This window comes from Hevea brasiliensis, chromosome 5 (assembly GCF_030052815.1).
Source record: "Hevea brasiliensis isolate MT/VB/25A 57/8 chromosome 5, ASM3005281v1, whole genome shotgun sequence".
NCBI classification, from domain to species: Eukaryota; Viridiplantae; Streptophyta; class Magnoliopsida; order Malpighiales; family Euphorbiaceae; genus Hevea; species Hevea brasiliensis.
In genome coordinates, this window is record NC_079497.1 from 112958535 (window position 1) to 113102030 (window position 143496).

At 34.6% G+C, this 143496-nt stretch overlaps 11 protein-coding genes and 1 long non-coding RNA gene across 21 annotated transcripts in view; 5 read left to right on the forward strand and 7 right to left on the reverse strand.

The window, feature by feature from the left end:
- Positions 1 to 4807: 4807 nt before the first annotated feature.
- LOC131179982 (uncharacterized) lies at positions 4808 to 13812 on the reverse strand. The gene is made up of 3 exons (XR_009148993.1): positions 13215 to 13812; positions 12415 to 12471; positions 4808 to 4914 (listed from the first exon to the last, which is right to left on the reverse strand). It is a non-coding gene; the product is annotated as an uncharacterized LOC131179982 (long non-coding RNA).
- Positions 13813 to 28182: 14370 nt separating this feature from the next.
- LOC110662676 (uncharacterized) lies at positions 28183 to 34100 on the forward strand. Of its 2 annotated transcripts, XM_058147458.1 has the most exons (9): positions 28183 to 28395; positions 28486 to 28686; positions 28791 to 28913; positions 29248 to 29285; positions 29389 to 29557; positions 29775 to 32966; positions 33162 to 33250; positions 33338 to 33367; positions 33458 to 34100. In XM_058147458.1, the coding sequence occupies exons 1-9, from the start codon at positions 28315 to 28317 to the stop codon at positions 33534 to 33536; spliced, it is 4002 nt and encodes a 1333-aa protein (XP_058003441.1). In that variant the 5' UTR covers positions 28183 to 28314; the 3' UTR covers positions 33537 to 34100. The 2 variants fall into 2 exon arrangements, with proteins under 2 accessions (XP_058003441.1, XP_058003442.1); XM_058147459.1 differs by lacking the exon at positions 33338 to 33367 and having other exon boundaries at positions 28184 to 28395.
- Positions 34101 to 38960: 4860 nt separating this feature from the next.
- LOC110662674 (uncharacterized) lies at positions 38961 to 51927 on the forward strand. 3 transcript variants are annotated; one of them, XM_058147462.1, is made up of 23 exons: positions 38961 to 39157; positions 39251 to 40080; positions 40199 to 40276; positions 40386 to 40590; positions 40697 to 40805; positions 46841 to 46933; positions 47189 to 47281; positions 47497 to 47589; positions 47798 to 47890; positions 48032 to 48113; positions 48193 to 48252; positions 48328 to 48380; positions 48471 to 48637; positions 49319 to 49348; positions 49427 to 49529; positions 49709 to 49766; positions 50006 to 50062; positions 50169 to 50414; positions 50893 to 50954; positions 51059 to 51115; positions 51196 to 51289; positions 51479 to 51619; positions 51702 to 51927. In XM_058147462.1, the coding sequence occupies exons 2-23, from the start codon at positions 39268 to 39270 to the stop codon at positions 51822 to 51824; spliced, it is 2910 nt and encodes a 969-aa protein (XP_058003445.1). In that variant the 5' UTR covers positions 38961 to 39157; positions 39251 to 39267; the 3' UTR covers positions 51825 to 51927. The 3 variants fall into 3 exon arrangements, with proteins under 3 accessions (XP_058003445.1, XP_058003444.1, XP_058003443.1); XM_058147461.1 differs by having other exon boundaries at positions 49319 to 49529; XM_058147460.1 differs by having other exon boundaries at positions 39285 to 40080; positions 49319 to 49529.
- Positions 51928 to 52662: 735 nt separating this feature from the next.
- LOC110662672 (probable pectinesterase 15) lies at positions 52663 to 56362 on the forward strand. 2 transcript variants are annotated; one of them, XM_021821730.2, is made up of 5 exons: positions 52663 to 53692; positions 53844 to 54015; positions 54115 to 54321; positions 54859 to 55109; positions 55244 to 56362. In XM_021821730.2, the coding sequence occupies exons 1-5, from the start codon at positions 53244 to 53246 to the stop codon at positions 55455 to 55457; spliced, it is 1293 nt and encodes a 430-aa protein (XP_021677422.2). In that variant the 5' UTR covers positions 52663 to 53243; the 3' UTR covers positions 55458 to 56362. The 2 variants fall into 2 exon arrangements, with proteins under 2 accessions (XP_021677422.2, XP_021677423.2); XM_021821731.2 differs by having other exon boundaries at positions 54859 to 55116; positions 55244 to 55445.
- Positions 56363 to 58466: 2104 nt separating this feature from the next.
- LOC110657888 (nicotinate N-methyltransferase 1) lies at positions 58467 to 66540 on the reverse strand. 4 transcript variants are annotated; one of them, XM_058147465.1, is made up of 5 exons: positions 66378 to 66540; positions 64467 to 64854; positions 64026 to 64386; positions 59397 to 59461; positions 58467 to 58897 (listed from the first exon to the last, which is right to left on the reverse strand). In XM_058147465.1, the coding sequence occupies exons 2-5, from the start codon at positions 64830 to 64832 to the stop codon at positions 58598 to 58600; spliced, it is 1092 nt and encodes a 363-aa protein (XP_058003448.1). In that variant the 5' UTR covers positions 64833 to 64854; positions 66378 to 66540; the 3' UTR covers positions 58467 to 58597. The 4 variants fall into 4 exon arrangements, with proteins under 4 accessions (XP_058003448.1, XP_058003446.1, XP_058003447.1 ...); XM_058147463.1 differs by having other exon boundaries at positions 64467 to 64874; positions 66378 to 66535; XM_058147464.1 differs by having other exon boundaries at positions 64026 to 64362; positions 64467 to 64874; positions 66378 to 66526.
- Positions 66541 to 67268: 728 nt separating this feature from the next.
- Positions 67269 to 77117, reverse strand: LOC110662670 (carotene epsilon-monooxygenase, chloroplastic). 2 transcript variants are annotated; one of them, XM_021821726.2, is made up of 10 exons: positions 76503 to 77117; positions 76053 to 76349; positions 75770 to 75967; positions 74781 to 74882; positions 73852 to 73992; positions 73620 to 73727; positions 68479 to 68561; positions 68104 to 68266; positions 67673 to 67712; positions 67269 to 67558 (listed from the first exon to the last, which is right to left on the reverse strand). In XM_021821726.2, exons 1-10 carry the CDS (start codon positions 76995 to 76997, stop codon positions 67521 to 67523), a joined length of 1665 nt encoding a protein of 554 aa, XP_021677418.2. In that variant the 5' UTR covers positions 76998 to 77117; the 3' UTR covers positions 67269 to 67520. The 2 variants fall into 2 exon arrangements, with proteins under 2 accessions (XP_021677418.2, XP_021677417.2); XM_021821725.2 differs by having other exon boundaries at positions 67664 to 67712.
- Positions 77118 to 79260: 2143 nt separating this feature from the next.
- On the reverse strand, positions 79261 to 81964 carry LOC110662645 (probable 2-oxoglutarate-dependent dioxygenase SLC1). Its single transcript, XM_021821688.2, has 5 exons — positions 81802 to 81964; positions 81246 to 81536; positions 80733 to 80980; positions 80066 to 80423; positions 79261 to 79763 (listed from the first exon to the last, which is right to left on the reverse strand). The coding sequence occupies exons 2-5, from the start codon at positions 81528 to 81530 to the stop codon at positions 79494 to 79496; spliced, it is 1161 nt and encodes a 386-aa protein (XP_021677380.2). The 5' UTR covers positions 81531 to 81536; positions 81802 to 81964; the 3' UTR covers positions 79261 to 79493.
- A 5960-nt stretch (positions 81965 to 87924) lies between these two features.
- LOC110662644 (RING-H2 finger protein ATL80-like) lies at positions 87925 to 89132 on the forward strand. Its single transcript, XM_021821687.2, has one exon. It carries the CDS (start codon positions 88134 to 88136, stop codon positions 89037 to 89039), a length of 906 nt encoding a protein of 301 aa, XP_021677379.2. The 5' UTR covers positions 87925 to 88133; the 3' UTR covers positions 89040 to 89132.
- Positions 89133 to 98136: 9004 nt separating this feature from the next.
- On the reverse strand, positions 98137 to 100023 carry LOC110662669 (protein RGF1 INDUCIBLE TRANSCRIPTION FACTOR 1). Its single transcript, XM_021821722.2, has 4 exons — positions 99816 to 100023; positions 99533 to 99712; positions 99202 to 99417; positions 98137 to 98861 (listed from the first exon to the last, which is right to left on the reverse strand). The coding sequence occupies exons 1-4, from the start codon at positions 99816 to 99818 to the stop codon at positions 98631 to 98633; spliced, it is 630 nt and encodes a 209-aa protein (XP_021677414.2). The 5' UTR covers positions 99819 to 100023; the 3' UTR covers positions 98137 to 98630.
- Positions 100024 to 110582: 10559 nt separating this feature from the next.
- On the forward strand, positions 110583 to 114045 carry LOC110662668 (vacuolar protein-sorting-associated protein 37 homolog 1). The gene is made up of 7 exons (XM_021821721.2): positions 110583 to 110808; positions 111220 to 111441; positions 112335 to 112422; positions 113255 to 113294; positions 113406 to 113452; positions 113551 to 113671; positions 113756 to 114045. The coding sequence occupies exons 1-7, from the start codon at positions 110795 to 110797 to the stop codon at positions 113914 to 113916; spliced, it is 693 nt and encodes a 230-aa protein (XP_021677413.1). The 5' UTR covers positions 110583 to 110794; the 3' UTR covers positions 113917 to 114045.
- An 880-nt stretch (positions 114046 to 114925) lies between these two features.
- On the reverse strand, positions 114926 to 117446 carry LOC110662667 (uncharacterized). 2 transcript variants are annotated; one of them, XM_058147467.1, is made up of 3 exons: positions 117102 to 117446; positions 115428 to 115802; positions 114926 to 115117 (listed from the first exon to the last, which is right to left on the reverse strand). In XM_058147467.1, the coding sequence occupies exons 1-2, from the start codon at positions 117350 to 117352 to the stop codon at positions 115460 to 115462; spliced, it is 594 nt and encodes a 197-aa protein (XP_058003450.1). In that variant the 5' UTR covers positions 117353 to 117446; the 3' UTR covers positions 114926 to 115117; positions 115428 to 115459. The 2 variants fall into 2 exon arrangements, with proteins under 2 accessions (XP_058003450.1, XP_021677411.2); XM_021821719.2 differs by having other exon boundaries at positions 115472 to 115802; positions 117102 to 117445.
- Positions 117447 to 138130: 20684 nt separating this feature from the next.
- The window catches only part of LOC110662666 (DEAD-box ATP-dependent RNA helicase 38), a 5905-nt gene continuing 539 nt past the window's right edge, over positions 138131 to 143496 (reverse strand). Inside the window, exons 2-8 of the mRNA XM_021821717.2 lie at positions 142836 to 143129; positions 142169 to 142396; positions 141686 to 141751; positions 141105 to 141509; positions 140898 to 141009; positions 138728 to 138813; positions 138131 to 138422 (exon numbers count right to left, since the gene is read on the reverse strand). Coding sequence (XP_021677409.2) covers positions 138360 to 138422; positions 138728 to 138813; positions 140898 to 141009; positions 141105 to 141509; positions 141686 to 141751; positions 142169 to 142396; positions 142836 to 143129 — 1254 coding nt within the window. The 3' untranslated portion in view covers positions 138131 to 138359. The remainder of the gene's footprint in view (positions 138423 to 138727; positions 138814 to 140897; positions 141010 to 141104; positions 141510 to 141685; positions 141752 to 142168; positions 142397 to 142835; positions 143130 to 143496) is intronic.

Here is a 143496-nt window from a genome sequence, read left to right on the forward strand (position 1 = left end):
TACAGTATGTGACTTTCTGGATGTGTTTCCTGATGAATTGCCAGGATTACCTCCAGAAAGAGAAGTGCAGTTTGAGATTGATGTTATGCCTGGTGTGGATCCAATTTCCATAATACCATATAGAATGGCACCAGCAGAATTGAAAGAATTGAAAGTGCAGTTGCAAGAGCTACTCAACAAGGGCTTCATCTGCCCTAGTGTGTCACCTTGGGGAGCGCCAGTGTTGTTTGTTAAGAAGAAGGATGGCACTCTCCGCTTATGTATCGACTATCGGCAGTTGAATAAGGTGACAATAAAGAACAGATATCCATTGCCCCGCATTGATGACTTGTTTGATCAGTTGAGGGGTGCAGCTGTGTTCTCCAAAATTGACCTGAGATCTGGTTATTATCAGTTGAAAGTATAAGAGCAGAGTATTCTTAAAACTGCCTTTAGAATCTGCTATGGCTATTATGAGTTCTTAGTCATGCCATTCGGATTAACTAATGCTCCAACTGCTTTTATGGATCTGAAGAACACTATCTTCAGACCATACCTCGACCAGTTTGTTGTGGTATTTATAGATGATATATTGGTCTACTCAAGAAGTGCAGAAGAGCATGATAGACATCTGCGGATTGTACTGCAGACTTTGAGGGAAAAACAATTATACGCTAAATTGTCGAAGTGTGAATTTTGGCTGAAGGAAATATCCTTCTTGGGGCACATAGTATCGGCAGAGGGCATTAAGGTAGATCATAGTAAGATAGAAGCTGTACTTAATTGGAAACCACCCAGAAATATCACGGAGATTCATAGTTTTCTGGGTTTAGCTAGATACTACCGTCAATTTGTGAAGGGATTCTCCGTGTCGGCATCTCTATTAACCAAATTACTTTGAAAAGATGTGAAATTTCAGTGGACGGACAAATGCCAACAGAGTTTTGATGAATTAAAGAGGTGTTTGACTGAGGCTCCAGTCCTGACTTTACCTACTCCAGGTAAAGAATACACAGTTTACAGTGATGCTTCTCACAATGGGTTAGGCTGTGTATTGATGCAAGATCGAAATGTCATTGCCTATGCATCACGCCAGCTGAAACCGCATGAGAGGAATTATCCAACACATGATTTAAAGCTTGCAGCTACTGTATTTGCTCTCAAGATCTGGAGACATTATTTGTATGGGGAGAAGTGCTACATCTATACAGATCATAAGAGTTTGAAGTATCTAGGCACTCAGAAGGAGTTGAATTTGAGATAGAGGAGATGGTTAGAGTTGATAAAAGACTATGATTGTCTGATAGACTATCAGCCAGGGAAAGCTAATGTGGTGGCTGACGCCTTAATTCGCAAGGCTATGGCAAGTCTCATAGTTTCTCCTTTGTCTATGGTACATGAGTTGAGATCATTACATGCCAGCTTAGAGATTAATGATGAGGGGCAGACAATAGTTGCATGGCATGTACAGCCAGTGTTGATTGATCAGATCAGAATGGCTGCTCAAAATGATCAGAAGTATCAGAAGCTATTAGAAGAAGTTAGAATGGGCAAGAAACCAGAATTCTCAGTAAGAGATGACATTCTACTGCTTCAACAGGGCAGAATGTGCGTTCCTAATGACATTGACTTAAGACAGATCATTTTGAAGGAAGCACACGAGTCTCCTTTTGCTATGCACCCTGGTGGCACAAAAATGTATAGAGGGCTAAAGGAGCATTACTGGTAGATGGGTATGAAAAGAGATTTGGCAGAATTTGTTTCCAAATGCCTAACTTGTCAGCAAGTGAAGGCAAAGCATCAAGTACCAGCTAGTTTGTTACATCCACTACCAGTACCAGAATGGAAATGGGAGAGAATAACTATGAACTTTGTGATGGGACTTCTGAAGACACAGAAGAGTCATGATGCAGTATGGGTTATAGTTGACAGACTAACCAAGTCTGCTCATTTTCTGCCTGTCCGAATGGACTATAGCCTGGAAAGATTGGCCAAGTTGTACATTGATGAGATAGTAAGACTGCATGGAGTACCAGTATCCATCGTATCGGACAGAGATCTTAGGTTCACTTTTAGATTCTGGGGTAGTCTTCAAAGAGCCCTAGGAACTAGATTGAACTTTAGCACGGCATTCCACCCACAGACAGATGGCCAGTCTGAGAGGGTAATTCAGATCTTGGAGGACATGCTATGGGCTTATGTAATTGAATTTGAGGGCAGTTGGGACACATACTTGCCTTTGATTGAGTTTACTTACAACAACAGCTACCAATCAAGCATTGGGATGCATCCATATGAAGCTTTGTATGACAGAAAGTGCAGAACACCCCTATGTTGGGAAGAAGTAGGTGAAAGAAAGTTGATTGGGCCAGAAATTATTGAGCAAACTGAAGAGAAAATCATATTGATCAGAGATCGACTTAAGACTGCATCAGACCGTTAGAAGTCTATATTAATTTGAAGAGAAGAGATATTGAATATGCCGTGGGTGAGAAAGTATTCCTCAAGGTTTCCCTTTAGAAGAGAATTATGAGATTCGGCAGCAAGGGGAAACTGAGTCCTCGTTCCATCGGGCCATATGAGGTTCTGGAAAGAGTGGGTCCTTTGCCATATCATTTGGCACTACCTCCAGAGTTGGAGAAGATATATAATGTTTTCCATGTATCTATGTTGAGGAGGTATAGATCAGACCCATCTCATGTACTACCAGTGGAAAAAATTGAAGTGAATTCAGGCCTCACATATGAGGAAGAACCCATAGAGATTCTGACTTATGAGGTGAAGCAGCTACAAAACAAGCAGATACCGTTAGTGAAAGTGTTGTGGAACCATCATTCGGGCCAAGAAGCTACTTGGGAACGAGAGGAGGATATGAGGAGACAGCACCCACAGCTGTTCAGAAATTGATACCAGGTAAAATTTCTAGACGAAATTTACTTTAAGGGGGGGGGGGGGAATTGTAACACCTCTATTTGTATAACCTGGTATATTTCACTGTTCTAGTGACCGGTGTCGGTCCGGATAATTAAGGGGATTAGAACCACATCTAAGATAACTAGATAAGTCCTGAAAACAAATAATTAGTAATTGTCAAATAGTTAAGTATAAATAAGAAAAACAGAACACAAGAAGTTAAATGAGCCAAGAGTTAAAGCAATGGGTGACCTTCTCGGGAAGGACTGCGATGTCAATTTAAACTCAAATTTAGAACCGTAAAATGTGACACCACAGTCCTTAGGACTATTGTGAACACAGTGGAAAAGAGAAAATCATGAAAAAGAATTGTTAAGCAGGTCAAATAATTAGGTTAGGGATCCAGAAGAAACATTAAATTATTTGCAAACCGGATCGAACAGGCGAGGGGTAATTTGGTCAATTTACCCCTAGAGCTGACTCCTGACCTAATTGTCCAATAAAATCAGAGAAAAGAAAATTTCGGGATCAAAAATTAAATTAAAGAACTAAAGAAAAATAAATTAAAAAAAAAAAAAGAAAAAGTTGATAAAGTTTATTACATCATGCATGATGCAATAAACCTAATAATTAAACAAATTGAAAATTATAGGATAATTGTGTATTAATTAATAATTAAAAACACATAAAATAACAAAATAAAAGAAACTAAAATTTGGTCTTCTTCTCCATATTTGCCGTCTCTCCCTTTCTCTCTCATCTCTCTCCTTTCTTTCATCTTCCTCCATTGAAGCTCATTTAAAAGCTTCTTAAACCCCAAAATTTAGCAATAAAATTTATAGATTTCTTAGCTATAACTTATAATTGAGTCTTGTTAAGAACATTGAAAAGAGAAAATTTGAAGAAAACTTGAAGAATCAAGAAGTTAGAAAGCTCCATTTGAGGTAAGCTCTCTTCCTTAACTTTAATTGAATTATAAGTATAGAATTAAGATTAAAGTAGTTAGAATTACATGAAAACATGAAAAATCATGCCTATCTAGAACCCTATAAAATTCGGCCAACAGTAGGTTAGGATTTGAGAATGAATGATTTTGATGCAAATGAAAAAGTAGTTAAGTGCAAATGAGTGTGTAGGTATTAATTATACATTTAGATTTTATCAAATAAGCTAAGTATGAAAATTAGGGTTTGGCACCTAGGGTTTTGGGAGGAAAAATATGAGAATTAGCTAAATGATGTGTTTGACCTTACTTAAGTTGAAAAATGGTCATGTATAACTGATGTACCAAAATATGTCCAAGAGGGGGGTGAATCGGACTCTAAAAATAATTTTTCGGTTCTTGCTCAAAACCTTTGAAAAATTGCAGCTTGGTTTAACTTAATTGTCTAATGTGAAATATGAACAATACAGCTCTATTGATAAGTTGATTCAAAGTTAGGTTATATGCAATCAGTATACTGATCTAACAGATTATATTGGCATTCAGTAGAAATTTCAGTAATCTGGATAAGTTTACAACACAGCAAATAGAGCAGTACACCAGATATATTAATTGATAGCAAATCAAATAATAAACATGTCACGACCCAACCTATGGGCCGGACCGGCACTAGGACCTGGGCCAGCCTAAAGCCCCCGAGGCCCGTAGTAAGCCTTACTATTCCTCAAATCCATAACCAGACCCACAATTTAGGCCCAATATGCAAATAAAATAATTTAAATTAAACTGTTATAATTATATTTCGGGCCAACTTAGCCCAGAAATTATCAGAAACAAAAATTTGGGGAGCCCAGCTCAACCCTGTTACCTCATTCATAACCATTTAAAACTCATAAAATTATTCATTTCATTTATTAATACAAAAAGTTTAATTCATACAAATGATGCACTTAATGCTACTACTAGCACATGCGGAGTCCTAAACTACAAATTTAGAGAATAATAATACAATTAAATAATCGACGTTAAACCTGCGAGAAAGAAAACAGGTCGCTCTGTAAAATAACTCCTCCTGTGGCCTGGAAAAATATTGAACAGGAGTGAGCGTTCGACTCAGAGAGTAAAATATCAATTTTAACCATAATCTCTATAACTATCTAAAACTAATGCACCTTGTAGAGTGAAATGCAACATCCACATCACTTTCACATCATAACATCAAAAAGGTAATTTGGAGCACTCACGCACCCTGTAACATCAATCATAATATATGGGAGCTGATCCCCTATACAGCTCTCTTAAATCCAACTCAGTGCCAAGAACTCATTTCGGACTTCCACTTAAATACTAAATCGGGTCCCAAATAAGAACTCAAGCCGTGTCTACCCCAAGGACCAGGGTCCCAAATAAGAACTCAAGCCGTGTCTACCCGTCCTATCCATAGTCCACACCACATCACACGCACGCCAACGCACGCACACTGCTCCAAATTACCACAACAACATACATGGCACTTTAACATTTATCAATGCATCATAAATCGTGCCTAGAGTTTAACTACATAAATATATGCATATAAGTGATGCATGGGCATGCTGAACATATAATAATATCGAAATTACAATTAAAATTAATATTTTACTCACGATAATCGATGACTATTGTGGTCTTGGATGCGTAAAAATAGCCTACCTCGATCACCTAATAATTAAATTATAAATTTATTAGTACTAAGTTAAGATAAAACTCTAAAGAGGCAATAGACAGCCTAATTCATGCCGGAAATCCGGCAGAGTTTCTCCTATACCTGGGACCTATCCAACCTGCAAAGAGGCTCAAATAACACTTCTAAATTCTCAATTTCCATAATCACATCTCATTAATATCACATGGCCCCTCCTGGGCCCTCCAAATCAGACTATACTCAAAATTTTAAAAATTACGTTTTAGTCCATATAATTGACATTTTTCAAAAATCCACTCAAACAAGCTCTAAAAATTCTAAAATTTTGCCCCGCGGTCCTTAATAATATTATAAGGCTATTGCAAAATGAATTGTAATTTTCTAATCACCCATGAATATTTTATTCAAGAATTTTACTCGATTCCATAAGTTTCCAAACTAACATATTCCTAATTCAACCCAATTAAATATTCACATATTTAAACCTCCCTCCTCAAGCATCAAATAATTATATAAAATTTAATTATCTTAATTTCAATTAATCTTATATGCCCACATGCTAAAAATATAACTAAAATCCATCCATATTTCTCAAAAATATTCTACGATCACCCAAAAATTCAACTAACACCATAGAATATCTCCAAATAATTTTACTTTCATCATATATTTTTCTTAGAATTTTTCTCCAATTTTTCCTGCTTAAGAAACATCAGATTTATGCTTTACGCATGAGAAATAATAAAAATTGTCTTACCCGGTTTATCTCGTGTCTCAAAAATTCCAAAAATTTATGAGAAAGCCTCCGAAGTTGAACCATCTCCATAGCTCACTGCCATCACGGCACCACCGCCAAGACGGTGGCGGCGACATTTGTCGAATCTGATCATACCACCATGTTCCTCTCCTCTTCCTCGTCCATATGTGGTCTCGGTTCGTCGATCAAATGGTAGGATCGTCGTAGATCCGAAAAAAGCTTGAAAACCCAAACTTCTCTCCTCCATATCTCACTCATCCGACCTCCATTTGCTTCAAAATTGGTATCAAAAGAAAGCTCGAGCAAGCTTTCCAACGCCACCGGAATCGCCTCGATCGGACGTCGGATGAAGCCGGAATCGCGCCGGAAAACCGCTGCCCATCAGGCGCGCTTTTCTCTCTCCTCTTCCTCTCTTGCCGCTTCGTGGTCCCGACGTCACCGGAGGGTCGCCGGCCGGTGGGGAGCTGCTTGGGACGTCGCCGGCCGGTCACCGGAGAAAGGAAGAAGAAGAAGAAAGGGAAGGAGAGGGAAAGAAGAGAAATGGGGGGGGTTTTCCTCCTCCCGTTTTTGAAATTTTTTTTTTTTTTTTTTTTTTTTTATAAATGAGCCGTGGATGATGGGAAAAACCACTGTCACACGCCAATTCCCATCAATCAATTTTTTTTTTTTTTTTTTCTCCTGGATGTTACATTCTTCCCCCCTTAAGAAAAATTCGTCCTCGAATTTTCGAATAAACAAAGAAATGAGGGAAAAGAAGATTATTAGAACAAGTGCAATCATTACTTCTTCAGCTATACAGAGATTGATAAAACATCTATTCTTCAAACTCTTCGTATATTATATATGACATTCTACCGCTCTCTGATTCTACCATAGTGTCCTATTTGTAATCATCTCTTTCTAGAGGGATTTTATCTTGTAACTATTTATTGACCATTTTTCTATCATCTCAGGTATTCATTATAACTCAATTACTCTCGACTTGATATCTGATAACTTTAATTAACTTTGGCGCTGACCTCACTTTTATTACGCCCTAACGTGTCTCTTGGTGATTTCAGTCCTCATCCCTTTATTTCAATAATCTCTGTTTTCCCCAATGACATAACTTATGTTCCTTGTTCCATGGTATCCTATGAGTAGCTTTCCTGTAGCACCTAATCTAGGCATCTTGTTCGAGATCTTCACTCTTCTTATGATCTCAGTGGTCAACACCTATAAATCTTCTCACTCCCATGCTACTTCAAATTCTTAATCTCTTTTGTGTCATTACTAAGGTACTTAGACCAATCCCTATCCATCTTATATAACTAGTCAGGTAGAGTCTCCTCCAAGGGCCAAGTGTATCATTTATCAACATTAGAAAGTAAACTGGGTTTCTTCTCTTATATGACAAAAGTGTTTATATTCCCTGACAACTCAATCCAATGCGACTTTATCAATTCTCACCCCTTCTCTGGAATGGAAATATCTAAACTTCTTCCTATAGCTTCTTAGTATGTGGCCTACTTCTGACACATTGGCACTCAGATCGAGGTTCTACTACTCCTTTAATCTATCATCTCATAATAACTTGTTTTAAACATCTCTTAGTGTGTTCCTAGCATACCTATTCCTCCTTATCCTCATTATTATAACTAGCTCTACCGTGCTTTCTTCCTATCCTTTGGATCTTATCCACTTCCTTTTCCTATTTCTGCTATTGTTGATATCTTTTCAACCTATTGCACTTATTCCTTAATCTTAATCCTATTTCACCCTTACACCTTTTCCTTTAAGAATGTCCAATCCCATCGTCAACTTTAACTTTCATTTTATTTCTTAGTCTTATCTTGATTACTAGTTCTATTACTTCGGGAATTCTAACCTTACGATTTACTCCTACCAACACATTTTTCACCTTTTGTAACACTTATAATTAACCATAAAAAATTCTTTTTGTATCCCCTTTCCCAACTTAACTATCAGAACACTATCATTCCCTACCAGCCTTAGTAGGAAATTGCTCATCCTGGATGGATAGGAGCCCCAGAAACTATAAGTTCCCTCTGAACTAACACGGTTGTGGAAAATGTGTGTCATGCCTTAATTCTAAACAAAATACTTCATGTGTTCATTCTCCTTAATATAATCACATATACCGTCTATAGCTTTCCAAACTTCAGTCTCAACTTTTCCCATTAGAAACAATTTCATCTATTGAAACTCATCCATAAATAGTACTTCCTCTAGCTCATAGTTTAAAACTGTTGCAAGCCTTGGTAGCTAATCTCCATTTGACTCCTGTCACTATTCTGATTGTCCTTTCATACTTAACACTAGGTACGGACTTACTGTCATTCTCATTTCAGGAAATTATGTATGAATTGGTGCCTACCAAACTCTCAAATAACTAGGTCTCCTTGACTCAGTCTCTGTTCCTTATATAACCTTCTAGAACCAAAAGCACAAGCTAAACTTGAAAAGAAAGAAAAATACTCTTATATTCAACTACGCTCGATTGTCTATATAATAATGTTTAACATATGTTTCTTGGTTTTTCTCTCCAAATTTCATTATCTCCTAGCACAATTGTGCTCTACCTATAAGGTATCATCTGCATAAACCCTTTACCGTACCATTTTCCTTCTTGACATAATACTTTATAATTTATTAACTTTACTTATACTCGACCAATGATTCATATCTATCATTGTTGATATTGTGCCCTTAACTTTGGTTGAATTCTGAAAAATTTCTCTTACTAATGGATTCTTCCAACACTAATTCCACCCTTATCTATGGTCATTAATTTGATCTTTGAACTTTTTAGTGATTTATAACCACCCAGACTTGTCACTTTTCATTCTACCCCTACTGTTGTCCTGTCGTTATTGCTTCACTACAAAGTGATTCTGTTGATCACACTAAAAATGTTTGCCTAACATTCATAACGAACCTCTAACTACCTTCTCACTATCTCAAAGGTCTAACCTAAAGCCTATGTGTCATTATCTATCATTCTTTCCATTCATCATACATATTTGATCCCTTAGACTGACTTTTATTCAACTTACTGCTTACTAACTTCTCTTTCTCTACCTAATTAGGTAGTCCGCAATACCATCGCACACCTTCTAGCATTTACTCATTATTATTGTATTCCATACCTCCATCACTGTTCTCACTAATGTGGTCCCATTTTGGGTTTTCCATCATTGTCATTCTCCTTGCCAAGAATAACACTTAGCCTATCCTATATCTTAACTTTGTTCCTTTTATTAAGCGCTCTTTAGGTTGTCCTTTCATTTATTTCCTTTGTCTTACCCAAAATAGAACTTGACTATTCTATCCCTGGTTCCATTCTTCTTCCTAACATAATAGCTGTACTTGCTAACTATATCTTTCAGAGTCTCTATCGCGTTATCATATGTCTGTGCTACTCAGATTTGGTCCTTTGACCACTCTAGCTAGTACTTCCACTAGCATTTAGATTATATTGCATCTGTAATGAATTGTCCAAACTTTCGTTCTGTACTTTTTCTATCCATTGGCCTTCTATAATTTATCTTTGCTAATTTATTTCTCTTAACACTATTATAATTAGATTATACTATTATTTTGATCAATATGAAGTTAGAAAAGAACTCAGGAAATTGCAGTCATACCTTTATCGTATGATTTCTATTCTTATCCTTTAGCTTACATAATACCTTTACTACCTCGAGAACTGATTCTGCAGTAATTTTATTTATTTGTTATTATTATTATTATTATTATTATTATTATTATTATTATTATTATTATTATTATTATTATTATTATTATTATTATTATTATTATTATTATTACTTTCCATGTTTACTCAATTTGCCAAAACTTAAGATTCTGGGTACCCAAACCCGTCATCCAATTCAAAGGATTTACATCCATCGTGATCTGATTATATATGATTCCTATAATGAAACTTGTATCCTCTGCGGGATACCCGAGCCAACTACTCTCTACCACACTCTACAGTCCCATCTGGGGCACTATTTGGTTGGTCACCATCATTAGTAATAACTTTCGATCCCTTCTGAAAAGATAGGACTACACCCTAACTTGCTGCAACAAAGGTACTACATTTACCACCTTGCCCAAACCATGTCAAATTAATGACTCTCCTATCATTTAATATCTCTGTGAATCATCAATTCATAGTTTTGACCGTCCCTAGGTAGTAGGGTTGCACTTTACACCTTGCTAATACACACAAGGTATCCTATTCTCACTAAGTTCTAAGAAAAACGTCTATCGTTCTGCAAAAACCATCCAAAATTTCATACCGAAGACTAGACGGTCTCACTCTATAGGTGTCACCTTTACTTTGCAACTAGTCCGAAACCTCTGGTCTGATGGCAACTTTTACTGTAACTCTAGCTCATGTCAGTAATCGAGTCACTGACTCTAGTTATCACCCAACTGTGACCTTTCGATATTCTAGCTCTAGACTCTTAACCAGGAATTCCCAACTCCTCTGCAGATATAAAACTCTGTTCTGGCATAACTGTACCAAAACAAAAGCCATCCGCAAACACCCTCACTACGGAGCACCACGGGGATGCACGCAGCTCTACACAATAATCTCATGTTTGCATCAGAATCTGCAGCTTACAGAGCAGACATCGAGAACATTGTATAGTTACTACGATACGTCCTGACCGACTAGGTCTCCTAATTTCTTATCTCTCTTGAATCTTCTATTATCATAAACTTGTTCTGGGTCACCCATCGATGATCGCCAGCTGTATCCTCATCTTTATCTAGGCAACAGATTTTCAAGACTCACTTTTATGTACTCGTGACTTGCACGAAATGGGCATACCATTTAAACCCATACTGACAAAAATTTAACTTTTCTTGGAGTACGTATCCTCATGATAGACCTCACATGTCTACTTAATCTTTTTCACATTTCTGTGTACTCCAAGAAAATCAAGACACTAACCGAGGTAATCTTATATTTCCGAGGTATAACGTAGAATCTAGAAACAAAGAATTACAGAAAAGACGAAATGTAATCCTATACTCCGCATGTGACTCCTAGTAGACTCTTCCCAACACTTAGATAATTTTTCCCTATGAATGGAGCCTAAGCTCGATACCAACTTTGTCACGACCCAACCTATGGGCCTGACCAAGACTAGGACTGGCCAGCCTAAAGCCCCCGAGGCCCGTAGTAAGCCTTACTATTCCTCAAATCCATAACCAGACCCACAATTTAGGCCCAATATGCAAATAAAATAATTTAAATTAAACTGTTATAATTATATTTCGGGCCAACTTAGCCTGTAAATTATCGTAAACAAAATTTGGGGAGCCCACCAACTCATACCTCATTCATAACCATTTAAAACTCATAAAATTTTTTCTTTTCATTTATTAATACGCAAACTTGAATTCATACAATCTCGATGCACTTAATGCTACTACTAGCACATGATGAGTCCTAAATTACAAATTTAGAGAATAATAATACAATTAAATAATCGACGTTAAACCTGCGAGAAAGAAAACAGGTCGCTGTGTAAAATAACTTCTCCTGTGGCCTGGAAAAATATTGAACAGGAGTGAGCGTTGGACTCAGAGAGTAAAATATCAATTTTAACCATAATCTCTATAACTATCTAAAACTAATGCACCTTGTAGAGTGAAATGCAACATCCACATCACTTTCACATCATAACATCAAAAAGGTAATTTGGAGCACTCACGCACCCTGTAACATCAATCATAATATATGGGAGCTGATCACCTATACATCTCTCTTAAATCCAACTCAGTGCCGTGAAGAACTCATTTCGGACTTCCACTTAAATACCAAATCGGGTCCCAAATAAGAACTCAAGCGATGTCTACCCCAAGGACCGGTCCCAAATAAGAACTCTAGCCGTGTCTACCCGTCCTATCCATAGTCCACACCACATCACACGCACGCCAACGCACGCACACTGCTCCAAATTACCACAACAACATACATGGCACTTTAACATTTATCAATGCATCATAAATCGTGCCTAGAGTTTAACTACATAAATATATGCATATAAGTGATGCATGGGCATGCTGAACATATAATAATATTGAAATTACAATTAAAATTAATATTTTACTCACAGTACACCGATGACTATTGTGGCTGCTGGATGCAGAAAAATAGCTGACCTCGATCACCTAATAATTAAATTATAAATTTATTAGTACTAAGTTAAGATAAAACTCTAAAGAGGCAATAGACAGCCTAATTCATGCCGGAAATCCGGCAGAGTTTCTCCTATACCTGGGACCTATCCAACCTGCAAAGAGGCTCAAATAACACTTCTAAATTCTCAATTTCCATAATCACATCTCATTAATATCACATGGCCCCTCCTGGGCCCTCCAAATCAGACTATACTCAAAATTTTAAAAATTACGTTTTAGTCCATATAATTGACATTTTTCAAAAATCCACTCAAACAAGCTCTAAAAATTCTAAAATTTTGCCCCGCGGTCCTTAATAATATTATAAGGCTATTGCAAAATGAATTGTAATTTTCTAATCACCCATGAATATTTTATTCAAGAATTTTACTCGATTCCATAAGTTTCCAACAGCTAACATATTCCTAATTCAACCCAATTAAATATTCACATATTTAAACCTCCATCCTCAAGCTTCAACTAATTATATAAAATTTAATTATCTTAATTTCAATTAATCTTATATGCCCACATGCTAAAAATATAACTAAAATCCATCCATATTTCTCAAAAATATTCTACGATCACCCAAAAATTCAACTAACACCATAGAATATCTCCAAATAATTTTACTTTCATCATATATTTTTCTTAGAATTTTTCTCCAATTTTTCCTGTTTAAGAAACACTGTATTTATGCTCTACAGACAGAGAAATAATAAAAATTGTCTTACCCGAAGTTTATCTGTGTCTCAAAAATTCCAAAAATTTATGAGAAAGCCTCTGGAAGTTGAACCATCTCCATAGCTCACCTGGCCACCGCCGGCACCACCGCGCACGGTGGCCGGCCACTGGTCGCCGGCGACATTTGTCGAATCTGATCATACCACCATGTTCCTCTCCTCTTCCTCAGTCCATATGTGGTCTCGGATCGTCGATCCAACGGTCGGATCGTCGTAGATCTGACGAAAAAGCTTTAAAAACCCGAAACTTCTCTCCTCCATATCTCACTCATCCGACCTCCATTTGCTTCAAAATTGGTATCAAAAGAAAGCTCTCGGAACAAGCTTTCCAACGCCACCAGAATCGCCTCGATCGGATGTCGGATGAAGCCGGAATCGCGCCGGAAAGCCGCTGCCCACTGTGCGCGCGTTTTCTCTCTCCTCTTCCTCTCTTGCCGCCGTTTCTGGTGGTCCTGGACGTCGCCGGAGGGTCGCCGGCCGGTGGGGAGCTGCTTGGGACGTCGCCGGCCGGTCACCGGAGAAAGGAAGAAGAAGAAGAAGAAAGGGAAGGAGAGGGAAAGAAGAGAAATGGGGGGGTTTTCCTCCTCCCGTTTTTGAAATTTTTTTTTTTTTTTTTTTTTTTATAAAAATGGCTGCTGTGACAGTGGGAAAACCCACTGTCACACGCCAATTCCCATCAATCAATTTTTTTTTTTTTTTTTTTTTTTATCCTGGATGTTACAAAACAGATTATATCAGATGTCAGCAAATTCAGCAGTAAACCAATTTTCTCAGTTTATAGCAAGGTTAACAATAAACAGTATCAACTTTTATATCAGCAAAAGCACATCAATTAGAAAGTTAAAATGCATAAATGTAAAGAGTAAGGGTTGAGAAAATTGAACACTGAAATTTTATAGTGGTTCGGCTCAACTAGCCTATATCCACTCTCTTAAAGATCCCACTTTGAATCTTCACTTCACTATTCTTCTCTTTTAAAGGCAAGAGACAAAAGCTCTTTACAAATCTTCTCACCAAAGCTTTTACAAATAGCTTCACACTTCTATCAAGTGTTATCTCAAACACTTTTTCACAATCAAGCTTCAATAGGTGCTTGAATGACCTCTCATAAATGATAATAAGGTGTTTAAAACTCACTCTCACTCAATACAATAGAATCTATAAAGAAGAGATGAGTAGATAAGCTAATGATGAGTAATAAAAACACTTTGAGCACTTTGAATGAAAGCTTTTATGATTTTGAACAGTAGAGAGACTTTCATTAAGTGCAAAATGACCAAGGGTAGGTGTATTTATAGCTTTGGAATGTTTTTGACCGTTTGAGAACTCATTTGAATGTTTACAATTTCGAATTTCAAGAAAATAGTCGTTATTTTATCTTTTTCTGCAATGTTATGTAGAGATGAAACAGTTAGCATACTGGAAAAAGTAGCAAACCAGTTAGCATACCAGGAAAACTTTTTTGCATAACTTTGAAAACTTTAAAACTTTACACCAAATCATAATCAAATGCTTTTAGGCCATTAATGATATTTAAAAGAAAATCTTTTGAGGGATTGAAAATAAGTATCATTGACTTCTACTCCTCAATTCTTTTCACAAGTATTCCTAAAAGTTAAAACTAACTTCTATACTATATGTACCTTCAAATTTGATCTTCAATGCAGCTTTGGAAGGTAACCTTTTCTTCTTTTATCTACTTTGATTCGTCCTGTGTTATCTTAAAATGTCATCCTTTCTTCAAAAGCATGAATCCATCATGAAATCTTTGAGTCTTTTTCTTTATTCTTTGAGAAGCACAACACTTAAAATAATGTTAGTTTGATTCTAGTTGAGTTTTGGTATCATCAAAATCTATGCTCCTTTGAGCTTGTGGGGTCAACAATGACCAAATGTGATATGTAAGAAGTGTTAGAACCAAATTGAAATTCGGATTGGATATGTCATTCTATAGGCAGCATGACCAAGGTCCCTTTAAGGGACCAAAACTAAAAATTTACAAACCCAATTGGTATGAGGCCAATTGGAAATGAAACTAGACACAAAATGACACATTTTTCATTTACGAATCATGCTCAAAAAGTGACCATAACTTAGTAAACAAATTGGCCAAATTCGGATTAGGCAAACTGACTTGTACAAAAATGACTAAATTCATTTGGCCATAACTTGGGCTAGGCAGGTCCAAATGACTTGAAATTTTACCAGTAGAAAGCTGAGATATAGCCCTACAACTTTCATGAGGAATACAAACCCAAATTATGCCCTTAACTAAGTCATTTAGCCATCCAAATTTAGTGACCTAAAACTACCAGAACCAAATTAGTGCCCAGAAAATCTGGGTTAGACTAATCCGGCTAGCCATGTTCAAATGGCTATAACTTGAGCTAAAAAACTTCAAATGGAGTGATTCAAAAAGAGATATAAAGTTAAGACAATAAGGAACAACTTCTATGAAGAAAACTTAGCCAAATTCTAACAGCAACATGACCAATGGAATAGTACAAAACAGGACACTAAAACTGAAAATTTGAAATTTGTGCCTAAAAGACTTAAGATTTGATAAAAACAACCAAAACCAATAAATTAGGTAACTAAAATGTGATATGTGGGTGAAATTAGAATTCTCATACCTATTAAGTATTAGAAAGTCAACAAATTGACTTGAATAGTATTGTGAATAGTAACCCAAAAATACAAATTTTAAAGAACATCAAGTTTAGCATATTTAAGCTTGGTATAAGTAGATTTATATTTATTTTTGGATTTATGATAAATTATGATACTGAAACACTGTGAAATTGTGTGTTTCAGTTGAAAAGAATACTGGAAAAGAACCCGAGACATCGAGTCAAGGCTAAGTGGCGACTCACTTAAGGTTTGTGCACAACATAGAATTCCTGTAAATTTTCTTCTGTAAATTGTTTTGAATGAATTGTGATATTAAATTATGACTTAATTGTATTGAAATATTTATTATGCTTTTGACTTAAATTGTTGAAAATTTACTTGTATGAGTTTGAAGTGGCAATAAATGTTTGATAAATTATTAAGATAGTTTTGAAACCACAGCTTCATGACCATATATTTGAATACCTCACTAGCATGACTAGTAGGGGATATTAGTTTCGAATTTTGATTCCTTCTCTGGTTGAAGTGTTGAGGTGTGTGCCAGTAGAAGAAGAAATTGAATGGATATCCATATATTTGAGCTAGCTAGTATTGTGATGTGACTTCTCATAAGCCACTGGCTATTAAGATGATTATTGTTTCGAATGGCATGATATAACTGTGTGTTTTTATGAAATTTGTTTTGAGACTTTCGAAATGAAATTGTTTGGATTAAAAACTTATAAATCATGTTTTGTATTTATTTTTCATATTCAGTTCAGTTTTTGAATAAGTATGATTTAAATTCTGCATAAAGTTTATTTTAGTATGTTGTGCACCATTGAGTCATAGTACTCAGCGATGGCTGTTATTGCTGTCGTAGATATAGAGACTAGAGGAGCAGCAGAGTCAGCTGCTGAGGATCTTGGAGCCACATCCCTGAAGTTCTATCGGGTATATTTTATACCCTGATTGTAATAATTATTTTGATGTATGTAAATGTATGTGCATGTAGAACTGGTCATGAGTAGTTGTATAAAGTTTATAATAATATTAGTTTGGATTTTTCTAATGTAAATTCTGGTTGGATGAATGTAGTTTGTTTTAACTTTAATGAAAAATGAATGAAAGTATTTTATTTTAATTTGAATGAAATTACTTAGTATTATTTTGGATAATATTTGAATTGAAAATTTTTTATTTGAATTTTGAAATTTGAGAAATGATGTTGAAATTTGTTGTGGTGGATGTTGAAGTTGTTGAGTTGATGAGATAAATCATTAGAAGTATTTTTTTCAGGTATTTGAAGAACTATTTTATCAAAATACAGATGGCACTCTGCCAAAATTTTTCTAAAATTTACGGACAAATAAAAAGGGACAAAAATTTTAGCTAGTTTACAAACTCTAATTAAATCTTTTAATACCTATTAGAAAATGCTCACCACTTCGAAAAAGTAAGAAAATGATTTTAAAATCCCTTGTAGGGTACTTAATGAGTTATCGGTAGGTGAAGTTTGGTAGTTCATTAGGTATTCTACGGGATCATGTTATACCTTATAGAGGGGTAAGGTGTGAGAATTTGAGTTATGACATTTTGATTATATAGAGGGTGAGCTGAGCTCCCTAATTTATTATATATTGTGTTTACAGGTCGAGCGAGTCAAAAACTCTCTGTTGAATGGTCTATTTTATGGCCGGACTCTGTCTGGTTGAATTCTTGAAATTGAGCCCAAATGGGCCTTAGAGTTGGGTTGAGGAAGAGTTAGGCTTACTACGGGCCTCGGGGGCTTTAGTTTGGCCCAGGTCCTAGTGTCGGTCCGGCCCATAGGTTGGGTCATAACAAATGTGGTATCAGAGCTTAGGCTTTAGATTCATAGGGAATATATGTCTAAAGTATTGGGAAGAGTCTAATAGGAGTCACATGCGGAGAATAGGGTCCACATTCGTCCTTGCATTGTCATCTTTGCTTCTAGTTTCTGCTTTGTATAATTGTGTGTAAATATGAGTCTATAGATCTGTGTAATATGCTGTTTTGAATTTTTTTGGGCTAATGTTGCTGAATTTCAGGAAAATGCATAGATGCAAGAGAGCTGCCACTGCCCCAGAATAGGATGTGCTAGATGAGGTGTCAGCACAAGATAAGGCACCTGCCACGAGGAGGCGGGGTAGGAGGCCTAGAGCTGCTCAAGTAGAAGAGCAGCTGCCACCAGTTCAGGAACATTCTTTTATGGCCTAAGGTCCCATGGACCCAATGGCAGCTACCTTAGCCGGATTGCAGAGAACCATCGATATCATGGCACAGTATATGGTCCACCCTTCCCAACAGCAACAGTCCACCACACCACGAGGGAAACCTTACAAACAAATAATTAATTTCAAGAAGTTGGTGCCTGGTACTTATGATGTGTTAGACGATGCCTATCGATTTTTGGATTCCTACAAACAGGCAGAAATGGAGTTGCAGTTGATTGATAGGAGACTTATAGAGTGTGTGCAGCATGTATTGGAGCTAGTGCCAAGATAGTGGATGACAGACTACGTACTACCTCATATTGAGGGATTATCTTGGACCCAATTTGTGGAATTGTTCATCAACAGGTTTGTGCCAGAAAGCTTCAGAGATTAAAAGCAGTGGGCCTTTAAGGCCTTAAGGCAGAATGGCAGATCTATAGATGAATATGCTATAGAATTTTTGAAACTGCGTAGGTATGCCCCTACAGCAGTGGCTACAAAAAGTATGAATGTAAATAGGTTCCTAAAGGGGCTGGACAGGAGGTATGCAAACTTGGCTATGATGTCTGATCAGTCTTTTGATATGGTTATTGATCGAGCCTGACAGATTGAGATTAGTTATACAGGAGATGACAATGGAAGAGCAAAGAAAAATAAAGCAGAGGGTTCTTCGAGTGTTCCCTGCACGGGTACCACGGATAGTGGCGGCCAAAGTCATTATAGAGGAAGAGGTAGAAGCAACAAGAAGGGTGGTTTTAAAGACAAATCTCCAGGATTCAAACTAGGGTACAGATCCAGCAGTGGTCACAGTTCGAGTTACAATAATTCTGGGTTTGGTTGAGGATCCTTTTTAGCACCTTGCACGCAGTGTGGAAGAGGACATTCAGGACCTTGTGTGATGGGTTCAATAGTATGTTTTCGATGTGGCCAGCATGGTCACTTTGCTAGATAATGTCCAGTGTTCAGCGAGCCACAGTCACAGGGTCTGTTGTAAATGTTCCTTGTAAATTGTATCCTGGTGCTTCCAGCATGGCAGGCAGTCAGTTCAGTGGCCAACAGGGACGAGGACAAGGAGGACGTGGATTTGGGGGCAGATCAGGAGGTAGAAGTCAATATTAGGGTTCTGCAACGCAGGGTAGGGGTCAAGCTCGGGTTTTTACCTTGATCCACCAGGATGCTAAGGCTTCCAATGCAGTTATGGTAGGTATTCTTCTAGTCTGTTCCTATGAGGCTCGTGTTTTGATAGATCCGGGTGCTACGCACTCATTTGTCTCCCCTATTTTTTCCACGAGATTGGGTAGGAATCCTACAACTTTAGAATGCCCTTTATTTGTAGCTACCCCACTTAGTGACAATATAGATGTGGATATGGTTTTTTCGGGTAGCCCAGTAGTAGTGGATGGAAGGATCCTCCTCGCAGACTTGGTTCCTCTACCAGTAATGGATTTTGATGTAATTTTGGGAATGGATTGGTTGACAACTCATTATGCTACTTTAGACTGCAAGAATAAAAAGGTGTATTTTCACATACCTGGTGTGGAAGAGTTTAGCTTTGATGGTGACAGGAGCGTAGCTCCATATAATTTGGTGTCAGCAATTAATGCTAGAAAAATGTTCAGGTGTGGATGTCAAGGGTATTTGACATTGGTGAGAGATACATCTGTAGAAGGTGTTAACATGGAAAATGTTTCTGTTGTAAGAGAATTCATAGATGTCTTCCCTGAGGAGCTTCCAGGGTTGCCACCAGGAAGGGAAATAGAGTTCTGCATTGATGTTGTACCGGGTACAAACCTCCTAACAATGCCACCTTACAGGATGGCACCAGCAGAATTGAAAGAGCTAAAGGACCAACTACAGGAGCTTTTAAACAATGGTTTCATACATCCGACCACTTCACCTTGGGGCGCTCCTGTTCTATTTGTGAGAAAGAAAGATGGGTCTTTGAGGTTGTGTATTGATTATAGACAGTTGAACAAAGTGACTGTAAAGAACAAGTATCCACTTCCTCGGATCGATGATCTGTTTGATCAGCTCTAAGGGGCTAGATTCTTTTCCAAAATAGACCTACGATCAGGCTACCATCAGTTGAGAATCAGGGATGAGGATGTGTCCAAGATGGCATTCAGGACAAGATATGGTCATTATGAGTTCTTAGTAATATCTTTTGGACTCACTAATGCACTAGTGGCCTTCATGGACTTGAAAAACAGGGTGTTCAGGCCATTCCTGGATCGTTTTGTCATCGTATTCATAGATGACATTTTGGTATACTCTCGGACTGAGGAAGAACATGTCTAACATTTGAGGATGGTGTTGTAGACTTTGAGGGAGCACCAGCTATATGCCAAATTTTCAAAATGTGAATTTTGGCAAGAAAGCATCTCATTCTTGGGACACGTGGTTTCTAATGAAGGCATTTAAGTGGATTTCAAGAAAATTAAGGCTGTAATTGATTGGCTTAGGCCTACAACAGTCACTGAGGTGCGAAGTTTTTTAGGCCTCGCTGGCTACTATAGACGCTTTGTACAGGATTTCTCCAGGATAGTAGCTCCCCTAACTAAGTTAACTCGAAAAAATGTTTCATTCATTTAGACAGATGATTGTGAGGAGAGCTTCCAGAAGCTTAAGGAGTGTCTAACTACTGCCCCTGTGTTGACATTACCGATGAGTGGTGAAGGATATACCGTGTACTGTGATGCCTCCAGAGTTGGCTTAGGGTGTGTTTTGATGCAGAATGGAAAAGTAGTGGCTTATGGTTCAAGGCAGTTAAAGAGGCATGAGCAGAACTACCCCACCCATGATTTGGAAATGGCGGTTGTAGTTTTTACACTAAAGATCTAGAGACATTACCTGTATGGTGAAGTATGCGAGATATACACCGACCACAAGAGTTTGAAGTACATCTTCCAACAGAGAGATTTAAATTTGAGACAGAGGAGATGGATGGAGCTTTTGAAGGACTATGATTATACTATCCATTACCACCTTGGGAAGGCCAATGTAGTAGTAGATGCTTTGAGCAGAAAATCTTTTGACAGCTTGGCACACATATCAGCGGAGAAGAGACCGTTGATTCAAGAAGTACATAAGTTGATGAATCAAGGTCTGATCTTAGATCTTTTAGATGAGGGGGTATTGTTGGCCCATTTTTCAGCGAAGCCAGACCTGCGAGACAGAGTCAGAGTTTCCCAGCACAAAGACCAACAATTGATAAAGATCATAGAAAGAGTACAACAGGGTGAAAGTGGTGAGTTTGGATTTGCCAATGATGGCACCCTTATGCAAGGTTCCAGGATATGTGTACTCGACACGGACAATCTCATAAAGGAAATTATGAGAGAGGCACACTATACATTGTACAATGTTCACCCAGGCTCCACCAATATGTACCATGATGTGAAAGATAGCTACTGGTGAAATGGCATGAAGAAAGACATAGCAAACTTTGTGTCCAAGTGCTTGACTTGTCAGAAGGTGAAGTTTGAACATCAGAGGCCGTCAGGGAAGCTGCAAGAGCTCCCTATCCCAGAATGGAAGTGGGAAATGATCACTATGGATTTTGTAACTGGGTTGCCTCATACCACGCAGGGATATGATTTGATAAGGGTAATTATAGATCGTCTGACCAAATCAGCTCATTTTTTGCCTGTGAAAACCACATATTCTGTTGCATAGTTTGCCCGGCTCTACGTTCGAGAAATAGTCAGATTGCATGGAGTTTCTGCTTCCATAATATCTGACAGAGGGCCCCAGTTCACTTATAGGTTTTGGAGAAAGCTGTAAGAGGCACTTGGCACGCAATTAAACTTTAGTACTGCCTTCCACTCTCAGATAGACAGGCAGTCCGAAAGGACAATCCAAACATTAGAAGATATGCTTCGCATGTGTGTTTTAGATTTTGGAGATCAATGGGATGATAAGCTACCCTTGGTGGAGTTTGCCTACAATAACAGTTATCATTCCAGCATAGGGATGGCACCCTATGAGGCTCTATATGGCAGAAAGTGTAGGTCTTCTTTGTATTGGACAGAAATGGGAGAAGCAAAGGTGCATGATGTAGACCTAGTGCAGTACACTTAAGAGATGGTTCCTTTAATCAGGGAACGATTGAAAACAGCTTTTAGTAGGCAAAAAAGTTATGCAGATCCCAGACGGAGGGATGTGGAGTTTGCAGTAGGCGATTACGTATTCCTGAAGGTTTCTCTTATGAAGGGAGTCATGAGATTTGGGAAGAATGGCAAGTTGGCACCTCGATATATTAGACCTTTTGAGGTTACTAATAGAGTTGGAGCAGTTGCCTATCGGTTGGAGTTATCACCCAATCTTTCTCATGTTCATCCTGTATTTCACATCTCCATGCTCAGGAAATACATACCTGATCCTTCTCATGTGCTACAACCGGATATAGTAGAGCTGAAGGAAGACTTGACGTTTGAGGAGCAACCTGTAGCCATAGTGGACTACCAAGTGAGGCAGCTAATATCAAGACAGATCCCTATGGTTAAGGTTTTGTGGAGGAGCCAGTCAGTGGAAGAGTGCACCTGGGAGTCAGAGCGGGATATGCGTAGCAAGTATCCTTATTTATTTAATGTGTAATTCTGATCTTTTATTCTGCCTTGTATAAAATTCGAGAACGAATTTTCTATAAGGGGGGAGAATATAACACCCCTAATTTTTAAATTTATTATTTTATGGGTAATTATTTATATTTTCTTTTATTTAAGTTTTGGAAAATTATTTGAAATTTTTTGAATTTTAGAAATCGGGTTCGATTTTTCGAAAACATAAAACTTTGATAATTTTTAAAAATTAATTTAAAGACCACGTGGCAAAACTAAAAATATATTTAGACTCTATGAATTTTTCTGAGTTTTTTAGATTTTTTTTGAATTTTTGGGTCTCATTTTCAATCCCAAAATAGAGTAAAAATTTAAATTTTTGTATCTTAAATCAAACCGATCGAATCGAAACAGATCGGGTCCGACCGGTCGAATCGGACCGGCCCTGCCTTTTTTCTTTTCTTCTCCCACGTCGCGCGACCCTCTCCCCTTCTCTCTTCATTTTCTCTCTCCTCCCTCCTCCCCTCAGTGGCCAGCTGCCACCCAACCCTACCCCACACTCCGGCGCACCCCCCCCCCCGCCCCTCCCGTGCCGCCGGTAAGCCCTCAGGTCGCCGAAAAAGTCGCGCGAAACCCACCCAATGCGCGCGCATCTTTTCACCTTCCTGGCCAAAATTCGGCCGATCCGGTCACCGATTGAATCGGGTCTTATGCCAAAACCCATCTACACCTCAAGAGCTTTCTATAGACACCAAGAATACCAAAATTCATAAAGCAGATTGCCCAATTTTTGCCCGAAAAGTTTTAGCCAGTTTCAATTTTTGGGCTAAATTTCTCGCAAATCGTGAACCTCATGAGAAAACTGAGAGTACCGGAGTGCTTCACTCGTCGAGAGCTTCACGGCAATACCAATTTCAAAATTTTTCTACACCATTTTTTGGTGGGTCCCGTGAAATTTTATAGTATTTTTCTGAGCACTAAATAAGCTTATAAAATTCCGTAAAAATTATGTACGAACCCCCATGTTGTGGGCTTTGTGTAGGTACCTTTAATTCACGAAAATTTAATGGTTGTTCAAGTCTGTAAATTTCAGGCCAGGCAGACAGGCTACTGAAAAAGTCTCGGAATTGGGTCAAGATTTTGGCTACCCCACCGTTGTCAGATGTCCCAAACGCGTTCCTAGGGTCAAAATCGGCATAGGTAAACCTAAACCTTACTTTTTCTTAATTTTCTAGTGCTTGAATTCGATTAAAAATCTATAAAATATTCGTGATAGTTTAGAAAATTATAATTCCTCTTACATTAGCTTAGTAATATTGCTAAGGACCGCAGGGCAAAGTTTTAGAATTTTTAGAGCTCATATGGGTAGTTTTTGCAAAAAGGGTTAATTATAAGGACTAAACTATAATTTTTCACATTGTGATTGTTGATTGTTTGGATGGTTCCAGGAGGGGCCATGTGATGTGATTGAGTTGTGGATGTATGATTTGTAGATATAGAAGTGTATTTTGAACCCTTTTGCAGGTTGGACAAGTCCTAGATATAGGGAAGACTCTGCCGGATTTTCGGCACGACCTAGGGTGTCTTTGGTTTTTCTAAGCTTGTATCGAGTCAAATATATAAAATAATTGCTATGAAATTATCAAGTGAGCCGAGACAGCCTTCCTCCTCCGCCCAGCCACCGCAGTGATTTCGGTTAAGTCTGTGAGTAAAATATTAATTTTAATTGTAATTTCAATATTATTATATGTTCAAGCATGTCCATGCATCACTTATAAATATGGATCTAGATAGTTAAATACTAGGTACATTTTATATTGCATTCATAATTGTTGAAGTGCCATGGATGTTGTTTGTGATAATTTTGAGCAGTGTGTGTGCGTGGCGTGTGTGGTGTATGGTATTGGATATAGATAGGATGGGTAGACACGGCTTGAGAGACACTTGCTGGGACCCGATCCTTCAGGGTAGACACAGCTTGAGAGACTCACTGGAATCCCGCATTTAGTTTATTAAGGGAAAGTTTGGCTTGAGAGATACTCGCTGGCAGAGGTTGGATCAAGAGGGCTATATAGGGAATTAGCTCCCACATATATATTTCTTGACAGTGTTGGGTGTGTGAGTGCTCCAAATTGCCTTTTTGCTGTTATGATATGAATTGTATGAAAATTATGAGGATGTTGCATATCACTCCACATGGTGCATTAGCTTTAGATAGCTATAGAGATTATGATTAAAATTGATATTTTACTATCTGAGTCGAACGCTCACTCCTGTTCATCTATTTTTTCAGGCTACAGGAAGATTATTTATTGTGGCTAACATGCTCTTCTTCTTCACAGGCCTATTAATAGTATTTAATGTATTTTGTATAATTGAGTTAAATTTTAGACTACGCATGTGTTAGAAGCACTTATTTTTATTTTGGGCCTGTATTATAAAAGTTATGTTGGACTTGTAAAATTATTAACTGTATGCATGATGGAATTGGATGAGGAAGCTGAGCTCCCATTTGAGTTATGACATTTTGATTATATAGAGGGTGAGCTGAGCTCTCTAATTTATTATATATTGTGTTTACATGTTGAAAACTCTCTTCTGTCTGGTTGAATTCTTGAAATTGGGCCCAATTAGGCCTTAGAGTTAGGTTGAGGAATAATTAAGCTTACTACGAGCCTCGGAGGCTTTAAGCTGGCCAAGGTCCTGGTGCCGATCCGGCCCATAGGTTGGGTTGTGATAATCTATCCTGTCCATCATGACCAAGATCTTGACAAGAATTTCCCTTTTATTTGATGGACTAATGTTTCTTAAAACTATTTTTTTTTAAATATCATTTTAAATTTTTTTAGCAATACCATTTTAAATGTTAAAATATAATTTAAAAAGGTTTTTTTTTAATATTTTAAAATTCTTATCACTATAAATTATATTAAAGTCAAATTTTAAAGATCTCTAATAAATATTTATGAAATATTATTTTTTTAAACAACTCAAATAATATTATTAAACAAACTTAAATAAATGTAATTATTTCTATAAATTCTTGCTGTGTATCATAAATTCTTTCTAATAAATTTCCTTCCTTAGGTACATTTGAAATAAATTCCCTTGTAATAATGTGCGAGAATTTTCTTGAAAAGAGATTTAATTTCAACCCGTAGAAATTTTAGAAACCAGGAGATGTTCTTAAGATTAAAGGTCAAATTAATAATTTGAAATTTTAATAAAATTCAACATTAAAGAAGATTAAAGATGTATAGTGCTGACAAAAAAAAATATAAAACATGCAAATCAACTTATGCACATATGAATATGAATAGTAATGGACAGGATATCCGCAAAAATCACCTTACTTGAATTTAACTCATTTAATATTTTTAAAATCTGAACCCGTCTCAAACTTGATTAAAGTTTATTCTCAAATATTTAAACCTATCTAAACCTAATTATTATTACTTGAAAAATAATTGAATTCATTTAATTTTAAATATTTTTAATTAATAATTTACATAAAAATTATTTTTATTAATAATTTATATTTTAAAAATTTAATAATTTCATAAAATATTTAAATTCTATTTTATTTAAAATAAAAATATATAAGTATTATTATAAAAAATATATATTTTATATTTAATTAAATATTTATATAAATTAGTTCAAGTAAGAGACACTCAACATACAAAATCTAAATCAAATCTGAATCGTTTACAATATTATTTCTTAAATTCAAATTCAATTATATACTATTTAAATCTGTTCTATTAAGGTCTGATTAGATTGAATACTCATAAAAATTTAACCCATTGCCATATCTACATACACCCGTATATACGTTAAAATAAAAACACAAGAAGAGTGAATACAAACTATTTAATTAATTAAATTATATGTATACAAGCAATCTTGTGTGAGAATTTTCTTGATTTCAATGAAATTCAAGGGCAGAAAGAATTAACAAAATTTTTTAAATTAGTTCTACTCAAAATTGGACAATCAACTCGATATATAATACTATATTAAATTCTAAATCTTTTATTTTTTTTTTAAGCAATAAAGAATTTTTTTTTTTTTATAAATTTGAATCAATAAGAAGATTTATTATTCTAATAGTAATAATCAATTGAGATTATTGTAGTACAGCATGACTTAGAAGCATTACACATTTCTGAGGATTTAACCCAAAATCGTTCAGAGTGGAAAAAGCGAATCCATATAGCCGACCCCAAATTTTTGGGATAAAGGCTTAGTTGAGTTGAGTTGAGTTGAGTTAATAATCAATTGAGATTGGGCCAATTTCGCTAATTTGCAATAGGCCACCAACTAATGATTACCGATTATCTAAAGTCCCATGATAAAATCCTTAGCCCAAATGATATTTTTTTTCATCTTACCCCAAATGAAATTAAAAGAAAAAACAATTTCCCAACTAAATATTTTTGTTAATATTCATGTCAATTTAATTCAACTTCCATATTTAATTGAAATAAGGAAATTGTGCTAAATATAATAACTTTAATAACTCCTCTCTAAGTTAACTTTTTAGGTTGAATTAGATACAGTCTATTTTCATTCTATGGTATTAGAACTAACCCTTATTTTAATGTTGAGCCACTAACAACCTAGTTATGTCTACAAATCTTGGGTGTCCAAATATTAAATGTGAGAGGTGTGTTATTCCATTGATTTGAGACTTCCTTACACCTAAACCCAACTAGATAATTAACTAACCATTAAATATTTATTATTATTATTATTATTATTATTATTATTATTATTATTATTATTATATTAAAACTAAAAATGGGACTCATCGGCAAAATTGAGAAAAAAATCATGGGAAATATCTATGAATCGATGGAGGCAATGCACCCTGAAATAATTAAATAATTTAAAAAAAAAGATGCCATTTATCTGGTTTAAATTGGAGAGTTGTCTTATACTTTATGAATTTTTTAATATATTGTTTTGAGGTATAATTTTAATATCCTATGGTCACTGAAACAACTTAAGTGTAAAATAAAATATTTTATATATGGCATAATTTTAAGATATCCTATTTATGGTAAGAAATTCTATTGTGGCATGCAGTAGGACCAATAAACCACAAAATTTAGAGAATGGCTTTATTTTAATTTATTTAATATTAATTGAGAATCGAATTTGAGACTTTACGATACTAGAAAATGGAGAAAAAGATATTACTACTGATTGGTGGTGAAAGATATTTTAGAAAGGAAAGCACTACAACTACATCATTGTTATAATTAATCTATACTTAGTGATAAATTAATTAAGTTAATAAAAAACAAAAAGTCTGCCTGGGGTGTTGGGTTTGATCAGATATGGCGATAGGAAGATAGTTTGCTGTGAGCGTAAGACTCGGATGCTGTTGCCGTTTTGCTGTTGATGCAGCAGCGTATGAGAAGAGGACAGTCATATAATATCCCATGCATCTCTCTCTATCTTTTCTACAACAAACGTAACGCCAAAGTTGGTAGGACATAAAATATCACCCATTTTCTACAATGACCCCCTATCTAATCTTCTGTCTCTCTCTTTTTTCTGTCGCTTACTGTCAATGTTCTTGTTAATTTTCATTGAATTTGTCAGCAGAGTAGTATTTTAACAAGAACAAGAAAAGGGTACAAATTAAACCCACGAAAAAAAAAAAAGAGCAGGATAGAAATGTTCAGGTTGCACAAGACTAGGCCTGCAAAATCAGGGGAGAGATTTGATTTCAAGTTTTATCAGTTTAAAGCACTTCAGGTAATTTGCTTATGTAAGTTAATAGTTTTATAAGTTGATTTCTTTTGGGTATATTTTAACAAAGAATGGCATAATGTGTGTATTTAACAGGTGCCAAAAGGATGGGACAAGTTATTTGTATCCATAATCTCAGTAGAGACTGGAAAAACTATTGCGAAATCCAGTAAAGCAGCTGTGAGAAATGGCACTTGCCAATGGACAGAAACTGTGTCAGAGTCTATTTGGGTTTCACAAGATGGCCAGCCTTCAAACGAGCTTGAAGATTGCCCCTACAAGCTTGTGGTTGCCATGGTACTATCACTAAAAATGAATGCAGATAAATTAAATGCCTTGGGAAATGGATTAGGAAAGTGAGACAACTAATGGGTAAAATCTTATTTCCATTTTCTTTGCAGGGATCGGCTAGATCTGGCATTCTTGGGGAGACAGTTGTGAACATGGCAACATATATGAGTTCAAGTGATTCTGTTCAGCTTTCATTCCCATTGAAAAAGTGCAATCATGGAACCGTTTTGCAAGTGAGTTCATAGTTGTATACTAGCTACCATTTATTTCTGTATGAGCACTTATTAATTAGTTCTTGGAAAATGAGATCAGTCCTGCTATGTCACAATCTAATTAATGCTAATAATCTTTCTTTTATAGCTGCAAGATAACAGTTCTATAGCACTTAGCTTTTCTGAATTCTCTATAGTACTAAAGATGAACTGGTATTTAATAATTTCTTTTTAAACAATTGAAAGAGGAATGTGACTCGTCATATAGACATTTGACTCCAAATTGTATATCTACTTGTTACAAGGGTGAAAATTAACCTTTTCCTTTGATACTATTTTGCTTAATGATTTGCAGCTCAAGATTCAATGCCTGACACCAAGGATAAATCTTAGGTTAGTACATATATGGTGGAACTTATTCAGTATCCCTTTTTCCTTTTCTCTTCCTTCTCCTTCTGCTAGTTCATTGAAGATTTTACTAGACAAAAATTTTCAGGGATGATGAATCAAAAGAAACAAATTCCAATAAAGAAGATCGTACTGCAGAATCTCAGGATGCAGAAATCAAGTCAGAGGAGTCTGATAATACATTTGCAAAGAGTGCAAGATCTTGCTCTAGCAGAGATTTGGGCTCCATCACACATCAAGAAGATCACGAAATAAAGGTATATATGATCAAATTTCTTTTCCCTTTCATTTTTGCTGCATATTTGCTTGTTTGAAATGGAAACAAGGCCTTAATGTCAAGCATGTTTCCTGCAGAAAGCATTTTTTTCACTTGTTACACAATGAAAATGAAATCAATCTTCTTCTCTTAATCCGAGGAATTTATGATGCACATACCAGTTTCTCACCTTTTTATTTTTAAATTATTTGTTAAAGGGAGGAGGAGGAGGAGGACTCCAGGATACTAGTTTGTCTAGTTCAGGATCGCATCACAGCTATAACTCAGCAGAGAGTTCTATGGGAAGAGGCGGTTTTTCCCCTTCAAACAACATGAGTGTTGATGAGCACAACCTCATTGCAAGGCAGGACTCAACTAGCTCCCAAAATAGTGTACCTCCAGGCAGTTCTAATGCTGATAATGCCTCTCAGTCAGATAATTCTTCATTTAACTCACGGATTACGCATTCAGAAAACCTTTCTCAGGATGACCTTCAAGAGTTGGTTGCACCATCTATGAAAATTTCAGGTTCATCTAAAAGCCTACTGGAAGCTGCAGAAGATACGATCGAAAACCTTCACACTGAAGCAAAGATGTGGGAGAGGAATGCCAGGAAGCTGATGCTTGATTTAGAGATATTGAGGAAAGAATACTCAGAACAGTCCAGTAACCAAGTAAATTTGGAGATAGAGCTGTCAGCAGCGTGTACAGAACGTGAGGGGTTGCAAAAGGAAGTTGAAAAGCTAAAACTATTGTTGGAGAAGTCAACAGTGAAATCAGCAGCCTTGGAGGATTCAACACTTCAAGATAGAGGGGCAACCCATGTTTTAAAGGAGTTAGAAAATGAGATTAAGTTTCAGAAAGAATCTAATGCCAATCTCACTTTGCAGTTGAATAGGAGTCAAGAGTCAAATGTTGAGCTTGTTTCAGTGCTTCAGGAGCTGGAAGAGACTATAGAAAAGCAGAAAGCTGAAATAGAGAAGCTGTCAACTATACAATCAAAATTCAGTGATATGGAGAATTCTATTCAGGTGAATGTGCAGAAGAACCAGGACTTGGTTTTCCAGGTACAACAATTGCAGGAATCAGAGAAGAATTTGCAAGATAAGGTGCAGGAACTGGAAATGGCACTGGAGGGAAAAACACAAAATTCAGATAATGGGAGTTCAAATCATCTAACCCTTCTGGATATTGAGACAGAATATAAATCCAAGCTATCTGCTAAAGAAAAAGAAATAATCAGTTTGAAGGCAAAGTTATCTGAATCTCTGAAACAAAGGCATCATTCGGCAGAAATGGAACCCACTGAAGGAGGTGATGGAATTCTTATCAGAGAGATTGAATCACTGAAAGTTAAACTGCAGGAGCTAGAAAGCGATTGCCAGGAGCTAACAGATGAAAACTTTGAGCTATTGCTCAAGCTTAAGGAAATGAAGAACTGCTGCACAGAAGAAGGTGCATCTTTTACCACTTCCAGGTTCGAAGTGAGTAATCATGAATCCCAAATTCATGATCTTGAAGAGAAGATGAAGAAGAAAATTCTCAAGGAGATTGAAATTGATTACAATCTTTCAATTCAAGAACTTGAGAATGTCAAATTCAAGCTGGAAGATCAAGTTAATGAACTGAGTAAGGAAATGGCTGAAAAAAGAGAGGTGATAGAAAGACTTGAAAATGGTTTGCTTTTGAAAGAAGAAGAGATTGGGAACCTTCAAATACATCAAAGAGAATTGGAAGACAAGCTTTCTGTTCTTCAAGAAGAAAAGGACCAACTAGAGGAAAAAGTAGAAATTGTTAGTAGAGAAAGTGATATTGCTACGAAATGCCTAAATGAATTGCGAAAGGATGTAACGGTGCTCAGCAAAAGTGTAGATACTCATGTTTCTGCCAACAAAATTCTACGGAGGAAATCTTCAGAGCTAGAAAGTGGCAAGCATGAATTGGAGATTCATCTATCAGAGCTACAGCAGGAAAATGGAGAGTTGTCAACTTGCATATCAGGCTTGGAAGCTCAAAAAAGGAACTTGACAGATGAGAGGGAGTCAATGGAACAAGAGCTAGAGAGTTCCAAATCCAATGCTGTCAATCTTCAAGATGAGATCACGCGATTGAGAAATGATATGGAGACTCAAAAGATGGATGTGAAACAAAAGCTAGAAGAGATGGACAGTCAATGGTCAGAAGCTCAAGAAGAGCTCGAACATCTGAGAAATGCTAATCCAAAGTTACAAGCTACTGCTGAGAGTCTTATGGAAGAATGCAGGTCATTTCAGAATTCTAACGAAGAGTTGCAAGTGCAGAAACTAGAGCTGCAAGGGCATTGTAACCATCTGGAGATGAAATTGAGGGAATCACAAAGAAATTTTGCTGATTGCTCCAAAAGAGTGAATGTTTTGCAAGAAAATATTCATTCATTGCTGGAAGATAGTGCCTCAAAAGAAAGAAGCCTAACTTCAGAACTGGATGCACTGCTTAAGGAAAATGACAAACAGAATAAGAAAGTTGGTGTACTAAATCAGATGTATTTGGAGAAGATGGTTCAAGTTGAGAATCTTCAACAAGAGATTGGAGACCTTACCAAGAAACTTTCTGCAACTCAAGATGAAAGAGAGAGGATTTCTTCTGATGCTGAGCATGAAGCATCTGGTTTACGTGCAATTATAGCTAAGCTAGAATCAGAACTCAGTACCACACAGATAGAATCCAAGCAGAAGATTGAAGGCTTGATGGACAAGCTTGCTTCCTCCAATCAAAACCAAGAAATGCTGAAGACTGATAATGGAAAAATGGTGAAGTTGTTGGAAAATTACAAATCATGTGATGACAAATTTAAGACTACTCTTAATGGTCTAGAACTAAAGCTTACAGTTTCTGAGTATGAGAGGCAACAACTCATGGAAGAATCTACAAATTTGAAGACTGAGTTGCTGAAATTTGGAACTCTTCAGGATGAAGTTTTGGCGCTAAAGAATGAATTGAATGCAATCAAGTCTGAGAAAGAGAAACTAGAAACTTTGATGAGTCCAAAATCTGAAGAATGCAAAGAGTTGAAGAAAGAGAAAAAATTTTTCATTGAGAAGATCACTGACTTGCAGAAGGCTGTTTCTGAATTAGAAGAATGCAAACAAGATAGATTTGACTTAGAACAAAAGCTTCAACAAGTGGAGAGTGACCTAATTGCAAAAGAGGCTTTATGTGAACAGGATGCAGAACTTAAAAATGAGCTCAGCCATATCAAGAGAACAAACAAGCAACTTCAACAGCAGATACAACAACTTGAGGAAGAGAAAGAAAAGTGCACAAGAAGAGCTCAATCCCTTGAAGAAGAGTTGATATTGATGAAGGAAAAACAACGTAGTTTGAGGGAGTCGAGAAGTATAAATTCTTCCAGTAATCAACATCAAAAAGAAGTACGCATTCTTTTCTGTTTTCCTCTATAAGTAAGATCTTGCCATAGAAATTAGAAAGTTACCTTCTTTAAGTTTTCACCTACAGCTTTGTTGATTCCCACAAAAGTACCAACTCTTTTCTTCTTGTTTTTTCTTTTGAGCAATGATTTCATGTAACTCTTTGAAGCAACTAATGCTGTTCCTTTCTGAAAATAGGGTGATAATCCCTCCAAAATTCAGTTGCTTGAGGATGAACAGTCCAAGGCTATAGAAGCAAACAAGGCATATAAAGTTCAGGTTAAAAGGTGAGTATTAAAGGAAAATAGTGTCTTGAAAACATATATTCCCTGTCCAATTTAACTAACCAAGCAACATTTAATGTGATTTTTCAGATCATTCATTAAGGTGGTCATCTATGCAGGGTATCCCATATAGTTTTTTATGTGGCTAATTACATGGAACCACTACTTCCATTTTCACATAATTTTTTTGGTGAATTGGCTTGGATGCAGGTCGACCTCTGAGGGATGGAAAAGTCACACAGGAACTCCAAGAAAATCAAAAGCAGAAGGTGAATTTGTGCCAAAATAAAAATTTGAGCGTACAAAATCATCATTAGAGACAGAGCTAAGAGATCTTCGGGAGCGCTACTTCCACGTGAGCCTCAAATATGCTGAGGTTGAAGGTCAAAGGGAAGAGCTTGTGATGAAGCTCAAGGCAGCTAATAATGGAAAGAGATGGTTCTAAACTTCTAATGAAACCATGATATTTCCAGCCTGATAAGCACTATCCTCTTTCCACACCTTCCAATTTTCAAGAATCCAATTTCAGAGGTTAGCTGACAGATTTCAAATGCAAGAATCATATGAAATAAAAAAATCTGATTGAAGTCTAGCCAATTTGAGTTGCTAAAATCAAAATTCTATGTTCTGTTAACAATCAAATGCTTCTGTTTCCATTTCTCTAATTAGTGTGTTCAAGAGTGTAGTGATGCATATAATACAATTGTTCAAATGCTGTCTAGTGCTAGGCAGTGTAGTTGTGATTAGACCAGGAAGAGGAATACACAATCAATAAGCACGTGGAGGGTAGCACACTTTGTGTGATTTTTGGTATCAAATAATATTCTTATACACTTTTCAAGATACCCATAAAATGTCACTAATTTTCTCCTTTTCCTTTTTCAAATTCACTCCTTCATCTCCTTGACTAATGTTTAGATGTGATCTTTAGAAATCTTTTACTCATTTCTTTTTCCTTCTCTTTATGTAATGTGTTTTTATTTTGGTCTCATTATTTACTTAGGAAACTTAACAAGGAATTGAGAACTTTAGCTACAAATTTGCATATCCTTCTTCAAAATAAAAGCATGTTAGCCCTTAATTGGACGCATGATTCATCAAAGGGGCAAACCCTCCTTCTAAGGCATTGCGCAATCAAAAAGGGTATCAACTATTCTGTTTGAGAGAACAAAAGAATTATGCTGCTGGTGTCACCAAGAATATGAAATCTCACTCAGATTGTAAAAGAGTAAACAATATAAAATAAAAGCCGTCCCTTACATTGAATAATAGGTGACCTTTTTTTGTGGTATTGCTTCCACGCACATGGCACTAGAATATGTTTCTTGAACAGAATAACACAATATCACTCCACAATTGCCGATCAAACCTACATATATTTTGAAGGGACTTCCACCAGCCACCACACTTTTCTCTAGCCCCCTATAGTGACAATAAGTATGACTCCAACTCTCAATCTTTTAGATTACTTCTAATTAAGTCACTTTCACTTAATTAAATACTATGAATAGCCTAGCCTGACTTGTCTAGTGGTTAAATATATATCACTCACCTGGCAGAGTTAGATTTGAGCCCCCACTCCCCGACTAAAAAAAATACTACAAATAATTATCAGTCTTTTTGTTTTCTTTGATAATTAGATGAGTTAATTTTGTTCTTGAGATTTAAATCTTGATGCCCTATCCGAGAATAATGATCACTTTGACATGAAAATGCTTACTTTATATATATATATATATAGTTTGAGGCTAATATTGATTAAAACACAACAAGCATATTCACCAATAGATTATGCTATGTATTGTATTATGCTATTACGCTGAGTGAATGACTCTGAAATAAATCTCTTCCCATATAAGATATAAGAAATTCCAAGTAGGGAATATAAAATTCTAATTTGAATTGGAAAAATATTTCTCAATAGGATTGATATATATTTCTATATAGAGCAAAACTCTTATTTTAGTGTTAGTCCTAAATTAAGTAGGATTCATAATGAAATTAGAATTAAGAGAATTAACACTATAAATAGGAGAATGATGAAAAGATTATTTGGCTTCGCTTGGCTTTGCCCATTGAAGAGAGTGACTTTGCCCATGGAGAGAGGTTGTCATCCATTGCAGCGAGGAACTTTGTCAATTGTTAAAGATTTAGCTCTGCCCATCAATGGACACTTGTCCATTGTAGTGGAGAGATGCTTTGGTGTAAGGTGGATAAACGACATAAAATTAAAGAGACATAAAATTAAAGAGGAAGGGATTCTTGTCCATTAACGAAGACACCCTTTGTGGTGGTGAAGACACCCTTTGTGGTGGTGTAGCGGTCAAAGTAGTAAATATATTGGTTTATGTCTAAAAGAGACTGAGATGACTAACTAATGTATTTACACAGTTATGTAGTTACTTTGTAGTGTGGATTATCTCATGTGTAATTGGGTTAATAGATAATATAATTTGAACTTATAATTGATTATTATAGCATGTCCGTAAACGCAACCTGATGTGAAGGATGAATCACATAAGTAAATATTGGTGTTCTGTGTGTTTGCTTTATACACTTTTGCAGTGCATAACAAAATCAATAGTCTTAAAAGGAAAATTTGATGGAGAAAAGAGTTAATGGAAAGGAGCAGATGTTCTCATTAGAAGTAGAGGAAATGAGGTGGCAATGGCATATCCTATGGAAGATGCTGAAACATGAAACCTCCATTGCACTCTCCCTACTTTTTCTTTTATTTTTTGCTTTCCTTTTTAACCAAAAGTGACCACACACTACTACTTAAGTCATCTCAATCTTTATTGCCCTCCTGACCCAGACAGAGAAATTAAAACCTATAACAACCAGCACAAGCTTCATGTTCAAACCCTCTTAGCACCGGCACTAACACCTTCCCATTATGTGACTCTTTCACTCTCCGGACGGCCACCCCTCTTATACTTGCTCAAGAATAAATAAACAGATATGAGGTGGTCGTCAAGAAAGTTGTGGTTCGTGTAGTGTAAAAATTTATCAAGAATTGTGGAAGTAATGGGAGGTGTTTGAAGAAATGAACCTGAATCGCCTTCTCAAGGGCGGTTTCTCTCTTATAGGGCAACTTCGATCCTTTGGCATTTTCTGTTCCTCTGGAAAATCTCTCTTGGCTAGCTTCAAGCGAGTTGGGCTTGGAGGAAACTTTTACAAGGGCGAGTCAGACTATATCATATCTATCTATTTTTCTTTGGCTTTTGTGATGGTGTACATATGATTAGTGCCTGCTGCTGCTGCTCCAAGCTGGGCATCTGTCATATGCATATGTGTGTTTAGGCCTCTGGCCAAGGTTTATTATTATAATTAGATTGCTACTGAAATCTACTGGTGTATGTTTTAATTTTGCTTCTTTCTTTATTTATTGCTTTCTAGTGTGTTCATGGAGCAATTCTGAGAAGAGGGTTCTGACTTTAATTCTTATTTTTTTTTTTCACAATTACAAAGAGAAAGAGATTAGAGATTGAAAATTCGAACATGGCAGCTGCCAAATTTGAGTTATACCATCAGCCAGCGAAATGAAGCTTTACTCGGCTCCGAGACTCCCTGCAGAAATGTGGGCTGAGATTTTTCCATGAAAAAAAAATGATATAATAGGTGTAATTAATTAGGGCCTTATCCATAATTTGTCCTTGGTTGGTTAAACCTCACATCAAATTGACCCCAGAAGCCCCAGATTCTTGTCCGTACAATGGAAGAAAGTCCAATAGATTGACTTCAATTTAAAGATAAATTTAAGGGAAAGAGAGGACATCAACAATATATTATGATATTGCCTGCGCTGACTTAATTAATTAATTAGGCTTGAAAATTAATAACCATTAAAATGAGTACATGCCAGAGCTTATTAATTTCCTGTGTTTGAAACAATTTGCAATATCAAACATTCTATGTGAATGGAATTTTCCTCTGGCAAGGCTGGCATGTGTGAGTTTCAGAAGTATGTGTTAGGTTGGATTCTTAATGTATGTGGGTGTAGTTTGGTTGGTGATTGGTGATCAATAATAAGCTATTTATTAGATTATAGAATCTACCCACCATTCCTAACTAATTTTCAAATCACTGCTTGTGGTTCACTTCATTAATCTCAATAAGAGCTATTGGGTCTCCAGTGATCAATTGCCTGTCTTGTAGTACAGAGAATCAAGAGTTACAGAACTCAATGACAATATATGCTGGAAGAGAAAGGAAATCAAGAAATCAAGAGCTTTGCCATCTTTGGGCCTTTGGCGGGCTTGTTATTTTAGAAGAGGCAGAGGAAGATCCTTTAATTCATGCAAATACATAATCAAGAAATTCTTGAATTCAATCTACGTTCTCTTAAACAATAATCTTGAGGATCAGAATTATCAATGGCAAATGCCAACAACTGTATTGCTTGTGGCAATGTAATCAAAATTATTGGAAAAAAAAAAAATCCTGTAACCGCAAACCATTGTTTTTATTCAAAATTGCAAGTAAATGAAGAAATTTATAAAAATTTTCATGATATAATAGTTAATTATAATTATTGCTTGTAATTATATACAAAAAAACTCAACTGGCAAATACATTATAATCCCATATGTGGCACAAATAAATTATATTTTTTTTAACTAAATTGTTACTTAGTATAATTTTGTAATCCTATATAGCAATATTATGGAAAAATATGCCTACTTTACATATTGCATAATTTATATATAATTTATATAATATAGCATTAAATTTTAAATAATTTTATTGAAAGTTTAAAAAAAATTAAAAAGGAAACTTAAATAAATAAAAAATTAAGATAAATATTGATGAAATATTTAATAATTTCATTAAAAAAATTAATTTTCAAATAATAAAATAAATAAATGTGATGACTTGCAAAAGGTATTCACAATTTGTGTCAATATTTTAATTTTAATAATTTTAATTAATATACGTTCAATATATACATTCTTTAATTTTGATCCGATCATTTTTCTTGAGATTTTTTTTACAGAATTTTTTTATGAGATATTAAGTTATGGGCCTTCTAAATTTTTAATATAAAATTTATACATGATAGAGTATAATGTATTAAATAAAATTTAAAGTTTGAAAGAATTATTTTTTATTTAAAATAAATTATCAAACACATTCGTTATTAAAAAAATAAAAAATAAAATAAGAATGATATTAATAATGCTTTGCAAAGCAATAATAATTATATATAAATAATCATCAGTTTATAAGAAGTAATTATTAATTAATATATTAATCTCTTTATTAATTAGAAAATTAATCTTTTTATAAAATGTTTCACATAACAATATTAAAAAAAAAATATGACTATATCAGAAGAAAATATGATTACAGATGAATTTATAACCAAAAGTTACAAATCATAATTAAATTTATTATAACAATTTATATGAATTTTAATTTTTAATATTATCAATTAATCTAAGCCAAGTAATGCATTTAATTAATTTATTAAAAAATAAAATTACCTTAAAATTGGAAAAATTAAAATTTCTTACTGTATTTTCCAAGCGTTTTCTTGAGGGGAATGTGTGATGAACGTTTTTCCTACCAAACATTAGAACTGGAAATCATAATTTGCCATTTTAATTTTTTATATTTTATGATGTTTTATATAGAAAAACGAGTTGGGGGTATAAAGGTAAATATGTAATAGTATGTAATTCAAGTGGTTGTTTACGATCCTGCCATTTTCGCTACTCTCTCCTTCTGTGCTGTGCCTCTAGTTGGTTAGTTCGCCTCTCAAATACCAATAACAGCCTCTTAGCTTTCCTCTGCAATATCATCTCAAACAAACCCATCAAAACCACTCAAAAATCCCCAAAATTCGACCTCAATTAGCTCAATTTCCATTTCCAATTTCAATTCCCATGTCTCTCATCTGATACTCAGGTAATTCCACTCTAAACCCTAGAATCCAACTATTTTCTCTCTCAATTTCATGTTTTCTCTTGATTAGTCGATTTCTTGGTTTCCGTTTTGCAGTGATCTTGCCTTTTTTTATGTTTTCCTTGGTCAGCATGAAGGGAGAGCTAGCTTCTGTGGTTGGAGTTCAGTCCCAGCATGCTGGCTTGCTTGGTCTTAACCATGGTGTTCCAATTGATACACAATCGCAGCCGGAGGCATCTGAGGATGTTAACTGTAAGAGATTCAAAGTTGCTAAGGTAAATGGTTTCATTGTTTATTCTAGAGTGAAGAGGGGTAGAGCTAGTGAATGTGATAAAATCAGTGAGGATGTACAAAATAAAAGGATTAATACCCTAGAGGAGCCGCAATTAGATGTAACCAATGGAATAAATACTTCATTTGATGAGGATCGGAAGCGTCGAGTTGTTGAAACTGTAATTCAAAAGAATCAAGCAGTGGTTGGAACTGTAAGCCGACCTGCCCTAGATGTAAGGAGAGACCAATCTTTTTGCAATGTCGAATTGCGCGTCTATAAAGATGAACCAATAAGTGAGCCTAGGCCAATTCCAGTCAAGAAAGTGGGAAGTAAGAGGGTGCAAAAATTGGTTGCTGAGGGTAATGAGGTGAAGACCAACAAGCTGAGACGGTTGACACGGTCAACTTTGAACTTTAAGGTAGAGCCTGTGGAGGTCAAAGTTAATGGATTAGAAGCTATTGACAGTGAAATGTTTTCAAAAGTAGATGTGGAGATGATAGCTGAAGGAAGCGCGTTGACCCCACCAAAGAAGAATTTAGAATTGAAAATGTCAAAAAAGATTGCATTGGATAATGTGCCGATGACAGTCAAGGAGCTTTTCGAGACTGGTTTGCTTGAGGGGGTTCCAGTTGTTTACATGGGCGGCAAGAAGGTTTCATTTCTTTACGCCTATCTGGTGTTGTTTAGAATTTGTTTTTCTTGTTTCTCTTTGGGTGCTGGGTTGCATTTTTTTTTTTTTAAATTTGTTTTATTCTCTCTGTGAACATTAGTTTCAGGCATTTTGTCTCCGGGGTACAATCAAAGATGTTGGAATTCTGTGTTCGTGCTCTTTCTGCAAGGGACGTAGAGTGAGTATTCCATTTTGCTGCTTTGTAGTTTAACATGCCAATTATTTTCATGAATGAATGATTTCTTTATTAATTTGTTTCATCTTTATTTTATTTTCCATTAATGTAGGTTATTCCGCCTTCCCAATTTGAGATTCATGCCATCAATCAATACAGACGCGCAGCACAGTACATTTGTTTTGAGAATGGGAAGAGCCTGCTTGATGTACTGAATGCATGCCGAGCTTCTCCTTTGGATTCTCTAGAAGCAACAATCCAAAATGCCATTAGTGGTTTGCCAAAAGAGAAAACTTTCACTTGTAAGAGATGCAAAGGTGAGCTTTTCTTTTCATCTTTTCATTTCAAATTGTGTCATATATTCGGAGCTTCTTGATGAAATTGGAATCTTCTCCTGAATTCTTTTGGTGCTAAATATTGTAGGTACATACCCTACAATTTGTGTTGGCAAGATAGGGCCTTTATGCGATTCATGTGTAGAGTCAAAGGAATCTAATGGTAGCCCAGCCTGTGAAACTGGTATAAAGGCTAGGTATGCAAATGCAGTTTTTTGTGCACTTTGTTCTTTGTAGTTTTTGGTGGATTTATTTTATTTTTAATTTGTGTCATGATGGATAAACAAAATGACTCCAGTTTGAAAAGAAAATTGTCTTTATCTGTTTTTGCTCCATGGTATATGAGCAGGGCGGTGTGAGAATAGCCTTTTTAAAAATACTAAAGGTTTGAAGTTGAATCTCTATTGAGTTAATCTTGGCTATTGGCCTCATTATCTGAATAGACTTTTAGTCATAAATAGACTCACATATGCAAGAATGGAGTTAGTCTTGGCTATTAGCCTTGTTATTTGAACGAATTTAGCTTGATTAAATTGACGCCATACAGGTTTTTGCAATTTTATAACCAATTTTATTATAAAATTCCATGCCTCTGTAAAGGATTTCTATCCATGCCCCTTTTAAAGTTCAAACCATAGTTATAAAGCCTCAAGGCGCACCAAGGTGCCTGTCCGAGTGAGGTAAGGTGCAAAAATAAAAAAAAAATATTAAAAATTTAAAAAAATAATATAAATATTCTATCACACTTAAAGTAACATAAAATTACACAATGCAGAATACAAATCAATTTATAATACCTTAATCCAATTATTATAATAATAGAAATTAATAATTCATGATAAAATAAACTCAATTATTATACTCAACTCAATTAAGCCTTTATCCCAAAAATTGAGGGTCGACTATATGGATTCGCGTTCTCCACTCTAAACGATTTTGGGTTAAATCCTCAGAAATGTGTAATGCTTGTAGGTCATGTTGTACTACTCTCCTCTAAGTCAATTTAAGTCTATCCCTTTTTTTCTTTCTATACTCTAACCTAATATGCTCTACTTGTCTAACTGGAGCTTCCGTATGTCTACGCTTCACATGACCAAAACACCTCAATCTTCCTTCTCTCAACTTATCCTCAATTGACACCACTCCTACCTTTTCTCTAATACTTTCATTATGAACTTTATCTAGTCTAGTATGGCCACTCATCCACCTTGACATTCTCATCTCTGCAACTCTTATCTGAGACGCATATGACTCTTTCAGTGCCCAACACTCACTACCATATAACATAGCCGGTCGTATGGCTGTACGGTAAAATTTTCCTTTCAACTTATTGGGAATCTTGTGATCACATAAAACTCCCGTGACATGTCTCCACTTCAACCATCCGGCTTTAATCCTATGACTAACATCCTCCTCACATCCCCCATCTACTTGAAGGACTGATCCGAGATATTTAAAGTGATTACTTTGGGATAGTACCACTCCATCCAAACTAGCTCCTTCCCCTATCACCAGTTTGGCATTCACTGAACTTGCAATGCATGTATTTTGTCTTCGTTCTACTTAACTTAAAGCCCTTTGACTCTAGAGTACTTCTCTAAAGTTCTAGCTTTCTATTGACTTCTTCTCGCATCTCATCTATCAGAACAATATCATTTGCAAATATCATGCATCAAGGAATACTCTCTTGTATGTGTTTCGTCAATTCATCTAAAATTAGTGTAAAAAAGTAAGCGCTTATAGCTGAACCTTTGTGTAATCCAATTAAGATCGGAAAATCTCTTGTGTCTCCTCTCACTGTCCGCACAATAGTAGTTGCTCCTTTATACATATCTTTCAACACTTGTATGTACCTAATAGATACCCTCTTTTGTTCTAACACTCCATATGACATCTCTTGCAATACTATCATAAGTCTTCTCCAAATCAATAAAAACCATGTGTAAATCTTTCTTCACATCTCTATATTTCTCCATCAAGCTTCTAATGAGAAAGATCGCTTTCATAGTTGAACGACCGGACATGAAGCCAAATTGATTGAGAGAGATAGAAGTATCATGACGTAGTCGATGCTCCACAACTCTCTCCTACAACTTTATAGTATGGCTCATGAGTTTAATTCCCCTATTGTTCCAGCAACTCTGTATGTCTTCCTTATTTTTAAAAATATGTACTAAAATATTCATCCTCCATTCATTATGCATTTTCTTTGAGTTTAGAATTTTATTAAATAATTTAGTTAATCAGGCCACTCTCATATCTCCCAAACACTTCCACACTTCAATTGGTATTCCATCGGGTCCACAGGCTTTACCCACTTTCATTCTCTCAAGTGTTTCCTTTTCTTCTAAAGATTTAATCCTTCTAGTATAATTCACATTCTTTTCTATTGTTCTATAGTCTATATTCACGCTATTACCATTTTGACTATTATTAAAGAGATCTTAAAATAATTTCTCCATCTTTTTTTAATATCCTCATCTTTCACCAACAATTTTCTTTTTTTATCCTTAATGCACCTAACTTGATTGAGATCTTGACATTTCCTTTCTCTCATCCTTGCTAATTTATAAATATCTTTCTCCCCTTCTTTAGTTCCAAGTTTCTCATATAACTTTTCAAAGGCTTGTGCTCTTGCTTGACTAATTGTCTTTTTTGCTTCTTTCTTTGCTATTTTGTACTGTTCATATGCCTCATTATTATCACATTTAGGTAATTTCTTATACTATTCCCTCTTTCTCTTCACTGCCTTTTGTATTTCCTCATTCCACCACCATCTCTCTTTTGAGGGTGGTCCTTGTCCTTTAGACTCTCCAAGTACTTTTCTAGCTACTTTTCTAATATTTGATGCCATCTGTATCCATATATCATTGGCCTCTATATCCAGCTTTCATGCTTCGGACTCGAGAAGCTCATTTTTGAACTTCACTTGCTTTACTTCTTTGAACTCCTACCACTTTGTTTGAACTATACTATTTCTTCTTACCTTACTTGAATTGTTCATAAACTTGACATCCAAGACCACTAACCGATGTTGACTTGTTAAAGTCTCTCCTGGAATGATCTTGCAATCCTTGCATAGAGCTCTATTCGTCTTTCTTGTTAAGAGGAAGTCGATTTGGCTTCTAAGTTACCCACTTTTGAAAGTCACTAAATGTTACTTTTTTTTTATAAAGTAGGTGTTTGCTAATATTATGTCGTATGCCATAGCAAAATCCATGATGCTTTTTCTCTCCTTATTTCGACTGCCAAAACCAAAACCTCCATGAACATTCTCATAACCTTGCCTATCACTTCCTACATGTCCATTTGAATCTTCTCTAATGTAAATATTCTCTTCATTCGGTATGCTTTGCATTAAATCATTCATATATTTTCAAAACTTTTGTTTGCTCTCTCTATCTAGTCCTATTTGTGGGGTATAAATACTAACTACATTTATTATTTCTCCTTCTAGTACTAGCTTTATTAGTATAATTCTATCTCCTGCTCTTTTCACAGCTATTACAGCGTCTTTCAATGTCCTGTCTATGATTATGCCCACTCCGTTCTTATTTTTCTCCTTTCTGGTAAACCACAGTTTGTATCCTGAATTACCCACTTCCTTGCTTTTCTCTCCTATCCATTTAGTCTCCTGAATGCAAGCAATATTCACCATTCTCCTTTCCAAGGTATCCACAAGCTCCATTAACTTTCCTATAAGTGATCCAACATTCCAAGTACCAACCCTGATCCTCCTCCTATCCTGTTCCTTCCTAATTGGTCTCCTTCTATGATATCTTATATTGTTTTTTAAGGTCTATCTTGTGTTCTGTTCCACTATTTGTTCTACTATCTGTCCTATGGATAACTTCTTTACCCACACCCGTCTATGATGTAGGAACCTTTGCTCACTTAACACCACACTCAGGCTGGCATGACGCGTTGCTTTCGGTGAACGTCCTACACCCTTGCATATTTCTCCTTACACCCGGGCTCCGATGTAGCTCGTGGTAAGTAGAGGACGCCCCACATTTGAATCCATATCATAAGGTGTGACGAAATTTTTACGCTGGTTGTCACCTACTGCAACCCTCCTCCTTTATCCTGGCTTGGGACCGGCTAAGCGCAAACTAAAAGCATAACCTAATAGCAATTGGCAATAAGAAAATAAACCCAATTTAATTCAATCATAAAACTAAAAGCTAATAACTAATAATAAATTTAACCCAAAAAGCTAATAAGAAATTTAAAGTAATGGAATTAGCATCTCTAGCATACTTTCACAATTCACATGTCAACATTCTTTCACATTCACAATAAACAAAATCACAAATTTAGACAATAAAAAAAAAAATAGCACGTGGCCAGGAAAAGAGCACAGCAGAAAAGAAAAAAAAAAGATTGCAGCTGCTGGGCCTTGAATCGAAACACACACACACACACACACACACACACACACAGAGGGGCATATGGGTAGGAAGAGAGTATGGCCAAAAAAAAGGTGCAGCTGCTGCTGCTAGGGCATGGGCGAAACAAAGAGAGAGAGAGAGAGAGAGAGAGAGAGAGAGAGAGAGAGAGAGAGAGAGCCCTCAATAGAAGAGAAGAAGAAGAAGAAACAAGAATACCTCTCCTTCTTCTTCTTCTTCTTTTCTTTCTTTGGTGGCTGACTGCTGGCTGTTGGCTTTAAAAAGAACCTCTAACTTTTTTCCCCTGTGCCTGGACTCCATGGCGCATGCCTTTCTGCGCCTTGGTGAGGTGCCGCGCCTTTCCTTTCGTCGGGCAACGCTGCTTGTGCCTGGTGCACCCTGCGCTTGAGGTGTGCCTATAACAATGGTTCAAACATCAGCTTGGCTTCTAGGTATTTGTGATAAATGTGATAGGAACAGTAGCTGGAAGGCTGGTGCCCACAGAGAATAAAAAAAACTAAAGAAAGCACTGCCTACATGTGTTTTTTATTAGCTGCATTATTGAGGTGACGTATCGTTATTTAATGGTAAATAACAGCTGTTACTGTTAAGTAATGGTGGTAATGGCCGTTACCAATGTAACTCAGGATCTGCCTTTAAATAACAAGGTAACGGGTAATGGCCTCTTAAAAAACTTATGAATAATCGTCGTTACATAAAACCATGTTTACAGCTGCAGTTTTAAAATCCTTTAAATAATGGTAGTAATGGTGATGCCAGGCTAAAATTCCTTTAAATAACGTAACTGCCATTGTTTAAAAATCATGATTAGTACTAGGATTATTAATTCCAAAATAACAAAATGCTAAGCTAATCTAATTAGGAAAATAGCAAGCCTAATATATTTAAATATTCCTAAATGCTAGAAATCTAAACTTTCCAATTGTACTAGAAAATCTGAACTAAAGATTTTAATTTTACAATTAAAAAATAAATCAAAATAATTCATAAGTCTAATCTTCCTTTATTCCATCACATTGCATAATTTTTGTCAAAATTTATATGCCATGCAAGGCATGATACTCTTTCGTTTTCTTTTATAAATTTTTCCAAAATATAACTTCACCCAGGCTCATCCAAAAGGCCCAAAGCTGTGATTTGGCACATGTGATAATTGCTGATTAAATTTGCTACTTTCTGTTGAATTAGGTTTAGATGACCTTGCTGCTTGTTACTGGCTTTTATTCATCTATATTACTTGGTCTTGGGGACTGAATATCCCATGCCTATGTGTATTGAGCTTGCCCATTTTTCATAATTTCATTTTTCTTTATTTACTAATTTGAAGCGTTAAACTGCTATAACATATCCTTTTATTCTTATCCAATATGGGTACTTTTGGAAAAAGTGAAGAGCCAAAGTAACTGTGATTATCCGTATATCTGGTTGAGCACTCCAATGAGTCATGTAAATTTCTCTGTGGTTAAATGGTTATTACTTAGGGAAAAGTGAAGAGCCAAACTGTGACTATCATTCAATGTGGTTGAGCACTCCAATGAATCATGCAAGTTAGATGTTTTTCTGTGGATAAATTGTTATTGAATACCAGTTTTTTAATTCCCAAACTTCAGCAAGTCTTGTATTAGAATGGTGTACAAATTAAATAATTTTAATAATGACAGGGCAAAATGTGGCTTTTGTATACATTGAGTGTTGTGTATATTTAACATGTTAACTGACTATAAGAGATTAATAACGCTGCTTTTTCCCCTCATAAAAGTTGCAAGAATGTAAATAAAACGATATATAGTTATGCTAATTCTCTCTCACTTGTGTTATTTCAGCTTAGCCGAGCCAGTTTTATCTGTGGAGTCCTCTGGAAGTGCTTCTGTGTCTACCCTCTCTCAAGATAATACTCTAAGGAAGATAACTAGAAAGTCGGTATCGTATTACATCTTTCTTCCTCTTTTCTTTTTTTTTTATCCTTTTGTAAAATGCTGTTGCATTTTTCTTTTTAAGTTTGTGCTTCTCAATTTTGGATATTAATTATTAGTTTATTGTTTGTTTTAATGCATATGGATATCCAATAATGTACGGTTCTGACATTTCGTTGTCCTACTTTTTATGCTTCATGGGTTTATCATCTGACATTCTTTCTGTTTTTATATTGCTTCCATTCTGCATTATTTCAGGTCATCAAAACCAGATTTAAACTCAAAGTTGTCAAGGAGTGCTCCAGTGCGCGTGTCTTCAAGGAAAAAGAGAGAATTGAAAATCATAACAAAGTTGGTATCTTATTTATATCTTTGTCTGGCTAGTTGTAGCATATTTGTGGCTTAAGTTTTGTATTCCATTTTGTGCTATAATTAATCTTTCTTCTCCTTTGTTCTAAAACCATATGGAAGACACGTTGATATATGTTAAATGGTGTTTTCTTATGCATTTGGTTGTGATACATTGTTAGAGATAGCATTTTAAGAATTCAAATTTGTTGATTCAGGTCGTCAGAACAAGAAATCATCTTAAAATCCTCTAAAAATGCTTCTCTGCATCTTTTCTCACGGAAAAGGAGGCAAAAGAAGATTACACTGAGGTTGAATTTCATTTCATCATGTGATGTAGATATGTTTTTGGCTTATCATGTTTCAGTTCAATTTTTCTCTATCTTTCTGTCAAGAAAATAACAGCCCTGGTTCTCAAGTAGGATTGGAGCCCAGAGGATAATCATTGTGATATTGGTAGTTTTCTTAACATGAATTTCCATTTTCCTTTTCTTAGTGCACTTCCCTTTTTTTTTTCAGGACATCAAAACCAGCAACAGTAACAAAGTCCTTGAAAATTGCATCAGCAGGTGTCTCTTCACAAAATAAGTGCCAGTGGAGAATAACAACAAAGTTGGTTCTTTATTCCCCGTCCCTCCTCCCCCTCCCCCAGCACCTTGCCCTTTCCTCTGATTTCTTCCTATTGTAGCATGATTTAATTATTACTTTCTGTTTTAGAAAGTAATCTTGTGTTTTCTACCTTAATTTCTCAAGAGATCAGAGGTTGCATAAATTGGTTTTTGAGGAAGGTGGATTGCCTGATGGGACTGAAGTAGCATACTATGCTCGTGGGCAGGTAGTTGAAACAAATATCATTTATGCATATATGTGTTTACACTATCTTAGTGTGTAATGTAATTAATTCTTCTTCACAGAAATTGCTTCTGGGTTACAAAAAGGGCTTTGGAATACTTTGTTGTTGCTGCAACTGTGAGGTACTTCTCATTTGAACTTCACAGTTCCTTAAAATTTCATCAGACACACTGGCAATATTTATAACTTATGTGCAGGTCAGCCCCTCAACGTTTGAAGCTCATGCAGGGTGGGCTACTCGCAAAAAGCCGTAAGCTTATGATGGGATACCTGATAGGTTTTGACGTTAAGCCTTCCCCCTTAATAGCTATATAAAGTCATCATTGTGTTTTCTTTACAGGTATGCTTATATTTACACTTCTAATGGTGTGTCACTTCATGAACTGGCAATATCACTATCAAAAGGTCGCAAGTATTCTGCTAAGGACAATGATGACCTGTGCATCGTCTGTGCAGATGGTGGGAGTCTTGTTCTGTGTGATGGATGCCCAAGGGCCTTCCATAAAGGTGAATGTGATTCTTATTATTATTGAAAATGCTCAATTTTTCTCCCTCTCTCTCTCCTTTTGCTTCTTTTTTTTTTTTTTTTTTGGCGCGAGGATGGGAATAGGTAGAGTTATGTCGGTTTGGTTATTGGTTGGTTGTTGTAAATAATGAGATGTTCATAACAGTAATGCATGCATTTAATGAAGTTATCCTTCATTTATATAAGTTGAAACAGTGTTATTTCTAAAATCCAGTGAACATTTTTTGGTATTGATCTTCATAACATGTTAAATACTCTATTTCGAATATATCATTGAGTGCATTACCAAGCAACTGTTGTATATCAATAATTGGATTTATGAAAAGTAAAATTTTCCATTAACGTTGGAATGTAGTTATTTTCCATGTCTTCTTTGATAGTAGTTTAGGATGAATTACTATCTGTTACTAAGTCTGAGAGAATTGAGGGGCTATGATCTATGTCATTTCATGCTGTATGATGTTGTGTTCTTCTGTGTGCAAAATGTATACCATTTTTTATCTTTCCCTTCCCACCCTCTCTCTCTCTCTCTCTCTCTCTCTCTCTGTGAATACACACACATGCATAGGTTTTTATGGGGAAGGGACTGGAAGCCTCTCCTCCTTCATGAGCAGTGATCTGGCTGAGATGATTTTGATGAGCAAATTTATTGGCCTGTGTAGGATGTGCATCTCTATCAAGTATTCCCCGCGGTAAATGGTTTTGCCAATTTTGCGAGAATATGTTCCAAAGGGAAAAGTTTGTAGAACATAATGTCAATGCTGTTGCAGCTGGAAGAGTTTCTGGAGTTGATCCTATAGAACAGATAACCAAGAGATGCATTCGTATTGTCAAAAACATAGAAGCAGAACTTAGTGGATGTGTGCTATGCAGGTAAAAGTTACATTGTACTGGACTGAAAAGATTGAAGCATATGGATTCTGGCATGATTCATTAGCCCAGTTTGGGCAGTTTGAATATATGTATTGTTGCTATTGACATGTTATTCTTTTCTATTAACCCCCTTTTTGATTTAGATATCTTGTTTTATTTTTAATTTATTTTTTATGCAGAGGTTATGATTTTAGCAGATCTGGATTTGGTCCACGCACAATTATACTTTGTGATCAGGTAAATCATCTTTGCCACTCATGTCTAAGGCTTTTGAATGCATATTCTTTGTACATAATTTCAATTGAGAGTTGCTTACATTTGTAAGTTAAATGGAATTTTACTGTCAATAAGTATTCTTCCTTTTTTTCATGCTATCTTCTTGTATGCTAACTTGACAAGTGCTATACACATGGAGTAACATCTATCAATTCAGTGCTAACAACTCATTGCTCATTTTTATTCACATCTTGTGACAGTGTGAGAAGGAATTTCACGTGGGCTGTCTGAGGAGTCATAAAATGGCAAACCTAAAGGTTTGTGCTTATAAAATTCCTATTTTTTCCCTTTATCTAAGATTCGCTTTTATCAACTTAGTTTCATGTTCAGTGGATTTGATGTCCAATGCTACTTGTTTGACAGGAATTGCCAAAAGGGAAGTGGTTTTGTTGCCTGGATTGTGGTAGGATCCATTCTACTTTGCAGAAGTTGCTAGTCCGGGAATCTGAAAAACTCCCAATCTCTCTTTTGAATGTCATAAAGAAGAAGAATGAGGAGAAAGGTTTGGAAACCATTAATGATATTGATGTGAGATGGAGGCTTCTTAGTGGAAAAATTGTTTCTCCTGAAACTAAAGTGTTACTTTCACAAGCTCTTACTATCTTCCAAGTAAGTACTGACCATGTAGATAAAATGTATGCCATGGGTTGCCTATAGCTTGATGCTACTGACAGCAATTAATGCAGAAAATATTTGTTGTGTTTAGATATGTGCAGACATTGTTTTGTGATTCTTTACCTAATTGTTTGATGCAGCTTTTTTTTTTTTTTAATCTTTTTCTTTTATTTGGTCTGTATGTAGAGAATGCTCGCTCTGATGTAAAGTTGAATGGTTACTTCACATTGTGACTGTCATATGCAGTACTAATTACAATACCATTTTCTATTTCCCTGGCTTTGCTCAATCGACATTTTGTAACATATGCAGGGAGGGAATGAATATAATACTCAATTTCTCATATCTGCTAATGCGGCAATAAATCACGATGCCTTTTTTTATTATTTTTTATTTCCCTGTCTTTGTTCAATGTGAATGAAAGAGCCATTATGAGCATTATTTCACTGAAATTAATATAATTATGTTTCAGGAATGTTTTGATCCCATAGTCGATACAACTGGACGTGACCTCATTCCTTTGATGGTTTATGGGTAAGCTAACACATGCACAGGCATGTGCGCAAACATTATGTTGCTTATTTTTGTGTTCATTGCCTTTCCCGGTACAGAATTGGCATAAAAACTCTCTCTTACAGGAAGAATTCTACGGGCCAAGATTATGGGGGAATGTACTGTGCAGTACTAGTTGTCAAGTAAGAGATGGACTTGCATTTCTAAGCTAGTTTTAACATCATTGTCTGAAGGTTGACGGTCAATTTTTCAAATTCTGCAGCTCATTTGTTGTATCAGCTGGAATACTTAGAATTTTTGGGCAAGAAGTTGCTGAACTTCCTTTAGTTGCAACGAGTAATGGAAACCATGGGAAGGTGAGACTAGCAAGTGGATATGTGCATCACCCCTAGTTAATGTCATTTACTTTCAACTTTATTTTATCCTGTCAGCCTTTTCACAAAGCAGGAACCTAAGGTTCTTAATTCAAGAGCTTGCTTATTTTTGGTTTGGCCCATCCATGTTTCAGATGAAGTTTTATTTATGGAACCTAATTAATTTCTCAGGGCTATTTCCAATTATTATTCTCCTGCATCGAGAAGTTGCTGGCTTTTTTAAACGTTCAGAGCCTTGTGCTCCCAGCTGCTGAAGAAGCAGAATCTATATGGACTGATAAATTTGGTTTTCAAAAGATAAAACCAGACCAGGTATGTAATACCCACATCCATACTTCGCGTTTGTGCACGATCTCCTGCCTCCCTGTTGAAGTTGCCTGCCTTGTGATTGCAGCTTAGCAAATATAGAAAAAGCTGCTGTCAGATGGTGACCTTCAAAGGGACATCTATGCTGCAGAAAGTGGTTCCTGCTTGTAGAATTGTTAATCAAAATACTGAGTCCGTAGGAGTATTGTAAAAGAGTGGTACGAGCTATTTTTTTTTGCTGTGGAAGGAAAGAAGCCTACTGTTTACATTTAAATTTTATTTTTATTTTTTCTATTATTATTATTTTTTGAAAATGTTTGTACAGTCTTATGGATTTAAGGGTACTACTCTTTCATCGTTCTGGTCTCTAGAGGAGGCAAATGCCGCTCATTTGTGGTGACCACTTTGTCGAACTTGTCAGATCAAAATATTTATCTCATTTACCGGCCTCGTGGATTTACAGTCCGCCGATTGATTGCCGAAGCTTATACTAATTTTTTTTTTAATATAATTAGGCTCTATTTTGTAAAAATAAAATAATTTATATATATATATATATATATATATATATATATATATATATATATATATATATTATGAAAAATATTTTTTAAAAAAAATTTATAAAAATATTTTTTTTTATCATTTGATTGTCATGTTAAATGACATGAATTTACATTAAAAATAAAATTATTAAAATTGACTTTTTTTTATAAAGAGTTCATTTTTTTTAAAATGATTTAATTTTTTTTATTTAGTAAAATATTTTTTATTGATCTATTTTTATAGGTGTTTTAGATATGAGATTCAAAATATTTTTTATGAAACAAATTTTGAGAGAAATTTTAGGTGTAGGTTTTTATAATTTTATTTAAATGCTGAGAGAAGCTTTTATATTTCTTTAATTGAAATCTTTGGGGTTAAATCTTTAATCTTGGTCTATATTAATAAACAAATATTCTACCAGTGGAATATAGGTCTAATAAAGAATTCCCTTGGAGTGAAACTTCTTCATTCTGATGACTTCTTCTTTAGGTGGCTATGCCGGAAGTTCTATGCAAACAACTATGCCATCTAGTTCTTGAATTGCTGTCTTCTGGTACAAGGCCTGTTCGATTTATCTCCTTTAAATAAGCAGCCACCTGCCAATTCCACCATCTTAAAGTGGCATGGTAGCGTAAACTAATTACATTCTTTCACCATGAGCATAATGAGCCACACACACACATGCCACTAATCACTTCACATAGCTTTAATCATCATTATAAATCCGTTACAGAGGGCCAACATACCCCATCTAAAGTTCTAAAACACATGCAAAACAAGCACTTGCATTGCTTTCATCATTACCATAATTTCTGTTTTATCATGTCTTAGCGTATGTATCTTCCAAACTTCCGTTCTCGTGATTTCTCCTCACCCTTTCTTTTCTGCACCATTACTTCTCTAAAGCAGGACGGTGTAATCATCATCACACTCAGAAATATCACTTAAAGAAACCTTACATTCCTTACCTCCCACGTCAATCATCAATCTCTTCTTCACATTAAATGAAACACCCACATCACTCCCTCTGTACTTTGCTACAAAGTAACATACAATCTTCAACAAACACCTAAGCCTTTTAAGTATGAGTATCAGAACTTTCTCCTTTTGGCTCTTTGCCTCTGCCATTGCTCTAATTTCCATTATAATTTCGCTCTATGCAATCCTTCCTTCCTCTCTGACAACCACTCCCATAGGTGTTCCCGATAATTTTCAGCTCTTCATTCTCAGAAGGGTTTTCAAGCAAACTGGTTTAGAGGACGACCTATCAAGGATATTGTCTAGACATCACCACCACCACCACCACCACCACCACCACCACCACCGGAAGAAGCACAAATGTGACAGGAATTCATGGAAGTCTAGGATTATATACCGTTATAGAAGGTTAATATACCATTATAAAGTGTCTTGTGTTCTGACAGTAGACATGAAAGGTTGTGGAAATTTTAGCAGTGTTCAGAAGGCAGTTGATGTTGCCCCAGATTTTAGCCCCTCCCCAACCCTCATCATAATCGATTCTGGTACCTACAGGTCATTTTCTTCTCTCTTTCATTCTGATTCTTTACAAAGATACCGAGTTTCAAACTCTTAAGGATCTTCACTTGGAATTATTCTAGTGATGGTTTGAAGTGAGTTTTTTTCCAAAATATAAAGGTAATTGAAGTTGATCATGTGGTGGCAGGGAGAAGGTGACAGTGCATACTAACAAAACAAACATAATATTTCAAGGTCAGAGTTATCTCAACACTGCCATAGAATGGAATGACACTGCAAATTCTACTGGAGGAACTGTCTACAGTGCTTCAGTTGCCATCTTTGCACTTAACTTCACAGCTTACAATGTTAGCTTTAAGGTACCTGTTCTTCTTCTTCTTCTCAATTGCCAGGTCCATTTAAATGATTTGGTTGTGATGCTGAAATAAATTTGGTTTGTGGGTTAAATATATGAAAAGAATGCATCTCCTTCGCCATCTCCAGGGGAAGTGGGAGGGCAGGCAGTAGCACTTAGAATAGCAGGTGATCAAGCTGCTTTTTATGGGTGTGGATTTTATGGAGCTCAAGACACACTTCACGATGATCGTGGGAGGCATTATTTTAGAGAATGCTTCATCCAAGGATCTATTGATTTCATTTTTGGAAATGCTAAATCACTTTTTGAGGTAGATTGATCTTTAATCTTCAATATAGTACGTAGAATATAATATTTATAAGAAGCATTTAATATAAATTTAACATTATATAAAAACGAGTTCAACAGATTTATATTAAAATTTATGTAAAATTAATTAAAATATATAAAGATAAATTTATAATAGCGGCAACTATATTTAGATATCAATCTATGAAATTTGCATATACAAACTCAACAGCACATTAATCATTGTTTCACATGTTAAATCATTGTCAGTGAATTCAATAAATCCTCAAGAATGTAATAAATTATTTAATATTTGGAGATAAAAGTGTCAAATATTTATTTGATTTTAAAAAATGATCTAGGTAAAAATTTTTTCCTCCCTACTTTAAAAAGTTGATTTGATGTGTTGTTTCAAAGAAAAGGGAGAAAAAAAAAAAAAAAAAAAAGAAAGTTATCAATTTAGTGGTTGGAAACTAATTGATTGAGAAAACAGTCTATCTTCTATTTTGTTTTTTCTTCCTGTAGTCATGCAGTGACCAATTGAAACCTATCATCTCAGGGCTGCATCATCAATTCCATAGCAAAACCTCCAACAGCAGGAGTTAGTGGATCAATTACAGCACAAGCAAGGCAATCCATGAGCGAGCAAACAGGGTTTTCCTTTGTGAGTTGTAGCATTAATGGAAGTGGGAAAGTATGGCTTGGTAGAGCTTGGGGTGCATATGCCACTGTAGTATTTTCTAAAACTTACATGTCCAATGTTATATCCCCAGATGGTTGGAACGATTGGAGAGACCCCTCTAGAGACCAGTCTGTGGTCGATCCTACTCATTAATGCCCCTTTCTATATATACCCATTTCCTAATTTCTCTCTCATTCTCGGTATGTAGATCTCTCTATATATTGCTGTTTGTATTTATATATAAGGTTGTTTTGAATTGCAGGACAGTGTTCTTTGGAGAGTACGAGTGCTATGGACCTGGAGCAAACTACGCATTTAGAGTAGCTTATGGGAAGCAACTATCTGAATATGAAGCATCTCCTTACATGAACATTTCATACATAGATGGAAATCAGTGGCTTCATCTTCAAAACCCTATAGCCATCTTTCCTGATGATGACGATGATGGGCACCAAGAATTTATACACACTTTCTGATTAATATATATGTCTATGCACCACTTTCTGATGCATGTTAGAGAGAGAGAGAGAGAGAGAGAGAGAGAAGGGTCACTTTGGATTAACATAAAACTGAGAGATAAGCCCCATGTCCCTATTGGAGACATTTCCCCTACTGACCATTTCACAAAGCTGCCCATGGTTTCACATTCTCAATATATAATTCTTAATCATAAACTATCCTTTTATTACATTTTGGTCATTTTGTTTTTAAATAGGCGTTTTGGTTTAATAAATCCAAACCTTTGTAACATTTAACGTTTTAATCCAAATCTTTCAATTTTGGATCAATTGACCGAATCTTGAAAATTTGATTAAATTTTATCTAAAATTGAAATTGGAAACGAGCGAAGTGTGTCATTTACTGATGTGGCATCACATGTAATATTTTTTATTCTAAACATGTGGATCCCACATTATACATCATATATAATTAAAAAAAAAAAAAACCCCTCTCTTATCTCTCCTTCCACTCTCTTTTTCTCTTTTCTCTCTTTCTAGAAGATGAATTGCATTCGTCCATGTGTCTCAGCAACTTTTGCACAGAATGCAATTAACATCTGAACAATTCCCTTCAAGGGCTGTACATCACAAGCATGACACAAGAACAAAAGCCACTTCTGCTGATTTCTAAAATGTCGATCTCGATTTGCACTTTCTGATATATAAATGACACCATTTGAATTTTGAGTCTCTGAAGAGTTTGTAGGAGAAACATTTTGAACAATACTAGAACCTTCTGAAGTTAAATTATTTCATTGAGCTTCATCCTAACTAGATATTTTCTGATGGAAATCCTCTTAGAAATGCTGTTCAAGTGAAATGCTAGGGATAACAGCTCTGTCCTGCAAATGAGGATGCCATTGACCCTGCAATATTATATCTGATGGTGTTCTAACAGGATGGCAAATAAAATCGCTTTGAGATTTCGAAACCAGTTGATGTGGATGCAATATCTGTTTCATTTGCTATGAATTGTGTGCCAACGATGAATAAATGTCATGATGTCCAGACGGCAGAGAGAGATTTTAAGCACCCCGAGAATGATCCTTAGCAACATTCTGCTAGAATTGATTTTGCAACACAGATATTTGGAACTATTGAAAGGTTTGTGAGTGCAGAATTTTATTATATGATTCTCCACTCCAGGCTCAGGTGAAACACTCCAGGCTCATGCTTCACCTGATTACTAGGATTGGATAGCTGAAACTGATCAAGAGCATCATGAAAAGGAGGTTGATACTGTTCATTTTGCTGCTTGGTAATGCATTGTTGCTCAACAAATTGCTGTTGTGGAAATTGATTAAAATATTTTGAAATTGTTGTTGTTGGTTAGATTGTAGGATGTTGTCCCTAGAAGGTAGTGAAGACTGAAAATTCTTCTTTTCAGATTGATCAACTGGGTTTCCTAGAAAGAGAGACGAGAGAGAGAGTGGAAAAAGAAAGAAGAGAGGTATTTTCTTTTTTTTTTTAAATTATGTAAAATGTGTCATATGAGACCTAAATGTTTAGAATAAAAAATGCCACATGTGACGCCATATCAGCAGACACACTTCCCCCCATTCCAATTTCAATTTTGGATAAAATTTAACTAAATTTTCAAAATTCGGTCAATTGATCTAAATTGAAAGATTTGGATTAAAACACCAAAAGTCACAAAGGTTTGAATTTATTGAGCCAATACACCTTTTAAATATCTTTTCAGGTTATAAGTTCCTAAATCAGAATTTTAAGATTGATCACTCAACCAGTCTTAAAAGTTAATGCCTTCTATTAATAATCACAAACAATAAAATACAAATATTTAATTACATATTAAAGCAATTGTAAATAATAAAAAAATTAAATTTAATTATAAAATTAGCAGGTAACAATTCAATTTTTTTAAGTTCTATAATAGACTATTTTTATATGAAATACTGTGTCCAATAAAGTAATCAAAGTACAAGGATATATTTAAGAAAAACAAAAAGTTTTGGATACAAAGGTCTAAATAAACAAAATTGAGAGAAGAATTAAAAAAAAAAAAAAAAGGGAGGAAAATAACAAAGGAAGATGGCAGAAGAAAAGTTATGTCTTTTCTTAGATGAGACATCTGATTTGAAAGTAAAACTGATGTATGCAAGTCCAATAATTTCATTAGAAGTGAAACTCTTGTAAAATTCATCATAATCGATAGTTAACAGTAAAATCATAATATATATATATAATTGATTTCACTGAAGAATTTTTTTCCAAAACTGAGATAATGTAATTGATGGAGGAGATAAAATTCACTGTTACAATGTCCTAGCTAAGACTTTTCTTTCTTTCACTTAGTAAAGAAACACCAAAGACTTCCAACCGAAGAAATTTTTCATTCACGAGCCATCCAATATTATAAATTAACATATTTAGAGGTTTGCTAATAATTGTGTGTCTAATCAAATAACTTCTTCTACCAACCCTAAAAGACTAAAAAATAAAATCACTCCAAGTTTTTTCACCTATTCAAAGAATTAGTTAGAAAGAGAAATTTTTACCTAATCGCAATTTATTATAAATTTAAAATATATAATTTATAATGAGATTTATATATAAAATAAAAAATGTATATTGTTTTGGCCACTGGGAAATGGACAGTGTCTCTAAGGCCTATAGTCTTATAGTGCATAAAATTATTCAAAAAAATTCCAAAATATATCGAGAATATTAAAAATAATGTTCCTTATAGAAATAAAAAAATAGTTTCTTCCTTAAATTTAGAAGGTTGAGTTTCATGTGTTTTATGAGAGAAGAGTATAAACTCTCAGTGTCCCCATTGATTTCTTTAGTTATTGAGATTCTCTTATGTATGTCACTAATTAGATTACGAAGCATTCTTACAACTAGATATGTAATTTAATTAAATTTGATTGATTGATTTATGTGTTTTATATTTTCTTTTATTTATTTTATACATATGAGTATGTAAGCAAATACTTAAAATAAAACAATAAACCATATTAATTTGGCAATCCAAGATTGAGTTAAAATTGAAAATTATACAGTTCAAGGTGCCATGCATTAAACAATTAGGATATTGAATAGAGAGATTTGTAGTTTAATAATTATATGTCCTAATTAAGGCAAGCCATTAATTATTTTTGAAACTCCAAAACAGTATAGAAGTAATCAATATAAAATGCTTGGAAACTAGAGAAACCAACCGACTGACCCAATTGCTTGAATTCTTCTTCTGTCCTGTGCTTGCCCTTAGCTCTATAAATTGTCATGACAAATATGTCACCTTCCAAGAGAGCTCTTGTCCTATGGCTGTCATCGGAATCCTTTGGCAACACTGGCTCACAAGCTATTAGTTTCCCTCCTACAGGAAGTGCCTTGTAACAATTTTCCATTATCAACTTGCACTCATCATCTGTCCATGTCGTCAATATCCACTGCCCAATAATCAATAAACAGATCACAAACTATTTGGAATAATTATAACTCATTACACATATTTATTATAAGAAAAAGTGAACAATTATTAAAAATAATAGAATATAATATGATTATAAAAAGTTAATAAGCTCTTACTCGCTACCAAGCTGTGAATTCCTACCATAACACTATTTCCCATGTAAATTAACATAATAACCATAACTATTGATCATTGGGCAGCTCTTGGGATAAGGATCTTCTCAAGTTGAACATATATATAACTTTGGGCGTGATGAAACTCCTATATAATACATGGCATGTATTCACCTTATCAAAAACCAAACATTTTATTTTATTTTATTTTAGGTAATTTGGTTACAAAAGTAATTAAACTTTTTTCTTTTTATGAATAAGCTTTAACTCAACGATATTAAATCATCTTTAAGTGTAAATTTAAATTTTAATTATAATTAATTATACTTTTAGTATATTTTAGTGGATTAAAATGAATCTCACCTTCATAAAGATACCATCAGCTGAAGGAATCGATTTGAACATGTCACCACCAACATGGATAACACCTGCAAGAATAAATGGTTTTATATTTTGTTATATCAAACCATCAACAAACAAAACTATTATGAAAAGTCAATCACTATATTATTTCTCTGTATATTCTGTATTCCTATTTAGGATTTCCTATTTAGGATTTCTTATTTAGGATTTCTTTCTAATTAGTAGAACACAATTATAGAAATCAATTGTATATATATACCCATATATAGATTAATTGAAATTAAGGAGAATCTCTTTCCACATGGTATCAGAGCATGTCATCTATCTAAAGTGACTATTTGTTCTCACCACCTAGCTCATGAGAGACCTTGGCCGCCGACCGACCGTTTCGACTCTGATCAACATCGCCGGCATCGCCTCAACCCCCTCATTCCACCATTGTGTGTTGTTGCCTGATCCAGTACACCATTAAAGGACTTCTGAGGTTTGACTCTCATATCCTATTTCGGTATTTGCTTGATTTGTGATTTTGGGTTATTTTGTTGCTGTAAGCACTTTGCATTAGCGTTTCGGTTAGTTTTCTTTGTCTCAACAAATGGAAGACAATAAGAATGTTATTTGTGATGTGATTCCGGTGATGACTAAGATCACGGAACAGAAACTTAATGGTTCAAATTACTTGGAGTGAAGTAAGACTGTTAGGGTCTATTTGCGTAGCATTGATAAGGAAGATCACTTTACTAAAGATCTACCTACTGATGATACACGACAAACTTGGTTAAGGGAGAATGTTTGGTTGTTTTTGCAACTTCGAAACTCGATTCACAGTGAGGTAATTAGTTTAATTAATCACTGTAAATTTGTTAAGGAATTGATGGATTACTTAGATTTTCTGTATTCAGGTAAAGGGAATATCTCCCGTATTTATGATGTTTGTAAGGCATTCTACCGTGCTGAGAAAGATGATAAGTCTCTCACGGCTTATTTTATGGATTTTAAACGGGTATATGAGGATCTTAATATATTGTTGCCTTTTAGTCCTGATGTGAAAGTTCAGCAGGCCCAACGGGAGCAACTGGTGTTATGAGTTTTCTTGCAGGCTTTCCTTCAAAGTCTGAGACTATTACATCTCATATTCTCTCTAGTTCTGAGATTTCCTCTTTGCATAAAACATTTACACGAGTCCTTCGTACAGAGAGTACCCAATCTTCACAGCCTGCGAGTAGTGCTCTTATTAGTCGTAATCCAAATGGACAACAGGGTAATAGAAGAAAAAGTAGATGAGGAATTACAGGCAACAGAAGTAATCAGCGTAATGGAGAGGCTAGATCTAATCAGGATTCAAGATGAGTCATTTATTATTATTGCCATAAGCCTGGCTATACAAAATATAATTGTCCGCAACTTCAAAGGAAAAATCAGCAATCACAGATAGCAAATATGGCAGCAGAGGATTTTATAGTATCTTCCTCTTAGAAAACTATTTTGGTATCTGCAGAGAATTTTGTACAGTTTTCCCAGTATCAGGCATCTCTAAAGCCTACTAATTCCCTTGTCACTGCGATCGCTGAGTCAGTTAAATCCACTACATGTCTTGTATCTTCCTCATCCAAATGGGTTATTGATTCTGGTGCGACAGATCACATGCCAAGTAATTCTAGTCTTCTATCTGCTTTTCAGTCTAATCTCACTTCCTCTACTGTTACTTTAGCGATAGTTCTACTTCTTGTGTCATGGATTCTGAAACTGCGAACCCGACATAGTCAATTTCTTTATCATCTGTTTTGTGTCTACCAAAATTCTCTTTTAATCTACTTTCTGTTAGTAAACTTACTCGTACCTTAAATTGTTCTGTTTCTTTTTTTCCTTATCAGTGTTTGTTTCAGAATCTTACGACGAAGCAGATTATTGGTAGAGGACGTGAGTCAAGTGATCTTTACATTCTGGAAAATCATGTACCGCGATCGCTTGTTTGCTCAAGTACCTTAACACCTCTTGAAGCTCATTGTAGATTGGGCCATCCTTCTTTGTCTACCATGAAGAAGCTGTGTCCTCAGTTTCAGTCTTTATCAGTACTAGAATATGAGTCATGTCAGTTTGCAAAACATCATCGTTTGCCTTCTGTGTCTAGAGTCAATAAACGGGCTTCATCCCTAGAGTCAATAAACGGGCTTCATCCCCTTTTGAGTTAGTTCATTCTAATGTTTGGGGTCCTTGTTCTGTTATTTCTAAAACTGGATTTTGTTATTTTATTACTTTTGTTGATGATTATTCTCGTGTTACCTGGTTATATTTAATGAAGAATCGTTCTGAGTTGTTTTCTATCTTTTGTGCCTTTTGTAATGAAATCAAAACTCAATTTAATATTTCTGTGCACATATTAAGAAGTGACAATGCCAAAAAATACTTTTCAGTACAATTTCAGTCTTATATGACACAAAATGATATTCTTCATCAGTCTTCCTATGTGGATACCCCATCCCAAAATAGCGTGGCCGAAAGAAAAAATCGACACCTTCTTGAAGTAACTCGTGCTCTTCTTTTTCAGATGAAAGTTCCTAAAACACTTTTGGGCGGATGCAGTTTCTACGGCATGTTTTTTGATCAATTGTATGCCATCTTCTGTCCTTAATGGGGATATTGCTTTGTTTACTACAAAATCTTTATTCCCTGTTAAACCCCGTATTTTTTGTTGTACCTGTTTTGTGCGTGATGTTCATCTACAGGTTACTAAATTGCATCCAAAGTCTCTCAAATGTGTCTTCCTTGGATACTCCCAGCTCCAAAAAGAGTACCGCTGTTTCTCTCCGACTCTTAATCGTTATCTTGTTTTTGCAGATGTTAAATTTTTTTAGTCCACTCCATTTTTTCCCCAATCATCTGTGTATGAGAGTCAAGTAGAGGAGGATGATCTCTTAACATATATTGTCCAACCAATACCTAGTCCTCTCCCACAGCCTGTTTCTTCTGTCTCTAGACCTACTTGACCTCCCGTTGTTCATGTTTATTCCAGGAGATTGGAGATTCCTGACTCAGATCCTCCACCAGCTACTTCGTTGGGAGATCCTGTACCTCATACTGATCATGATTCTGATCTAGACTCACCCATTGCTCTTTGTAAAGGTAAACGTTCATGTACTTACCCTATCTCTTCTTTTGTTTCTTATAATCAATTGACTTCGTGTTCTCAGTGTTTTGTTACTTCTTTAGACTCTGTTCCTATCCCTAATACTGTTGGTGAGGCACTGTCTCATCTTGGCTGGTGTGCTGCTATGAAAGAGAAAATTGAGGCTTTAGATGCTAATGGTACATGGGAACTGTTGCCTTTGCCCACTGGTAAGAAAGCTATTAATTGCAAATGGGTATTTACAGTAAAGGTAAATCCTGATGGTTGATTACTCTGACACTTTTTCTCCTGCAGCTAAACTTACTTCTGTTCGCTTGTTTATCTCTTTAGCAGTTACATATGATTGGCCCCTACACCAATTGGATATCAAGAATGCTTTCCTTTATGGTGATCTTCAGGAGAAGGTATATATGGAGCAACCACCTGGGTTTATTGTTCAGGGGGAGTTGGGTAAAGTTTTTAGGCTTCGGAAATCTTTTTATGGGTTGAAACAAAGTCCTAGAGCTTGGTTTGGGAGATTCAGTGAAGCAGTACAGGAATTTGGTATGCAAAAGAGTAAGTGTGATCACTTAGTATTTTATAGGCAATCTGAGGTTGGTCTAATTCTCCTGGTAGTCTATGTGGATGACATTGTCATCATTGGGAGTGACTCTACAGGTATTTCATCTCTTAAAACCTTCCTCCAAACCCAGTTTCAGACCAAAGACTTTGGATTGTTAAAGTATTTCTTGGGTATTGAAGTTATGAGAAATAAGAAGGGTATTTTCTTATCTCAAAGAAATATGATCTATTGACAGAGACAGGAAAATTAGATGCTAAACCTTGTAGTGCACCAATGACTACAAATTGAACTACCTTACAGTCATTTGTTCTAACATTACTTATGCCGTTAGTGTGGTAAGTCAGTTTATGTCTTCTCCAACTGTTACTCATTGGAAAGCATTGGGACAAATCTTGTGTTATTTAAAGGGCACTCCAAGAAGAGATTTGTTATATGGTAATCATGGGCATTTAAATCTTGAATGTTTTTCAGATGTCGACTAGGCTGGATCTAAGGTTGACAGGAGGTCAACTATTGGATATTGCATTTTTATTGGAGGAAATTTGGTATCTTGTAAAAGTAAGAAGCAGAGTGTAATTTCTCGATCTAGTGCTGAATCCAAATACAAAATCATGACACAATCAATATGTGAGGTAATGTGGATACTTCATCTAGTAATTGAAGTATGTGGTGTGATAATCAAGCTGCTCTCCATATTGCTTCTAATCCGGTGTTTCATGAGCAGACCAAAAGTATTGAGATTGATTGTTATTTTGTTCGTGAAAATATTCAACAACAGATCTCAATGGGACACATCAAAACAGGAGAGCAGCATTTAGGAGATATATTAACTTAAAGAATTATAAATGTTTTTGTAGAAAGAGATTCTCCTTAATTTTAATTAATCGGTATATAGATATATATATTCAATTGATTCTTATAATTGTATTCTAATATATACCTGGAATCTTTGGTGCCTTGGCAACTACTTCAGGCAAATCAAAGTTTATCCCTTGAAGAATGCTAGGATATTTGTGCAGGATCATCTTAAGGCAATCCCCTGCACTCCCACCTACATCAACTAATCTCTCCAACCCTTGAAATCCATCATAGCCGTTCAAGAAGGCTTTCATGAACGGCACAGTTACACCTGACATGGCCTTCAGCATTAAATCATTCATTTCTGGCTGTTTCCCGTAGTAGCTGTAGGCGGGCTCGTCATTTGCCTTAACAAATGGCTCTGTTGTGGGGTCCAATACTGCCTCGTGCACAAATGGCCATGCCCTCATCAATGCATCCTGTTTTATTTTAAAAATTTTCATCTGCTAACTTTTAAAGAAAATAAAGAAATTACTGGAAAAAAAAGAGGAACAGAACAATATAGCAGGTAAGATGATGATACCTGGTGGTGCTGAAGCACGTAGGAAGCGTAGGAAAGGCCCTCACCGTCGGTGACAAGCGTTTTTCCGATCTCCGTCAGAGAGTACCTCCTCTCAGTAGCATCGGCACTAAGATGCTCCGCAAACACGCCATAGCTGGTAAGCATACGCAAGATGCGTTGAAGATTCTCGGGATCGCCGCCAGAGGGATGGACTGCTGCGAGTATTTCTGAGGCAGAAAGCGGCAAGTTAGTTCCGCCTTGCCAGATAGCGTCGGCGACGTTGAGGCGGACGACGGCATGGAGAGACATGGGAACGCTTATCATGTTGGCTAGCTCGAGAATGGCTAGTCTCGCTTGGTTCCTGGTCTCTGAACTCTCGGTTTCCATGGTGGCTTTGATAATCTCTGGACTGAAGTTTTGTTTTATAGGCTTAGAAACGACCGGAAATTAAAAAAAAAAGAAAAAAAAATATAAAAAAAATTTATTAAAGAAAGCCTTTAGCATTTTTAAAATTTTACATATATTTTAATTTTTTTTTATTTTTTTTTTTAGGGGCGGCTAATGTAAAATAAATGAGTGTACTAAGTCATTGAGACAAACGTCAAGTTCTAATTGGTTGATTTTTCCGACGATAGAGACGTGATAATGAATGACATAATCTCAGAAGACAAATAATAATTTACCAAAATTACATAATCTCCTTGATTGAGTAGTCGAAATTCATATTTAGATTTTTAACTATTAATTTAAAATGTTTGGTAAATACAATTTTTAGATTAATTTTATAAAATTTATAAATTATAATTTTATAAATAAAAACTGGGATTCTCAATATACATATATATTATAAGAGTAGTAATTAAAATGATTAAATACCTACCCTGTAATTAAGGGAGAGCTAAAATGCTAGAAAGAGTCCATAAATTGAGATTTGATTGTGAAAATTCAGCATATTTATAGGAAAGCAAATTTTTGTGAGAATAGAGTATGTGTTAACAGTATTAGGGAAATATTGCTAGCTTTTCCTTTATTGGTATATTGGCTTGTGCTAGTAACACAGTAGATTTATACAATAAAAAAGGATGAATATTGTCGAATATAAGAGCTTAGTTTTGTGGATTAGTGTTGATTTTTTTTTATTTTTTTGAGTCGAATAAACAAATAGAATTTGCTAAATACAAAAAAAAAAATGATATAATAGTCTCTAATATTTGAACTTAGGATCTCATAGTTCAGAATCAACAAGCAAATCATTTTTTTTTTTCGCAAATTGTTTAAAAAAAAAAAAACAAATTCATCAGTGAAAAAAAAAAAAAATTGGCCCAAGCCAATAAATGAATAGAGAAATTATTCCATTTGAGAGTGTAAGTTTTCTTTTTCTTATCTGGGGGAGGGGGGAATGGAACTGGAGATATGGTCCCAGGTTAATTATGTCCTTGCCACTGGACCAAAGCCAGGCGGGGTATTTGAGAGTGTAAGTTGCATTGCTTTTTAGTACACTTGAAATATTCTATAATCGGCCTAGGCGAAATACCAAACATATGCCAGAAAATAACTACACGCTTAAAATTGCATAATTCCATTCAAATCATGACTATTGCTAAACTAAAATGCAACCTATGAAAACTGAAAACAGAAAAAGAGAAAGATGAACAATACCAGGCTAAAGGGAAGGAGAAAAAATGGAAATGGGTGGGAGGGACAATCTTCTGAAATCTCTCTTACTATTGTGGAAAGTATAGAGACCTGGACTTATAAATTTGTAAATAACTTGCACATCAGTATGCAAACAAGGACCCAATTCATTGCAGGATTAATGTTGAAAATGAAAGAATGAGTAAAAAATCTGTAATGAATCAGAAGCGTGTTAAGATGAACATACTGATACAACTTACTAGTTTTAGTTTTTTTTTTTTTTTTTCTGCAACTTACTTGTTTTCTGATAGGCTGAGCCATGTGAGGAAGAAACAGACAATATCGTTAGGTCAGCAGCACATGCTCATGCTCCTAATCTTAGGCAAGACATGGTGCAGGGTTCACATGGCATTTAATGGAGCCTCTCTGTTTGGGAGACTCGAGGAAAATCGAGACAAGGGAAAATGGGGATAAGATCACAAGAGCCCCACAAATTTGTTTCTCACCGAGTGGGCCCCACATGTCATTTTCCCATTCACTCCCTTCCCCTCAGGGCAATAACAGTAACTTGAAAAAAATAAAAAAACTATGAAGCCCCCGAAAATGTAAAAATTTTCTTATCATAGGTATCAATTTGGTGATTATTTCATTTTAAATACTCAATTTCATTTGTTAAAATAAAATCTCTCGATTTTAATTTTATTTAACAAAGAAATTCTTTTAACTTGCAATTGCAGATTTTCGGATTTATTTTATTTTTTTTAACTAACATTAAACTAATATTTAATTAAAATAAATCTATAAATTATAAACTAAAATATTGATAAAATATCATATATTAATAAAATATTATTTTAAAATTTAAAATCTATTATTATTATTATTATTATATTTTTTAAGTTGTTATAAATTAAATTTTAATTAATAATAAATAAAAAATATATAAAATTAATAATTTTATTAACAAATTTAGTTAAAATAATTTTATTGATAATAATTATTAATTAATTTAATCATAAAAGTAATAAAAATAAAAAGAAGAAAAAGAGAAAAAAAAAAGGTAATTTTATTCTTTTTACCCCGGAAACTTGCAATTGCAAGTTTCGAGAACTTTTTCTGAAATAAAACTAAAAATGAAGATTTATTTTAATAAATTGAAGTTGAATTACTGAAATAAAATAACTACATAAATCAAGTAACTACATAAATCAAGGGACAGTCGATGCAATTCACCCAATATATATGCAAAACAAAGTTCTAGAAAGTCCTGACATTCACTGAACTTGGTTCAGATGAAACAAATTTACAACAAAATTTGGAAACACTTGTTATGCACATAGCAAATTTGGGTTACACCCAGGATGCCCAGGAATGCAATAATTTGATGGTTTCCTAAATCCCAAGCATTGCTTCTATAAACAATATGATTCACATAAAATGTCAGCAAGTCACTTGGTTTGGTAATAAATGATACAAACCTTCAATGAAAGAATCAGAATATTGGTACTTCTCATATTGTACAAAATTGGACTTAAATACAAGATGCATGAGCATAGATGTATATTAACAGTTCTAAAGCTTACCTAGCTTACCTTCAACTTTTTCCCTTTGGCTGAGTTTCATGTACAAGCCCTGCAACAGCAATACACCCTATTACAATTAGAAGATAGCTGCATATTCATTTCTTGTTAAGAAACTTTCTTTTCATTATTTTCGTCTGAGTCTAGGAAACTAAAGTAGCATCAAAATAATCACAAATCATAAAATACCCAATAATGGTTCTTTAATCTTTACAGAATTAGATTTAAAGTAATATCCAATCCATGGATAGGAACTTCCTAATGCAGTCATAAAAATTAGTTGTTTGATGAAATACAATGACCATTTTAGCCAAATGTCAATGACAGGACAATGTATAACACTTGCCAAATTATAATTCCATTTTAATTTCAAAATCTTTGCCAATCTGCTCGGTGAATGATTAGATATGTGTTCATTTCTAAATTAGGCATGCAATAATTACATTTGTTGTATGTATTGTTGCTCCAGTAGTCATGCTGATTTTTTGATCAGGGACCAGCTCGAAGTTCATCTTCTGCAGAAAAATCGCAAGGGCAACAATAGCTTCTAGTAAAGCAAACTGATCACCAACACATTTACGAGGTCCTCCACTAAAAGGAATGAACCTGTGATTAATAATAGCCAATTCAGAATCTAGCTGATATTAAATTGGGCAAATTAAAGCCAAAAAGCATTGGTTGGGGGGGGGGGGGGGGGGGGGGGGGGGTGGGGTGGGGTGTGTGGGCTGACACCGGACTTTTAAGTTCAAAGAAGAGTGCATGTTTCTAAGAAAAGAGAGAGAGAAGGAAAAATAAAAAGAATCATAAGAAACAAGTACCTAAAATCTGTATTTGTTTCATTAGGCATTGGGCCTTCCAAGTCAAATCTTTCTGGCACAAACTCTTCAGCTCTCTCCCAGACCTTATAAAATTATACCACAAGAAATACCATAAGACAATTCAGGCAGCAAGCTCACCCTTGGTTTCATGACAGAGGAGGAAAAGTAATCAAGACTCATAACTACCTTGAAATGCATATATGCCCGTTGAGTTTTTCAATAGCTCACTTGATAAAATATTAATGATGAAAAGTAAAGGCAATCTCAGAAAAGGTATATCATTAAACTGTGACCTTAGGTATAAATAACCCTTACAAGATAAGATTTGTTATGATACAGCTATTGTAACAACACTTAACGTTTATCTCTACAAAAATACACTCTCTCTATATACACCTCTCAAGTTGAAAACTCGATATGGAAGTAGTCAGCAGTGGTCTCAGCATGCTGAAAAAAGTAGTTTAGTCAGTTTTGTAAAAACAACAAACATTTGATGATTTGATCCTTTGATGAGAAATAATGAAATTGAACTGAACTTTAACTTTATCAAAAAAACAAAATGTACATCTATCTTTCATCTGTGCATTCTCATGTGATATTTACTATTTTTTTTTTTTTACTTTAAAGCACCCAAAGAAAAGAACAGGGATTTTTTTTTGTTTTTTCCCCCCCTTGTAAGTGTATTCCAAGTAAAGTCAAAGTTTGTGTTTGCAATGGCATTGTGTTCTGATTTCTTTGATGAACGAAACACACTTTAACACTTTGGGTTTGGGACTAGGATCGAGACCATAAAAAGCAAGAATAATATCGTAGACGCTGATCCTTGCGATCCCCATGCCATCACTACATAATCAGAGAATTTAGCAGACAGATGATGATGAATGATGGTGTTAGTGTTCAAGGTTCAGCAAATAACACGCTAATAACACTAACGCACCAATGTTCGCTGGTTGGTTGTGATGCATATGTGTGCTAATATATTTCTATCTAATTTAATCAAAAATGAAAGAAAGAGAAGACACAAGAGAGCCAATATACTACTATATAGCGTGGGATCTCTCTAAAAAGAACAAAAGAACAGAAAAACACTTGCTTGTGCACACTGGTAACTTGGTGTTTGGAGTTTTTCATTTTTTTTTTTTTTACATTTTTTATTTTTTTTATTTTTCATTTTCAAGAGTTTTGAGTAAATGCCAATCTGCTAATTTCGCCGAATAGTGTGAAATAGTGTCCCAAGTGAGCAAAAAAATTTTGAAAAGTGTTTTCAAGTGCTTTTCTTTCTCCTTTTCCTTCCATTCCCACATTCCAAATCATCATCATATGTCAAACAAATCAAGCAAAAATAAACTATAAAAATAAATAATAAAATAAATAATGCTTGGACTAAAGAGCTTGAAAGAAAGAAGAGCTTCTTTAAGACAGCTATTCCTTTCCATAATTCTTGTTTTGCGCTATTTAAAAGCCATCACGTGGTTGGTTTTGCAAAGTGTGCAAAACATGTTTGGCTTTGTATCATCAATAATTGCATGAGGTTCTTGTAATGTACCATGGAAAAAATCATTTTAAAACATAAAAAAATTTATTAAAAATTTTTTGAGACTCAATCTAATCAAGATCAATAATCACATCAAGGCAGATCAATCTAGAAAAAAAGTACAAAAAAAAAGTGGTGAAACCACCAAAAAAGCGGAAACACAAAAAAACAAAGAACCAAAATGTAGCTTTCTTCCAAACATCCATTTTTTATTGACCTTTTTTTTATTTTTGTTTTTTATTTTTTTACAATTTCATCCATTAATTAAGTTCAAAAAGCTTTATAAATTCATTAATCAATTTAATTAGTAATCGCCATATCTTTTTTGTAGCTTGTTCGCATGTCTTAGTTGCGGTGGTGTGGTGGTTGTATGTCTGGTTGTTGAAGTTTGACTTGAATGTGATGACTCTTTTTGATTGATAGGATGACTGATGTAGAGGCAAGAACTATAGGAAAATTAATTCTTAACTGGATTTGCGGTATTGGAAAAAATCTGGTTGTACCAATATTGCGATGTATGTAGGAATAAATCGGAAAGACGATGCAATAAGAAAGAAAACAACAATCATCTCACGATTAGAAACAAAATTTAGAAAATGTTGAGAAGAAACTTTTGGAAGTAGAAGAAGAGTGTGTGGCATTGGTAATGTTCTATTACATTATTATTGAAGCTTATTAGATTTATTAGAGATTTAATTAAAATTATAAACATAAAAAAAAAAAAAAAAAAAACCAATAAAATACAATAAAATATATATAAAAAAAAAAATGCCAAAAATAAGAAAAAGAGCACTATTTTGAATTTTAAAAAAGAAAGAAAAAAAATATGTTTATTACGCAAATATTCCAAAATAAGTTTGGAAAAATGAAAAAAAAAGAAAAAAAAAAACAAAAAAAAAATGCAAAAAAAAGAAGTTACTAAATTATTAATCATTTTAAAGGAGTTACTATCCTATTAATCACATCCTCATAAAATCCAATGCAAAAAATCAAAAAAAAAATAAAGAAAAAAATAATTAAAGTATAAAAATTCAACATAGCTAAACCAAGCTTTTAATTGACAACCAAGCAATTAGATAATTAGATTACAAGACAAAGTAACAAGTAAAGAGACAAGACAAAGAGCAAAATCATCAATTATGTAGAAATTGAAAAGAAAGATTCAACATTTTTATTTTTTATTTTTTTTTTTTTTTTTTCATTTTAAAAAAGTCTCAACAAATTTTATAACATAAAGAATATGAATTAATGACATCAATTTTTCGTTGAGACAATATAACCATGAATATTTGTAAAATGAAATAAAAAAGAATATAATAAATATTACCATAAATATTAAACAAAGGAAGGGGAAAAACAGTAGAAAATGAAAGTGGTAAAGAAAAAGTAGACTTAAAAAAAGATGAATGAAAAAAAGAAAAAAATTTATTTTATGAACAGATTAAGATAAAAGGTTTTCTTTTTTAAAAAATTAAAAATAAATTTATTATATGCCAAGGTTGATGAACAAGATGATCATGATAATGAGCATGAGCAGAATGAGAAAGAAGAATGATGAGATGGCATATAGCAGAAAGAAGAGAGATTTGAAGTTTATAAGAACCTAGTTCCTATATTCTTTTGAAAAGAAGAGTTGAAGAATAAGAACCTATTTGAAAAAATACAGAAAAAAAAACAAAATGAACTTGAAAAGAATTGAAAAAAAAATTAAAAAACAAAAAAAAAAAAAATGAAAAATAAAAAAAAAAAAATAAAATCAATGTGGAAAATTATTGTTATTATTAATCTATTGTGTTTGTATTATGTGTGATTATTCAAAGAATTGTATCTAAGAATCAATTCCTCGTATATCTCAAGATCAAAAGAATCAACATCAATCAATCTGTAAAGATGGATACAACAGATGAACTCAAACAATCCAAGTGTGGCACAGCCGTGAAGGCGAACGTATAAGCGTGAAAGACGCAAGCGAGGAACCGAAACGTGGGTGTTGCTTGTGGTGAGTGCAACAGGGTGGTGGCAAAACCGGTTTACATTGGTGGCAACATTGCACATTACTAAACCGACGTTATGATAAGCGCCGAACGGTATATAAAGCGACCACGGTAAAGCTGTGGAAAAGATTGATGCCCGATGACCACCAAAGACCCGCTCACTCGAACCACCCGATTACCTCACCACCCCCACCACCACCACCACCACATTGAACATTACCCATTGAATTAGAAAACCCCCCGCAATTCACCCAATCCAATTTTACAGATTTTATATTTTTTTATTTTTTTTCTTGATCATATTTTTTTAAATAATTATCTAAGATTAAGATAAAATTCGTCATAAAAGGGCATCCCAATGCAAAAAGCAACAAGAATCGCAAAAACAAGATCAAAAGAAAAAGATCATCCCAACAAGATCATCAAGATCAATCATTATTATTATTAATATGATTTTTGATGAATTTTTTTCTTAAGTTTTTGCATATGGATTTCAAATTTCAAATGCACGATAATCATTATGAAAATTATTTTAATCGATCGCGAAAGCGAATTTCGACGAAAAAAAAAAAAAATGCAATCAGCGTTCCAATAAAAATGACTGTAACTGATGCTGTATCGAAACGAAGCCAAAAATTCAAAAGATCAAAGAAAACGATCGGTCCATCCAGAAGCAACCGATATATTAGATAATTAAATTATAATTAATATGAAGAAGGATTCGGGAATTATATGTTTTTCAAGATTACATAATTGATTGATTATGGAACATAATAATGGTTTTATGTACATAAATAAACATATGGAATAGGAGTAAAATTAACATGAATCTAGATGAAAATTGGAAATAGAAATAAAAGAAATTGAATAAAAAGAAGAAAGAAGAAAGAAAAGAAAAAGAAAAAGAAAGAAAGAAGAAGAAGAAGAAGAAGAGAAAAGAAAAAAAAGAAAAGAAAAGAAAGAAAAGAAGAAAAGAAAGAAAAAGAAAGAAAGAAAGAAGAGAAAAATAAAATAAGAAAAAAAGGTATATCATTAAAAAATTATAAAAGGTAAAATAAATAAATAAAATAAATAAGATATAAATACATATAATTATAATACACTTAAATATTATCTATACAAAATCTCTATAAACTAAAAGTATGAAATTTCAATAGCACTTCCCTTTGATTTGTTCTGGAAAACCAAACTATAATGGAAATTGCTTTTCAATTCCAGTTATAGTACAGGAAAAGATAGTTTCATTCACGGAGTATGTAGCCATAGTGGAATGGAAATATAGGAAAAGGAATTCATTTGAATATGAAAGCCTTTCAGCATTGGGCCTTGGCTAAGGTGGTAATAGGATGGAGAGGGTGTTGATCCTAAATTAGAAACTCAACCTTTGAAAAGAGTTTAATTAAGCAATCTTATTGCTTACTTCTCACAAGCTTGCAATGCAAGCACTTGAAACTTTCAAATCCATACCTCAAAGAAAGAACCAAATTTGATTCTCAGTTACAAAACAGATCCATACCAAAGAGGGCAATGGTTGCTTAAAATATAAGCTTAAACATAGAATTCACATTATTCATGGAAATAGACCTTCAAAAAATCACAACACAAAGTGATACCTTTGAGGAGTGATGGATATTGTACACTGAAATCATTACATCTTGACCAGCATTAACCTTGTAATTTCCTGGGAGCACATCAGCGACCTGAGCTCTTCTTAACAAGACCTAAAAAATTTTGAAAAATGGGAATCATCGACTAATTTATCAATAGAAAAATTAACATGCTACACATCTTCATTCTCTTGTTTTTGCTAATTTAGTTAAAGTCAGGAAATTAATAGAAACCTACAGGAGGATGGGGGTAGAGACGTAATGACTCATTTATGCAGCATGTCAAAAACTTTAGATCCTTTATATCTTCATAGGTAGGAGGTCTTCCTTGTAATACTCGGTCAACCTCTTCTTGTGCCTTCACTAGTGAGGATGAATCCTGCAAAAGATAAAACAAGATCAGTGATTCTCAATAACTAAAAATTAAGAGTTTCAGAAAACAAGTAACCATGATAAAGGTTCAAAAAACTTGAGCAGAAAAGGTAGAATATGATTGATTTATGAATCATGGTTTAACTATGGCTTCGAAACCAGAAACACGTACTCAAGACCACTATAGAACTAAAATTAAATAACACAATTCTCCCTGTTTGTATCTATCAATCAATTTATGACACTTAATACATCAGACCCTCAATTAAATACTGCACTAAAAAAATGCAAAAGGACCTCATATAAATCATGTGCAAATGCTATAACCCAGACTGACTGCTCCATCAGACCCAGTTTACCAACCTGCAATCACTAATCACATGAAACAAAACCAGGACATATTTCTGGTGATATTTGTTCCATACAGCACAAGGCATAACATAAATCCACTGACATTTCAATGATCAATCTCTTCTCTATTAGATTATTACATGATTAATTAAGATACAAAGCTACTCACATTAAACTGTGATGGGACAAGGTAATCCTCTTTCAACCTTCATTTCAGGCAAATTGGCAGTTCAAAATAATGCTTATTCAGACATTGATGACAAACAAATTTCATTGGAGGGAAAGTAACAGCAAATTTGGACAGGATATGTCTAACAGTATTTTTCATGTTCATTAAATGCTTAGCATGATAGCACCTATAACTCATAGAGTCAATTCTGAAGTCCAAATGCAAGTTTTCATTTGAACATCATCAAACATTTCCTTTGTAAAAAGATAGACTACCTTACTTAGAAGGTATAACGTCCAAGTCAACACTGAACCAGTCGTCTCGTGGCCAGCAACTAACATCGATAACAAGTCATCACGTAATTGTACACTTGAAACCTAAAAGACAAATGGCCCTCAGATCAGAGCTAAGAAGCAACGTGAATAATAAATAAAAATCAAATAACAGAGACACAGAGAGATATAACTACACTGCAGAATTTTCATTCATCAAATACCAGAGATATATATTTTCAATCATCTATGTTTATTTATTTTTTTTTTGCAAGGCTATAAAGTAAACATATGGAATAGGATCTTATGAATGCAAACAAAAGCCTTTAAATATATCAAGCATATCAAGAAAGGAGGTTGCACTTGAAAATTAATTGCATGCAAAAAAAAAAAAAAAAAAGAACTTTTTTTTTTTTTAAAAAAAAAAAAAGGAGTAGGGAGAAAAAAAAAAGGAAAAAGGGAGACACACAACGTATTGAATAACTTTATCCAATTTCATCACAAGGTTTCCGGCCTTGATATAATAAATCTGTTTATTGTATCAGCAGGAAGAGATTTAAGATTTTTCCCGCTGATGACTATTTAGTAAGCAGCATATGATGCAAGAAAGATGGCACGACTCTAGAAAAATTTTGAATCACAATGGTTTATCTTAAATCAGTTAATTAAAAGAAAATTTCCAAATAGAATTTGCCAAAATGACCTAATTCAGTTGAAGGTTTTGAAACAAATAGAGCATTGTGACATTGTGTGCAAGCCATAACACTCACTGTACATAATTACACACAAATATAAACCACTATAAATATTACACTTATTACAGATTTATTCTTATTATTTCTGAAGTAACCACAAATATAAGCGATCATATTAGATAAATGGAGATCCCTTTTCCAAAAGTCATGCAGTTATGATTCTAATTATCTAAACATTATTGGTCTAAAACATGATAATCAGGAGCATAAGAGTAACAAATCATAAAATAGGCAGACCTCTTCCCTGCTAGCAAGCAAGAAGCGAAGGATGCTTGGATCAGTGTCATTTACATATTCCTCAACGTCTATCCTTTCACCCTCGGCCTCCACAATCTCTTTGCATTTTGCAATAAGTTCTTCAACTGTTTGCCTGATTACTGTAACTGCTTTTTCAGCTTTTATTTGTCTAGGGATTATCTTACATAAAGCTTTAACCTACAGTTAGAAAAACAGAGATGATCCCAAGCTTAGCTACCATAACAAAGAAAAACAAAATGGAAACATACAAGAAAGTACGTGCCTTCCAATATGGCAAAAGATCTGTGGAACGAGCCTCTGCCTCTTTCAATGCAGTGTAAACAGCATCAATAACAGGGCTATCAGTGGTGAGAGAATCAAAATTGTAATTGAAGACTGAGAGACCAATAACATCAAGAGTTAATTGAGAGAATTTTTCCTCCATATTTACAGCAGTGCCACTCAGTGCATCGGGTTGGAGCTTCTCCACCAATCTCTGAGCACACTTGCAAAATACTCTATCAACTATAATAGACAAATACTTCTTGTGAAGTGATGGAACCACAGCCCTGCGCCTTGCCTATCGAAACCCAGAATTTCATTGTCAAACAACAGGCATTAAGCTATGTAACCAATTACTAGTTTCAAGTATATATACCCATAATTGAAAGAATTCAGTTGGTTCATTAGCTACTGAATTTAACAGAACAAAGCCAGAGGGATACTAAATTACCGTCCAAAGGGGTCCCTCGGCAATGGCAAACCCCGAGCCGAAGAGAAACTCTGAGACCTCAGAGACAAGGCCCTTAGCGTACTTGCCATAATTCCTAAGCACATGCTTAGCAATAGCGGGGTCGCTAACCACCACGAAATTTCTGGGGCCGGCAGCAAGCCTGTAGATGGGACCGTACTCGTTCATCCATTTAAACAAAGGAAGAAACAGAGCGCCACCCAGAAGCTCAGACACATCCTCAAGCTTAGCACTGGCTATGGGAATGCCAGAGTCGTCGTTTTGGCCCAACGTGAGGGTCCGAGAGAGGGAAGTGAGCCAGTCTGGGCTAACCCAAGAACTGGATTTAACGGTATTTGAAATGGGTTTCCGAGTTTTGTTATCTTGAGAGGATTTAATGGAGAGAAATTGAGGTTTTGGAATAAGAGAGGAGGAAGTGGACTTGAAGAAAGGGGTTGGAAGTGAGAAAGAAGAGACGGGATACGAAAGTGGCACCATGACTGTTAAAAATAGCCAAAACGACGACGTTGTTAATGTCACTCCGCTGTCTCCATTTCCTTTATATGGGTCTCGCTCTCCCCAGTGGCCATGGCTGCTGTCTGCTGATCTACGGTGATAATGTGATGTGTGGAGTGGAGCAGCTTCCAATCTTTACTTTGGCAAGATAAAACGCACCGTTTTTTGTGCGGTAACATGAAATCCCACTGATACTATTTTTAATATAATTTTAATAAAAATACGAATAAAAAAATTCAAACTCTTATTAAAATAAATTTATATTTATTTTTAAGAGTTTATATTAAATACACATTTTAATAATTAAAAAATTAATATTCATTTAGAAGATATTTTCAGTTCAATTTTCACCATTTATTTCCCAAGTTTCAATTCAATCAATCAAATTTTTTTATTTTAATTTAATTTTATTGCATTTTTCTAATCCTAATGCTTGATGTTGTCTACTCTTATTCACCCTAAAACATGCAAAGAATCAGTAAATATTATCCAATAAATATAATTATTTATTTATTTAAATAAAATAATTATTTAGCAATTATTTCAGGATTTATTTGAAATTACAATTAAGGCAAAAATCCCCCCCTTGAGAAATATTCCAATAATAATTTAACTAGTGGTGTTTTAAATTTAAACACCGAAACAGATAGGGGGAGAGGGAGGGGTGCTAGAGGTGTTTAGCACAACTCCCATGCATGTTCCAATCTCTGTCGACGCATTAGCTTCGGCAACAAATCGATCAGCCGCTAATGGAAACGAGTAGAATAGGCTCAATGGCAGCCCTTTCATGCTGGGATTTCATCGAAAATATTTGAATTGCAATGTACAGATTCTGTTTCCCAACTCTCTAGAAAAAGGTTTATCGGAGGCTAGAGGAAATGAGGGAGAGGTTAGAAGGTCTGATCGACATCAAAGGCATTATTAATGGAGAGAACAACCCATGATTCTTCCTTTCCTCCCTTGCTGTTGCGTTTGGGTGAAAGGTTCAAATTCTACTCCTTGAACTTGCTCTTACCGCTCCATTTGATCAAGGGACGATGACGAGGATGCCGTGCCCTAAATCTTCTATTGGTTTCCTCCACAGTAAGAGAGAGTTCGTTTGTTCTTAGATGGTGCAGAACAATGAGTTAATAAAATAGTTGAGATTGAGACAAACGTTAATGTCAAAGGCACATGGTTAAATATGATCGTAGAGGTGGGGTTAGCAGTGTTGGAAATAACATGCATCAAAGAAAAACTTGAACTTGACTTGACCTAATCAATGTTCAGCTGAGATTTCCTGCTTTCTGAATTAGACAACAGAGAGGAATGCCACAAATGTTGACTCTTCATATAGTCTCTTTTCCACAAAGATGCAGATGGTAATTGAAATTCTGCCCTCACCACACCATGCCTAACAGTAATAGTCAGCACAGCACTCTAACTATTCTAAAATTTGAATTCCACGTTTAAATAAAATAAGCATAGAATAAAAACATGAGAACAAAGAGGAAAAGACGAAGGTTCTTCCTGCCCCATGTCCTAATGGGATTGCAGTAGATCCAGAAGGCAAAAATGAGTAGTTTGAAACTACTTTTCTAAAAAGCAATGCTGCTAAAAAAAATAATTTAGAAAGCTGTTTTGATATTTTTAAAATCATTATGATTGAAAAAGTTAACTTTAAATTAAAATAAAAATATAGAGGCTTTGGTTAAGTCCCACATTTATTTAATATTAAAAAAATATATACATTTATATAATATGATTTGAACAATGAAATTAAATTCGATTTATTTTATTAACATGATATGAAAGCCAATCATAATCTCAATATTAAGTCATTCATATATGTCCAATACTGCAAATCAATTTCATGTTTCATACATTTAATCTTTAGACGTAATATAAGAATATGCATAGACGGAGTATTGAGCAAAAATGTTTTATACATAACTTGAAAAATTTTCTTATCATAAAATACTTTTAAAGTGTAATTATGTCTAGTCCATTTAATCAATAGTTTTGGGGAAAATTTTAAATCATTAAACTAAAACTTATCTGTAATGAAAATTAATTTCTTATGCTCTTTCAAATTCAAGATTCTACCATAGTAAGTGTGTTTATTCAGAGAAAAAATTGAATTTGAGGATTAGAAAGGTAAGGAATCAGATCGATAATGAGAGCCAATAATCCGATCTCTAAGTAGCACATGGATTTGATCCTTTCAAAAACCAGTAGATCCATGGAGAAAATTTCCATTCCAATATCCTTTGACATGTATAAGAAGTTATATGTATTGGAATAGAGAGGGTGTAGAAGATAGAGTGACATAATTAAGCTCTTGGCTTTATGCTTATAATTACCATTTAAGCCAATCTACATAATACATTTTCTTTTGTTAACAAAAGGAAAATAATGCATTCCAAACAAATCATTGCTAAATCATTGAAGCTACAAAAGTCGAAGTAATTTTCTTCTTCTGTGATCATCATAACCCATTTATGGATATGATGGAATTTGTTCGAAGGTCAATTTCCTAGAGTCCAAGAATTCTTTATTCTTGGGATCACGAGTTGATATGTAGTCAAGAAAAGTAGCAAAATTTGTATCTTTATATCGCCTTGGATTGGCTGCATCTATGAGTTTTGACCATGGCCTTACCATGCACTTGAATGGAAGAGTGTGTAGAGATGCCACTGAAATTCTAGACTTTGTTGAGTTCACTTTCACTCTATGTAACACACTTTTGTACTTACCATTGCTAAATATCTAAAACAAATAAATAGCAATATTATTAGTATTGTATCAAAATATATAAATTGTTATAAATAATTATCTTAAAAAATATAATTTTTTTTATAGTCAGATAAAAACTCAAACTTGAAGTTTCACACTTTTAAAGATGTCTATTGAAAATTTAATAAATCGTTTATACCTTTTCGATAATTATGATTTTGGACGAATAAAATTCTTTTCTTATTTCTTGGGTCTCATCATTAATTATGGATTCCAACCCTAACACATTTTCCCAAGAATCTAAGAAGAAAAATATGGATTTAGTAAACACAAACCTCAAGATGATCACCAACATTGACAACAAAAGCATTGGGGATTGATTCAACGGTGACCCATTTGTCCATGTATTGAATCTGCAGACCTTCAACTTCATCTTGGAGAAGAAGTGTGAGGAATCCATAATCAGAATGGGGTGGCATTCCTAATGTAAGATCAGGTTCTGGGCATGGAGGGTAGAAATTGACCATCATTAGCTGGCTACCATCTTGGAAATCCTTCATAATTTCATTATCATCATCATCATTTTCTACTATCTTAATGCTCTTGTTGGTTCCCAACAGGCTCTCTAGGATTGCCTCCATTACCATTAGAAACAAGTATTTAGTTTGTTTTGAGTAGGTAGCCGCCAGCTTCCTGCTTCACCATAAAATAACAATTAGAAGATACTCATTAGATAACAAACTGAAGCAAGCTATTTAATTCATAAACATTACAAGAAATATATTATTCTATTTTCTAGTGCATGAGGAAACTTTTTTTAATACGATAAGATAAGACAAGACAGAGACAGAGACAAATACTCGACCACCATTAAACTTGTAGCTTGCATAAACTATTAAGGGAAACATAGAAGTGGCCCAGAAGCAAAGGAAATATGCATAAGCAAATAATGTCAACAAAGGAAGAAAAGGACTTAAATTATTCAAAAACTGAAACTCTCACCTGAAATCTGTGGGAGAAGAAGGCCAATGAGGAAGGACATCTGGTAAGGGGTGGCACATTAGCTTCAAGAAATCTCTCCAGCAGAACACACTATCCTTGTTTTGGTTAAAGCTCGTTCCATATCGAACCAGAGCTTGCATGTCTGATGACATATATTTCGATCTTTCCTTGTAGGGAAGCTCGAAAAACCTCTCAGCCGCAGCGACCATTCCTCTAATAACATCCTTAGGAATGCCATGATTTACCAACTGCATTAACCCAATCAAAGATTCAGTTTCAATTTTGTACCCTTAAATCGAACAAGTTGGTGTAAGAGGCTTTCAGAAATCAAGCTGTGTTATTGAAATAATTGCAGGACATATATATACAGGTTTACATGGTTGTTATGATAAGATAATATATAGTCTAACAGTTAAAGATGAACACAGTTTCTTGAAAGATATGGTACATCAGATGAGCCTTATCAGTTGGAAGAAAAAGATCCAGAGACTTGACTACATGTTAATTTTCTACCTGAAAAAAGCCATACTGCTTGCAAGCATCAGCGAGGGATTTGAGGACTTGGGGACGGTTTGAGCCTTGCAACTCAGCAAAATCAATTATGGGCAACTTAATACTTTCCCTGCAGGTCTCACTAGGTTCTGCTTGACTGGTATTATTGGGTCGTTCTTGAACAGGCAATATGTACTTGTTAGGAATTTTATCAATGCCTTTTTCATACAGCCGCTTCACTCCCTTTTGGAATTGGGTTTCTAGGGCTTCATCATTTTCCTTTGCCATTGCTATTGAAGGACACATATGTACCTGTGATCAATGCATATACAAGAAAATATCAATTATACAGGCGATTAGTTTTGCATGTATGACATTTATGTTTAACCTAACTTGAGAGAATATCAATTAATTAGTATAATTAGCTCGATATCATATAAAAACAAGTTTAGCAATCATTAATTTATGCATATGCATAAATTTCAATACAAATATTTGATCTAACTATTATTGAGCTCATTTCATATGAGAATGAACTTATATTATATGTATCTATTAGTAGTATGCACATATATACCTGTTTAGATATTTGCACAAGAGAGTGTGTTATGATTGGTAAATGCTAAATATCAAACATATAGATACCTTCTAGTAGGAATTAAAGGAAATGGAGAAAAAGAAGGGAAAGTATAGTGAGAAAATTTGATAAGGAAAAGGTGTTTATATAGGGGAGAAATGAAGGGAAACATGTATAGAAACAGTAGCTAGTTTTGAAGAAACCACCAATGGATAGAAATTGGTATGAATCACAGGACTGACTACTGTTTGTATATCAGCAAAAGCGTTGACGAAAATAGAGTCAAGACCAACGAGAGTTGTCTCAGTCTCATGCAAGGTAGGTACAGCCAAACCTCCTATCTCTTTCCACTCCTTTACTCTCCAAAAACCTTCAACTCTAATGCTTTGTCTTCTTTTCTACGCTCCTTCCTACCCTTGATGTTGTAGCCGCCCCTCTCTCTATCTCTCTACATAATTTGTGGTGGGATACCATGGCTGACTTTTTGCCTCCCCATTAAAGTAGGGTCATCAATTATGATTTTTTTTTTTTTGCCTAATTATAAAAAGTTTATTACTCCAAATGATAATTTATAACTAGCTATTATGGTCAAAACTAAAGATTAATATTCAATAATTACGAGCCCTAATCCAAATGATAACGGGGTTTTACTTAATTTTGAGTCTATTATCTTGAAATCAATCCTCATTATGAGGGTATAATTGCAAACAAACGCAAGGTTTATTAATAGGTCATTGTGATCTTTTATTTCTTTAATATTTTCTTTGGCTTAGGAAAAGAAAAAGTTGAGTAATTCTCTCTGCTTACTTTGTATTGGTCATTCTTAGCAAATGGCAAACCATTTTTGACCGCCAATCTTGAATTAATACATTGGTAGAGTTTGAAAACATATTCATTATCAATTCAATAGAACTGAATAGTCTTTAGAGCTGTGGAGTCTCAAAATTATAATGAAAAAAATTAACATTAATTTTAAGAAGTAATATATTCTGTTGAACTAATGTATAGATTAAATTATCATTATTAATCACAGATCGAGCCTTATTATGCTAAGAGTGGCATCCATTTTGAAAGATAATCATTATATATATGTGGTAATTAATTAATTAATTAATTATAAACAATGATATGATGATAAATTGAGTAGAAAATAGAAGCAAATAAGAACAGATTAAGTAGGACAAAAAACAGCTATATCCAATGATGGCTTTTTGGTTATTCTCAACAGATATGCCATTTTCGAAGAATCCAATTCAATGATGACAAATATTATAGCTATATTAGCTAGTGAATTTATAAGAAAATATCGTTTTCTGAAACTCATAATCGATCTCACGTACTGTCTCCAACTTGCAATATTTTTCTTGGTGATAGCTCTCTATGTGAGTGTTTTCCATTTTTATATGAATTTACAATCGTACTTAACTATCGCAAATCATAGTAATTAATGTAGTCTGAAAATTTTAATTTAAGTTTAATTTAATCTAAAAATTAAGAAATTTAGATTCTTAATTTTTAGGCTTAAATTAAGAAATCAATAAAAAATAAAAAATTAAATTTCTTAATTTTTTATTTAAATTAAAAATTTTAGCTCATAAATTTTAATTTTTACACTACATTAAGCTTAAATTAAAATTTTTAGATTATTTTAAATAAAAAATTAAAAATAAATTAAATTAAATTTTTTCAAATAAATATAAGAGTTAAATTAAATATTTTAACTTAAAATGTCTTTAGATTTCCCCTTTGTTAACAATTTAGTCATTCTATTTAAATTATTTGAATTTGCCGTTTAAAAAAAAATATAAGGAGAGAGAAACTTTTCAAAAACCAAAATTACCATCCCATCCAAATTTCTTCCTCGCCACTCTGCTCACAAGCGGCCGCCATGGAGCACTGTGAAACAACATTTCTCTTCTCTCAGACATTTCATCAAATAGTTTCAGTGCCTCTTGTTTAAGCTCTATTTTTAGATAAACATCGGAGACATTGCACTCAACAAATACATATTAGTCAAAAGTCATATTAGTCATTTCACAAAACTATAGTGGAAAAATGGTGACTTATAAATAATGACAATATATACATATGTTTTATTTATTTATTTATTTATAGATAAGGATCAACCGACCAACCAATAGTCTCCTTTCTTTACACGTAGATTTTTGCCCCAAAAAACTGCCAATTCAACTTCTGTTATTTATCATATGGCTTTGTATTCATATATGATGAGCCAAATTACATACGATTTGACAAAGTTTGCTGTGAGATTTGAATCAAATATTTTATGAGATTTATGCTGGTAATTAATAAAGGATCAAATCACTATTATTATTATTATTATGATTTTATTCTGATCATTAATCATAATAAATTTAAATTTTATTATAATTACTGATGAAAATATATTTATTATACATATAAGAAAGAATATTACACTAAATAATTATTTTATAGACTAATTTCAACATTATCATAAAAAAATTAAAATTATTTATGATAATGTCAACAAAAAGATTAAATTAATTAAGGCTAAATTTTACAACATTAACAAATATATATATAATTATAAGTGTTTTTCGTTGACAATTTATTATGATATTGATGTTATGGATTCAATTCACAGAGTGGATTGCTCAGTTATTAGGATAAGGTTCTTTGCATTGAAATTAAAAACACAATTTTAATTAATTAATTAATTAATTAATTAACAACCGTGATAAGTAGAAACTTCAATGGAATTGAAATTAATCGACAATTAAACTTGATTTCAAGTAAGGAATGTGAGTTGACAATTCTGACCATTTCCTCCATTTTCTTTGGCTGCTTCATTGGGTATATTAATTCTTTTGTTTATGCATTAATTAATTAACTAACTAAAATCAGAGTGTGGATCCAGCTAAATCCTTGATTAAGTGGTAATTATAAAATAATTAACTGATAATGACATTATTTACATGTGATTATGGCATATTGATTCATCATTCATCCCTCCAAACGCACCACAAATGCAAATCTATGGTTTACAGCTGCTGACCTTAATAAAAAAATATATATATTAAACTAATTGCATGTGTGTGAATATATATATATATTCAATCATCTGGTATTCTTTATTGTTTTGTAAATTCATGTTCGTGGAAATTTCACAGACAACATCATTGAATATCACTATAAGCTGAGTGTGTATATATATATATAAAAGAAACTATATTTATTATTGAAATTATTGTATAATTGTAAGTTCTGGTCTAAAGGGTCTTTGTTCCCTAACTGATTGTCTAAACTATTAAACACCCTTTTGGTTATAGGTCATTCTGTCCTTAAATTATTCCTCTAAGGCACGAGTGACCTAGGCTCTACAAAGTCAATGAATTTCGAATATCAATTAAAACTAGGGTATTTTGCGTGTGGTTGAGGGCATTGCCAAGCTGGTCTAAACATTAAATCTCCATATTGTTTATGCTTCTTATGGGTCATTTATTAATATTTATTTTAATTTAAATTTTGTCTTTTCTTCTCCATTCGTTGCATGGTTTTCCTCCACGTCAGCTCCATAATATTCTATATTTTGTACGTGTAATATATAAATTTTTTTTTAGGAGAGATTGATATAACTAGCTAACTAGATATATATATATATATTCTACAGGGGTCAATGCAATTTTTAACATGATTTAAATTGCTAAAAATATATTAATTAGTGTGGATTTAGCAATTTGGATTCAAATTATACTCATCTATTATTTTTATAAAAAATAAAATTAATTATATTAATTATTACAAGTTCTATACATATCAATAATAGAAAGATTTATCCAAATTTTATATACAGCTTAAACACTTCATCTCAAACTAATATGAGATTATACACCTCATAATGCTCAAATATGGATATTTCTAGCGTGAAATTTACAGGTAAAATGTTTTTGGATGGCCTAACATTGAAATAGAGTAAATTCTGATACTATATAAAGAAAATAGATCAAGTTTAACTTCGTTTTAAAAATTAAATCAAAGGAAATAGTTTATTTAAGTCTTATATATAGTTCAAACACCTCGTGTCATCTCAAATTAATGTGAAACAATTTACATTTTGTTTTATTTTCGTATTATACGTCATGAAGATTTTCTTTCCTTTTCAAAAAAAAAGAAAATTATAAGATCAATGTGTGATTGTAAAATTAATTTGCAATATGCTCTCAAATATTTACATTAGGCGATAATTAATTTGCAATATGTGAGTGATTAATTAATTATTATATAATATAAATACTTGCGCTTATATAAAATTTTTTAAAAAAGATAATTGAGGGATTGAAAAATTGAATCTAGGTCTACTAAGTGATATATTTTTAATTATTGAATCAAATTAAGTTAATTGATTATTATTTAAATTTAAATTGGAAAATTCATTAATCGTTAGTTGCGAATTGCAAATACCATAATTGAATGAAGGCAATGTGGAATGTCACCTAATGAAAAGTTTTTCCATATTATTTGCAACTATACAGAGAGTTAGGTGAAGAAAGAAATTAAAGAAATAGATGGGACTCAATTTGTCTATTTCCTCCAACTTCGTAATAATAGTTTTGGATGTTATCAGAATTCTTCTTTTAAATGGGTATGGTACAGTACTTACTTGTACCACCCAATATAAATAACTCATTAATAAATTTTTTATTATTTAAGATAGACTCAAAACTTCTACTTCTCAAATGTTTATATGTAAAAGAGTGTGTTGTTGACTTATAAAGATTAGCACGTCTTAATAAAATTATTATAATTTTATTAAAAAATATAAACTTTCCCTGAATATATATATATATCCTTAATAAAAAAGATTTCTTTAATCGTCTACCTATTTTTATAAAGCAAAAAATAGAGTTTACTGGGTATTATGGTCTAGACCCCTTAGGCTTGAGGTTCAGGGGCACATGTTGATATCTTCGATTTAACTCGACTCTATAGAAAGAGACGAACTAATAAACCCAAAGTGACACCCAATAAGATAAATCATTGAACAACTCGTCATCTCCTCCCATCACACTCTTAAATAGAGACAATATTAAGTCATCACACTAGTGTAGAGAATTAAATTGAAATGAAATAGGATTATTTTATTAAATTAATCACTAAATTACCACACTTTTCATTCATATATCAAACTTTGGGCTCAAATATTAATTTGTTGAGGATCGAAAAGCCAAAAATGCAACAATTTTTTTGAATTGATTTTCTAAAGGATTAAGACAGCCCAGGCCAGGGATTGCGCGTGTAGATTGAGCCTCAAAATCCATTCTATGGCCCTGAAACGTTTGTTCAAGTCCTTCAAGTTCAGGGCCTTTTCATCATTGTACTTCGATTTTCCGGTGTCACACATCTCCTGTTTAAAAATTATAATTATAATTTAATTAATTTTTTTATTATTTTTTATATTTAAAAAGTTAATTAAATTATAAAAAAATATATAATTATGAAAATTTTTAAATAATTTTGAAAATTATAAATTTTACATTTTTATATCATCAAATTGATTTCCTTTAACTTTTTAGATGATGAGCAAATACAGAAAATAAATATATAAATAAAATAGTTGCTAATAGCGTCAGCGTCCAACAACTACCAATCCATTCCTTACTGCATTACAAGATTGCCCTCTATTTTTTAAATGTTAATGAAATTGTTCCATTAAAAAAGTTAAAGAAAAAAAAAATTTATAATATTTAATCCTTAATTCTTTTTATCTGCAAGTCATCATGTGTGTTATTTAAATAATTTTTTTTTAATTATAAATTTAAAACACTAATCTGTTAAATATATGGGATTACAACGCAGCACTCCACCTTGGCATTGGAAGATTTAGAGTAGCTGACCTAAAACAAACAAAGAATTGTGAACGTGTCACGAGCCATGCAGATTGTAAAACATACATGTGCAATTCTTTCATCATTTTTAAAATCAGATTAGGTGCCATTGTGTAAACCCCATACCTAATAGCCATAAGTCATACCCATCTATTTTTTCTTGCATTACACAATCTCGAAGCTTGCACTTGTCATGTTCCTAACCACACACGTACTCCTTTCCCAGCTTTCATAGCCCAGAACGCCACGTGCATACTTGTCTTCAATCTCTCAAGTAATCAATTCAACAGAATCCCCCGCCTTAAATGGAACATACTTGGAGCAGACCAATTACTCCCTCCGACGCTCCTTGGTCTCCTTATTTATTCTATAGCAACTTTTGCATAGCCCATTTCTCTCAGTATTTTCACAAACACCTTTTCCTCCTCCTCCTCTTCTTTTTCTTCTGCAGAGATTTGATATTCCATGGATAATCTAGGCCCACCAACCCATCCTCCAGGCTCCTTTCTCACTCCTCTTCTCTACTCTTTAGCAGGCGTAGTTTGCGCTTCTCTAGCTCTTCTCGCTTATCATCTCTTGTTCGTTAAATATTGCATCGTTAGACGACCAAGAACGGCCATGGCAGCCAATTCTATATCTACACCAGTGGAGGGAGGTGAAATGGTAATTGGGGTTGAAGAACATGTTCTGAACACAATCCCAATTCTTCTTTACACAGAAAACAACACCCAGTTGGCTAAGATTGATCAAAGCGAGTGTGTAATCTGTTTAGGTGATTTAGAAGAAGGTGATAAGGTTCGTTCATTGCCTAATTGTGGACATGTGTTTCACGTCCCCTGCATTGATGATTGGTTCTTGGCTCACACCAATTGTCCAATTTGTAGAGCGCCGATTGTTGCTCCTATTGATATTGCTTCTGTTCTACAAGAGTCCATTAATGTTAGGAGAGAAAGGACTCCAAATCTAGCTCAGTTTCTTGAACAAGGAGATGAAGATGATGGTGGTGGTGATGGTGGCGGCAGTAATGGTGATGATAATGATAATGCTTCTACTTCAGGGCAATCGTCAACTGTGTTACTTCGCCATAGCTTGTCTTTGGCGTTGCCTATGGAAGGGAAACCTCAACGTTTCATTGAGCTAAAGAGATCCTTATCAATGGATCAACGTTTTGTCATTATAGATATACAAGGAGAAAGGGAGGAAAAAGCTACTTCTCCATCGTGTTCTTCATATTTGAAGAGTTTGGTTATGGAAAATAGATCAGGAAGATCAATGAGGCAGCTAGATCATGTGTCTTCAAGGTGGTTAAGATCTTTCTCGCAAATGCGATTGAGCCAAAGTGCTCTGCCCACTGAAACACTTCCTTGTTAGGATCTTTTCTTTTAATTTGCCTTTAGGTAACCGATAATAAGTTGTTGCTTTAGAATAACCCAATTTTATTTATTGACATGAAATTTGTACTAATTTTCAAATCATTGTACTTATAAGATATCATGAAATGAACAACAAAATGATTCCCAAAACTGAATTTTATATAAGAATGAATTTAATAATTTTTAAGTTAAATATTTTTATTAAAATTTATATAAAATTAATTAAAATATATACGTAATGAGTATAATATTATTAATATATTTAATAAATAATATGAGAAATTAAATTTATTTAAAAGATTATCCTTAAACGGGCCTTTAAATGGGCTTGAATGCACTTATCTATTAAGTATTGGGCTTTTTCTACTTGGTACTGAACCAACTTCATGAAAATATATTTAAACATTAATCACTCACGTATAAATGGAAATTTTCTGAGAATATATAATGTGAATATTCTAAATATATTAAATATCTTTTTTGATATTTTATAAATTTTTAAAGAGAATAAAGATTATAACCGAGTAGTTTGACACTCTTATTTTTTAAATAAATTTGAGTGTTCGATTCTTGTGGATAGAGATAATACTCATTGGGAGAGCTTTACCCTTTAATAAACGAATAATTCTGATTCAGTGAGCTGAGGATCGAGATTGTAAAATTTTGAATTCTTGTTATTTATATTTAAGATTGGAAAAACTTTCCGATGATTACTGAACTGTTATTGGTCTTTGTTTTTTTTTATTGCAAGCTCATTTAGAATTTTGGATTACTAAGCTTAGTAATAATTTAGTGTTTTTAATTATTTCAGAATTGATTTTTAATTTCACATTAAATAATAGAAAATAATTTATTTTTTTTAGAAAATATTTTTTTATAAATAAATTATTTTTTAAAATAAATGAAATCTAAATATTAATTTTGTTTTACAAAAAGTCAATATTATATTGACTTCATATTTAACAAAATTCAATATTCAAAAATTATGAATTGCGTGTGCAAGAATTACTTGAATACAGAGAAGAACGAGAGGTCAATTAGAGCAATGAGTGTGAAATAAATATGTAATAATGACGACTTTTGACTTTTTATGTTCAAAATAAATATAATTTCAGTTGAGTGTTAATGTGAGCATTATACCACACATATAATGAACTCATGCTATGCCTCTTCCCTCTCCATAGGTACTCTCTGGCTGTGCCCTTTTGTTCATTATACATGTGATAACGGGACCGTCGCACCTTAATGTCAAAACAAAGATATTTCTGATACACAGGATCCTCTTAAAGAGGCAAGTGTAGAGCATACGTATCTCTGATTATAAGAGTATGATACACATTCAAAGGTTTTCGGAGAGAAGGAGAAGAGTTTAGAAAGCCATGGAAGAGAACTTCAGAGGATATTATTAAAAAGAAACTAAGTCTTGATACAACTGAAGAGAGCAACTCCTTATATAGGCGAGGAGGCTCTTGACATTACTCTTAAAGCAACATAAATAAAGACAAACACACATTATTACATTATTGACAAACTTTTGCTTTTATCATGGAGTGGTGGACAGATTGAGGGTGTCAAAGTCAGAGTCATCAGAGTCGATTCCAAAAAAGTCTTTTGGCCACTGTTGGTGAACAGGAGATGGTGGGTCCGCACTCTGAATGGCATCTCGTGACTCTGTGTCCATCGGATCCGAGAATCTTGCCACATGGGATGGGTCCAGTCAATAGGCTCATCGGTGAGAACGGATGGGGACGAGTGATGTACAACTCACATGGGGAGGCACTAGACAAAAGTAACTATTGATTTCACAAAGGTACTCGGCTAGTTGTCTTCTCAAGGGTCCCATGGCATCTTTGTCAATAATTGATCCTTCGTAGGTCCTCCATTCGTATTCAGGTCCAGAAGTCCATCGGGCCTTCTAGAGAAAGGCCTATGAAAAATGAACAAGGTCCCGATGTTGAGTAGCGATGGGCCATCTTCTATTCCATGGGTGTCTATGATGCGCTTAGCGCCATCTTGAAATGGGCTTGAACCATTCTAGGAATGAGAGTCCTGTTAGTATTGTTCATAACATGCCATGAGGGGAATTCAGTCTGTGGAATAGAGTGTAACCATGCACCATAGGAGCCATAGTTCTTCTAGGATGAGTTCTCTGCCAGGTTGGATACTGAAACAGGTGAGAAAAGGGTTATCAGGGATAAAAACAGTAGAGGAGGGTAGTAATCACCTTAGGGTGTTTCTTGCACTCGGTAGTGAAACAGATGATCCCTTGCGAACTTAGCCATTTTTGAGATGGTTTGGTGAACATCCAGGGGAAAAGTGGGAACCAGAAACGTGCATTGGGGCTGGAGTATGTGGAGAGGATGAGGATGATGCCATGTGGATCAAGGGGAGTGAAGAGGAGGCTTGGATTAGGTGAAGGATTTTTGGCCTGGATAGAAGGTCAGGAACCAAGTTGTGCTTCCCTTTGATATGCTGGACTGTGAATTTATACTTGGCGAACCAGTCCTTAAGCCTCAGTAATTGTGGTTCGTGAAGAGACTTGTTTTGAAGTCTAGAACTTTTGGGAAGGATGAGTCATGACCACGATGAAGTGGTGGCCAATCGGATGAAATTGAATCTCTTTATCCCATTTTTGACACCAATATCTCTTTATAAACTGAATGATAATGTTTTTGAGGTTAGGAACTCTCCACTAGCATGTCCGCAGATATGCTTTTCTCCTTGAATTTCTTCGATGAGGACTTTGCACTGGGTGTCACTAGCATCGATCAAGGATGCATCCAATGAATCTTTAGTGGTGGCGGGTTTAAGGCCACTTCTTTTAATTTTTTCTTCCCTCCATGGTGGGGATCCTTTTAAGCATCTTTGGGCAAGTGTGGGCGGCCACATGCGGGATAAACTTCCGATGTAATTGATAATACCAAGGAATGTTGTATTTGTTTCAAGTCCTTATCGAAACTTGTAATTCTTACGCAATGTGAGGTCGGTTGGTATTTTCCATCCTTGAATTTCATTCCAAGGAAGTCGATGTCGATTTGGGCGATGAGCTCTTCTTTTACGATAGCATAATTCCATAGGAATCCACCGATTGTTGGAATGTGGAGAGGAGTGTCCTATGGGCGTAACATCTTTGGAGAAGAGAAGGATATCGTCTATGTAGATAAGAGCACTTGTAGTATGGGCTCAAATATCCTTGTCATGGCCTTTTGGAAAAGCGATGGGGCCGTCTTAAGGCCGAATGGAAGGACATTGATATTGGGCCGTAGGAATGCGATCTTGGGCCTATCAGAGGGTTAATACCCAATTGCCAAAAACCACTTTGAGATCAAACTTTGAGAAGATATGGGCTTCATGCGGTTGAGTGAACAAGGCTTGTGCTTTAATTTGTCATCTTGAAGGAAGTGGTTGAGGGCTTGTAGTCAATGACAAGCGCTTCTTTCCTCTTAATCGCATCTTTTTCAACATAAAAGGCCCACCGAGAAGAAGTGGGTTCTATGAGACCTTCTTGCACTCTTCTTGGGCTAGAGCCAAGTCTGTAGGGTTCATCCCGGTGTGATGCCTTTGTCGGATTGATATCTTCATTAAGCTTGAAGCGGAAGACCGACAAAGAAATCCAGTTCTGCCACGGTGGCGATGACGAAAATGTGCATGGGAATCGGCACAGGACCGTAAGAGCAGCTCCTTGTGTTCTTGGAACTCAGCTGAGGCATCAGCCAGAGAATATAACCTTGGGATGTATAAATGGTGAAAGCTTCTCTTATACCTCAATCCTGTAGGGAGGATCTTTAAATGCTTCGCCTGTTGATACAAGTCAAAGCCTATCAATAGATCCTTGTCAGGAAGATCCGACCCGATGACCCTAGTCCAAAGGATACAAGTGGGGAAGAACTGGATTCCAATTGGGTGCTTAGTGATAAGGCTAGTTTTGAAAATATTTCCATCTGCAGTCTTAAAGTATTCTTCATGAGGACCCAGATTCGAGGGTAAGATGGTGGGTTCATCATGCTTTTGTGAGCCCGGTATCCGTGAAGCCAATGACACTAATGGGCCGTTCATACTTCTTTGGAAGAATATGGATCGGGACTAAAGGAATTGGAATAGTGTGGGCCATAGGTGGATTGGGAGGATTGGATATGTTGGGCGGGTAAGGCGGGTAATGGGCTTGATCCTTCAAGTGAATGAGTAATCTTCTTACGATCCTCTACTCCAAGGGCAAAGATCGTGTCTTCATCGCTCATCCTGCTCGATTCAACATCATCATGTTCCAGGAGATGTGAGAAGCGTATGTGTTGTAATAGCTTAAGCGCCTTATTAGGGTTCTTGGCGATTCTTGGCATAATGACCTCGATTGCCACAGATATAACACCTTTCACCTTCTTTGTACCCGTTCTTTTCTTTGAAAGTATCGACCTTCTTCCTTTCTTTTGCTTGAAAGGGGTTTGAATCGAAGGATGCTTCTTGTAATGTGCTTTCTTCTTTGTCTTGCATTCACAATTCTTTTCCTTGCATTTAATGGCAAGGTGAGACTTCATACATTCTTCAAAGCTTTTGTCAATGATATCTTTGATGTTCGCACATTTTATCCGACAAGCGCCAGTCATTTGATGGATTTCTCCTATGGTGATAGCATTCATCGCTCTTAATACTTCTATGGAGTTCGTGCAATGCTTCCGTAGGGAGGCAATATAGGTATGCTGAGGTTGACATCATTGTAACCATTAAGCGGATAATAACGTTGAGTCATGCGTAGTGTTTCTCAATGTCCGATCTTTTCAAAGAACAAAGCATATCAAAGAATTCTTGTCTTAAGCGCTTTGTATAAGGATGCATCTCCATTCAGCAAAGAGAGGCGTTGATTGCTTGTAAGGGAGTCAGTGGCAAAATTGAGCTTTACGATATTCTCCAATGGAGGAAAACCAGTCTTGTAGTGTGCCAACTGTTCTAGAGATGAATTCTCCGAGTATAGCATGGGAGTCCCTTCCCGAGCATTTGGACATCAAGCCAAGCTTTAAATTCGCAAGACGGTCTCTCCATCTTGATGGGGAACATCATCCAAGGTGAACCATGGGCTGAATCGGCACTGTGGAGCGCTGGTAGCCCAAAGTCTAGAATTGGTTCATCATCGGGGATCTCAACATGGGGGTCTTGAGGAGGCCTGTGGTAGAACTGTGGTTGGTGAAGGACTGTTTGGGAGGTCATGGTGAGGATCGACCATGAGCGATGTCGTGATATCCATTCGTCCGTCCTCACTATCATCGACGAGTCTTGGAAGAATCATCTTGCTCAGAGGGTATGGACACCATATCTTTGTGGAGGAGGATCATGATACATTTTGTCCTTCCCTTTATCAATCTTCCTTTTTGAAGGATGGGATTCTTCTGAGGAAGATGGACTCTTTTGCTCATACCTGGCAGGTGTTGGAGTAGGTTTGAACAAAGGAGATGGATGATATGTTGGAGGTGGTTCATATGAATAGTTAAAAGGTCCAAAAGGAGAGTAAGCAGGTTCAGATGTAGGAAGGAAAGGGTTATGAGTTGTTTGGGCAGAGAAAGGGTGAATGAAAGAGACCGAGCTTGGCTTGTGCAAGTCTGCTTCAACTTGGGCTAATTGTTTCTTCAGCCTTCTTATTTCCTGTTCCTTTTGATTGAATTCTACACCAAATCTTCGTTGCTGGATCAAAGCCTTCAGATCTCTATCAAGCTGGGTAATTCTGCTTTGGAGATCCTTATACATGTTTTGGGCAAAAGCAGTGAAGGTGTCAATCTTTTGATCAACATGCTGAGTCCTGGTGAGGACCTGGTCAATCTTGGAATCAATACGCTGTAGCGTCTTATTACAGACAGCGCTCGACGATTCTTGGTTTGCCAGTTTAAAACTTCTTCAGCTTGAGTGATCGGGGTTGTCTGACCTTCACTATCAACCTTAGTTGAGTGAATGAAAGGTCTGGTGGAGATCTTGGTCTGCTGGTCGGTCTGTTGTGCTAATGGAGAAAATTTTGCTTCATAGGAGGCAGGTGAAAACATCATACAAGGTTGTACTAGGGGAAGTGTAGGAGGAGGAGAAGAAACTGGTTTAAGAGGGGGTAGTTTCTTTCCTTCCTTTCTGATGATTTCAAGGGCAAGCTCATAGATAGGAAGTGGCTTCTTCTGTTTGGTTTCCTCATGGATACCAATCCATGGGCTACTGTCTGGATAGTCTCTGCTGAGAACTTGTTGTGGCTTGCAAGAGGCTCTTCTTGTTTGTTTGGTGAGCTTCCTCCAATTTTTATCAGACAGGGGATGGTCATATTCATTTTCCCAGTAATTGCCTTGACAATCACAATCTTCATCACATGCTCCAGAACCTGGGAGATCCCAGGGGCAGTGACCATCTATTTTCTGAGGATAGATGTAATGATTGTCTGGTGTTACTGCTCCAATGGGATAGTAGTCTTGCTCCTTTTCTAATGGCTGGACCATCATGAGTGGAATACCAAAGAGCCCGTAGAATGCCGAGGAGGTTGAACCATCGTGGTTTCTCTGAAAGAAGACTCATTAATCTGGATTGGCTGAGAGGTTGAATGAAGCCTTTCGTAATTGGTTAACCAATCCTTTGGAATGAGCTGTTCAAGCTCATTTCTAGGCAATTGCCTAGGTATCTGAACAATTGTTGGGGTGGTTTCCCAATACAAGCGAGCATCATTGGAGACAGATGGTGTGAGAGATCTGACATGATCTTGCAATCGTAGATAATTTGATGGTGTAAGGTGGCCATCATCGAAGAGGTCACTGAGTTGAACTGAACTTTAAGGGCGGTGCTAAGATGTGGATCTCTTAGCGAGAGATTATAGTTTGGGAAGAATGTCAACACCACGCTCCCGATGCAAAGTGGTGAGGCGAGTTCCTATAACCGCATGTTCATCTTGCAAGAATCGTGTATCAAGGAGTGACACTCTGAAGACCTCGTCTCCCATGTAGGAGGATAAGTCGTGACTCCAAAGTGAAGATGAGAAAACCCTTCTTGTCTCCATCCGGGATGAGCTTTGTCATGAGGGATTTCTAACGTCACATATTGTTCGATGAACTCTGGAGAGAGCATTGGTCCATTCAGGCTGAACATATTCTTTTGACAAAGATCTTCGAGATGAAATGAGAGATCTGATAGATCTGGTTAAAGATCCAGATCGTCTATAGATGTTGTATGGACTGAGAAGAGGAAGGAGGGATTCTCCAACCTGAGCATCTTCAGGTAAAGTAGATATTTCTATGAGATTATCAATTCTGGAGGATAGTGTTCTCCGAAGTGGTGAAGAAAAAGAAAGAGAAGAAGTGAGGTTAACAATCTCTGAGGGAGAAGGGGTTTGGAGATGAGTTTCTGAAACAGGGTTAGGTGTTTGACAAGCCATATTTGGTACGTGGCGTTGTGGCCAGAGATCGCTCTACCTTCTAAGAAGGAGTTAAGCAGTTACTGGTTTCCAGCCGATATACCAAGGTAAGAGAAGATGGCAGAAAACAATGATACAGAAATTAAGAGAAATACAAGAGTTTAAGGATTTCTCTCCTACTTACCAATGAAGTATGTATAATACAAACATAACCAGGCTATTTTTTTTAAATAAAAATATTATTTTAAATGTATTAAAAAATAATTAAAATTATTATTTTATTATTTTAATATTTTTATGATTAAAATTTAATAAATTTAATTTTAAATTATTTTTTAAATATTTTTTAACTAATATATTTAAAAAAATAAATGGTTGTTATTAGAAATGACTATATAAGCTCCTAATCATAGTTCCACAAAACGTGTTTCATTGAATATATGCTATGTGTAATTATTGAGTTACTTGTTTTAATTGTCAAGAAGATAATTAATTCAATTGTCTATAAATCCTGAGTGCACGTTAAGTTAAAAATAAAATAAAATTAAAAGAAAATTATTACTTGTATAGGTTAATTTTATATTTCTTTATTGTGTACATTTTTATGTAAACTCTATTATCAGATTATAAATTACAACTCCATAATCTTAACTCATTTCTACTTTCGGCAAAATAGATTTGCTGAGAAATTTTGAATTACAAAGTAAATTTTATAAGTTAAAAAATGATATTTTAATAATTCTAATAATCAAGTTTATTGATATTCTTAATATAGTAGATGCCATAATTATATGCGCCTTGTTCAACAGCAATTTTAAAAAAGTGTTCAGTTTTTTGAACACTATCTTTCTTATTTATACTGTTAAATAGCATAGTTATTATATAAATGTTTAGATATTGAAAGAGTAGTTCATGAAAAATCATCATTCTTAATTTTTTAAGAATAAGTAAGTGCTTTAATATGAATCAATAAGATGATATCACTATTTTTACGTTTAAAAGCTAATACAACGGCTATTTCTACTCAACACTTCTTCTTTAAATTATTATATAAATAATTTAAACACTAACAGTTAATATTTAATAACTAACGGCTAGTAAATTGGCTAACAACTAGTAAATAAATTAATATTATCAAATAGAACCTAATTACTATGGTCCTATTTTAGTAAAATTAGTTGTTTTAACAGCTGTCAGCTGTTTTATTAACCGTTAATTATTAGATATTAGCTGTTAATGGTTAATTATTTATATAATGATTTAAAGCAAAAATATTCGATAAATAACTGTTATTTTAGCTGTAAATAAAAAAATAATAGTAATTCTGATTAAAACGTTCTCTTAAGTGTATTTTGCCATGAACCGCTCCCTCAATTTCTAAATATTACTATACACACTATATAACTGAACAATATAAATCAAAAAATCAAAACACTAAATACTACCTTGAAAGTTATTGCCGAATAAACCTATATAAATAATTAATCACTAACGGCTAATATAATTATATTCATTTTGATGGAGACACGTGGAAGATATAGCAAAATTAGATTGAGATTAACACTTAAATCAAAGTAGCCATCAATGCAGTCCGAGTCTACCTAATTGTTTGGCTCCTTTGGTTAAATAGTAAGAGGAGCCACCGATAAGAAATATACATAATTGGTGTCATTTTCATGGCAAAATTTTTTACACAACAAAGAGAAAAAGGATAGAAAAGAAAGAGCAAGTGTGCAATCAACAAGTGTGCATTCTCTCATTAGATCTTTAAATTTTGGGCATAGAAAGTTGATTTTGCACTTTGTCTTTGATACATCAAATGAATTATTATAATAATAATAATAAATAAATAAAAAGATGTTTTCTTTATGTAGAATGCCCATGTGGTTGGTGGGCCTATGATAACCATAAAACGGAGGACTCCACAACCACAATGACTTGCTTTAATTTCTTAATGACATGTACACCTTGTAACTATCAATAACAAGTGTGCATTATTGCTACTTCACAAGAGAGAGATTGATTTTTTTTTTGTATGGGACCCAAAACCCAAAAGGGCAACTTACTAACCCTCTAGGTTTTTTGGACACCCTAACCAAAAGGGTACCCTACACTTTCTTTAGTTAAGACAATTGACCCCATGAGAAGGAATTTGGAGGAGTAATTTGTGCAAGAAATTAATGATGGGTGGGGGGATGGAATATACCAAGTGTTTTAATTGATAAATTAGGAACCAAAAGGAGCCCTGTGAGGAATGCCTTTTCTTCTTCTTGCAGTAGAAGTAGGAGGTGGAGGAGGCGTAGGAGGGTAAATGTCTTGTTGTGACCCTTCACGCAATTCTTCATCTTCTCTTGATGAGACCATTCTTGATGATATCCCTTCTCTTCTTTCCATTAATTCATCATTCTTAGGCTCTAAGGTAAAGCTTGCATCTCCACTTCTCTTTATTCCTACAAGCTATACATAAAAACAAGTTAAAGAAAAACATCAAAATAACTATAGTAACCCCTTCCAAAAGAAACCATTCATCTTTCCCAAAAACGATCTAAAACAAAACCATCATGGAAATGTGCATATGATGATGGGTATAATGGTGGATGCTAATTAATGGAGGGTTGTTATGATGGTGCTAGTATGTGAAATGTGGGTCATTGTAGTGGGCAAGATTGATGAGCAAATTGTGACCATATGATGATGTATGATATGAGCCATTGTGATGATGAATGATGATCAAGAAGATCAATGTGAGCGCAGATTAAGGGAAATTTAGTGATAAATGCAAATTCTAATTAATTACCTTACATCCCAATGAACAAAAACGAAATGGATCCAAAAGGCTTCTCCCACAAATTTCACAAATGTGAGCAACTCCTTTCCCAGATTTTGGCTGTGGCCTCTCATTGAGAAACATGACTCTGGCGCTATTTATCACGTAGGTTTGAACTCCACTTATGTCCAATACTTTTTGAATCTCTGAAACCCTCACTACATCATGATATGAAGATCTCCTTATCTACACCAATCAAAAGCCCAAAAGGAAAGAAAGAAGAAAAAGAACCATTTACCAAAACACAAAGAATATAAAACCCCAGAGCTGCCAATGTAAAAGAAATAGAAAATGTGATCACCTGGATTACTTGATGATCTCTGTGTCTTGAAGAACGGCAATAGAAGCAAAATGCATCACCTCTACAATCTAAGCAATACATATTGCATTCACTTCTGGCTGCATCTCCATGTGTCCGGCAGATGGTAAAGAAGGCTGCGCTTAGTAATGACTCTAGCCATGGCGGCACCAACAATTTTTCCTATTAAGACCAACCAAGAAAGTGGATTAAAGAAAAAAGAAAGAAACAAGGAGACACCCCACCTGTTCACATCAAGAGAAAGAGTAAATGATCAATAGATTACCATTTTCACAGCAGAATGTGCAAGAATTGGTTCCTAGAAATAATGTTATTCTTTAGCCAAAGAAGTGGCAAATTGTAGCTGATGGCAATGGAGAATGGAGAAGAAGGAGAAGACTCAGAGATCAAAAATGGAGGAGAGAGAGAGAGAGGAGGTCTAAACGACCTGCAACTTAGAAATCAACAACAAAACAGCGCCTAGAGTAAGGGACAAGGGTTATAAACAAATGAGGTAATACTTGGGAAGTTAACGACTGAGATTGAACGTGGTGGCTGAAGAATATTAACAAGCGTTGGATGATTCGACAGGGATGGGTGGGTTTGGCGCTTACGCTACTTGGGATCTTCTTTGCGTCCATACGTAGGCACAGGGTCGGCCATTTGGCTACGCATGGACTTGATTAGCTGTTCACACCAAAGATCCCCATTCTATCATCCTGACACGTGTGCTGTAGGACACGTGGCACAATACCAGGGGCCACTTGCTATTGGGCCCCTTATCCTTATTCTAGCTGTTGCTGAGGTAGATTTTTTTTTTTTATTAATGGGAAGGATATAAATTCTTTAATTGTAATATAAATAATTTAATTTTTTTTATGGAATTGGAAAAAATATACTTTTATATCCAATATATTTAAATCCATAAAATAGTTATGAATTCAATAATATTAAAATTATTTATTCCAAGTTTTCTCTTAAAAATTAAATTATAATAATCATTTTGGTAAAAGATATGCAATTACACATGCAGTCTAATAAAATAATTGGAAAAAAATACATGAAATATGGATAATTCCAATTAGTATGAATAGCTTATAATATAATAAGAGAAGGAATATTGTTCTTTAAGAAAGTATCTTTCAAATTTATTTTTTTAGCATATAAAGATGTAATATTTCCTTTAAATTATGAATATTACGTATACCTTTCCATGCATGCTAAAGATAAAGTTTATAAGCAATTTTTATTTTAATTTTTTCATAGATAATAATGAAGAGTTAATATCATTGATATATTAATAAATATTTTTGACACATGATAAAGTAGAATGAATTTTCCATTAAAATAATACTATTTCAAAAATAAATAAATAAATAAAAATAGGGAGATTGTATATAATATTGCATGCTCATTATTTTCATATAAATATTAAGGTATTTTCTCATTCGTTTTACTATTGTATGGAAAATTAATATCTTAAAATCATAGTGTGATTATGTTAAAACTCTCCCCATAAATAGTGATTCCACTATTCGAGCATACGACACAATTACACATTACCACTCGGCTAACTTTCATGGGTAGAAACTTTTGTTAATTAATAACAAATATGGTTAAGTGAAAAATATTTCATAACTCAGGAGGAGCACTCTCACTTTATGCTTAATTTTAGGCAGCATGTCATATCGAGAAGGGATTTAATTAAACAAAATACCAACTAATTAAGTGAATTATTTAATAATTTTTATGCATTAACACTAAATTAATTAAAATTAACCAAAGAGAAAAGGCAGAGAGAATCTAGCTGTTTTAAGTCAATATAATTATACAGTGTTGCCGGCATCATATTCTCTGTTTGGTGGGTTCCAGCATTTTGTGGAAAGCTATCACATCCTTAACAAAAGAAAGGGACGAGATCGGTGCCTAGAAAGATTCACAATCTTCACTTTCAATTTCGAATCACACCATCTATAAATTAATGCAATAATGTTCATTAGTAATGATATGTACACTTCCCAACCATTGATCTAATACAAAACAATTCCATGTTTATTTTACAACATGTATACTCAATAATTTACTTAAAAGAGTTAGTTCAAATGATAAATATAATGTAACACCCCCGTTTGCATAACCTGGTAGATTTCACTGTTCCGGTGACCGGTATCGGTCCGGACAATTAAGGGGATTAGAACCACACTTAAGACAACTTGAGAAGCTATAAACACAAATAATTAGTAATGTTTAATTAGTTAACTATAAATAAGAAAAACAGAATAGAAGAAGTTAAACGAGCCGAGAGTCACAGCGATGAGTGACCTCCTCGGGAATGACTGCGAAGTCGTTTTAAACTCAAATTTCGAACCTTAAAAAGTGACGCTGCAGTCCTTAAGACTCTTATGAACACAGTGAAAAAGAGAAAATCACGAAAAAAAAATGTTAAGCCAGTCAAATAATTAGGTCAAGGAGCCGGAAGAAATATGGAATTATTTGCAAACCGGGATGAACCGGCGAGGGGCAATTTGGTCTATTGACCCCGAGAGCTGACTCCTGACCTAACTGTCAAATAAAAACGGAGAAAAGAAAATTTCGGAATTGAGAATTAAATTAAAGAACTAATAGAAAAAAAATAAATAGAAAAAAAAAGAAAGAAGTTAGAAAAATCAAAGGTGATGACATCATGAATGATGTCATAAAAGATTAATTAACTTATTTTATTAATTTGGGATTTTTGGTCTTCAAAAGGGATAAGATTAAAGAAAATAAAAGAAAAACAAAAATTATTTTAGCTTCCTTCTTCCTTGTTGTGCCGCCCCACCTTCTCCCTCTCTTCTCCATGAAAGTTTCTTCTATTAAGCTTACACTTAAGCTTAATTTGCTCCACTTAATCTTCATAAATCTCCTAAAAACCTTGTTAGAACTTGCAATCTCAACTTAAGCACAAGGATTACAAGAAGAAAGAGGAGTTAAAGATAGGGTTTGGAGGATTTAAGAAAGGTTAGTGTGCTAACTTTCAATTTTCTACTTCAAATGCATGTTTAGGTATTTAAGTGAGCTTAGAACTTGATTAAATGAAACAAATATGGGGAAGGACCATTGCTGAAATTTCGTCCAGCTTAGAGGGAGTATGATTTTGTATGGCTTGAGGGTTTTGAATGAGTTTAGGAACCTTACTTAGTTGATTGATTAGCATTAAAACCATTAGATGTAGTTAATTGCATGAAATGTATGAGTTAGGGTTTGAATGCTAGGGTTTGTGAACCAAATTTTGGAGAAATGCTTAAATGATGACTTTGGTCTATTATAAGATGAAAAATGGTCAATAATGACCAAAAGAGATGTGTAGGAATTGTTGGAATGAAAACCAAATTCCTAGGTCAGCAGCATGACCAAGCCAACTTTGAAGGACCAAAACAGAAATTTTACAAGTCCAATTGATATGCCACCAATTGGGGATGAAGATAGACATAAAATGACACAATTTTCATTAAGGAACCATGCCCAAAAACTGACCAAAACCTAGTGAACCAATTGACCAAAGTTGGTTAAGAGTAGTCTGCCACTGCACAAACTGACCAAATGAACAGTAATTGTTCATTTGGTCATAACTCGAGCTAGGAAGGTCAAAATGACCTGAAATTTTACCAGTAATTAGATAAGGTATAGATCTAAAACTTTTATGAAGAACACCACCCCAAATTATGCCATTAACCCATTCAAATTATTGAGCAAAGTTGAGTTACCAAACCTGCAACTCTGCAGAATTTCTATTGAGCAGTAATGTTTGAAGGGTTATAACTCTCTTTACAAAACTCCGATTTAGGCGATTCTTGAACCGATGGAAACCTAAGACATAGTAGAACATTTCATATGAAGAAATTTAGACCAAATTATGAACTTAACTTAATCAAATTACTGATCAAAATTGGATCAAAATCTGCCAGAACCCAAAATCTCAGCATGAATAGTGCACGTGAACAGTAATTTTATTTTGGCCATAACTTGAGCTACAAAACTCCGATTGAGGTGATCTAAAAATGAGAATACACTTAAGACAATAAGAAACATTTTCTATGAAGGAAGTTTTATCAAATTCCAACAGTAGATTGACCAATGGAATAGTGCAACTTAGAACTCCAAAACCAAAAATTGGCAATTTTGTCAAAATGACCTAAGCTTTGAGAAAACGATCAAGACCAACAAGTTTAATGACCAAAATGTGGTATGTGGGTGAAGTTGGAGTTCTCATACCTATTAAGCCTTAGAAAGTCAACTATTTGACTTGAATAGTGCAGTGAATAGTAACCCGAAATACAAAATTTTAAGGACGTCGAAATTAGCACGTTAGAGCTAGGTATAAGTGAAGTTAAAATTATTTTTAGATTTATGTTAAATTATGATACTGAAACACTATAAAATTATGTGTTTCAATGGAAAAAAATACCGGGACAGAACCCGGGAGTCGAGTTAAGGCCAAAAGGCGACTCATTTGAGGTTTGTGCACAACATCTTCATGCTTTAAAATTCATTGATAAAGTGAACGAAATATGTATTTTACTTGTGATTTGGAATTGTTGAAAGTTTATTTGTGACATTATTTATGATGTTTTGATTAAACTGTGAAAGTTATTGTGTATATTTGAAATAGCAATGTTTAGCAAATTGTTAAGATAAGTTTTGAAACCACAGTGTCATGACCATATATTTGAACACCTCACTAGCACGACTAGTAGGGTAATTAGTTTCGAATTTTGATTCCTTCTCTGGAGAAGTGTTGAGGTGTGCCAGTAGAAGAGGATGTGAATGGATATCCATATATTTGAGCTAGCTAGCCTTGTGATGTGATTTTTCTTTAGCCTCTGGCTATTGAGATTCTATTTGTTTCGAATGGCATGATCTAACTGTGGGTTTTATGAAATGTGTTTTGATACTTCGAAATGAACTTGGTTTGCATTAAAATTTCATAATTCATGTTTTGTGTTTAATGCTCATGTTTAGTCAAATTTTTAAATAAATGTGATTTATATTCTGCATAAAGATTATTTTAGCATGTTGTGCACCACTGAGTCCTAGTACTCAGCGATAACTTTTATTGCTGTCGCAGATACAGAGACTAGAGGAGCAACAGATTGAGCTGCTGAGGTGTGAGGAGCTATCAGCTTAAAGTCTTCGGGTATAATTTATACCCTAACCGTAAATATTTCTTTTGATGTATATATTGCACATAAATGTATGGACATGTAAAAATGGGTCTTGAGCAGTTTGTATAAAATTTGTATACAATTGTGATATATATTATAGTTTGAAATTCTCTTAATGTAAATTTTAGAATGATATATATAAATTGTTTTGTTTTTAATGAAATATGAATGAAACTATTTTATTTAATTTGAATGAAATGTATTGCTAGTATTTTGAGGATTATTAAATTTTGAACTTGAGAAATTGATTGAAATGATTGTGGAGTTGTTGAAATGGATTGAGTTTGATTGTGAAATTGAAGTAGTTGTTGAGAAAAATTTTTAGAAGTGCTTTTTACAGGTATTTGAAGAACTGTTTTCTCAAAATACAGAGGGAATTCTGTCAAAATTTTTATAAAATTTGCGGAAAAATAAAATGGACTAAAAATATTAACTAGATTTACTTTTAATCATATGTTTTAAATACATATTAGAAAATGTTCACCACTTAACAAAAGTAAGAAAATTGTTTTAAAATTCCTTGTAGGGTACTTAATGAGTTATCGGTAGGTAAAGTGCGGTAGTTCATTAGGTATTCTATGGGATCATGTTATGCTTTACAGAGGGGTAAGGTGTGGCATATAACTTTTTATATTTTAATTTCGAGTGTTATATTGAGTGTTTAGCCTTTATTTATTGCATCTTGCGAGTCTTAGTTGTCGCTATACTATTGATTTTTGTAGCTTAATTAATATGTTGTTGTGTCTTTAAGCCCTTGAATGTTGCGTTAAGTTCAATTGTTGCTACTTGTGTCCTATCATGTATTTTGTTGATCTGTATTTAGTTACTTCTATGTATGTCTGTGTTAACTCTATTTTTCTATTGTTTTGTCTTTTATTATATTTTTCTGGTTTCAACTTTGCTTATTTCATTCTACGTTGAGTGTATCAAATAGTTTGATGATTGATATCGATAGTTAGATGGCACGAGTTAAATTTTTTCTTGGACCTTACAATTATCAATAAAATCATTTTACTTATAAAAAAAAAAATTAAGTATTGTGATTTTGTGAGATACATAATAGGAATAGGCTATACATAGCAATTATTTATTTTTAATAACTCTTATTATAAAAATAAAATATTTTGTACATTAATAAATATGAAAACTCAAATTCAATACCAATACCAATACCACAATTCCCACATTCTTATGATTTTTTTGTTAAAGATATATATATATATATATATATATATATATATGGAAGGTGTGTTAAAGATAGGGCTACTTTTAAAACGAAATTATGGAGCAACATATTGCAGACAAAGAGAAAGGGTTTTGAGACACGTGAAACAAAGAAATTAAAGAAGAGCAAATAGTTAAATGGGTTTCAGAAATTTGCAATTTTCCCGTGAAATAAAGGAAAAGGTAGGTATGAAGTGGACGGACGATGATGATGTGATGAGAATTTTTGTGTAAAACGATTAAAAGGACTGAAAAAAGAAATTAAAATCATTATGGTATTCTCATGGAATATCATGTTCTTCTTTAACAACAATGCTTTTCTTGATATTAATTCTTCCTATACTAGTTTTCTTTCTCTTTGCTATTCCCATTCATATTATTTTAATTATAAGAAACTTTAGATAATTAAATATAATAATAATAATTAAAAGAAAATTACAAGAATTTGTTAATGGTCCAATGATGACTATTGATGAGGCTGATGTTATATGATACCAGCAGATGCCGCCGCGCCATATGTTGCCACACGGAAATGAAATGGAAGTTTCATAAAGGGATTAGGTGGGTTCTTAATCTACAGACTGTTTAACCACCAGAGATAGTATAGAGTCACATGACGTTGACACTCGTAGTGCTGCTGTTGCAAGTACCATTCCCTTCTTTCACTATTTATTTAACGTACCAAATATCTAGCAACAATCGGATAAAAATGTACTTCAATTTTTTTTTTAATATTTATATATACTAAAACCTCTGTTGACAATTAAATAATAAACAATATTTTTATAAAAAATATTATTTTCAAAAATAAATTTTATAAAAAATATTTTTATATATAAATTATTTTATACATTAGTTAGCTCGAGAGGGTGATAATAGCTAGTCCAAGAGAATGATCAGTTATATTGGGACGAGAGGCAGCAATGGGAAATGTTTTGGTATTAATTTATAATATTTAAATAAACATCACCATTAATTCAGTTCTGAAGGAATAAAAAAAATTAGATTACAAATTACTTATTATTTAAAAAAATAAGGACATGGCCACAATTGTAATTGGTTTACAAAATCTCTTCTCTAGCTAAGCATTGTCGGTGCTCTCTCTGGACCACCTTCTCTTTAATGAGAAGGAAATAGCCAGAACAATAATAATAATAAAAGGGAATAAGGTGCCATTGATTAAGGGTGGTTCACCCATCAGTTTGATGCAACACTATACCTCTTCATTTTTGTCCTTGATTATCTTACTCAGAATGTGATGCTTTGCTCAGAATTAGATGTCCCCAAAGGAGAGATTTAATGGATCTAACAATTTCTTATCTAACAATTTATTTTTTTTATTTAATGGCAAAATATTACCAAGTAGATCCATTGGCAACTAGTAGTCAATGATTTAATAGTTAAAATTTCAGATTTTAGTGATATAATTATAATTTTGAATTATTATTTTTAAAATGTTTATCTAAAAATTATGTTTATTAAATATTTTAAATTAATGATTAAAATTTTAAAATTAAAAATTAACTTTCAAACACTCAATTAAATTGATATTAACACTGCAAATATTTTTATTGTGATTTTCATTTTTAATTTTAATTCGATAATCCATTGATTTGAATTCAGCTGTAATAAACTCAATATTCTATATGTTGAATTCTGATTTACAAGATGTGGCCTGGTTTAAGCCCTTTTCTTTTTTTTTTTTTTTTTAGAACATCTAGCAAAATTTGTGTGCTGCAACAACAACAAAATCCTGCATTTTTCACACAGCCTTATACCCTTTTAAGGATACAACCCAAATGGGCAGCCTCATCCCAGATTTGGAGAATTGATTGCCTCCAATAAGTGTAAGAGGTTTAAGGCAAGATGACAGATAAAAAAATATGTTAATTTACCAATTTGTCTTCAAGGGATGAAAATAGGTATTTCTTATAAAAGGGGTGAAGTGGCCTTTTTGCATGATGATTAATCCTAAACTACATTTCCTTGTCCAAATCCAATCTCAAAGGTCACTGAGACCTGCATCACTGAAAGAAAGGTGCATGTGGTCCTATTAAAAGGCACAATATCCCTTCCTTTAAAGAGGGCAATCAAAATGGCCTTTTGAGTTAATTCTTTTTATTAACCCCACTAGCATTCTACCCTTTCTCTTTTTGCAGTCCATGACAATACTAAATGCTTAAATGAAGGGACCCCTTCCTTTTGGTGGCAATTGGCAAAGCCAAAATCTATATTTTGGGGGTGGGGGTATAGAGTTCCCTAGGGATTGTGTATAAAATAATAATTATTTTATGATATAAGAACTCCAAATTGCAATTGGGTTTTATTAAAATCCATAGTGAGTGGGTTTATTCTAGTTAAAACTATGAAACAAGCAATAGTGGAATGTGATAGATAAGTTTCAACTCTTAAGTTCCTCCATAGATTCCCATGAGTTTTTAAAGTGGATTATTGTGTCTATATCTGATTGGATTTTTTGTCATTATTCACTAAAATGTCCATTACATAGATTTCATTTCACCACAAGTGTTTGTTCTGGGATTTAGATTTCACCTTTAGTAGCTTTTGGATTGCTGTTTTCATACATGTTCTTTAATCCTTCTGGACACAAGAATTTACCAATCATTTTTTATTCTTATGTCAATCCGTTCATTAAATATTCGATTGATTCAGACAGTTAACTTTAATTTATTAAAAAAAGGGTTTTAAACTTGAATTAGACAGGTTATTAATTCAATCTTTAATTAATCTAATCTGATCAGTCGATCCAATTCGATTCTAGCAACAGTGACTTTTTTGGCAGTTTTCAAATCAAAATATGAGTTGGGATGTTTTCCATTTCCTTTTCTTTGAGGCTAATACATTGTTTATTGAAAGCTATATTGAATCTTGGGTTATTAATCCATCCAGTATCCACTTTATAATATAAAATATTAAAAATTCATAACTGTATATCCTGTTTCTGTACTAAGAAATTTCCAAGTTAAATAAAAATAAGAATTACATATATAAACTATGAATATTAAATTGTAACCATCTGTCTTAAATCTAGGGTCAATATGGGCATGATTTCCATCCATATCACAAGTCATGCAGCAACAAATAGAGGTTTCTTAGAATTGGATTCCCTACATTGTATTGGCTGTTTGGCATAAGCACAATTGATGAGTGGACTTGACATCTGCCAAGCAAAATCTCTTACTAGAAAAAATAGAAATTAAAGGTTCTTGTAATTATGTGCAGTTGTAACAAAACTCTTGTAAGCACCTCACATGATGAGGAATCTAAAAGCCCCCCAATTCCCAAACATGCTTAACTGTCCACAATTAGGCCAATGCCCAAAACTTACAGCATTACGAAAATGACTTGTGATTCCATTGCTAATTAGGGTTTCAATTCAGAAAAAAAAAAAAAGTGGGTATCTAGCGATTGCTTCCAACCCATTATTTATTTATTTTTTAAAAATTTATTTATATTTTATAGAACCCAATTCCAAGTAGGCCCTTTAAATCATAGTTTTGGTTAAGTATGACTAGTAATTAGCTATGAATCATATGTTGGAAACTTGGAAGAATATTAAAGAGAAAACCATTTTCATCACATATATAAATTAACTTGCAGAGTGGTTGAAATGCTTGCATCAATAGGCTACCTTACCTAGGTGGCCAATGTCAACATTAGCCTCAACCAACCAACCTCCCTCAAGTGCTGCTCCTGCCTGATTATTATATAACACATATATGAGATTTTTCTTAAATTTAAAAAAAAAAGAATATAGAAATTTGTTACAAGGGCAAGTTGTATAAAAATAAGGTATCAAAATGGATATAGACATAATTAAGGTAAACACATATACTAATTAAATAATAAAGGTGATAGTGATAATAAAATAGGAGGGGAGAAGTGTCATTGCCTTACATTTGAAATTTGGACAATGTAGAATCTTAGGGTATGTTTGGATAAGAGTGAAAAAAAGGTAAATAAAGGTACGAATGAGTAAGTGATTGCGTATTCCTATTTGAAAAATAGTGAATTAATAGAGGGTATGGATATATAAAAGTAAATCTCACCCTTCCTTACCACTCAAATCTCAATTTTTCCTAAGAGTAAAAAGGGGAATATGAGAACTATAACTATTTTTATCTGTATATCTCTTAAATTTATCGTTCTTTTATATTTTTCTAAATATAAAAAATATATATGATTTTTGTTTATATTTTTATTAATTTATCATTTTTTAAATATAAATTTTTTTTTATTATAACTCTCTTTATTCTTTTTTACCCTTATATTACTTACTATTTTTTTACCCCATCTAAACAAACCCTCAGGAGTGATCGATAATGTTATTTTATAGATGGATTTTAATCCTCTAAAATTTAAAATAAAATCACTAATTTCTTATCTGGAGTCGGCCTGACCCGATCCTGTGGGCCGTCGCCACCTCTACTCCCAGCAAGTATAGCTATTGGGCTAAATAAGAGATTAATAAGAGGGAAACGTCCAATGGATTTTAAAAGCCCATATAAAACGACATCGCCGAAACGCATCGCAGCCGAAGCTTCTGTCTTCGGCTTCAATCTTCATTTCATTTGCTGATATTGGTTTCTTTCGAAAGCACTCGCATTCGCACACGCTTCTTAAACCCATTAAACGACGCCACGTGCACCTTGCAGAAGTTGTCAAGAAACTACCTGTTGTCGATCCATACGAAAGGATCTCTCCTCTCGTTTCCTAACTCGTGTTGGCTTTGAACATTAGCCTTTTTGTCAATTCTACGGTGTAGATTTCTCATGTTAATCGATTGATCGAACTGATCGATAACTCCTTCCAAGCTATGTTCAAGTTGTGGTATTCGCTTTCTGTTGTTCTTGCTCTTTGGTTCAATTATTTCTTTCGAATTCCTATTTTGATTAATTGGTTTTATTTTGTTGAGTACTGTAGGTGTTGTTTTGGGTTGCTGAGATGCCTGTTTTATCAATTTATAAGCTGAATTGTGAATTGTTTTTAATGTTTTTGATTGATCGATGATATTGATACACCTGCAATTTGGGAAGTTTGGATGGTTTCAATTCGCTTATTTTTTTGGTGTAATTTTATGATAGAATTGAGTCTCAATGTTCACAGATGGGTTATGTAGTGTGTGATTATGGGAATGTTAATGCATTACTCTTTCATTCTCTTTTTTTTTTTTTTTTACTCCTTTTCTTTTGTGTGGGTTGTATGTTTTGCCACTTATGTTTCGACTATGTCCGTTTATAGGGGTTCTCAGGAGCAACAAGCTCAGCCACGTCCACAAGATGCTCCTTCACAATCTTGGTACCCTCCATCTGTAGTGAGCTCTAATTCCTCCCGCCCTGTAACACCAAGTAGCAGCTCTTCTGGTAGCTATGGTTTGCAACAACATACAGATCGGCCACAGTCTCCTTCACACGTGTCACCTGCTGAAGCAGCTGGTATTATTGCTCTTTTGAAGGATAAAAGGTGAGTTACCTGATGCACAGACTGCATATTGTTATTGTATTGGTGGTTTCTTGCAATATTGTTTTCAGTTTTTGTGGGATATATGGGTTTTTTTTCTCTTTCTTATATGTACTGCTGGTGTTCATTATTTATCCATATTTGCTAGTAACTTGAGAAAGGGCAATATTTTGGGCACTTTACATTTATTTCTTCTACTACCTTTTTGGGTGTGAAAAATCTACACATGCATGGAAATTGACATGAAGGAAGCAGGGAGTGGCGTGTCAAGAGATCTGCATTATATGCCATGATGTAATTTTGATCTTATCATCCAATATGCATGTATTTAGAAAAAACATTGTCAATATGTTTACTAAACATGACTATATGAAGATACCCTATATTGTCCAAATATAATTAAGAATTTCTGATGTTATAAAGAACAAGTGAGATGCAATTGAGTTGTTTATACATTGTATTTGGTTGTTTAATGTTACGGTGCAAACTTTGGATATGTGTTTAAATAATATCAGGAGGTATGGGTTAATATTGGTATAACTTTTTCATCTTAAGCAAAGATGTTTGATTTATTTCCTAACATGGCAGTCACAATAATAGTCACAATAACATGGCAGTCAGGAGGTATGGGTTAATATAGTGCTCTTTATGATTCATGCTGTTGGTTTTTACATCAAGGCATTGTTGTTTCCCCTTCATCAATTTTTGTTACCATTAGTTGGTATTGGATTAGGTCTTAGGTTCAAGTTGTATTGTTGAGTGTAGATAATTTGTACTTGTAACTTCTGTGAGAAGGCAAAAAATAAATAAATAAATAAAATCTATGCATTCTGATTGTCACAAGATAGCGTGTTATCTCTTTTCTATTCATTTGTTTTCTTTTAATGTATGTCTAGTGTTGATGAGCTTCGGAAGCTTTTGTCAGACAAGGATGCATACCATCAATTTTTACTTTCTGTTGATCAGGTTAAAATTCAAAACAATGTAAGTTGCAATTTTTCCTCCTTTTCCTTTTTGCCTTTACAAATCAAGAAATGTTGTTTGTTGCATGTTCTTGTTATTTGCAAGGTTTAGTTTAAAGAATTTTCTCTATACAACTGTCTTTGTGACAATTAAAGAATGCATCTGAAATTTATGATGTTCTAGGATGTTCTCCTTTGCCATGGAATTAGGGGTTGTGCCATCCTGATTTTCCCATGATCAATCAAAGATTATGTGTCTAGTCTTGCCTCATGTGCATAAATGAAAGTATTGGGAACTAGCAGGGATTTGGATTTTGGAACTTTAGATACTGAGGAGTAAATGTTTGCATGCTTGGTTTTCTTTGGGCTGAATAGGTTTCAATAAGTGAAGATTGGATTGCAGTTGTTAAATGTAGGGTAGATATTTACTGACTCACTTTTTCCCATGAGATTTGCATTCTCATTGGTAAAGGTTCTCAGCAGTGAGTAGAAAGAGAAAAAATCAATATTTTAAAATTCATTCTGCTAAAATATATTATAACATGCCCATTGCCCAAATGTGGCACATACATACGTACTCATGCGTGCATGCATACACATATGCACAAGAAAGCATTTGACTTCTCTTTCTTTGTGTGATTGTTCTCGCAATTGCACTTCTCTGCACTGTGAATAACTGTGATTTACATAGTGTGAAGTGCGGTGTCCACCTTGCAATATGAATTTTTTTTTGTTCAATTTTAATTACACTATGGGGAGCAGAAATTATTTTTTAAAAGATACATGTCTGATTGTGTTGATTCTGAAATTTGATGTTACCAATTTGTGACCACTTCATTTGCTTCTTTTGTCAGATAAGAGATGAGCTTCGCAAAGAAACTCTGCAGCTGGCAAGTAAGTTACTTTTTTTTTTATTAATACATTTATATTTTTTCCTTGTAATGTTCAAATTTTTTGAGCTATGAATGGAGAGAAAGATGTCGAACTTTTATTTATGATGAATAGGGGAGAACTTGGACAAGGAGCCACGCATAATGGAGCTAAGGAACCAGGTAAGATGTCGATTTTCTACATCTCATTTTCCCTTTTGTCCTTCAATGTTCTGTACAGAATTTAAAACCAAATTTCCCTTCTCTTTTTATTTCCACAGTGCAGAATAATACGGACAACTGAGTTGGCTGCTGCCCAGGAGAAATTAAATGAACTGGAAAAACAGAGAGAAGAGATTTTGAAGTCCATCTCCCCTGTATCCCTTCTCCAAAGGCTTCAAGGTAAATAATAAAATTTATCCATCTTCAAGTTTCAAGTTTCAGGATTATGAAAGATTATCTGAATGTTGTGTGTCTCAATTGCAGAAGGAATGAATAAGACAGAAGAGGAATCTGAAACCCTACACAGACAACTTCTTGACAGGGAGATTGAACCCGCAGCTTTTGTGCAGAAGTACAAAAAACTCCGCACAACCTACCACAGAAGAGCGCTTATCCATCTTGCAGCTAGAACATCAACTGGGTGACCAAGAAATGTAAAATATGTTCCTTATTTGTGTATGAATATTTTTGCAAGACAAATACACTTTTGACATATTTGTATATCATATAATCATATTTTTGTTATGGTTCAATTCTCTATTCAGTCGGCTTAACGTTAATAAGATTTTATGGCTATGCTCCTACCGTTTATAAAACTGCAGTGGACTGATTTCATATGCCACCAGCCCAGGTGCCAAACACAAGGAAGGATCGAGAAAATGAGATTTTATTTATTTATTTATTTATTTTTTCATGATCCATGCAGGAACTATTCTTGTTACAAGGAAGTAAGATTTGGAGGGAATCGTACCTAGATCGGGTGAGGTAGAGATGAGGCTGACTGCTGAGTGGCTCTCCCAGAGGAAGAAGAGTGAAGTACGAGCAAAAAAAATTTTCTCCATCTACTTTTTTTGTTTTTCCGGTGAACTTTCTCCATCTACCTTTATCCATTATTTTATTCAAAATTAATTATATTTTGAAAAAAAATTAAAAAGTATTAATTAATTTTTATTTTTAATTTTATCCTTTTCTTTATAAATATAATAATTACTAAAATTTTTTAAAATTCATTTTATCACCTCTTTTTCCTCTCTTAATTAGACAAAATAAAAAATAATTTAATCAAACTAATAAATATTTATTATAATTTATGTGATTTAATTACCGTACAAAAAACCAAAAACCTTAAACGTGCTTCTAGAGGACATGCATTGCTGGATTATAAAGAACCGCATTAGCTGTTCCCTTGCAACATCATAGGCAATGAGACAGCTAGAAATACAAATGGAAGACTTCACAAATCAGTACAGCCACAGATAGATTTGTGCATTTCGTTTATCTTTTACCTATTGTTGTTCAGGAAGCCCAGAAAACCCACCATGACCTTGGGATTTTTCAACTGGATACAAGTTGGAATTTCCCCTCAGGGACCCCAACTTTTAATGGTTAATAGCAAGTGATTATGTACTCGAGTAAACAAAAACTGCAAAACAATGCCTCAAAACACTTCCAACTGCATTTCAAAAGCAAACACTGAAGTAATATTATATAGCAGCACTGATCAAGTATATATTACAATTTTACACTACAAAGAAAGAATCATTCCTTTAAACGATCCAGCTCCTTTTCCCACTTCAATCCAAACATCTGCCGGCCGAAAGGTACAATGAGGTTGTAACGGAAAATCTGTGATCCTCATCATTGACATTCATTACATGTTTAGATCAGACAAAAGAATTACACGGTTAGAATATAGAAACAGCAGGCTATGAACTACAATACTGCACCTAATATATGCATCACACAAATGCTTTACAACACTTCTCAGAATCACTGTCCTGGACAACTCAACATTTTCTTTAAACGATTCCCAAACTCCATACCTCTAGCAAAATAGAATTTTAGGCTTTATGCATTTACAGAAGGCATCATAGCTTAAACAGTTATGCCCCTCACTTGGGAGAGACCTAAGAAATGCAATTAGGAACCTGATTACCTGAACGACAACGCAACAATGAGAAACTATAGCTAAGGGCTTACCTTATCATTTATATCACCCATCTGCATTTTTAAAGTCACAGTTTTCTCAATCCATTTGGAGTGATCCCCACTGCATTTATTTGTCCATGCTTTCTTCAAGGCAACCCGCCATTCAGACACTTTACTCCTTATCTCTTTGTTGAGTTCAACCCACTCTGGTGCACATCCATTTTTTGAGAGGATTCTGTATAAAGTGTCTTCAGCTGGATCAGAATGAGGATTAGTGCTAAGGTTAAGGGGTTTGCCTTTCCCTGGTAAGTTCTCGAATTGACCTTCTTCCATTGAATGCCAAATTCTTTGCTCAACAACATTTATAATATCAGTTTCTGACCTGACCAAATGAAAACCAGAGACCATTATATTGTGTTTATTACAGCAGGACCAAAATTAAAGGGTTGACGGATGACAGCAACTTAAAGCAACGTCAAGAACATATACGACCATCAATCTTCTGATTGTTCCAAAATGTTTCAGCTCAATAAATTGAACTAGTATTTTGATCACCTCAGACACATGATTACTCAAATGAAGTGCCGTTCAGGCTGCTGTAACATGATCTATAAATCTGAAGTACTGGCACTATCAGCAATTGGCCAATCAAAATCCAGTATCTCCAAGAAACGTCCAGGGTTTAAATGGCATTCAACTTGATATGCAAGTGCTTCATGGAACTAAATTACATTGAACAATAGCAATGGGATTAACTTGTCTCCAAGAAGAATTGGCACACTAACCACCAACAAGAACATGCTAATGGAAAAAAAGTTGTCACCTTTACATGCTGTTTGGTGCGATGTGATTTATTAGTGTATTGTATTATATGATTTTTATTGTCATGTTTGGAAAGATGGTATAGTATAGAATGATTTAATAACTTGTTTGGTTAGATGATATGATATAGTCAAATAATATAAAGATTACTAAAATGAGGGGATGGATAAGGAAGGGAAGATAAAAGAATAGGATATAAATCAAATTTTATAAATTGTGCAAAGATAAAATGAGAATACAAAATTTCAAACCTATTTGGTGGTTTGAAAAGCTGTGGAATCCAACACCACTTGTTCTTCTTCTTATTCTTTTTTTTTTTTTGGAACAATCCTCTAAACAAAGAGAGAAACCATGCCATAAATTATGAAATCATGGTTGGTTTGCCAAGGGGTTAAAACCCAAGGACTTCTCTAATCTGCTGACATCTAAGCAAATCTTCGTTCGACATGATAAAAAATAAATAATCTCAATCAGAAAGGATTATGCTTCAATTTTCATTACAATGATGTTAATTAAAAAAAAAAAAAAAAGCCAGCATCGCAACTAAGAGCAACATCGATCATGCAAAGTTTTATTAGTCTCTGATGGGTCATTAATTTGGCTCGTTGGCCAATTTGACAGCACCTTGATTAAGCTCTACCCAGAAAGTTCTAAACTTTACCTTCCCTTCAGAGGAAACTGGAATTTCAATTAATGGGTCCTAAAACAGAAAGCTCAAAGGTTCAAATATCAGTCCCTTTAGCTTAATTGACCATACACGAATTCAGGATAATAAGAGCAACAATCATACACCATAACTAGGATCAATAACATCGGAATACTAATCGAAACCATTCATATACACCAAAGAGATAGATACCTGACAGCGTTGCGTTGGCCACGGAGTTCGGGAGGAAGCTTGCGGTCGTTGACGGCGTCTATAACAGCGGACAGACGATCCGTTATCTTCTTGTCAGGCTTTGACGAGGAGGAGTAAGAAGAAGAATTCCACCTGAGACTGGAAACGCCATGGATGAAGTAGATAGCGGAATTATCAGCCGTTGATTTTTTAATGAGTGTGATTAGCGATGATGAGGACGAAAGCGATATTCCAGGGAAGCGAGCGGCCATAGCTGGCCCGAGAATGCTGAGTGCTCTGCAGGGTTCTGGGCCTCCTCTGTGACTCTAGATTTTTGAGGCTATGAAAATGAAAACGGTGTGTTTTTCAGAAATTGCTGTTTGGCTGCTTGACTAGTACGTGTCACTTTAGGACACATTTCTAGATGCTTGAATTGCCAAGCGTCCACAGCTGATTGGACGTTGAGTAAAATTTTGTGATTTTGGTTTAGTATAATTATTTTTGTATTATATTAAATAATTTATTTGTTATTCTAATTTTAAATGTCAGATAATGGGTTTCTCAGTTCAATTTAATGTAAAATAAACATTTATAAATTAATGAAATATAAATTCAATCTGTAAGTGAAAATTACTTTAGGTCTTCCTATAAAAAGAGGACCTAAATTGTCACGACCCAACCTATAGGCTAGACCGGCATTAGGACATGGGCCAGCCTAAAGCCTCCGAGGCCCGTAGTAAGCCTTAACTATTCATTTACCCAACTCTAAGGCCCATTTGGGCCCAATATCAAGAAAACAAACGGACAGAGTCCGGCCATAAAATAGACTTTCCAACGGGGAGTTTTCGACTCACCCGACCTGTAAATATAATAAATACTCAATTGGGGAGCTTAGCTCACCCTCCACATACTCATATCCTCATAAAAATAAATGGGAGCTCACCTCCCTCATCCAATCCATCAAACATGCATATCATTATACGTTTACAGGTCCAACATGATAATAATATTACAGACCATAATCAAATAAATACTTCTAACACATGCGGAAATTCTAGGAGTAAATAAGATTACACAAATATCGATAAACAACCTGCGAAGGAGAAAAGCAAGTTAACCAAAATAAAATCCTCCTGTAGCCTGAAAAAAATATTGAACAGGAGTGAGCGTTCGACTCAGAGAGTAAAATATCAATTTTAACCATAATCTCTATAACTATCTAAAACTAATGCACCCTGTAGAGTGAAATGCAACATCAACAACATTTTCACATCATAACATCAAAAAGGTAATTTGGAGAACTCACGCACCCTGTAGCATCAATCATAACATATGGGAGCTGATCCCCTATACAGCTCTCTTAAATCCAACCTGGTGCCAGCGAAGAACTCAAGCCGGACTTTCGCTTAATAAACCAAATCGAGGGTCCCAGCGAAGAACTCAAGCCGTGATTACCCCTCGAAGGATCGGGTCCCAGCGAAGAACTCAAGCCGTGACTACCCGTCCTATCTATAGTCCACACCACATCACACGCACGCCAACGCACGCACACTGCTCCAAATTACCACAACAACATCCATGACACTTTAACAGTTATCAATGCAACATAAATCGTGCCTAGAGTTTAACTACATAAATATATGTATATAAGTGATGCATGGGCATACTTGAACATATAATAATAGTGAAATTACAATTAAAATTAATATTTTACTCACAGACTTGACAACAATCACTGTGGCGGCTGGGTGGAGGAAGAAGGCTGTCCCGGCTCACCTGACAATTTTATTACAATCATTTAATAAATTTGACTCAATACAAATAAAGAAAAAGACCAATACGTCCTAAGTCGTGCCGAAAATCCGACAGAGTCTCCCCTATACCTAGGACCTACCCAACCTGCAAAAGGGCTCAAAACACACTTCTATATTCACAATCCATATGTCCACAACTCAATCACATCACACAGGCCCTCCTGGGCCCATCAAACCAATCATTCATCACAATATGTAAAATTTCAATTTAGTCCTTATAATTGATCATTTTTGCAAAAACTGCTCAAATAAGCTCTAAAAATTATAAAACTCTGCCCCGCGGTCCTTAGAAATATTACTAAGCTATTGCAAAAAGAATCGTAATTTTCTAAGCTACCACGAATATTTTATGGATTTTTTTAATCCTATTTAAGCACTAGAAAATTACGAAAAAGCAAGGTTCGGGTTTACCTTTGCCGATTCCGACTTCGGGAACGCGCTCAGGATGCCTGACAATGGTGGGGTAGCCAAAACCTCGATCCAATTCGGAGACTTTTCCGGTAGCTGGTCTGTCTGGCCGGAAATTCACAGATCCGGACAACTGTCGAATTTCCGCGACATGAGGATCCCTACCCGAAGCCCAATAATAATATATAAAAATCGTGGGTGTTACATTCTTCCTCTTACGTAAAATTCGTCCTCGAATTTTACACAAGGCAGAATAAAGTACATGATTACACATTGAACAGATAAGGGTACTTGGAACGCATGTCCCGTTCTGACTCCCAGGTGCACTCTTCCACTGACTGGCTCCTCCACAAAACCTTAACCATAGGGATCTGTTTTGATCTTAGCTGTCTCACTTGGTAGTCCATTATGGCTACAGGTTGCTCCTCAAATGTCAAGTTCTCCTTTAGTTCTATTACATCCGACTGTAGTACATGAGAAGGATCGGGAATGTATTTCCTGAGCATAGAGATGTGAAACACGGGATGAACGTGAGAAAGGTTGGGTGGTAGCTCCAACCGGTAGGTAACTGCTCCAACTCTATCAGTAACCTCAAAAGGTCCAATATACCGAGGTGCCAACTTGCCCTTCTTTCCAAATCTCGTGACTCCCTTCATTGGAGAAATCTTCAGGAATACATAGTCGCCCACTGCAAACTCCACATCCCTCCGTCTGGGGTCTGCATAACTCTTACGCCATCTTGAAAGTCGTTTCACTGCTCCTGATTAAAGGAACTATCTCTGAAGTGTACTGCACTAGGTCTACATCATGCACCTTCGCTTCCCCCATTTCCGTCCAACACAGAGGAGACCTACACTTCCTTCCATATAGTGCCTCATAGGGTGCCATCCCTATGCTAGAATGGTAACTGTTGTTGTAGGCAAACTCCACCAAAGCTAGTTGCTCATCCCATTGACCTCCAAAATCCAAAACACTCATGCGAAGCATGTCTTCCAGTGTTTGGATTGTCCTTTCGGACTATCCGTCTGTCTGAGGGTGGAAAGCCGTACTGAAGTTCAACTGTGTGCCAAGTGCCTCCTACAACTTTCTCCAAAACCGAGAAGTGTGTTGACCCCGTGTAGCTGAAAATGAGCATTGATTTTGATGATAACAAAACTCAAAGAGAATCTATCTAACCTAACATTTAAGTGATGTGTAGATTCTTTGTCTTATGCATAAAGAACCTTTGAAGTTGCATCTAAGAAGAAAAGATACTCAAAGGCATTCCAAGACAAATCCAAAATGAGAAAAAGACTATGGAAGCCAAGACTCAAAGAAAAGGTATGAAAAGTATAGTGTTAGAGTCTTAGGCCTTTTTGTGAAAAAGAATGGATGAGAATTTAGTCATATGGAGCTCAAAAATGAAAATTTATTTTCTGATTACTTTTTCTCATCATGACCTTGAACACAACCATTGAAACATTTTTCAAAGGTCTAAATCATTTTACATTGCAAGTTGAGACATGCAGCTGTTGACTTAGTTTCCTAACTGGTTTGCTAAAATTTTCTGTTTGCTAATATGTCTGATAAAAACATTAGTTTGCTAACCAGTTTCTTGATCGCTCCTAAAATTTTATTAGTTTGCTCAACTTCGCACAAAAGGACAAAATAACGGCCATTTTGTCTTGGGCAGTGTGTATAACGTTCCAAAAGGGTTTCAAACGGTCTAAAATAATTTGGGACTATAAATACACCTTCTTTACTTCATTTACAATTTAATGAAAGCTTACATTTGATATCCAACATTGAATTTTCATTTATTGCTTTCATTCAAGAGCATTTAAAGATTTTGAGCTACCATTGGCAAATCAACTCATCTCTTCTTTATAGTTTGATTTGTATTGAGTAAGAGTGAGTGTTGAAATATTGAATTGCATTCAAGAGAGGTTGTACAAGCACCTATTGAAGCTTGGAAGTGTAAGTGCTTGTGATAGCACTTGTGGAGGTTTCAAGCTACCTTGGTGTAAAAGCTTGGTGTTGAGAAATTGTAAAGGGCTTTTGGTCTCTTGCCTTCAAAAGAGCAAATAGTGGAGAAAAGACTCAAAGAGGGTTCTTTGAGAGAGTGGATGTAGGCTAGCTAAGCCGAACCACTATAAAATCCTTGTGTTTGATTTCTCTAACCTTTACCTCTTTACTTTTATGCAATTTAAATTTCTTTTCTCATATACATGATAGTGAATGTTGGTTAAATAGATTGAGTTGATAAATTTGTGGACATATTGAGAGACTTGAGAAAATTAGTTGATAAATGCTTTATTAGAGATTGCCATATACATTGATTGAGAATTGAATTGCAACATAGAAACACATTGTTGAAGCACATATTACTTTCTCGTTATATAGAAGAATCACATAGTTGAACAAAGCCACAATTTTTCATTAGGCTATAAGCAAGGGCCGAAAAATTGTTAAAGTCCAATTCACCCCCCTCTTGGACTATTTTGGGACAACAAATTGGTATCAGAGCTTGACTCTCTTACTTAGGGTATTACAACCTTAGAGTGATCCATAATGGCTAGTTCATCTAGTAACACCGCAGATACCGCACCTTTAGTTGAAGGCTACTCAATCACTAGACCACCGCTTTTCAATGGCACTAATTATTCATTTTGGAAAGTAAGAATGAGAAATTTCATACAATCTGTAGATATTGATGCATGGAGAATTATTAAAAATGGTCCACATGTTCCTCAAAAGAATGGTACTGGAACTACAAAAGTTCCAAAACATGAAGATGAATATGATGACAATGATTGGAAGAAAATCTCTATAAATGCTAAAGCTATTAATATTTTGCATTGCTCACTTGACCTTAATGAATACAATCGTGTTTCAGGATGTCAATCTGCTAAGCAAATTTGGGATAAGCTTGAAGTGACTTATGAAGGAACTGATGTTGTTAAAGAGTCCAGAGCAAACCTTCTGATTCGAGATTATGAGTTGTTTGATATGAGGCCAGGAGAATCAATTGCAGATATGAGTACAAGGTTTACCGATCTTGTAAATCTTCTCAAAGCACTTGGTAAAAAATTTGAGGAAGCTGAACTTGTGAAGAAAATTCTTAGATCACTTCCAAAGTCTTGGGAAGCAAAAACAACAGTTATCCAAGATACCAAAGATTTCAAAACGTTCACCTATGATGAACTCATTGGTTCTCTCATTGCACATGAGATGGTATACAAGAAGAAAGGAGTTGCATTCAAAGCTGACTCAAGTGACAACTCAAGTGTTTCAAGTGATGATGAAGATGAAATGGCTGTGCTTGCAAGAAAATTTAAAAGAGCTTTCAAGAAAGGAGGAAGCAAATACAAGAAATTCTTGAAAAAGCATACTCCCAAGGACAAGTACTTTAAAGATTCAAAAGAAGAAATTGTATGTTATGAGTGTCACAAACCTGGACATATCAAGCCCAAATGTCCATTGCTCAAAAAGAAGAAAGGAAAAGAAGATAGGAGCAAGAAAGCTATGAAAGTAGTATGGAGCAACAGTGAAGAGTCTTCAAATGATGAATCAAGTGACAAAGAGGCTGCTCTTCTTTGTTTGATGGCATGTGAGGAGAAAGTTGAGAGCTCACAAAAAGATGAAGAAAGCGACAATGAGGTAAATTCTTATGAATCTCCTAATGTAGAAGAACTTGAACTTGCATTTGCTAGAGTATATGATGAGTATAGAAATTATAAAAGAAAGTGCACTAAAATGAATTTAGAGATTGAATCATTGAGATCACAAAATATTGCCATGTCCAATGTGTATAAAGAAAATGAATTTTACAAAGGACAAATTGCCATGTTTAAAGAACTAGATTTAGAGTTGAAAATCTCAAAAGATACTTGTAAATTGCTCATTGAGAAAAATAAAGTTCTTGAAACTAAGGTAGAGTCTTTGACAAATGATTTGGCAAAATTTACAAAAGGAAAAGAAACTCTAGATGTACTTCTTGGAAACCAAAGAATTTCGAGTGAAAAATATGGAATTGGTTTTGATGGTTTCATGAACTATGACAAATATAAGAATCATTTCATTAAAGCATCTACATCTTCCTTGCCTAATGTTACATGTTATTACTGCAATAAAAGAGGTCATATGATTAGCTCTTGTGCATTTAGGAAAGGTCATCTTAAGACAAAGAAGGTATGGGTACCAAAGGGAACCTTACCTAAGGTCACTAACCCCCAAGGACCCAAAGTTGCTTGGGTACCTAAAGCTAAATGATTAAATTTCAGGTTTGTTGCAAAGGAATGAAGGAAAGTGATAAATGGTATATAGATAGTGGTTGTTCAAAGCACATGACTGGTGAAAAAGACAAGTTTTCAAAAATTGCAATGAAAGATGGAGGATATGTAAAATTTGGAGACAAAGGGAAAGGAAAAATAATTGGAAATGGCACAATTGGCACCAAACCTTGTATTGAAGATGTATCACTTGTTGAAGGTTTGAAATACAACTTGCTAAGTGTAAGCCAACTGTGTGATAAAGGCTTTGAGGTAAAGTTTACTTCGTCTCTATGTACAATCAATAGTTTAGATAATGACACATTGTTCATTGCCAATAGATCAAATAATGTTTACTTGCTTGACATGAATAATTTTGAAACTAATCATGGTACATGTCTAGTATCTCTTGATAACTCTAGTTATTTATGGCATAGAAGACTGGGTCATGCAAGCATGCATACACTCTCAAAACTGTCTAAGAAAGAACTTGTTAATGGTCTTCCTAAGATTAAGTATGAAAATGAATTTCAATGTAGAGCATGTGCACTAGGAAAGCATACTAGAGCATCTTTTAAGTCTAAGAATATTGTGTCTACCACTAGGCCATTAGAATTGCTTCATCTTGATTTATTCGGACCCGTAACTCCTACTAGTCTTGGTGGAAAGTCATATGCTTTAGTTATTGTTGATGACTATTCAAGATATACATGGACATTTTTCCTTGCTCACAAAGATGAAACTTTTGAAAAATTCACCTCTTTTGGTAAAATGGTTCAAAATGAAAAAGGCTTTTGCATCTCATCTATAAGAAGTGACCATGGAACTGAATTTGAAAATCATTTGTTTGAGAAATATTGTGATAAATATGGAATCAATCATAATTTTTCAGCTCCTAGAACACCACAACAAAATGGGGTAGTAGAAAGGAAAAATAGGACTTTGCAAGAAATGACTAGAACCATGTTGAGTGAGAATAATTTGCCAAAGTACTTTTGGGCTGAAGCTGTTAATACATCTTGTTATGTGTTGAATAGAGTTTTGATTAGATCAATTTTGAAAAAGACCCCCTATGAGCTATGGAAAGGAAGGAAACCAAATATCTCTTATTTTAAAGCATTTGGTTGTAAGTGCTATGTGTTAAATAACAAGAAGGATAACCTAAAGAAATTTGATGCTAAATCCGATGAAGGAATCTTTCTTGGGTATTCAACAAAGAGTAAAGCCTATAGAGTGTTCAATAGAAGAACTTTGGTTATTGAGGAAACTATTCATGTTTTGTTTGATGAGACTAACCCTTCTATTAGAAGAAAAAATGCTTGTGATGATAATGAGCAGGTTTTTGGAAAAGAGAATATAATATCAAGTGAAGAAATGGAACAAGTTGATGACAAAGATGAGGAAACTCAAGGAGAAACTACAATAGATGTCCATGATGCCAATGAAGATCAAATTAATGAAGAAATGCCAAATCTGGAAGAATTACAAGTAAATGAGCCCCAGCATGAAGATTTACCTAAAGATTGGAGATTCCATAGAAACCATCCTCAAGAAGACATTATTGATGATCCATCTCAGAGGATGATGACTAGAGCACAATTGAGAAGATATTTTGGTAATGTTGCTTTTGTTTCACAAATTGAACCTAAATGTTTTGAAGATGCTCAAAATGATGAATGTTGGATTCTTGCCATGCAAGAAGAACTAAATCAATTTGAGAGAAATAAAGTTTGGAATTTAGTACCTAGACCAAAAGATCATTCAATTATTGGTACTAAATGGGTCTTTAGAAACAAAATGGATGAAAAAGGCAATGTTGTTAGGAACAAAGCTAGACTAGTGGCTCAAGGCTACAATCAAGAGGAAGGGATTGATTTTGATGAAACCTTTGCTCCGGTTGCTAGAATTGAAGCTATTAGAATGTTGTGTGCCTTTGCATGTTTCAAGGATTTTATGCTTTATCAAATGGATGTCAAGAGTGCATTTTTAAATGGTTATATTGATGAGGAAGTGTATGTTGCACAACCTCCAGGTTTTGAAAATCATGAATATCCAAATCATGTTTATAAACTTACTAAAGCCTTATATGGTTTAAAGCAAGCTCCTAGAGCATGGTATGAAAGGCTTAGTAAATTTCTTTTACAAAATGATTTTCAAAGAGGGAAAGTGGATACAACACTTTTTGTTAAGAAGCATCATAATGATATGCTCATTGTGCAAATTTATGTTGATGATATAATTTTTGGTGCTACTAACGAATCTCTTTGCAAGAAATTTTCTAAGATTATGCAGAATGAATTTGAAATGAGCATGATGGGTGAGCTCACATTCTTCCTTGGACTTCAAATTAAACAAATGAAAGATGGCATCTTCATAAATCAATCAAAGTACATCAAGGATATGCTAAAGAAATTTAAGATGGAAAATTTGAAGAGCATGGGCACTCCTATGAGTTCAACAATTAAAATGGACAGTGATGAAAAAGGTAAAGAAGTAGATACCAAGCTTTATAGAGGTATGATTGGCTCTCTTTTGTATCTTACTGCATCTAGGCCTGATATACACTTTAGTGTTTGCTTGTGTGCAAGATTTCAATCATGTCCAAAAGAATCTCATCTAAGTGCAGTTAAAAGAATTTTTAGATATCTCATAGGGTCACAATCAATTGGTTTATGGTATCCAAAGTGCGAATCATTCAATCTTGTTGGCTATAGTGACTCTGATTTTCTTTGGAAGTAGATCGATGAAAAAGTACCTCAGTACTTGTCAATTTCTTGGTCATGCACTAGTTTCTTGGCACGAAGAAACAAACTTGATAGCTTTATCTACAATGAAAGCAGAATATATAGCTGCTGGTAGTTGTGTTGCTCAAATTTTATGGATGAAACAACAATTGGAAGATTTTGGTTTAAAATATAATCTTGTTCCAATTAAGTGTGACAACACAAGTGCCATAAACTTGGTCAAAAATCCAGTCCAACATTCAAGAACTAAACATATTGAGATTAGACATCATTTTATTAGAGATCATGTTCAAAATGGAAATATCAAAATAGAGTTTGTTGCCTCTGAAAATCAACTTGCTGACATCTTTACAAAGCCTCTTAATGAAGAAACCTTTTGTAGAATTAGAAGGGAAATTGGTATGTGTGAATCACTGGCTTGAAATCTAAGTCATTTGCATTTTATTGAAAGTGTAACTGATTTGCTGAGATATTAGTTTGCTGAAAAATCTTTAAAGAATATTAGCTAACCTGTTTGTGTACTCGTGAAATTAGTTTACTAAGTTGTATACTAATATTGCGTGGCTAAAATTAGTTTGCTATATTAAGCACTGTTCAAATTTCAAACCAAAAAGGTGATTGTTCTTGAAGTTTTCTACGTGTTCACCGATGCATTTATCTTTCCACATTTGATATCATACTATCAGTAATGTGTCAGACATGTAGAAATTTTTTTTTGTGTATATAGGTATAGGTAGACTTGTTTGAAATGCAAAATAAAATAAAAAAAAAAAGGGGGGAAAGAAAAGGGAAAAACTGGTTCAGTTGAAAGTACAGTGACACCTGGCGGGACTCAAGAGGACTTAAATCCTCCGCACACGAAACCTCACATTCTCTCTCTCTCTCTGTTTCGATTTCCGACATCCCTAAACACCATACCCGATACTTCCTTCAGGCGAAACAAACCCTAACTCACCCAAAAAATCTCGAGTTTCCTTTCCTCTTTCACACTTACCTCACCGAACTCCCATTATCCGATCTCATTTTGTCTCAATGGCTCGCACCAAACGAAAACGAAAATCCCCTGCCATTGCAGCTGCTTCATCTTCCTCGTCCGCATCCGACAATGCTCCTGTCGCGGCATTACGGAAGAAAATGAAAGGACAGCAAAACGTGTCGAAATCAAAGTCAGTTAGTGAGTCTTCTCACTCGTCCAAGGGTGTCGAATCCTCTAAATCGGCCTTGAGAAAAGAAGACGATCTGAGAAACAAGGGACGGGTGCTCAAAAGAAAATGGGTATCGCAAAGCTTTCGGGTTCAGTGGATAAAGCACTGTTGGATTGCAAATTCATCAAATGGGAGAACTTTAATCAGGTAAACTTTCACTTTAAAGAGCTTTTTGAATTTCAAGGTTGGTTGGGTGTCTGTGAATGCGCAAATGAATATTACCCTAGGCTTGTACAAGAATTTTATAGAACTTTTCGAACAGTTGATGATGAGGATAAATTTGAGGTAATTTTGAATGATAGTATATATGGTGTCTCTGTTGAAATGATTGCTACGGCTTTAAACTTGCCAAATGATGGAAATAAAATTTCCACACATAAGGATGTTGCTAGAATAGCAGGCTTCAATTTGGTTGAGTTTGAAAACGAAGTGTTCCCTGCTAACACTGCCACAAAAGAAAAGTCTACTAGCACAAAAGCTTTTCAACATATCAAAATCATTCACAGTATGGTGAACTACATTTTCTATCCTAAATCTGGTAGCTATTGTTATTTGAGCCACCTGGACATGTGTATCATGTGGCACATTGTTAACAAAGTAAGGATGAATTTGGCTTATTTGATTTTTAAGAACATGTGCAAAGCTTATGGAATTGGAAAACTGCCTTATGCACATTTCTTGACTGCTGTGTGTAAAGAGCTAAATGTAAATGTCTCTAAGGAAAGCTCTAGGACTGATTTGATTGTGCTTAGAGAAATTCACTCTGACTCTGATGGAAGAAAGAAAAGGTTTGAAAAGGGTGGCTCTTCCTCAGCTAAGGTTGGTTCCCATTCTACAAATGAATTTATGAGTGAGCTTCATGTTTAGTTTACTAGTCTGTTTGCTACTATTGGTTTTTAGTTTGCCACTGCACACCTTACTGCGTTTTAAATTTGGGCTAACATGATTCTTTTTGGTTCTTTTCTCCTGTTTCCTTTTTGATTGATGACAAAAAGGGGGAGAATAGGATGGATATGATGGATATGAATATGTGAATATGTGTGTGAATATGTGTTTATAGAATGGATATGAATGTGTTGATACTTGTGACTTGTGTTGCTGGATATATGTTTATATTTGTGATTGATACTTGTGTTGCTGGATATATGTTTATATTTGTGATTGATACTTGTGAAGTGTGAATATGTTTTATAGCATAATTTCAGGGGGAGCTTATGTACAGAAAATGGATTTCTTGGAAATTATGTGCATGTATTTAGGGGGAGCATTTTCGGTATACTATACTTGGATTTACATACTCACACATATTCTCACACACTTTTATTTTTGACTGATTGATTCAGTTGAGTTTTGTCATCATCAAAAAGGGGGAGATTGTTGACCCCGTGTAGCTGAAAATGAGCATTGATTTTGATGATAACAAAACTCAAAGAGAATCTATCTAACCTAACCTTTAAGTGATGTGTAGATTCTTTGTCTTATGCATAAAGAACCTTTGAAGTTGCATCTAAGAAGAAAAGATACTCAAAGGCATTCCAAGACAAATCCAAAATGAGAAAAAGACTATGGAAGCCAAGACTCAAAGAAAAGGTATGAAAAGTATAGTGTTAGAGTCTTAGGCCTTTTTGTGAAAAAGAATGGATGAGAATTTAGTCATATGGAGCTCAAAAATGAAAATTTATTTTCTGATTACTTTTTCTCATCATGACCTTGAACACAACCATTGAAACATTTTTCAAAGGTCTAAATCATTTTACATTGCAAGTTGAGACATGCAGCTGTTGACTTAGTTTCCTAACTGGTTTGCTAAAATTTTCGGTTTGCTAATATGTTTGCTAAAAACATTAGTTTGCTAACCAGTTTGCTGACTGCTCCTAAAATTTTATTAGTTTGCTAAGCATCGGTAGCTCAACTTCGCACAAAAGGACAAAATAACGGCCATTTTGTCTTGGGCAGTGTGTATAACGTTCCAAAAGGGTTTCAAACGGTCTAAAATAATTTGGGACTATAAATACACCTTCTTTACTTCATTTACAATTTAATGAAAGCTTACATTTGATATCCAACATTGAATTTTCATTTATTGCTTTCATTCAAGAGCATTTAAAGATTTTGAGCTACCATTGGCAAATCAACTCATCTCTTCTTTATAGTTTGATTTGTATTGAGTAAGAGTGAGTGTTGAAATATTGAATTGCATTCAAGAGAGGTTGTACAAGCACCTATTGAAGCTTGGAAGTGTAAGTGCTTGTGATAGCACTTGTGGAGGTTTCAAGCTACCTTGGTGTAAAAGCTTGGTGTTGAGAAATTGTAAAGGGCTTTTGGTCTCTTGCCTTCAAAAGAGCAAATAGTGGAGAAAAGACTCAAAGAGGGTTCTTTGAGAGAGTGGATGTAGGCTAGCTAAGCCGAACCACTATAAAATCCTTGTGTTTGATTTCTCTAACCTTTACCTCTTTACTTTTATGCAATTTAAATTTCTTTTCTCATATACATGATAGTGAACATTGGTTAAATAGATTGAGTTGATAAATTTGTGGACATATTGAGAGACTTGAGAAAATTAGTTGATAAATGCTTTATTAGAGATTGCCATATACATTGATTGAGAATTGAATTGCAACATAGAAACACATTGTTGAAGCACATATTACTTTCTCGTTATATAGAAGAATCACATAGTTGAACAAAGCCACAATTTTTCATTAGGCTATAAGCAAGGGCCGAAAAATTGTTAAAGTCCAATTCACCCCCCTCTTGGACTATTTTGGGACAACAAAGTGAACTGGGGCCCTCTGTCAGATATTATGGAAGCCGGAACTCCATGCAATCTGACTATTTCTCGAATGTAGAGCCGGGCGTACTGTGCCACAGAATATGTAGTCTTCACAGACAAGAAGTGAGCTGATTTGGTTAGGCGGTCTACAATTACCCATATCGAATCATATCCTCGCGTGGTACGAGGCAACCCAGTCACAAAATCCATAAAAATCATTTCCCACTTTCATTCTGGGATAGGGAGCTCTTGCAACTTCCCTGACGGTCTCTGGTGTTCAAACTTCACCTTCTGACAAGTCAAGCACTTGGACATAAAGTCTGCTATGTCTCTCTTCATGCCATTCTACCAATAGCTATCTTTCACATCATGGTACATCTTGGTGGAACCTGGGTGGACATTGTACAGTGTATAGTGTGCCTCTCGCATGATTTCATTCCTGAGGTTGTCCACATTGGGCACACATATCCTAGAACCTTGCACTAGGGTGCCATCATTGGCAAATCCAAACTCACCACCTTCACCTTGCTGTACTCTTTCTATGATCTTCATTAATTGTTGGTCTCTGCGTTGGGAAACTCTAACTCTATCTCGCAAGTCTGGCCTCACTGAAAAATGAGCCAACAAGATCCCCTCACCTGAAAGATCTAGGATTAAACCTTAATCCATCAACTCATGTACTTCCTGAATCAACGGTCTCTTCTCTGCTGAAATGTGCGCCAAGCGCGTAAGATTTTTACGCTTAAAGCATCTGCTACTACATTAGCTTTCCCAGGGTGATACTGGATGGTGCAATCATAGTCTTCTAGAAGCTCCATCCATCTCCTCTGTCTCAAGTTTAAATCCCTCTGTTGGAAGATGTACTTCAAACTCTTATAGTCGGTGTATATCTCGCACACTTCACCATACAGGTAGTGTCTCCAGATTTTTAGTGCAAAGACTACAGCCGCCATTTCCAAATCATGGGTGGAATAGTTCTGCTCATGCCTCTTTAGCTGCCTTGAAGCATAAGCCACTACTTTTCCATTCCGCATCAAAACACACCCTAGGCCAACTCTGAAGGCGTCACAGTACACAGTGTATCCTTCACCGCTCATAGGTAGTGTTAACACAGGGGTAGTGGTTAGACACTCCTTATCCTCATCATTATAACTGACTCTATCGAGCTCTCTTCCTGTCCTTTGCATCTTATCCACTTCCCTTTTCCTATTTTTGGTATTGTTGGTATCTTTTCAACTCTTTGTAATTATTACTTAATTTTAGTCCTATCTCATCCTTACACCTTTTCCTTCAAAGATGTCTATCCCATCATCAACTTTAACTTTCTTTTTATTTCTTAGTCTTATCTTGATTACTAGTTCCATTACTTCGGGGATTCTAACCTTACGATTTTCTCCTACCAGCACATTCTTCACCTTTTGTAACACTTATAATTAACCATAGAAAATTCGTTTTTGTAACCCCTTTCCCAACTTAACTATCAGAACATTATCATTCCCTACCAGCCTTAGTAGGAAATTGCTCATCCTGGATGGATAGGAGCTCCAGAAACTATAAGTTCCATCTGAACTAACACTTTGTGGGAAATGTGTGTCATGCCTTAATTCTAAATAAGATACTTCACGTGTTTATTCTCCTTAATATAATCACATATACTGCCCACAACTTTCCAAACTTCAACCTCAAATTACCCATTAGCAATAATTTCATCTATTGAAACTCATCCACAAATAGTTTTTCCTCCAGCTCATAGTTTAAAACAGTTGCAAGCCTTAGTAGCTAACTCAATTTAACTCCTGTCATTACTCTGTTCGTCCTTTCATACTTAATACTAGGTATGCACTTACTGTCATTCTCATATCAGGAAATTATGTATGAATTTGTGCCTACCAAACTCTCAATAACTAGTTCTCCTTGACTCAGTTTCTGTTCCTTATATAACTTTCTAGAACCAAAAGCACAAGCTAAACTTGAAAAGAAAGAAAATATCCTCTTATATTCAACTACACCCGATTGTCATATTATAACGTTTCACCTAAGTTTCTTGGTCTTTCTCTCCAAATTTCATCATCTCCTAGCACAATTATGCTCTACCTATAAGGTATCATCTGCATGAACCCTTTACCGTACCATTTTCCTTCTTGACATAATATTTTATAATTTATTAACTTTACTTATACTCGACCTATGATTCATATCTATCATCGTTTTTATTGTGCCCTTAACTTTTGTTGATTCCTGAAAGATTTCTCTCACTAATAAATTCTTCCAACACTAATTCCACCCTTATCTAGGGTCATTAATTTGATCCTTGAACTTTCTAGTGATTTATAACCATCCAAACTTGTCACTTTTCGTTCTACCCCTACTATTATCCTGTCGTTATTGCTTCACTACAAAGTGATCCTGTTGATCACACTAAAAATGTTTGCCTGACATTCATAACGAACCTCTAACTACCTTCTCACTATCTCAAAAGTCTAACCTAAAACCTATGTGTCATTATCTATCATTCTTTTCCTCTCATCATACCTATTTGATCCCTTAGACTGACTTTTATTCAACTTACTGCTTACTAACTTCTCTTTCTCTACCTATTTAGGTAGTCCGCAATACCATCGCACACCTTCTAACATTTACTCATTATTATTGTATTCCATACCTCCATCACTTTTCTCACTAATGTGGTCCCATTTTGGGTTTTCCATCCTTGTCATTCTCCTTACCAAGAATAACACTTAGCCTATCCTATATCTTAACTTTGTTCCTTTTGTTATACGCTCTTTAGGTTGTCCTTTCATTTATTTCCTTTGTCTTACCCAAAATAGAACTTGACTATTCTATCCCTGGTTACATTCTTCTTCCTAATATAATAGCTGTACTTGCTAACTATATCTTTCAGAGTTTCTATCGCGTTATCATATGTCTGTGCTACTTAGATTTGGTCCTTTGACCACTCTAGCTAGTACTTCCACTAACATTTAGATTATATTGCATCTGCAATCAATTGTCCAAACTTTCATTCTGCACTTTCTTTATCCATTGGCCTTCTGTGATTTATCTTCACTAATTTATTACTCTTAACACTATTATAATTAGATTATACTATTGTTTTGAATAATTTGAAATTAGAAAGGAACTCAGCAAATTACAGTCATACTTTTATTGTATGATCTCTATTCTTATCCTTTAGCTTACATAATACCCTTACTACCTCGAGAACTAATTTTGCAGTAATTTTATTATTATTATTATTATTATTATTATTATTATTATTATTATTATTATTATTATTATTATTATTATTATTATTATTATTATTATTATTATTATTATTATTATTTTCCATGTTTACTCAACTAGCCAAACTTAAGATTCCGGGCACCCAAACCTGTCATCCAATTCAAAGGATTTACATCCATCATGATCTGATTATATATGATTCCTATAATGGAACTTGTATCCTCTCCAAGATATCCGAGCCAACTACTCTCTACCACACTCTACAGTCCCATCTGGGACACTATTCCATAAGTCATCATTATCAATAATAACCTTTGATCCATTCTGAAAAGATAGGACTATATCCTAACTTACTGCAACAAAGGTACTACATCTACCACCTTGCCAGAACCATGTCAAGTTAATGACTCTTTATCATATCATAGCTCTATAAATCATCAATTCATAGTTTCGACCTTCTCTAGGTAGTAGAGTTGTACTTTATTCCATACTGATACACACAAGGTATACTATTCTCACTCTATAAGTGTCACCTTTACTTTGCAACTAGTCCGAAACCTCTGGTCTGATGGCAACTCTTGATGTAACTCTAGCTCATGCTGGGGTAACTGAGTCACTGACTCTAGTTATCACCCAACTGTGACCTTTCAATATTCTAACTCTAGACTCTTAACCAGGAGTTCCCAACTCCTCTGCAGATATAGAACTCTGTTCTGGTATTACTGTACCAAAACAGAGACTGCCTGCAAACATCCTCATCATAAGCACTACAGGGAAGTACGCAGCTCTACACAATAATCTCATGTCGATACTATAATCTGCAGCTTACAGAGCAGACATCGAGAACATTGTATAGTTACTACGATACGTCCTAACAGACTAGGTCTCCTAATTTCTTATCTCTCCTGAATCTTCTATTATCACAAACTTATTCTGACAGGGTCATCTACTGATGACTGCCAGTAGTGGTATCCTCATCCTTATCTAGGGCAACTATACTTTTAAGACTCACTTTTATGTACTCGTGCCTTACACGAAATGGGCACACCATTTAAACCCATACTGACAAAAATATAACATTTCTTGGAGTACGTATCCTCATGATAGACCCCACATGTCTACTAACTCTATTTCACATTTTTGTGTACTCCACGAAAATTAAGACACTAACTGAGGTAATCTTATATTTCCTGAGGTATAACGTAGAATCTAGAAACAAAGAATTACAGGAAAAGACGAAACAGAATCCTATACTCCGCATGTGACTCCTAGTAGACTCTTTCCAACACTTAGATAATTTTTCCCTATGAATCTGGAGCCTAAGCTCTGATACCACATTTGTCACGACCCAACCTATGGGCCAGACCGGCACTAGGACCTGGGCCAGCCTAAAGCCCCCGAGGCCCGTAGTAAGCCTTAACTATTCATTTACCCAACTCTAAGGCCCATTTGGGCCCAATATCAAGAAAACAAACGGACAGAGTCCGGCCATAAAATGGACTTTCCAACGGGGAGTTTTCGACTCACCCGACCTGTAAACATAATAAATACTCAATTGGGGAGCTCAGCTCACCCTCCACATACTCATATCCTCATAAAAATAAATGGGAGCTCAGCTCCCTCATCCAATCCATCAAACATGCATATCATTATACGTTTACAGGTCCAACATGATAATAATATTACAGACCATAATCAAATAAATACTTCTAACACATGCGAAAATTCTAGGAGTAAATAAGATTACACAAATATCGATAAACAACCTGCGAAGGAGAAAAGCAGGTTAACCAAAATAAAATCCTCCTGTAGCCTGAAAAAAATATTGAACAGGAGTGAGCGTTCGACTCAGAGAGTAAAATATCAATTTTAACCATAATCTCTATAACTATCTAAAACTAATGCACCCTGTAGAGTGAAATGCAACATCAACAACATTTTCACATCATAACATCAAAAAGGTAATTTGGAGAACTCACGCACCCTGTAGCATCAATCATAACATATGGGAGCTGATCCCCTATACAGCTCTCTTAAATCCAACCTGGTGCCAGCAAAGAACTCAAGCCGGACTTTCACTTAATAAACCAAATCGAGAGTCCCAGCGAAGAACTCAAGCCGTGACTACCCCTCGAAGGATCGGGTCCCAGCGAAGAATTCAAGCCGTGACTACCCGTCCTATCTATAGTCCACACCACATCACACGCACGCCAATGCACGCACACTGCTCCAAATTACCACAACAACATCCATGGCACTTTAACAGTTATCAATGCAACATAAATCGTGCCTAGAGTTTAACTACATAAATATATGCATATAAGTGATGCATGGGCATACTTGAACATATAATAATAGTGAAATTACAATTAAAATTAATATTTTACTCACAAACTTGACGACAATCACTGTGGCGGCTGGGCGGAGGAAGAAGGCTGTCCCGGCTCACCTGACAATTTTATTACAATCATTTAATAAATTTGACTCAATACAAACAAAGAAAAAGACCAATACGTCCTAAGTCGTGCCGAAAATCCGACAGAGTCTCCCCTATACCTAGGACCTACCCAACCTGCAAAAGGGCTCAAAACACACTTCTATATTCACAATCCATATGTCCACAACTCAATCACATCACACAGGCCCTCCTAGGCCCATCAAATCAATCATTCATCACAATATGTAAAATTTCAATTTAGTCCTTATAATTGATCATTTTTACAAAAACTGCTCAAATAAGCTCTAAAAATTATAAAACTCTGCCCCGCGGTCCTTAGAAATATTACTAAGCTATTGCAAAAAAGAATCGTAATTTTCTAAGCTACCACGAATATTTTATGGATTTTTTTAATCCTATTTAAGCACTAGAAAATTACGAAAAAGCAAGGTTCGGGTTTACCTTTGCCGATTCCGACTTCGGGAACGCGCTCGGGATGCCTGACAATGGTGGGGTAGCCAAAACCTCGATCCAATTCGGAGACTTTTCTGGTAGTGCATGCGTAGGAAATTCACAGATCCGGACAACTGTCGAATTTCCGCGAATTGAGGATACCTACACGAAGCCCAATAATAATATATAAAAAATCAGGGGTGTTACATAAATATTTAAAACAATATACAATTGAGTTAAATCACCTATATATGCTCATGCAACAGGCCAAATCAGAGTTGGATACATCTAGGGGTGTGCAAACGGTCGGTTCGGTTCCGAACCGAACCGAACCGATAAAACCAAAAATCGAAAATAAAAAATTTTAAAAACCGAATCGAACCGATTGATAGGAGAAAACCGAACCGAATCGAATCGATAAATTTCGGTTCGGTTCGGTTTTAAACCGATCAAATCGAAATTTATAAAATTTCATATTTTTAACATTAAATCTAAATAATAAAAACAAAAAAACAAAAAAATTAGAAATCAAAACTCAAAAATCTTTAGGTTCGGTTCGGTTTCCTTTGATTTCGGTTCGGTTCGATTCGGTTCGATTCAATTTGATTCGATTTTTTTGATTTCCTATATATATTAATAATTTCGGTTCGGTTCAATTTTTTTGATTTTTTTATGAAAATAACCGAACCGAACCGATTTAACCGAAATTATCAAAATTATAAACTGAACCGAACCGATTAAATTTTAAAACCGAACCGATTGAACCGAATTAATCGGTTCGGTTCGGTTCGGTTTTTCGGTTAAAACCGAAAACTGCACACCCCTAGATACATCTAATACAAAGGCCTACCCCTGGTGCAATCCGGCCACATTACTTTCCCATCCGCATGTATTAATCCGGCTCCCTCCCATGGCACAGCTAATTGGTGCATCCCATTTGCAGCAATCAATTTCCTAATTTTCATTGCCTCAGCAGCCATCCCTATCTCCTAAAGGCCGGAAGATATGAATCGTTATAAACGTTCAGAGGAAGAAGACCTTATATTGGCAACGCACCAAATAGAGATAAATTTTAATTGCTGTTCCTGAACTTATATTGTTGTAATACTATAATGTTTTAACTTTAAAATGTAATATAAAACTTATTAAATTTTTAAATTTTACATAATAAAATTTTTTTGACTTTCAATTACTAATTTTCAATTAGAAACTGATGTGAATATCTCTCACATAACACTTAGTCAATATTTCTCTCTCATTTCTTATGCAAAGTGAAATTATTTTTTTTATATATAAAAAATTATTCTATGTATAAAAAAAAAATAATTCAATTTACACATTACTTCAGAGAGAAAAAAGAAATACTAACTACACTCCATACTGAAACTGTCCAAATTACTGAAAAATTGATAATTAAAGGTTAGAGAGATTTTACTGTATAAAATTTAAAAGTTAATGAGATTTTATGTTACATTTTTAAGTTGAGAAATTATAATGTTACAACTTGATAAATTCAGAAACAATTATCAAAATTTATCCCACCAAATAGAAGTGGGTGGCCAACAGCGAAGACGGGCAATCCACTTCACAGTATAGAATATTCATACACCCTTTATATATTTATGGAGTTGCCAATCAGAATAATTCGGACATCCTTAAGTTGGGCGGGCTTGTATAATCCACATTTTAAGGAGATTAAATATATTATTACCTACAAGATCTATTGAAAATTATAATAAATGATAATTTTATAGACACAAAGTTTCATCAAGTAAACTATTTTCAATACACAAAGGGCATCATTATAGAATGGATGACTTGGGCACAAATAACAGGTATCCGTGACAAAATCTGCAACTCTTTTAAGAGATTTAAGATCACTCCATCAAAATCGGCAACTCTAAGAGACTAAATAAGCTTGCGCACTGGCCAAGCTGAATGATAGTAGATGTTTACAGCAGCCCAGCTTCTTTCAGAGCAGCCTTAAAATCCTCCTCACTGTTCCAGGATGGGACCTGCATCAGGAAATGTGGCATAAAAGCAATTAGATTATGCCAGCTATACAACAAATACTACCATCCATATATTACTAAGTAGAAGTAAAGAAACTGGGAATTGAAGCTTGCTCACAAGAACACCATAACCTAAGATAAAGTATTCCACCTCTCTCTCTTTCTCTCTCTCTCTCTAAATGTATTTTTGAATCAAAACTTGGCAGTCCTCACAAGATCCAAAACTTGCTTGTTTTCACCAGCATCAGCCAGGATGAATTCTATAAGCAAATGTTTAAATAAGCAGAGAGATAGACTTTGATAATTACCTCTTTTACTTTGGTGCCAAAGTACTTATCAATTTTTTCCATTATCATCATGTCCCTATCAGTCATCACAAAGTTGAAGACAGCTCCTGCAGGATCACCGGAACATTTAGAATAAAAAAAAATTTACTATAATTAAATTAATATGATACATAGAAATAAAACATGGTAGGGAGAGTAAAATAGTTCACTATAGAAAAAAAAAAAACAAAAATATTATATAATACAATAAACCCCACAGACAAGGAAAATCAAACTTCATGTATGCTCCTATAGAGTTTAAACAGTACCTCAGTCAAGAGATACACATAAATCTAGGACCTAAATGAACTTGGGAAATTGTGTTGACAACAATAACTCAAATATTATCAAGGCAATAAGATAATTCAGTTAGGGCAGATCATCGTCGGTTTGGTTCTGAACCCAAATCGAAACCAACTAACCGAATTACCAAATTTCTTGAAAAATAGAAACCAAACAGAACTGTATAAAAAATATAGCCAAATCGATTCAAACCGAAATATTTCATTTTGGTTTGGTTCATCAGTTTCGTTTCAGCAGATCTGGGACTACTCTGAGCAAAGCCTATCAGTTCAGGGACTTTTTCTCAAAGCAAAACCCAAATCCATGAAAACTCAACAAGGAATCAACAATCAAATCCATTCAATGATAAATGAAATTGAAAGACAAATTAAGAAACAAAAAATACAGACTGAAATTAGGATGAGAAATGAAATCAAACACAACCAAAGTCACAAACTGTCCACTGTACCCAGAACCAAAAACATCAACTGAGATGAGAAACGGTGAGGCTGTGAGTTGGTTTGCGATATTGATTGCGGCCTGCGATTGCATGATTGCGTCTGCAGGGTACAGCTCCTCGAGAGGAGATTAGTGACATGCAAGCAGGAGGCTAGGAGCAGCATGGGTTTCTGGGTTAAGGTTTCAGTACAACTATATATACATAATAATTTGAGGGAGAACCAGATGCCAGATGGGGAGACGAGTTGGGTCTGTGGGGAAGAAGAAAAAGAAGAACTGAGTGAGTTGGGTAAATTGTGATAGTGAGCACTGAACTGAGTGAAAATCAGAGAAAGAAGAAGAAGAAAGGAGGTAATAGGAAAGCTGGTTTTTCCGTTTTGGCTCTTTGCATGATGAGAGCTATTTAGCACGGAAATAAAAATGCCAACACAGGAAAACGCACAAATAGACATGGGAAACGGCATTTTCAAAAACGTAGGAAACATAAATGTGAAAGAAATGCATAAATATAAAAAATATAACGGTATATTTATAAATATAAAATATATTTATATAAATATTATTTAAGATTTAATAAAATAATACAATTTTTAATAATTAAAAATATAATTAAAATTAATAATATTTATATTTTCTAAAAGCTCTCATCTTTCTATTAATAAATTAATTAAAAATATTTATTTCATTTTTCAAGACATTTCACAGCCACATGTACCATTATAACAAAAAAAAAAATAGCATATCCTTACTGCCACCTAACCCCACTTAAATATAGAGAAGAGAAAAGCAGTCACAATTCTCAAAGCTTCATTTTTGTGTGCATCCCTCCTCCTCCTCCTCCTTTCTTTTGCCTGCGTCTTTGATCCTGCATTCATTTTTTTTTTCAAGAAACACGTTTCTTAAGAGGAAATGCGTGTCCATCTTTCTCTATTTCCAGACACAGCCCTGATACGTTTCTTTGCCATGTCCCGCCGTATCTGTGTCGGAAACGTTTTCGAAACGAGGAAACTTCAATCTATGCCATTTCCATGCTTCACAGGATGAGAGTTTGAGATAGGGAGGGATGAAGGAGAAGGCAGAGCAAAGGGGTGAATTTTCAATGGGTAAGCATATATATGGGTGAAAATGACAGTTTCAAATTTCAGTCAGTTCGAGTAGTTCATTTTTTTTTTTAACTGAACTGAAAAACCAAAATTTGTCAAAAGTACTAACCAAAACCAAAAACCAAAAAAACTGAATGAGTTTGGTTTGATTTTTCAATTATAACTGAAAATTGCGCAACCCTAAATACAGTGATATTTCACAATATAAAACCAAAAAAAAACAAATAAGTGATAACTATCTCCTAAAAATATATTCTTAGATAAAAGCAAAACTGACCACAAAATCAGAACAAAATAAAGAAACTTACCTTTGCGACCAAAACGTCCTGCTCTACCAATCCTATGCAAGTACACCTCATAATGAGGCTCTGATGGAGTCTCATACTTCACTGGAAGATCATAATTGATAACCAAATTAACCTGCAAATGATTAGCACTACAGTTAGGATTTTAGAGAATAAAAATTAATAGACATTCAATAAGAAGACCATTTTGGATTAGATAGGAGGCAGCACCTGCTGTTGATCAAAGCCACGGGCAAGAACGTCAGTTGATATCAGAACTTGAGTCAAACCATCTTTGAACTCTTTGACTATCTTGTCTCGGTCTTCATGAGTGAGTGCACCATGTATGGTGGTCACTTCATAACCTAGGTCAACAAGTGCCTTATGCAACATACCTGCACTTCGTTTTGTGTTCACAAATATAATTGTCTGTCCCAGGCTCTCCCCTAGTTCAAGGATTCTGTCTTTAATAGCTGTAATTTTGGTCACCTCATTAGGACAGTATACCTTGTACTGCTTTACAGAATCTAATGATAGTTCTTCTTTCTTCACAAAGAGTTGATTGTAATCTTTCCTCACAATCCTTGATACAAAATTCTTGACAGTCTCATCAAATGTAGCAGAAAACAGAAGAACCTGAAAACAAATTGGAAATAGATTTAAGTGAACCATTGTTCCGTAAATTTGCACATGCAACTCTGTGAGGATAATTGACAGGAGGCAGAATCTATTCAAGAAAGTCTACAATATCAGTTTAATCTTAGTTCTACAGCCTCAGCTTCAGTAGAAGATATGCAAGCAGCATGACAAACCTGGCACTGAGCATTGAGTCTTTCAATATCCTTCATTATCCTCAAGGAATCATCTTGAAATCCATCCTACACAGTTTTATTTTTATTAGCAACTGAGGATCAACAGCTTTAAAAGATTGCTAACTTTATTCATACACCAAAGAAATAAAATAAAACATAAATAGTAAAGGATATCACAAAAGAAGTCTCAGCTGTGCATCTAAGCAAGATAAACCTGTTTTCATTGTATCAATTAGATGCTATTGCTAAACGTGATAAAATAGATTGGAATTGGAAAGAAGCAAGCCAACAATTTTTGACCTCTCAAAACATCCAAGAGAATCACGTCAATGAAATTTATTTAGGGTTCACTGCATCCTAACATTAGTAAAAAAGTGCTAGGTGGAACCAAGCTGAAAATGTTATAACAGAAATGATTGAGAAAACATAATAATTTTAATTACAGCCAAACCTGTATGATCATAAGCAATATAGAATAGGTACCTTGGCCAGCATGTGATCAGCCTCATCAAAAACAAGAACTTGCATATCAATAATGCTTAATTTCTTCTGAGACATCAGTCTCTTTATCGTACCAGGGGTGCCAATAACTACTTGTGCAAATATTGGTGGCCTGCTTCTAGATCTATCATTGTTTCCACTGTCCATTGGCACAGCACATTCTGAACTGATTCCAGTGTACTTTCCCATTTTTTGAAGAACTTCCAAATTCTACAAGAAAATTTTGCCATAATCAATCCCCATATTATACATAATTTTCTATTAAAGCTATATATTTTTTAAAGAAAAGGTAAAAAGAAGATCACGCACATCAATTAGTTGCCCTAACTATCACCTAATCACAATCTCTTAAAATAGAAACTGAAAAAGCTGTACAAGTGTCGGTTTAATAAAATTTGTGAAGATCTCATGTATCAAAATAAAGATCCAAAAACCCTTGATAAACTTGATGATATTGAGAATTTAAATATGTATTTCAGCTTTTCAAAACATATTGCCAAAATATTTCAAATAGAGCTTGGCCCAAACTTCATCATCAGTTAGCTGGTTTCCCTATATTTCTTGATTTACAAAATCAAGCATTGACAAACACATAAAAAGAGGACAAGGAAATCAAGAACAATAAGAGCTTAAAAATCAAGAGTCTAACCTGAATAGACAACTCTCTTGTAGGACAAATACAAAGTGCCTGAGGTCTTTTCACATTTGGATTGATGCGACTCAACATGCCAAGCACGAAACAAGTGGTCTTACCAGAACCATTATGTGCCTGAGCTATCAAATCTTTGTATGGAGGAGTCAAGATCATTGGAAGACTTATAGCTTGAATTTTGCTAGGTTTCTGGAATTTCATTTCCACATACAATCCCTTCAACAGCTCTGGTGACAGGTTCAAATCTTCAAATGTAGCAGCTGATGTATATGGGGTATCACCAGATGTAACCTAAATCAAATCATACCACAAATTAACAAACAACCTCAACCAAGGTAGACTTGCCCAAATTCAACTTCAATACCACATTAAGTCATGGGAGAAAAATAAAAGAAAACTACAGTCCATTGAAAATCATGTCTCTGGATTCTGCTTTACAACAAAAATTAAATCACATATTTTTCCTCATTCTCAATATCTTAACGCTCATAAGCAATAACTATATAAAAAAAATTGCTATTTTAAAATATTGCATCGATATTTTAAAATATTGCATTTCAAAATTCACACAAGCTTTCATCACTGAAGCTGCATTTATATCTGCAAATCTCCATAACCGAAAGTAGAAGAATAGGAAATTTAATTATCGGATCTCATT

Bases quoted from the DNA above. Each gene is read 5' to 3' on its own strand.
- LOC110662676 (XM_058147458.1), top strand. From the start codon at position 28,315: ATGTTCAGGTTGCACAAGACTAGGCCTGCAAAATCAGGGGAGAGATTT. The intron at 28,914-29,247 runs GTGAGTTCATAG...AATGATTTGCAG, and splicing joins ATCATGGAACCGTTTTGCAA to CTCAAGATTCAATGCCTGAC. The intron at 29,558-29,774 runs GTATATATGATC...TATTTGTTAAAG, and splicing joins AAGAAGATCACGAAATAAAG to GGAGGAGGAGGAGGAGGACT.
- LOC110662674 (XM_058147461.1), top strand. From the start codon at position 39,268: ATGTTTTCCTTGGTCAGCATGAAGGGAGAGCTAGCTTCTGTGGTTGGA. The intron at 50,063-50,168 runs GTTTGTGCTTAT...CTTGTTTGACAG, and splicing joins ATAAAATGGCAAACCTAAAG to GAATTGCCAAAAGGGAAGTG. The intron at 51,116-51,195 runs GTAAGAGATGGA...CAAATTCTGCAG, and splicing joins TGTGCAGTACTAGTTGTCAA to CTCATTTGTTGTATCAGCTG.
- LOC110662672 (XM_021821730.2), top strand. From the start codon at position 53,244: ATGAGTATCAGAACTTTCTCCTTTTGGCTCTTTGCCTCTGCCATTGCT. The intron at 53,693-53,843 runs GTCATTTTCTTC...ATGTGGTGGCAG, and splicing joins ATCGATTCTGGTACCTACAG to GGAGAAGGTGACAGTGCATA. The intron at 54,016-54,114 runs GTACCTGTTCTT...ATATATGAAAAG, and splicing joins CTTACAATGTTAGCTTTAAG to AATGCATCTCCTTCGCCATC.
- LOC110657888 (XM_058147463.1), bottom strand. From the start codon at position 66,401: ATGGCTCAGCCTATCAGAAAACAA. The intron at 64,875-66,377 runs GTAAGTTGCAGA...GTCGTTTCTAAG, and splicing joins CTCAGCCTATCAGAAAACAA to CCTATAAAACAAAACTTCAG. The intron at 59,462-64,025 runs GTATATATTAGA...TTATTCTTGCAG, and splicing joins CAAGGCACCAAAGATTCCAG to GTGTTATCCATGTTGGTGGT.
- LOC110662670 (XM_021821725.2), bottom strand. From the start codon at position 76,997: ATGGTGCCACTTTCGTATCCCGTCTCTTCTTTCTCACTTCCAACCCCT. The intron at 76,350-76,502 runs GTAATTTAGTAT...GGGTTTCGATAG, and splicing joins CCGAGGGACCCCTTTGGACG to GCAAGGCGCAGGGCTGTGGT. The intron at 75,968-76,052 runs GCACGTACTTTC...TTCTAACTGTAG, and splicing joins ATCTTTTGCCATATTGGAAG to GTTAAAGCTTTATGTAAGAT.
- LOC110662645 (XM_021821688.2), bottom strand. From the start codon at position 81,530: ATGTGTCCTTCAATAGCAATGGCAAAGGAAAATGATGAAGCCCTAGAA. The intron at 80,981-81,245 runs GTAGAAAATTAA...GGGTTAATGCAG, and splicing joins AGCAGTATGGCTTTTTTCAG to TTGGTAAATCATGGCATTCC. The intron at 80,424-80,732 runs GTGAGAGTTTCA...ATGGTGAAGCAG, and splicing joins TCTTCTCCCACAGATTTCAG to GAAGCTGGCGGCTACCTACT.
- LOC110662644 (XM_021821687.2), top strand. From the start codon at position 88,134: ATGGATAATCTAGGCCCACCAACCCATCCTCCAGGCTCCTTTCTCACT.
- LOC110662669 (XM_021821722.2), bottom strand. The intron at 99,418-99,532 runs GTGATCACATTT...TGATTGGTGTAG, and splicing joins GAGATCATCAAGTAATCCAG to ATAAGGAGATCTTCATATCA. The intron at 98,862-99,201 runs GTAATTAATTAG...TTTTATGTATAG, and splicing joins TTTGTTCATTGGGATGTAAG to CTTGTAGGAATAAAGAGAAG.
- LOC110662668 (XM_021821721.2), top strand. The intron at 113,295-113,405 runs GTAAGTTACTTT...TATGATGAATAG, and splicing joins AGAAACTCTGCAGCTGGCAA to GGGAGAACTTGGACAAGGAG. The intron at 113,453-113,550 runs GTAAGATGTCGA...TTATTTCCACAG, and splicing joins TAATGGAGCTAAGGAACCAG to TGCAGAATAATACGGACAAC.
- LOC110662667 (XM_021821719.2), bottom strand. From the start codon at position 117,352: ATGGCCGCTCGCTTCCCTGGAATATCGCTTTCGTCCTCATCATCGCTA. The intron at 115,803-117,101 runs GTATCTATCTCT...TCATTTGGTCAG, and splicing joins GGCCAACGCAACGCTGTCAG to GTCAGAAACTGATATTATAA. The intron at 115,118-115,471 runs GTAAGCCCTTAG...TGAGGATCACAG, and splicing joins TGGGTGATATAAATGATAAG to ATTTTCCGTTACAACCTCAT.